Source organism: Lepidochelys kempii, chromosome 5 (genome assembly GCF_965140285.1).
Source record: "Lepidochelys kempii isolate rLepKem1 chromosome 5, rLepKem1.hap1, whole genome shotgun sequence".
NCBI lineage: Eukaryota > Metazoa > Chordata > Testudines > Cheloniidae > Lepidochelys > Lepidochelys kempii.
The window spans coordinates 112,253,630-112,377,636 of NC_136384.1; the positions used below are offsets into that span (position 1 = coordinate 112,253,630).

Below are 124,007 nucleotides of genomic sequence, written 5' to 3' on the forward strand. Positions count from 1 at the left end.
ACTGGTGGAGTAGATTGCTAGGGAAGACTTTGATGCTAGCCAGATAAGAATGCAAATGAGTTCTACAGTATTCGCAGAGCGCAGGAAGTAACTTCTGGCAAACTTGACTCTTGTTCCGAAGAATTCAAAAAGTAGAACAAACAGGTCAAGTAGTGACTGGTGCACTGTGGAATGGTGGAAGGAGAATTATTTGCACTGTTTGAGCTGTTGTGCCAGCTATTCCTGTTCACACTGGCAGTACAATGGGAGAGCCTAGCACAGTGGTTAGTTTAGCTCAAAGCAAATCTAATCTACCTGCTGGTGTGATTGCCTATGCACAGTCTGCAGTATTTTTGTGCATGAACATGTGATGTGTCACAGTTGTGTTAAGGGGACCAACTGATGGTGAACAGACCGGTTTTCTCTATTGTATGCGGGGCTTATGGCATCAACAATTTCTCTGGTACAGCTAAACTCAAGAGCCAATAAATCAGCCACATGAAAAGAAAATCTATCTGAAATTTCATTGGAAGCAAGGGTGGAAATCTCATTCAGCTCTGTTCTGATGCTTTGGCTGGGTATTAGAAAGCTAGTGCTCCAAAAGAAGTCTTGAATAAGTTGTAACTTACAATGTAAACCAGTCAAGGAGGCTTGTGAACAATGAATGGCAACAGTCCAGATGAGATGAAGGAAAGGCTTGAATGAATGACTCAAAGTCCTCTGGAGACAATATGGGTCACAGATTTGCTAATTTTCCAGATGACAGTCACAGCATGAGGTTTTTGTAATGCAACTAAAATAGTTATTTAAAGGACAGGGATCAAAACCAGCCTCAAAATGATCAATATTACCAATAGAGTATGCCTTACTCCAATCAAAAAGGACTGCCTCAGAAGCCTGCATAACGGAATAACAATAGGTTTCAGAGGAACAGCCGTGTTAGTCTGTATTCGCAAAAAGAAAAGGAGTACTTGTGGCACCTTAGAGACTAACCAATTTATTTGAGCATGAGCTTTCGTGAGCTACAGCTCACTTCATCAGATGTTTACCGTGGAAACTGCAGCAGACTTTATATACACACAGAAATCATGAAACAATACCTCCTCCCACCCCACTGTCCTGCTGGTAATAGCTTATCTAAAGTGATCAACAGGTGGGACATTTCCAGCACAAATCCAGGTTTTCTCACCCTCCACCCCCCCACACAAATTCACTCTCCTGCTGGTGCTAGCCCATCCAAAGTGACAACTCTTTACATAATCAAGTCGGGCTATTTCCTGCATAGATCAAGGTTCTCTCACATCCCCCCCACCCCCATACACACACAAACTCACTCTCCTGCTGGTAATAGCTCATCTAAACTGACCATTCTCCAGGTTTAAATCCAAGTTAAACCAGAACATCTGGGGGGGGGGGGTAGGAAAAAACAAGAGGAAACAGGCTACCTTGCATAATGACTTAGCCACTCCCAGTCTCTATTTAAGCCTAAATTAATAGTATCCAATTTGCAAATGAATTCCAATTCAGCAGTTTCTCGCTGGAGTCTGGATTTGAAGTTTTTTTGTTTTAAGATAGCGACCTTCATGTCTGTGATTGCGTGACCAGAGAGATTGAAGTGTTCTCCGACTGGTTTATGAATGTTATAATTCTTGACATCTGACATCTTGACATCTGATTCAATCTCTCTGGTCACGCAATCACAGACATGAAGGTCGCTATCTTAAAACAAAAAAACTTCAAATCCAGACTCCAGCGAGAAACTGCTGAATTGGAATTCATTTGCAAATTGGATACTATTAATTTAGGCTTAAATAGAGACTGGGAGTGGCTAAGTCATTATGCAAGGTAGCCTGTTTCCTCTTGTTTTTTCCTACCCCCCCCCCCCCCCCAGATGTTCTGGTTTAACTTGGATTTAAACCTGGAGAATGGTCAGTTTAGATGAGCTATTACCAGCAGGAGAGTGAGTTTGTGTGTGTATGGGGGTGGGGGGGATGTGAGAGAACCTTGATCTATGCAGGAAATAGCCCGACTTGATTATGTAAAGAGTTGTCACTTTGGATGGGCTAGCACCAGCAGGAGAGTGAATTTGTGTGGGGGGGTGGAGGGTGAGAAAACCTGGATTTGTGCTGGAAATGTCCCACCTGTTGATCACTTTAGATAAGCTATTACCAGCAGGACAGTGGGGTGGGAGGAGGTATTGTTTCATGATTTCTGTGTGTATATAAAGTCTGCTGCAGTTTCCACGGTAAACATCTGATGAAGTGAGCTGTAGCTCACGAAAGCTCATGCTCAAATAAATTGGTTAGTCTCTAAGGAATAACAATAAAGTCCCCAAGAATGGAGACTGGTACTTGACTAGGCACTAGGTGGCATCTCATGACAATCTGATATTTCACACAAACTTATATTATGTGTGTGTGTATATATATATAAATTCCAGTAATGTCAGATTTTTTGCAGTAATTTGCCATAGAGAAAATGGGAGGAGATGTTGAGAAATATCTCTGGCTTTTCAGTATGCAAATACAGGCAGGTCTGTCTGAGTATAGATGGATTATCAGCTTCTGCCAGCATTTTAACCAGCATGTCACTGAGACGAGCTCTGAGTGGAGCAAGGGAACACAGTGGTTAAAAAGCCAGCATCCAGTCTACATGATGGCTCCCCGTTGCTGCCACTGGTGAAGCTGTCATCCTGCTAGCAATGGTGGGAGATTTTAAGAATAAAGAGTAGTGTAGACTCAGCCAATGAGATCTAAGTAAGTGTCTAGGGGCCACAAGGCAGTTAAATGAGCTGGTGGCCAGCTGGAAGAGTGAGTCAGGCAAATTGATCCAAACTTTAAAAGGAAGTTCCTAATGTTTATTGCAATTATCTAACCACTTACTGGAGGTACAGGTAATAGAACTCGCAACTTATGGCTGCAAAAACACAGTCCTTTATGTGTTCAATGGACTGGATGAACCAATAGGGAGAGCCTATAAACATTTGAGTAGGTCTGGTATTCTGTTCTATAGAGGGCAGTGCTGCATCTACACAGCAGCTAGTTCAAATACATGCAAAAACCAACAAAAAGATGACAATGAGGATGGGACAATAGAGATCTGCAGTACAAAGAGGGCACAGAAAAGGTCTAGTCATGTTTTCTGTGGGCTGTCAGTGCTGTGAGCAGAACAGCTTTAGTGTGGGTTCATGGGTTCAGTTGCACCTACAGAAATCATAAAATCAAGGCTGCCAAACCTGAGCGGTGCTGTGACTCCGTATGCCAGCTTGCAACACTACTCACCCAAATTTGGCCTAGCCACACCTCTGTCATGAAGGAGGAGTGGCCGCACTGAACCTGAATGGTGCTGTGACCTCACGGGCCAGGTTGCAATATCTGGAGTGGGGAGCTGGGCCCAGCTCCGCTAGACAGGAGCCACTGCTGCAGGGCTACCCTCCTACCCACTGCCTTCCTTCTGCATTCGGCCAGCATTAGGGCTGCGATGCCATGGCGGAGGGTGCTGCTGTGGATGGTCAGTGTCCCCCTTGACTACAACCCAAAATCATGTCCAAGAAGAGTCTAGTACAGTACACGCATTTAATAGGAAGGCTCATCGTCCCCTGGCTGTGAGGCAGCATACTCAGCCCCTGTGGGGGCCTGTGAGGGGAAGGAGTGCCATTTCTGTCACTTTCAGCTAACAATAGTCGATATAAGAAGAAGCAACTGAAAATACAGAGAAAAACAATTAAAACTCTATTACACTATGCTGTCAAGTACACAATAAGCAAACTGAAAAAAGAGAAAAATATTTTCCCCCACTAATTTCTTTTAGTTGTAGTTATCTCAGATATTACTTGTAATAATTGTTGGCCAAAAAGTTTCAGACAGAAATTTGATTTTCAAGTTGATGGTTTACTCTTCAAATTTATTTGTACAAGTTGTTCCTTTTACATGCCCAATGTAAGTCCTATATACTGTACTTTAAACTAAAGCTTAAGAGTAACATTGACCTAACTTTCAGCACTGTGTGATCAGTGGTTAGAACCATGAGGAGCATGTAAACCTTCAATTTCCATCCTCTCTCACAAAATCTAAAGTTAAGTATTGCAAAATTATAGCCAGCTGCCCAATCAAACGAAATACTCAGGCTCAGTTCTTTCATACTTACACAGCTGTTTAGCTGAATGGGGCTACCCAGCTGCATGGACCAAGATTCAGTGTGTGGTCTTCTCTTCACTTATCTTCCCCATCCCACTTCTGCTCTAAACTCCTATGCCACATACCAGCTTTGGGAAATCAGGACGTCTCAGGGCTAGTCTACACTCGAAGTGCTACAAGGGCACAGCTGCACTGATGCAGCTGCACCACTGTAGCGCATTTGGTGAAGATGCTTTCTGCCAACACGACACCGGTGAGAGCTCGCCCATCGGAATAATAAAACCACCTCCCCAAGAAGCAATGTCTGTGTCTGCACCATGGGAGATGCTCTCTCGCCGACATAGCACTGTCCACACTGGCACTTAGGTCGGTATAACTTATGTCACTCACGGGGATGGCTTATTCAGGCCCCTGAGCAACATAAGTTATACCGACATAACCTGTAGTGTAGACAAGCCCTCAGTAACATGTCTACAACTGGTGTGTTTGTGTTTGAGTAAATGAATGCTTCCTGTAAACAGGAGGGTAAGAGGGACCTGAAGTGGTCTGCCAGGGACATGGTAAAGGGAAGGCACCTTGATTCCCCAGGAAACTCAAACTATTTTCATCAAAGAGCTCAATCAGCAAAAATCATCTCATGCTCCACCCATGTACCAATGCAACATGAGAGTAAACATCTCACTTGTAGTGTGGGGCCCATGCCCTGCTGGGGGCCTCCTGCAGCTGCAGGTTTGTCAGCATTGTGTGGTAAATTAATGTAATGGATTCTTGACAGTTGGCTGAACCCACCCTAAATAGAGATCTCCGTATGGTTGTGCAGAAAGAGAAGTGAACGGATGATTATAATGTAAGATTTTTAAATTATAGGCTCTCAGCAAAACTCAAGGGTTGACTGGAAAGTGAAAGTAAATAATTTAGGTATTATCTTTCAAGCAGCCTTTACACAATTGATGGTTAAATCGTCATCTCCCATGATGAAATCTGCAGAATGAGAATAGGAAACTCCTTGAGGTTGCCCTCTAGAATTTCCAGAAAATCAGCCTTTTAAGTGGGAAGAGCAGTTATTCCCATTTACTAACCTTGTGGAAGGGAGTTGCTAAGAAGTACAGATCTATCTCTTCTGTGTTACCCTGCTAGCTCCACTTTCTCCCTGATTGTCTTCCAAGGATGAACAGGAATAGCTATGGAAGAGGCTTTGAAGAAGCCTTTCTGGTGCATTTTGTGTCATTTCATGCAATGGGCCTGATTCTCCTCTCATTTTCAGTGGCTTTATACTGGGGTAACACCACTGACTTCAGAGGAATTACTTCTGATTTACACTGGTGTAATAGAATCTGGTCTAAAAACTACACAGATGAATAAGGGATACAGGATCAGGCCCTCAATCCTTAATCTTTAACTTCAATAGTTTTGCCAGAGATTTGGCCTGAAATAATTTGTAAATGGATCTTCAGCAGTGCACCCACTGTAGGTCACAATAACAAAGCTTAGAGCTTACCTCAAAGGAAATGATGGGAGCTTTAACATTAAAGGAAACTGGTGCTTTTTGGCCTCTGTTCAATACCTTTCCTTTTTCCGTCTGAAGGATTAGTGCAAAGACCTGTTGTGTTTACAGAGGGAAGAAATGCATGAGCGCTCTTGTATTTGTTTAGTACTTATGTTTTTTTTCCCACTGCAGAAAATGGTACCTGCTTTGGAAGACACACAGCTCTTTAGTCTCAGGGCTAGTCTTTGATGGTAAAGTAAAATGTCAGCACTTACAACAGCATGAATATAAATGCCTTAATGGATGAGTGCAGTGTGTCTGATTACGTTGGTGTATAAATACTTGTAGGCTTGTAAAAGTTCTGTGCCAGGAGAGCCTCCCTATCTGTATGTGGAGTCAAAAGTGCTTTCAGAAACATTCAGGGTTTGATTGCCGTAGGCAGTCATTTGCACCAGTGCAAAGGAAGTGTAAAACTCTTATCAAGTCAGCACTAGAGCTGCAGGCGTAGGTGCCGGAGCTAGGGTTGCTTCTGCACCCACCTCTAGCTTGAAGTGTTTTCCATCATACACAGGATTTACAGTTTCAGAGTGGTAGCCGGGTTGGTCTGTATCAGCAAAAAGAACGAGGAGTACTTGTCGCAGTTTAGAGACTAACAAATTTATTTGGGCATAAGCTTTCGTGGGCTAAAACCCTCCACACATTATTCCAGCACCCCTGGCTACAGGTGCATCTTTTTCTTCCCCTCAGCAGCTTCACTTTTATTTAGGTACCTAACTTTAAGCACCAGAGTGAGAAATGTTAGCCCGAGGGCTTGTCTACACACACAAGTTATTGTGCTGACAGGGATGGGGGCACCAGGACACAGGAATAAATGTGTGTATATAGTTTATCCCTGTAGAGGGGAGGGCAATAAGCTACACCTCTATAATAATAACTCCTCCCAGCGGGTGCAGCACCAGGGCTTGCGCGGATATCACTGGGACTGCACTGGTACCAGCCCCACCGCCCCAGCCCAGTATTATACGGGTTCAAGCTGTGCCTGCACCAGGCCCTGGAAGGCGGTGCTAGGCGGCTGAGGGGGCGCGGCGCTCTGCGCACGCCGGGGGCAGGGCCGCGCGGGGCAGCCGTTGCGCTCTGCCGCCCCCTGGCGGTGAAGCAGCCGGCGGCGCAGCCCGTGTTGGCCCGCTCCCCAGGCCTGGGCGGGTCCGGGATCCGCCTCCAGCCGCTTGCGGGGGTGAAAGTAACATGGTGGCCGCTTCCTCCCCAAGCAGCGGCGGCGGGTCTGGCTGCTCCTGAGGTGGGCGCGCAGCGGCTGCGGGGGTGAGTCCCGGGCGGGGAGGCGGGTCCCCTGCGCCGCGGGGTGGCAGCGGCAGGTGAGCGAGCGGGGGGGGCCTGACAGGCGGTGGCAGGCTGGATCCCGCCCCCGTACCCGAGCGCTGGGGCCGGCCCGAGCCGCGGGGCAGGGGCCGCGAGAGACACCCGCTGTCCGGCTCCGTGCCCCGGGGGCAGCGCCGCGCTCCCGGCCGGGAGAGGGGAAGGAGGGGCCCGGGCTGGGTGGGAACCCGGGCTGGGTGGCTCCTTCCTCTGCCGCGCCCCAGCCCGGCCGGGGTCGGCCGCCGCAGCTGCTCCTGCCGGGCTCGGTCCAGCCCCCGCCTAGTGTGTGGGCGCCCTGGGGCCCGGCAGCTGCGGCTCGCTGGCCGGGGGCGCCCCGGGCGGGGGATGCTTGCGGGAGGCCGGGGTGACAGGTGAGGCTCTGGGCAGCTCCCTCCGCCTTTTGTCTCTCTCTCTCTCCCTCCCTGCCCGGCGCGCCGCTGTGCAAGGAAGCCCCCCGAGGTGTCCCGGCAGGGAACCAGCCCCCTAGCAGCCGAGCACGCTGCTGGCACCGGCCCCAGGGCCATAGGCTGAGCGCTGCCCTGGCTGGAAGCGGAAGCGCCGTTGTTAGCCAGAAGGGCGTTCATGTGATTCCTCCCACCCCCAGAGAAACAGGTTGAAATAGTTTTCTGCAGCCCCGGTCCCGGTCGGAGTATGGCGAGCGCCCGTGGTGTGGGGCTGCTCAGTGGCGCCTGACCCCGCCAGCAGTGCAGCGCTGTAATGGAGCTGTGGCCAGATAGCGTTCCCAGAGATTGCCGTGGCCTCTGGGCTGTAGCATCGCTTGGGAACGCTTCCTTCTCTTTCTGCTGTAAGAGCGAACTGTTTTGAATGCTTTGGGTGCTCCCATGGCGTAACTGCTCCGGCCTGTGATGGGGTAGCTCCTACCTGTCCGGACCCGACCAAAGTTCTCAAGGGGGTATTAGGTGGCTCAGTTGTGCTTGGGCATGTCTGGCCCCATTGGTTAACACATTGCTGGTGAGAACAGGGCCGGGACTGTATGTCCACACAGCACCTATCATGTCTGTTGCTAATGTCCTACAAAAGGTAAGTGTTCGAACTCTGCTAGAGACAGGGTCCAATGGTTGAACAAAATCGTACTGAAAATCTAGATGGTTGCCTGTTACTTCGTTTCTTGCTCTCTTTGTACCCATATGCTTTAACTATGAGTTAAACATGGTTCTTACTACATTTCTTGCTCTGTTACCACTCAATAGTCTCTAAATGTGAATTAAACATGTTCCATAAAGGTACCTACATTGTGATTGAAATAATTGAGAGATATGTCAAAGCTGCTGCCTGTGGTTGGAGCAGAAGATCTGAAGTTCAAGTTTTAGCTTGTAAACAGAATGTCTGATCTTTTAACCCTTAATTCTAGCTGGTGTGATTTCTGGGAGCTTTAGAGTAAGCTTTTGTTATTTGCTTAAATATTGTGGCTTATTATGACAACCTTACAAAGCTAACTGTAAGTCTGTATTTGTATTTATTAGTGGGAGGAAAAGTATCAGCTTTAATAATGAGTTGTCATTGGAGGTCTGACTTTTTTTTTCCTAGTACCTTTATCTCTTTACAATTGTGGTTTGTTTTTCTTTAATTTGAAGAAATAAATAATTGTTCTCTAAAGAAAGTATGATAGGATGGAAATTATTTACCTGCTCCACCCCCCCCGCCCAATCTAGAATCTTATTTCTCCCCACCCTTCTTTTTTGCTGCATTTTTTTTTTTTTAAGAACGGTATGGTGTCAGCTACCCAGCACACTCGTGAACAGTCTCATTTCAAGGGACTATTACAAACAGCTGAGTGTTGTATTTTTTAATTCTGATCTGTAAATAGCTTGATGACAATGTCCTCACAAACATGAGTGTTGGATCTTGTTCAAAAATCTTTTTTGTTATTCTTTAAGAACTTGCTAATTGCTTTTTACCATGCTGGTGAATATGACAAATATAATTACGTATTGTACCTTTCATAACTATGTATGAGCTGACACAGCACAAGACTCCAGCAGGAATTATTTAAGTCTTAATTGTAAAACATAATATAACTTTGCCTAGTAAAATCTGCAAAATGAAACGTGAACAACTTGTTAGTTAGAGAAGGTGTATCTTTTATACTAGGCTGGCAACTTCATTGTCCACAGGCAGCTAAGACTTTAGCAGTTCCAGTTTTCAGGGTGAGGTCTTAGTCTCTGAAATAAAGTTTGTGGAATATTAATGCATTTGTGACTGTGTAAAGACATTGTGTGTGTTCTGTTTTGGACAACTGTGTCAGGGTTTTTCCATGTTTTTCTTTTTTTTTTAAGTGTCTGACTCTTGCCCCTTTTTTTTTTTGTCTTTGCTTTATTATAAACTAAAAATGCCTCTGTCAGTGCTCACCTGAGTGTGGCAATTAAAAATGAGACTAAGCTCAAGTAAAAAATTCTAATACTGAAATGGTATCATAGATGATGTCCCTCTAGTTTGAAATCTAGATTTGATCATTCAGAACAACACTACTGTTGTGCTGCCTGCTGTTGAAGTTGAGTGCTTATTGTGAATCTGTCCACAGATTTGGGATTTTTTCCCCTGACCTCCTTCAAGCCAGTAGAGAATAGTGTCTGGTGTTTCAAAGTAACTAGAGGAGGGCTGCTCAATCCTGTCTGCATTAAGTCTTTTTGCTGCATCCATATGTGTGTTCGTGTGAAAATATACATATATATGCTCCTTTATATATAAAAAGTGTGTGTGTGTGGGCTTGTTTAAGTTTGTGAAAACCCCACATTCTTCCACTGCAGAGCTAAGGGGACAGTAAACATGATATTGCTAATAAGAGCACTGTAAACAGAAAGGCAGGTGGCCTGGCAGTTAAAAGGTCTGTTAAACCTGCATGTGCATTGTCACTTGTAGATCTGTTATATAATTTGAGTATAATTTCAGTGGCAACCATGGGCACAGAGCACTCTTCCTCCTCACTCAGTCCATGTGTAAAATTGTTTAGCAGACAGTCTGTGCACTGCCACAATGAGCCAATGTCTCATGATCCAATCAGTATGTGGAGTCAAAGCATTGAAATCATGTGAATGGTGGTGGTTGTAGCCTGTTAAATCTGGCAACTCTGTCAGATCTTATTGATATATATTTTATTTGCTCACTCCCCCAGCAGCTTTGTCTCCAAAGATGCAGAAAAGTTATCCCCTCAGATTTGCCATGCCTAAAGATGGTAGTCTTTCATTGCTGGGAATTTCAGCCTAGCACCTTCTAGCTCTTGCAAAGCCTTGAACAACAAGAGATTGTGTCCTGGAAAAGTAAGAGCCTTTAGTCAAGGGATGCATATGGGGAGGGAGATGGGGTAAGGGGTTTAGGTGGTGGTACTTTTCCAAGCTACACCCCTGGGAGTTGCCAAATGCAATGTTGCTTTTTGTTGATTGTGCAGATGTTCAGAAAGTGTGTGCTCTCACTGGACTCCTTGAAATCTGTTCTGCTCCGACTCTGTAGTGGTTCAGTATGCACAGTGTGCCCTGCTAGGCTCCTTGGGGTTAGCTCCTTTATTTTTTGAGATGAGGGAAATGGCTGTATGTCTTAAATGCCATCCACGTCTGGCACCAAAACTATGCAGGCCTGTAACTTTCCCTCTCAATTCTTACATGAAGAATGAAATGATCAACAATTAAATTATCATCCCTAGGCATTGGATTTAACACCTTAATGAAATGAATGGGCAGTTCACACCCCTCAGACCTACTGTTACAACTGATGCCTTCATAAGAATCTGCAGAAAGCTTGGATTGGATCTGGCTCATGGTGCTTTCTTTGTAACCATAAAAGCTAGAGACATTGTTCTCTTAAAAATGAAAGCTGATATTCTGGAGAACAAAACAGAATCTCCTTTTGATTTCCTTAAGAATGCCCCTAATTTGGGCTACGTCAGCCCCTGGCTGAGTTTCTGCTGTATATCCTGAACGAGATACAGGGCAATGATCAAAACCTATTCTAGCGAATTTGAAAAGGATTTTCAAAATTTCAGTCTGGGATAGTCTTGATTTAGAATAGCAAGCTCAAGGCAGTGGCTGATACAGCGTGCAACAGCAACATGAGTTACAATATCTTGTCTGAACTTGGCTTGCACATCATTTAAACAATCCACATTCACTGTTGTAATTCAAGCCTGCTAATTTTAATTTGAGCTGTACTTGTTAATTCACCACACTTTTTAAAAAATTGTGCTTCTTCCCTTTTAACCCAAAAAGTATAATAAACTGGTTTACGTGTTTCACATATTAACCAAATAGAGACGTTTTTATCCAAGAGTTTTAAAAATTGCAAGTCAGTCCCTGATTTACACTAATTAAGGTGCTTGGCCTTGGCAACTGCAACTGAGTTTACAGTTACCAGGCTGTAACAAAATGCTAGATGTTATCTCCCTCCGAAAATCAAACTATGTGTTGCAGCCGTGAATGAATTTCAGTTTTGTAACAAAGCCTATTTGGGTTGCTAGCCTTTCTGGCAAAACTAACAACTACCTGCCTGTATGACAGCACAATGCCATAGCTACACTGGCAGAACTGCATAGTGTAGCTATAGCCTACACTTACAGAAGGGGTCTTCCGTTTGTGTAGGAACATTACCTCCCTGACCAACAGTAGGTACATTGACAAAAGCATTCTTCTGTCACTATAGCTGTGTCTTAACCCTGAAGTTAGGTCAACATATCTATGTCAGTCAGTGGTGTGGTTTTTCACACTCCTGTTAATCTAACTTTGAAGTGTAGACCAAGCCTCAACAGAGCAATTTTCCCTGGCCCTACCCCTTTCTTTTTAAGGCATTATTTGTGTGGCAGACATCTATAATTAGCACATGTTCCCCAGTAGCACCATCTTTCATGGGCATTCTGTTTCTCTGCTTTTTTTTTTCTTAGCCTTTCTGAGCACCAGTCATCTGACTGGCAACTCAGCAGCCTCCCTTATTATTCACTGGGCAGGAAATTAGATACTTCTACCTGTGCCACGCTTCTGGCCGATACGATTTTTCCCCCCTAGCTTGTTGTATTACGTGCAAACCAGTTTCCTGCTGTTGGAATAAGTAGCAGTAACTTTACAAATGAACAGGTTATATATGTTGTGTAGGAGAAGGCTGCAAGTGTCTCTTTGGATCAGGGAAATTTGGGTATAAAATGAATAATGTCCAATTAATTAAGTTGTGGCAGGAGGTGGAGGAGAGAACTGCAATAATTTGTAGGCTGCTGTAAAGCTAACAAGGATTATCATTTAAAGAGTAATGTGTTCGCTCTTTCCTGAAATGTTAAATGTTTGAACTCAAAGGTAACTTGTGGCTACATCTAAGGGAATAGACTTGTCTCTCTCTCTGTATTCATCAGTCAGGGCTACTGCAGAACCTGGAAACAGGACAGTCCTAAAGCTGAATAAAAAGCTTTCGCTGGGAGTGGGTTGGGTGGGGTGAGAGAGATCTCTTTTGGAGGCCTCCTCATCCTATGTGGGCTCTACAAATGGCAGATCAACCAATCCTCAGTGGAAGTGACAGCAGCTTGACCAGAGTGGGAAGTAAGTCATGCCTGTACCTTTTCCAGTCTCTTGGCAACCTGAATTCCCTATTCCTAATGTATTGTAAGTGATGACCTGTGGTAAAAAATTGTGAAGCTTTTGGTGTTCAGGTGAATTCCAGATGGCAGAAGGCTGTTCTAGATAATGTGGAAACATGGATGCACTTTAATAAACTTCAAGTGAATTATGAAGGCGCACACTGTCTCTTGAGTACTTTTCCTGAAAGTATGTTGTAAAGAAATGCTGTGTTCTGCCAGTAGAAATCCTTTCAAGGATGCTGATAGCCTGAGAAAAAGGATAAGCATGGAATGCACAGTGGCCTTTCTTGTGGATATTAATCCATGCAGGGGTTGAACATTTCACCAAATGCCTACAAATAAATGTGGCTCTTAGAATTCAGAAGGGGGGAAATGGAGAATACCAAGACAAAAGGTGTTGCTCTCAGTAAGCAATTTTAAAAACTCCACCCTTCGTCTTTACCTACAATGAGCCATATCTGTAATGTAACGATAGTTTTATAGTTTAAAAACATCATAAAAGGATTGAAAATTTAAGAGCAATAATGAATTTGGCCATTACCAAAGTCCTTGCTTATGCGTAGCAGATGTGCTGGGGCCAAAAAGGTGAGCTTCTTTATTGTTTGTTGTTTAACATGTTCTTGTATCTTGTTTTCTGCATGGGAAGGAACTGGGTGTCCATTTCTCTTGTACAGCTGCTGGTGGAGATTTGTTTTACAAGTGGATGCCTAAAATTAGGCTCCTCAATAAGTGGCCAGATTTTTAGAGGTGCTGGACATGCAGAAGCTCCCCACTGACCTCAGTGGGGAGCTGTTGGTTCAGCTCTTCAGAACATTTAAGGCATCCACTCTCTTGAAAATTTTCTGTGTTTTAAATATGGTACACTGCCGTAGGGTTTGCTAGTATAGCTTTACCAGCATATCCTTCTGGTATAGATGCAGTTTTGTGTATATATATATAGTTTTTTTATATATATAAAAGTTCCCTGAACATATTAAACTGTATACTGACAAAATTATTTCTTTTGCCAATATAACTGCATTTACATTGGGGCTTTTGCCAGCCTAGGCATATGTCAGTTAGGGGTGACTTTTCCTCATTCCACTCCCATTTATGCCAGCAAAATTTAAGGGTAGACCAGGCCTTAGAAACAGTATGCTTGGTTGCTGAAGTAACCAGAATGTAGTACCCAATGAAATCCAAGAATTGCTAGATCTTCCACACATCTTAATTGTAAGAAATGTGATTGCTTTAATGTTTTTGAAGAAATGCAAGTCCTATACTGTCATTTCAAACTCTCATTGCTTTCCCACTGTTTAACTTTCACATTAGACCATCTTTTTGTAAAACAACTTAAGGCTTTTACAGGACATATTTTGGGGGTTATGATCGGTCACTGGCTTCTCACTGCATTCTTTCCAGTTTTCATTTTAAAAAACAGAAACCCTTCCACATAAGGCTACTTTGAGTCACATGAATTCTCAGGCAGAGCTTGTTCTTTCTCTGTCATCCCATGAGATATGTGAGAGTGCCATAGTTCTTGGTAGTCTCAAGCAAAAATGTTGTATATAGCCCCTCAGTTGCCTAACAAAATTGATTAGAAACACTGTCAAGGCTAATTGCAGGTCATCTGTGCTTCAGGTTGTTTTCTTCTAGCTAAATAAACTGGTGATGCACAAATCTCTGGGGAGGGACTTTTCTGAGAATTATGTGTCTAATACCTTTAAAAATCTCTTCCCTTCCTTCCCTCCCCCTTCAAAAAAGCTATTAAAGTTCTCACTCTTTATCCTACATAAACTTGACAAATTAGAATGCTAGCAATATCAAAAAGGCTGTATTTGAACTTCTTATGCTGTCTGATCGTAAAATATTTCATATTTGGTTGCCAAATATGAGCACATGTATTTAAAAGGGGAGTGGTTTTGGTCTTGGATCAGCCATATTCAGAACTCTCAAAACATGCCTGCAGTCTAAAGCAGTCCACGTTTAGGAATGGTGGTGTAACCCATGGTTTCAGGTTTTATTGTATGGATTTTTTTAAATATAGCATGATGGCTCTTCTTTTGAGTGAGGTTGAATATTTTCAGTCTGCTAGTGTATTTGAATTGTATTAACTAATATTTCATAGTCGGGTTTATGCTACCGTCTTCTGGCAGTATAGTTATGTCAGCGAGGGGTGTGGTGAGGTATGAATTGTGACTGACAAAGGGGCTTTTGCCAGCGTAGCTAGTATAGCTGCAGTTATACCAGCAAAGCTGCACTTTTGCTCGTATAGCTTGTTTCGCGTGGTGGTGGTGGCGGTGGCAGCGGCGGCTTGGAATAAGCTGTACATACTCATGGCTGCCCTGCCTCTTCCCGCTCCACCCAGTTCCGCCCCCTCCTCGGAGCACACCTTGTCTCTGCTCCTCCCTCTCTTTCTCCCCCCGCCGTGCCTGCTGAATAGCTGATTGCGGCAGGCAGGAGGCACTGGGAGGGAGAGGAGTTGATCGGCGGCCCTGTGGACGGGAGGTGTTGGGGGTGGGGCAGGGGGTGCTGGCCTCTGGTGGGTAGTCAGCACCCACAGAAAAGCGACACCAAAGGTGAAGCGAGTACAGTACTGTAAGTGAAAATGATGGATATGCAGATCGGGACCGACGTCAGTCGGAACACGTTTCCCTATTGATGAGTGATGGATATGCATAACAATGGATAAGGGGGAGACCTATACCGGGGACTCCCTGTATCGGCAACAATACAGCTTTGCCAGTATAAGGTGCATGCATCCTGGGACTGCTTTGCTAGCATATAGAGAGAGAGATAGAGATCTGTATAATAGACTTATATAGTCTCAGTGTTTGCTTTAACTTTTTTTTTAAATAATCTAGAACCAACCATTTTCCACTTGGTGCACTCATTGTCTTTTATCAGATGGGAACTAACAATATCAGGCAATGTAGCCTGCCCATGGGAAAATATTAACTTCAGCAGTATGCTTTGAGTGTTAAGATGGCTGTAGCTATTTAGTTCATCCATTGTACTACAACATTAGTTATAAAATATAGCAAAAGTCTGTGTAAATAGGTGGGTCTTGACTTTCTGGGCATATTGCTGACTCTCTAGTTCTGTTGGATCAGAGCGGGAGACAGATTTCAGATTTGAGGTCCTCCACTGGGAAAACCTTATTCCCATCTCTATGGTCATATTTGGAAACTACCTACTTAAATGCTTTATCTCCCTTCTGCTTCTGGGATAATATCTGAAGAGAAAGGAGGCTTCTAGGTTGTCCAGGACCTAAGCCATGTGGTTAAAACCGCAAGATCTTCTTTCCAGGTGAAAAAGGACTGCTTTTACGCATTATGGAGGCATCACTGTAGTTAATCTGGGGGTGAACTTCCTGTGCTCAAAACACATTTTTGGCCAATTGTCTCTTCACCAGTGCTTCCACGGGTACATTTCCATTAATGTTAGAAATGATGGGACCCTCTAGGTTGGGCAGAGTGCCAGCAGCTGCTGGTGTTGTGAGCACCACATCATGTAGACCAGTTCAGAGGAAGGAAATGTTTATGGTAGTATTTCCTGTAACTTATAATGAAGGTTTGTACAGTAAACATTAGTGTTCTTACTAACACATTTTGTATACAAGTAAAGAAACACACACACCTATTAATTTAAAAAGTTTTCAGTAAGAAAAGAAGCTAATGCTCTTAATTTGATTAACAATGATCTATGAAAATGTACATTAGGGTACTAAAAATGGAAACTTAAAATCCAGTTCACTCTTTGTATTGCTGTCAACTTGGACAATGAAAGTTAAATTGACTATGAAATCAATTTCGCTTTCAGATCCAGTCATACAATATTTAAGTTTCAAATACTCCAGAAAGGTGTGTACATAGATTAAAAACAAATGTTTTAAGGGCATTTTGTAGCAGTGAATATGGTTCTGTTGGTGTAAAGTTTCTAAAAAGCTTTGGGTTTCTTCTTTTTTTTTTTTACACAACTTAAATTTTGAGTTATTAAATTGACAGGTTCATAAAAAAGTTTGCATACTATTGGAGACCTACTTAAAAAAAAAGTAGGGCTGTTAAATGATTAAAAAAAATGAATTCCAATCAATTACAGTTTTAATCGCACTGTTAAATTTCAATTGATATTTTGTTATTGTTTTGGATTTTTTTTACATATTAATTTCAATTCCAACAAAGTTACAGTGTTCACTTTATATTTTTTATTACAAATATTTGCACTGTAAAAAGTTAAACAAAAGAAACAGTATTTTTCAATTTCCCGATAAAGAGATTGCACTACAATACTTGTATGAGGTGAAGTGCAATTTACAAATGTAGATATTTTTTTTTACATAACTGCACTCAAAAACGAAACAATGTAAAACTTTAGAGCCTAGAAGTCCACTCAGTCCTACTTCTTGTTTAGCCAATTGCTAAGACAAACAAGTTTGTTTACATTTAATGGAGATAATGCAGCCCACTTCTCGCTTTCAGGTGATGCTGTAAATAAAAACAGGTGTGTGCATGGCACTTTTGTAACTGGCATTGCAAGGTATTTGTGTGTCTGATATGCTAAACATTCGGCCACCATTCCAGAGGACATGCAACTTGTAGGAGGGCTGCTTTATAAATAGGAGAGCGTGTAGTTAAAATAAACTTTCAGTGTCTGTGTACTTTTTTTCATCAGGATGAGTCCTGTTTAAATACTTGCTTTTGACTTTGGAAAAAGCATGGGAAGGATTGGAGCGAGTTGATCTTAGTTTATATATCTTGTGCTATTTAAAGTCATCTGTACTTTTGATCCTGGAAAGTCAAACTGTAATCAAGCTTCCTGTTAAATGATGCATATTTCACTTTGAAGAGTCCAACAATGTAGCTAATTTATATCCAATGGATATTTTAGGTGTTTAATGTTATCGTGGAAACAAAGTACGTCACATAACTTTTCTTTACTTCCCATCTGGTGCCTGATAGGACCTTTGACGTACACAGTAATAGGAAGCTGGAGCTTCTCTTAGGTGGCTTTCATCACTTATGAACTGTTTCAGCGGAAAAAAGTTACGGAAACATTTGTTTCTCTAAGTGTTTTATTGCCTTTGTGTACCGTTTTCTTTGTATCATGGGGTTTGTCTTTTAAAAAAAAATTGATTCTTGCACACAGAAATGTATAGCATTATAAAATATATCGTAGTAGTTTCATGTACTATATTACACACGTGCATGCACACAAAGTGTCTGGAAACCAGCGAATCATGAATTTTAGTACTCATTTCTGTGACAAAATATATTTGAGATGTTAAACATCAAGTCATTCTACAGGAAATGCTTTGCCCAGTAGGAACAAAAATTTAGGAGGGAGATGAGATTTGTTGCCTGAAGTCAGTCAGTCTCTCTCTCTCTCTCTCTCTCTCTCACACACACACTCACACACACACTTTTAAAGTCCCTACAAAGATTTAGCAAATCTCTGAAGGGGGAGAATGGAATGCTTGGCTCTTATTCAGTAAAAAATGAGATGCCCAAGCTTTTCATTGCATGTGTTTAAGTGAGGGGGAACGATAATCCATCAGTCAGGCTTGCTGTGGGATGTGATGGCCCTCTTGTCTCTAACAAAATTGGTCCCTCCCAGTACAGACTTAAATCATGTTTTAACGTTCTGGAGTATAGTTCTGACTCCAGGATAAAATATCAGCAGAACTTATCATTTGTAATGCTTTCCATGAATGCATTTGGGTGATACTGCTGCTTCCTGTCTCGTTTTGCATCTACACATTCAGATTCTTGACTTTTTATGGAATGTTTTTCTCTTTCAGTAATGGGCTTTCTTTTGGAAATATCATAAATTAGGTGGAGTGATTAAAACTAAAATTCCTACTGGCAAAAAAGTGACAACCAAAGTAATCAGCTCAGGGCTGGTGTATATGCTCTTTTGCTATGACTTCCTTTTGACTTAAAAACTAATCTAAATGGGAGTAGGATGTAGATCTTCCACATCTTTTGTTTTTGAGCCATTATTTCCAACTTTCTTATCTCCCATTTCTTTCTTTAAATTGGACCAATAGCAGTGGCCTAGTGAGCTGGTATTTAATTGTAGCGGCTGCCTTTTTGTGGTCCACTTTTTCTGAAGTCTCTGCTCTTATGTTTGAAGATAGTCTTAGTTTATATTTCGAAGGGCTTGTCTTTGCTAGGAAGTTTAATTATATTTAAAGAGGACTTTTGAAAAACAACGGAGTTGTGACAAGATACAGAACACTACTTGTCAAGATCAGCATCATTCCACGTAACTCAGTTGTTTAAACACAATTAAACTTTCTAGGGAAGATGAGCCTTGTGTGTAAACTGGTATAGTGACGTCAGCCTGAGGCCTTGTCTATACGCTTTATTTTTTTAAATTGGCGTAGCTGCACCAATTTAAGCACCTATGGTAGTTGTGCTTCACCAGTATAAATGATGACTTGCCCCATTGCAGCATACCCTTACAATTAGTTTATTCAGGTGCAAAATAACTTGGGGCTTGTCTACAGGAACAGGAGTTTGTGGCAAGCTGCGGTGTGACTCTACCCTCACATGAGCATGTTGTGCTCTAACAGCATGTTAATGTCCTTTGATCTAGTCCTCTGTGAAACAGGTCTAGATCAGGGTGCGTTAACTAACTGTGCAGGTGCACATGGACAGTAGAGAATGGCAGGCAAGTGTGGAGTTGGTTCCCCTAGCTTAGTTCCACAAACTAAACATTCATATATAAAAAGCCTAAGGTTGCAGACAGCCTGAAATAAAAACAGTCAGAGGTGTAAATTACTCAAATCAATGTCAGTGGGGTATTAACATTGAAACTTAACAAGGATAACTTAAATGTCAACAGTTAACTTTCATTGCTGGGTGAAGAATGCCAGAAGAAGGATAATGTGTATCTTGGACATGTGCACAGTTTACTCGGAGTGGCATCTCATATGGGTGGATTAGAAGATAATTACATCTTTTTTCGTTCTTGTGCAAGTGTCTTTGGATTCCAGCTTGTGAGTGTGGTGCCCCTCTGAACCAGTGCATTCATCTGACTCTTGACTTTTTTCTTCACTGCTTTATTTTCACTTAAGACTAACTATATTTGACTTTCATCAATAGAGTTTCTAGTTACTGCAAAGGATCTTCATCTTTAAAAAATGTAGGTATCTGACTTATTACATAATATAATGAGCAGGGCATCTGCTAACCTTTCAAAGATCACCAGTAGAGCAGCAAGTGCTTCTTATTAAACAGTGGTTCTCAAACGTTTTGTGTTTGTGGACCATTTTTATAAAGATCCTCTTGTGGACTACTTTCTTGCCAATCCTTGCAGTAGCTACAGTGTTTGGTTAGATGAAGCAATCTTAGGATAGCATTAATGAGACAAGATGAAACTGTGTGGTGGTGTTTAAATAATTGGGTACAGCTGCTTGGCCATGTCCTCCTTCCCTCCCTATCCTTTTCTCTCCTTGTCTATGAGACTTCACACTTACTGGCACTAAATCTCCCCTTACTGCTTCCAGCTGCTGCTGGAATCTGTGCAGGTCACTTCACAATTTGGTTTTTTTGTCTTGCTAAAATTGTTACCTTTCTAATTTTGATGTGATTGAACAACTTGTCTGAACTTACCTGATGGTAAAAACAGACACAAAACAGCTGTGTAGGGTGCTGAGGGTAGGTTTTTGGGATAGCTTTGTTCTTTTCCCTTCTTTTTATTTGGCTGGAATGGAGGGTCAGTAAAGCCTCTAATATCCTAGGCCTCTTGGACCTGGTTATAAGTATCAGCATGTGTTGCTTTTTGAAGACTTACAGATGCTTTGTCACTGTGACAAAAGCCATTTGCATAGCAATGCTTCTATGGTCCAGACTCATGGTCAGTAGACATCTGCTCAAACACTGCTGTAAGAGCTTCCATCTCAAAGCTGTTAGTTGAGTCTTATAAATTATATAATTGCATAAATGCTGATGAGTGATGCACTAATATAAGCAACAGTAATTGAATATTCCAGCAATCTAAGAGAAAATCTGACTGAAGATACAGCCGTTTTTTACAAAACGGCACCCTTATTCAGAACTTTCTTTTCCTATCTCTTATGAATAGCAATTCCTACTTACAATAAGTAAGGCCCAAATATCATGGACTACCTTCTCCCCCCACAGTTGACAACTGCCTCTTTGTTAATATAATCAAAATTGTGCATGTTTTTGAGAACCTCGAAGTGTGCTTGAAACCTTAATTTAAAATTATATTCTCTAGCAACTCCTCCCTCATTGCATATTCAAGGCTCTGATTTCCCCTCAGACTTTCATTTGATTAAATCAGTTGGGTTGGGGGTGTGTGTCTGAGAGAAGAACTTGGGCCAGTGGATATCTAAGCCATTTTTTGATAGCATAGTTAATGATCAAAAGTCACTCACTAACTCATATTGCAAGTTTAAAGTGCTCATAAAAACTTAAACAGTTTTAAACATTCTGTGCAGGAAGTGCAAAACTTGTTGACTTGTTCTAAGCATCAATGTTGTTTCCTAGTTTCTTGGATGAAAATTTAGTATTCAAATCTCTTTTGGGGAGGATATCCCATGACTCTGCATGATCATCAGATCCTATGCTCCTTGGGACAGAGACTATGCTATCTCTGTACAGCAACTACTGTCAGACGTGAGCGCTGCCAGAAGTAAAGGGGGACTGTGGTGACAAATTTACAAAACTGTTTCTTACAGCATTCAAAAGTGTGCTACTCACTCATCGCTCTTTATTCTATAAGATATGGTTGGTGCCCTGAAGAACTTGAAGTCTTGTGTAGCTGGCATTTTTCTCTTAACTTGAGGGGAGGAGTTTAATTAAAGTAATTTTATCTTTAAATCAGACAAGGAACTGGTTTGCAATGGGGGTGTTATTAGCCAATTTGCTGGGGCTAGAGGTGTTTTGGTAAACACATGAGAAATACAAACATATTGGTGTGCATTTTCTCATCCTTACCTTTCCCCTGACTTTATAGCAGATGGCACAGCAAATCCTTGAGTGTACTGGATAAACTCTTTGTTCATAGGTTATGAAGGTAGCTTCTCTATTATACTAATGGAAAAATGTACTGGTGTGAATACTGTTACCTCTGGCAGCTTGTCGCTCTGTCCTAAATTTGGAAGAGGAGCAGTAGTAAAGATCGTTTTTGTTGTTCAAAGTATGTTGCTGTTTAAAGTAACAAACTATCACCAGACCTCACAGTTAGCAAATAAAAATTATCGTTATTTTTACAGTTACTTAGTAAAAACTGTCAGAATGTTACTTTAGTTTCGTAACTAAACAAAGTACCGCAATAAAACTTCTAGAATTAGCTTGCATAAATTCTTCAAGCGCATAAAAGTTCTGTAATGCTGCTCAGCTAGTGGGGAACACATTTAAGATTCCAGTTCTGTGTCTTTCAATTAGGCAGAGGAGCAGCTCCAGTGAAACAGGTTTCTGGACATTAGCTGTAATGAAAATGCGCTTAAAAACACATTCTTGGTGGTTTTTAGAAAACACTTAGTCTGTGATTTGAAGGGAGTAGTTTTATTCTCATTTTGTCACTTCAGAAAAGTAGCTGAGGTGAAGGAAAATGTGAGCACCTAGTGTAAATATAGTAGCCTTTACCTCTTTATCAAGGTTGTACTATACAGATGAGGAAACCTATCTAGAACAGATATGTAACTCAAATTTAATTTAATTTGGGCAGGGAGGGGTGGCTTTGAACCTGGTAAGTATCAATGAAGTTGCTACACATACCCCTTCCGTGTCTCCCCCCCTCCCCCCATCAGCTATGTCTTTAAGGCTGACCTGCTTCTGATCTGTTATGGTTTGTTTCTGCAGAGAACTGGTTTATATTGAGTGGGGTGTACTATGTAAACTTAAGTTGAACTTTTCAAATTCTTTACTATTTAAATTGTAGGCAAAATGAATTAAGATTTGGTTTTTAAGTCTGTCACCTAAGGCTGAGTCCAGCATCTAAAATTCATTCATTCACCCTAGTACAGTCTTATGGAACAAGAATTGTCACTGGCCATAGTCAATATGACTAAGGTATAAAATAGGTAGGGTAAATATAGGCATGGAGTAAATTTTGAAAAGCTCTCATCAATTTTTAAGAATTGGTTTGGTTTAAAGGATATTTTCTAGTCTTGAAAGAAGACTGTCATATTCCCTCCTTCTCTCGCAGCTCCCTCCACAGATTTTTTTCTATAGTGTTGATACATGAAGGCATGGTCTGCACTAGAAACCTCTTCTGGGTTAGCAGTGTAAGGTGTGGTTTTTAATTTTTGTTTTTTTACACTTCTGTATCTGCAAAAGCCCATGTGTAGATGCAGTTATACCAGCATAAAAGTTCTTTTGCTGATATATCTTATTTCACACACCAAACTGGTATAAACTATCCTGGCAAAGCAACTTTTTGCAGGTGTAATTTGCATTACACTAGGACTGTTCGTGAGTATAGCTAAACTGGCAAACCTTTCTGAGTGTAGACTAGGCTAAGGCCCAGATGAGGCTAAGGCCCTGTCTTGGCAAATAAAAAGGGTGTGTTAGCTCAGTCACTAAGCTTAATGTGACTGAAAAATCCTATCAAGATAACAGGTTTGAAGTTGTGCCATCTGCTATAGTGTCGGTATTGCCAACCCCAAATGTTCAAAAATCATGAGTGGCTTTAAAATCATGAGATTTGGTGTTTTTTATTTGCCTTCTGCTTTTTGAGCCTTCAGGGGTCACATTTTGAAGCATTCTCCATAGCCCTGAGGACTAGAAACTTACTTTTTCTTTAGGAATGAAGGCTGAAATCATCACATATCCACTTGGCTCCAGGAGTTGGGGCTTTAAGGAAAATAATAATAGAGACTCATGGAAAAAATGAGTTGGCAACACTGCCCACTGCTTCCAACATATCAACCTGTAACTTGATGGGCTTTTCAATCTTGTAAAGCCAATTCAGTTGACACACACACCCTCTTTGCATGTCAATATAGGGCCCATACTGCTAGGTTTTGTCTATTATCTTACTCAGAAAAACTGTGGCATACAGTATGAGGTTAGCAAAAACGACGAGGTGTTCTTGTGGCACCTTAGAAACCTAACAGATTTATTTGGGCATAAGCTTTCATGGGCTAGAACCCACTTCATAAGATGCATGGAATGGAAAATACAGCAACAGGTATAAATACAAAACCTAAACCTAATTTCCCCCATACTAATTTCCCCCTACTGTTACTCACACCTTCTTGTCAACTGTTTGAAATGGACCACTCTCATTACCACTACAAAAGTTATTTTTCCTCCCTTGGTATCCTACTGTTAATTGAATTGTCTCTCTAGACTGACCTCACACTTGGTAAGGCAACTCCCATCTTTTCATGTATTTATACCTGCTCCTGTATTTTCCACTCCTTGCATCTGATAAAGTGGGTTCTAGCCCATGAAAGCTTATGCCCAAATAAATTTGTTAGTCTCTAAGGTGCCACAAGGATTCCTCGTTGCTTTGCTGATACAGACTAACACGGCTACCACTCTGAAACCTGTCACCATGCAAAGTATGAGGTTAGGGATGTCAGGGGCGTGCACAGGTATAAAAATTTGGCCACTTCTGGAGGGACACTTTCTGTGCCCCCTGCGGCCGGAGGAGCTGCCTCTCCCCAGCGTCAGTGGAGCTTTCTCTCTTCCCCCCGGACCTCTGTGGTGCTGGAGCTGGCGGTGCGTAATCTCCTCAAGCAGCCGGAGGAGCTGGATCTCCCCCTGCTGTCTCAGGGCTGGAGGATCTGTCCTCTCCCGCCCTGGCCTGGGGACGGAGGAGCTGGCTCTCCTCCCCTTCCCCCTGCCCTTCCTGTGCCTTGGCCCCAGGGCCAGTGGAACTATCATCTCCTGCCCTGGCCCCAGAGGAGTTCTGTGCCCCCTGCTTGTGCCCCCTGTGCATGCCCTGGAGGGCCATGTTTCGGATTCTGAGCACTTTTGAAAACCAATTTAGCTGATTAAAAAAGAGTTGGCTAGTGTTGGCTCAGGGCTGACTGATCATGTAGGAGATACCTATAAAGGGCAGTGTTAATCCTGACTCCAAATTTTTTGTTGTTTTGAAACAGACAGAGTAGTGCAGGTTTTGCTTAACTTTTGTTTTTATAACAGTTCATCACTTGTCTGATACATTGTGAATACCGAAGTAGAGAAGCACACATGTTGAATCCGATGAAGTGAGCTGTAGCTCACGAAAGCTTATGCTCAAATAAATTGGTTAGTCTCTAAGGTGCCACAAGTACTCCTTTTCTGTTGGTGAATACAGACTAACATGGCTGTTACTCTGAAACATGTTGAATGGAAATTCTCTTTTTGCAGTCATTTTTTGTTTTGTATAGCTGACTTCTACAACACAGTTGTCAGGGATACAATAATACCTTAAGGAATAGTGTTGTTTGGGAGTTGAATGAAACCTTGTTGAAGCTGGTGGATGTAATGGTCATCCTTCATTTGGGATAAATGTAAAAACAAGTTAAGCCCCTTTATGGAATAGATAGCCGAAACAATAGGAGTCATCACCCAAAACACAGCCAACATGAAAGGCCGGTCAGGAATCTGAGCTATGTGGGAGGAGGGGTCATCTTGTGACTGGGTATTGTTTGATGGAGTGGGGTGTGAGTCAAGGAGAGAAGCAACAGAAATGCCACAGAAGCAGTCAGAAGGCAGCAGGGAAGCCATAGAGAAAAAGCTTGTAACTTGATCCTGAGAAAAAAGCTAAGAGATTTTGGGTAGGGTGCTGTCTGGCAAGAGGCTTGGAGCAGTAAGCAAAGAGACTATCTTCTGCTGTTTTGATTCTTACTGTGTTTGGGGAAATGGAATACAGTGTAGGTACTTTGTAAGTAAACAAGATTGCATCAAAGAAATACTAGTTTCTCCTCCAAAGGGAAACAGCCAATATTTGGGTTTTGCTGGTTAACAGCTCAGGTCAAAACGTGTACAATATTGTACTTATTTGTTTAGACTAACACTGTGCAGGCAGACACCTTTACAAGCATTTCACACTGAATAAACAAGTGCAATTACAACTTACAGTTCCATAATGGTGACATTAATAGTGCTTAGTTGATTGGGGGTAGTGCTCCAAATGTGCTAGGTATTTTTCCAAATACAGAATAATAGCTGTCCTGAAAATACAGTGTGATGCTAAATAAAAGCAATCTTGGTACTACTTCAGAGAGGGGAATGTTCTTGATATAGACCTGTTGGGTTGCTATTGGCCATGCAACCAAATTTTTAAGCATTTCAACTTAGGTTTCCTAAAATTTACCACAACACTTGGAAATCTTTTTTGTTTTTTTCTTCCCCTCCTTCCTACCAATCTTGGTGCAACAAGGAGAAAAAATAATGACTTCATAAGACTGAGTTCTCACAGAAGGGATCAGTTGTAAATGTGACAAACTAAAAAGGGGATTTTTTTTCTGTAGGGGTATGTCTACACTGCATCTGGGAGCAAACCTCCTAATAACTGTGTAGAGATGTTGCTTTGACATTGTGTCTCAGGCTCTCAAGTCCATCTCTCTACCACCACATCCCTGGCTTTAGCCAGAGCTGCAATGTCTACACACTATATTTTTAGCATGCTAGTGTAATCTGTGGATCCAGGCTGGGAGGCTTGCTCCCAGATGCAGTGTAGACATGCAAGAGACCCAGGAAGTCACTTGCAACTGGAAGTGATTGTGTAGGGGCACATAAGAGGCAACTTGGCTGTTCGTAGTATCCATATCAGTAATCTTGTGTGTTGATATTGCAGAGAAGCATGGGGGTGGGGTGAGGGGGTGGGTGCGGACACAACCATTCTGACTAGGGGCAAACTCCTACTGTTTTGGTTTAGGTTGTATACACAAGTTTTTCTGTAGCTTCCAAGAATAAAATTTCAAAGCACGTAGCCAGTTTCATCTCTGTTGACAGTGCCATTAATCACTGACCACAGATTGGTCAGGTAAAATAAGTAATTTAAGCTTCAGCAGTTCGAGGGATCTCTGGTTGGCTTTGAAAACACTTCTGTCACGGTTCCTCCCCCACTCTGAACTCTAGGGTACAGATGTGGGGACCTGCATGAAAAACCTCCTAAGCTTATCTTTACCAGCTTAGGTCAAAACTTCCCCAAGGTACAAAATATTACCCCCGTTATCCTTGGACTGGCCGCTACCACCACCAAACTAATACTGGTTACTGGGGAAGAGCTGTTTGGATGTGTCCTTCCCCCCAAAATACTTCCCAAAACCTTGCACCCCACTTCCTGGACAAGGTTTGGTAAAAAGCCTCACCAATTTGCCTAGGTGACTACAGACCCAGACCCTTAGATCTTAAGAACAATGAACAATCCTCCCAACACTTGCACCCCCCCTTTCCTGGGAAATGTTGGATAAAAAGCCTCACCAATTTGCATAGGTGACCACAGACCCAAACCCTTGGATCTGAGAACAATGAAAAAGCATTCAGTGTTTTACAAGAAGACTTTTAATAAAAAATAGAAGTAAATAGAAATAAAGAAATCCCCCCTGTAAAATCAGGATGGTAGATATCTTACAGGGTAATTAGATTCAAAAACATAGAGAACCCCTCTAGGCAAAACCTTAAGTTACAAAAAAGATACACAGACAGAAATAGTTATTCTATTCAGCACAATTCTTTTCTCAGCCATTTAAAGAAATCATAATCTAACACATACCTAGCTAGATTACTTACTACAAGTTCTAAGACTCCATTCCTGTTCTGTCCCTGGCCAAGACGACTACAGACAGACACAGACCCTTTGTTTCTCTCCCTCCTCCCAGCTTTTGAAAGTATCTTGTCTCCTCATTGGTCATTTTGGTCAGGTGCCAGCGAGGTTACCTTTAGCTTCTTAACCCTTTACAGGTGAGAGGAGCTTTCCCCTGGCCAGGAGGGATTTCAAAGGGGTTTACCCTTCCCTTTATATTTATGACAACTTCTTATTGTGTAGTAGATATTGTTATTTATAATTAATAGGCTGAATGCATTGTGGTAACAGCACAGTGAAGTGGGCAAGCCTTAAACAGAATATACTTATTTCTGACCTTAAAAATAGTGGAACATCTGTATAGTAAAAGCACATGTCCAGATTATCTCACACCATGCTGTACTCAGATAAAAATACATTTTAAGGAACTATTATGTAAGATTGTATTCCAAATATGGAATTTGCAGTCTGCAACTCTTGTACTCAAATGTAGCTTTGTGTTGTACAAAGTAGACTTGTAACTGATGCACGGAGGAATTTAAACTGTAGTTACAGTTCCCAAAGCAGATTGGGTGTTTCATCAACACGCTGATCTGAAGACCGTTGGCAATATGTTTTTTATTCCTTTGAGAAAGTGGACATTTCACATATACACTTACTAACTGCTAATTGGTCATTAACGAAAAAGAGACTCATGCATCTTTTACTATTTCAACTGTTTTGAGGTTTTTACATTTTTATTCCCTATAAATGAGTGTCTGGATTTGTAAGGTAGTGATTTTTCAGTGTCTGACACTTGTGTATTTTTTAACCTAGTTTTTCAGATCCATGCAACTTTTTGTTCGGTATTTTAATAAAATATAGGTACCTGTACTTTAGTTTTCCAAACAAGCGCTCATGGCTCATTTATTTTAACTAACTAATATGAGTAAACATTGATGTTTTTTCACACACCTGAGTGATGTAGCTAGGTTGACCTAAGGTATAGACAAAGCTAAAGCCATGTCTACACAGGCACTTATGTTCGCAAAACTATGTCGCTCAGGGGTGTGAAAAAAACACCCCCCTGAGCAACATAAGTTTTGCCGGCATAAGCGGCAATGGCTCTATGTTGGCGGGAGATGCTCATTAAGCTGGTTTTTATTATGTTGATGAGGGTGTTCTCTCCTGGCGCCATCATGCGGCTACATGAGCACTCTTACAGTGACACTGCTCTATCAGCACAGCTGTGCCGCTGTAAGCTTACATGGCTTAAGTCTTTAAGGCCAAGTCTGTAGTAGGAGCACTTTGCTCGTATAGTACATCAGTATACTATATTAATATGACTGTATCTTATCCTGGGAAAGCTATGTTTTTACCTGAAGAGAACAAGCTATAACAGTAAAATTGCAGTTTTGCCTGTATAATTGTGCCTGCACTGGGGCTTCTGCTCGCACAGCTGTGTTGGTTGGTGATCATACCTCTTCACACCCAACTGACACAGTTATGCTGGCAGAAGTCTGGAGCGTAGACATACCCAAGTTAACAGTAATGTAAGCACTGTGTTCTAATAAACCCTCAAAATAGGGAGCGATAATGTTTCTCTAAGATCCAGGACATCTAGTAGGGATACACTGAGGAGCATGAACGCAGTTGACTAATCTAAAAGTTTTGTCTTTAAGTCCTCTTTCTTGATTTAGTAATGCTTCCTAATTCTTTTCTCTCTTCTTAATTTTCTAGTTTTTTTTTTTTTTAAGGTGACACCCTATTTTTAGTTACTCTCTCATATGGTTCCCTCTGCGTTGTCTTATTTCTGTGTGGTTAATTTTCATACATCTGGTCTCTCTTCATGGGTGTATATATTTCCTCTTAATGTGATTTACACTTGCGAGAATAGGCTATAGTAGAATTAAGGGATTAAATACTGGTATAACTAATAATAGTACCATCATCGGTTAACCCTCAGCTAGGAGAGAAATGTATAATGGTTAGGTTTCAGAGAACCAGCCGTATTAGTCTGTATCCGCAAAAAGAAAAGGAGGAAATGCATCTGATGAAGTGAGCTGTAGCTCACGAAATCTTATGCTCAAATAAATTTGTTAGTCTCTAAGGTGCCACAAGTACTCCTTTTCTTTTTGCGTATAATGGATGGCGATCCTCATAAAGGCAGGTTTCAGAGTAACAGCCGTGTTAGTCTGTATTCGCAAAAAGAAAAGGAGTACTTGTGGCACCTTAGAGACTAACCAATTTATTTGAGCATGAGCTTTCGTGAGCTACAGCTCACTTCATCGGATGCATACCGTGGAAATAATACTCATGAGCATACTCATGCTCAGATAAATTGGTTAGTCTCTAAGGTGCCACAAGTACTCCTTTTCTTTTTCCTCATAAAGGCATAATCCATGGTAGTTATGAGATTGGATTTTGAAAAAAACCTTCCTTTTCTCTTTTTGCTCTAAATAGCAATTCCTTCTGGGCTCTTTACACCTTCATCTGAAGCATCAGTGTTGGAGACAGGATGCTGGTCTTGATGGACCACAGGTCTGACCATTCCTAACTTTTCATTGTGTGTGAATGCTTGTGATTTTTTCCTTGTCTATTATTATTGAGAAATCAGTTTAAAAGTGGATGAATTGATGCACACTGCAACATCCGGATCAAATTATTCTGGTTCATCTCCCTGTGGCAGGCTTTGGTTTAAATTTTTAGAAAGTCTAAGAAGTGCATGTATAACAAAGAATTCATTGCCAAATCTGACTATGTAATGCAGTGCCAATAACGGCTCTCTTTGATCAGATTGATTCATCCCACCTCCCGTTTTTATCGGGAGTTTTATAAATAATACATATTTTTCCCAATTTGAATGAAAACTCTTTGTAGCCTGACTCCCTTCCTCTCCGCCGCGCCCCCCCCTCCAAAAAAAAAAAAAAAAAAAAAGAGAGAGAGTAAAATCTAAACAAGGATGGAGGATTTTTTGCTGAAGTTCCTAACATTGATGTAGCTGGGCTTGTCAGAATTATTTGAAATGTAATGTTTTCTCTTTGTTTTTAGAGAGACTTGTTCCTTGTGTGTAGATCCTCAGTTTTGGACAAATTGCTGAGTTAAAGGCTTTTGACAAGAATAAATTGAACAAAACTGTACTCAACATACACATGCAGTGACATAATCTGGCTGTTTTTCAGTGTGGAGATTGCAACAGGTGAATAAACACTGCTTACTAAGGATTGAAGTGAGGAAGTCTTACGCTAAGGGCCCATCTATGCATGGAGTTACTCAGAAATGGCCATTTCTGAGTAACTCCATGTGTAGACCAACCTTTATACACACAGATTATCACTGTATTGCTTTAAAGACCTAAAACCTTTATTGCTCGAGTAATGCTGTTTTGTTTACCATAAGATTTCCTTTATTTTCCTTTCCCACTCCCTGCTTCCTCTAACACTGTTTGGGAAGTTTACTTTAATACGTCATATATTAATGTATTCCATCTGTTGCTAGATTTATCCTATATGATCAGGCAAGCTCTGATAGAAAATTTAGTGGTGTATTCGACCTATAACTAGGTCTTCATCATTCACTATTATCCCAGTGATAGAAATAAAATGAGAGATGTGAGTTAAAAGCTCCTTTACAAAAGTGACCCCTTACTTTTACTAACGAGAGGGGGAGGGAGAGAAAAAAGCTCCTAGAAAGGGGAAAAAATTGCTTAGATACTTTTAGGAAAAGAAATTATACATAATATACTCTTATATGCTGTCTCACTGAAATAGTTCTATAACCCTGAGATAATTGCTACCTCACTGCCAATTGCTCGTTGGAAGGTGGTGTGTGTGTGTGTGTGATTTTTCCACTAATCGAAGTATATGGTCAAAGTTAGGTAAGAGGACCAAAAACAGTTTGACATAGATTGACTGACAGAGCATTTAGTGTATATTTCCATGTTCAGCCAATTGACATAACAGCAAGAAGAGTGATTTAGAAGATCTAATTGCAGTGCCGGCTATGAGGTACAGTAAATAGAAACACATGCCACATCTGTATTGTATTAGTATGTATGCTGGTTTCTCTAGGAATATCCTGCACCATCTTCGTCCCCCACACCCTTACCAGATTATTAGAAAATAAAAACAGATGGAAAACTTTTTGGGAAGGGGATTCAGGTTTTTAGCCTTCTAATCTTGACCAAGTCTCTCTTTAAAATATGAAGCTTTTCATGTAGTTAAGCTCTTGATGAGCATATTTGTTTTATATATAAATATGCCTCGATTAGCTCTGCATTGTGGAAATTTCAGTTTAAATTCTCTAGGAAATCTTTCTTTACCATGCATTGCAGATAGCACAGTGAAAACTTCTTAAGAGAAACCTACTGCAGAATGATGATTTTTTTAAATAAGGATGAGGAAACTTGAGTGGACTCATAGCTCCAGTTTGGAACTGAAATGCTTGTAACTATATGTGGGTTAGGCAACATAGCTGCAGAACAAATATTACATGAACTGTCCCGGTCCTGTTTAGTTCAATGGGACTAATGCACATCTGTAACTTTATTAATATGAGAATTTTGTAGGATCAAGCCGTCTGTGGTAGTTCTGGTTAGTAATTGTTTGCATATGCAGGGAAATACAGTTCAGTTGGCTAGACTTTCTTTCAAGACAACAATATAAAATAAACTTTAGAGCTAACTGGTTCCTACCAATAACTGACCACAACTTTTTCTTTTTCTTTTTTTTAAATTCAGATCTTATTTACAATGGGTTTCTTCCCTCCAAACGGTAACTCTTTAACACTGGGTAAACTGATTTGTGCTAAACTTTGTAAAGGGTACAGTTATCCTATGTAAAACTTCTTGTAGGTCTCATCACAGTTCTGAATGGGCAGCTGAACATGTCACAAAATACTATCACAAATTATGTATTGGCACCCCTGTTGACAGTCGTAGAAGCCAATGCTTAAGTAGACATGGAAGCTGAACACTAGTAGAGGTTGATGCAAACTGGTAGTGCGTTGGGAGGGGAAGCTTACAGTCCTCACCATATCTATTTTTAACTTACTTGCTGAACAGAAGCTTGACTTAACCTCTTTAATATTAAAGTGCTTTCAGTAAGTCTGTATACACTTGATTTTCCTTTTATCCATTGTCAAACTGAAGTTTGGAAGTGTAACGGTTCCCTTTCAGTGGTAAATGGTAATTGAGATCTGCATGGGATTTTAACAAGTGACAGTGTGATTATACTGTTAACATTGATCTCCATATTTTGTTTTGCTTTTTGAAAGAGTAGAAGTTAAACCTCAGTCTTCACAGCAAGATTTGTAGTAACCCTTTGTGGTGTCTAGGAATGAATTGCAATTCATTAATTTATAAGCCTGTTTTGGATTGCATGTCATATAGTTCTTAAAAAATGTAGTGCCCAAGAAAGCTATGGAACACAGCAGCCATTGCCAATGATGCATCTACACATTAAAAACTGAGTTCTCTAGTTGAAAAATAACCTCAAATTAAAATTGCTAAATTTCCAATATCGAGGCTGTCAAGGTTCCTTCCCCATTCTGAACTCTAGGGTACAGATGTGGGGATCTGCATGAAAAACCCCCTAAGCTTATTCTTACCAGTTTAGGTTAAAAACTTCCTCAAGGTACAAACTTTGCCTTGTCCTTGAACCCTATGCTGCCACCACCAAGCATGTTAAACAAAGAACAGGGAAAGAGCCCACTTGGAGACATCTTCCCCCAAAATATCCCCCCCAAGCCCTACACCCCCTTTCCTGGGGAAGTCTTGATAAAAATCCTCACCAATTTGTACAGGTGAACACAGACCCAAACCTTGGATCTTAAGAACCATGAAAAATCAATCAGGTTCTTAAAAGAAGAATTTTAATTAAAGAAAAGGTAAAAGAATCACCTCTGTAAAATCAGGATGGTAAATACCTTGCAGGGTAATCAGATTCAAAACATAAAGAATCCCTCTAGGCAAAACCTTAAGTTACAAAAAGACACAAAAAGATGAATATACATTCCATTCAGCACAGCTTATTTGACCAGCCATTAAACAAAAGGAAATCTAACGCATTTCTAGCTAGATTACTTACTAACAGAAGTTCTGAGACTGCATTCCTGATCAGTTCCTGGCAAAAGCATCTCACAGACAGACCCTTTGTTCCCCCCCCTCCAGCTTTGAAAGTATCTTGTCTCCTCATTGGTCATTTTGGTCAGGTGCCAGTGGGGTTATCTTAGCTTCTTAACCCTTTACAGGTGAAAGGGTTTTTCCTCTGGCCAGGAGGGATTTTATAGCACTGTATACAGAAAGGTGGTTACCCTTCCCTTTATTTTTATGACGGAGGCATTGGGCCAAAATCAAACCTTATTGTAAATCTAATGAAAACTGCCTTTCCAGTGACTTGTGTGTTGGCAATGGCTATACCACATTTATGTTTGTCAACTAAAATTCAGGCTTTACAATCATATCACTTTTAATAATCTTAGGCATAATTGGTAACATTGGTTCACTGTGGGTATTTCACCAGGCTTGGACAATGAAAATCCGATAAAGTCAGTTTCACTTTTATAGTCTTATTGCTGTAGCATTTGGGTGTCAAACCCTGCAGGAAAATTAGTTTGTGTAAACATTGATAGAATTTTTTAAGTTGAGACTTTCCTGTTTGATACTATGTTTTCTAAAAGCTTGTTTTTTACAAAATTAAAGTTTTGGTTCAGACTTCTAAAGCTGACAGTATCCCTTTAAATTGCAAAACGAATACGTTCACATGTCTTGACAAGGTTTGGCTACTGATAGTAACACATAGTGTATCATTCAAGAGCCTTCGTTTTTAGTTTTTACTGGTTTTTTCAATTAAAAAAAATCCTGGGTTTTAAAAAAAGTTGGGTGTTGAATTTTGAGCCACTCAAATACATGAAAATACTAAGGCTGTCGCTTAATCCAGTTAACTCATGCAATGAACTAAAAAAAAATTGTGATTAATCACAGCTTTTATTGCACTGTTAAACAAAATAGAAATTTATTCAATATTTTTGGATGCTTTTGTACATTTTCAAATATATTGATTTCAGTGACCACACAGAATGCAAAGTGTACAGTGGTCATTTTATATTTTTTATTACAAATATTTGCGCTGTAAAAATGAACAAAAGAAATAATGTTTTTCAATTCACCTTATACAAGTGCTATAGTGCAATCTATCATGAAAGTGTAACTTACAAATGTAGTTTTTGTTGTTGTTACATAACTACACTCAAAAACAAAACAATGTAAAACTTTAGAGCCTAGAAGTCCACTCAGTCCTACTTCTTGTTCAGCCAATCGCTAAGACAAACAAGTTTGTGTTAATTTACGGGAGATTATGCGGCTTACTTATTATTTACAATGTCACTTGGAAGTGAGAACAGGCGTTTGCATGGCACTTTTGTAGCTGGCATTGCAAGGTATTTACATGCCAGATATGCCAAACCATGTATGCCCCTTCATACTTTGGCCAGAGTTCCAGAGGACATGCGTCCATATTGCTGATGCTCGTTTAAAAAAATGTGTTAATTAAATTTGTGACTCAACTCCTTGGGGGACAATTGTGTCTCCTGCTCTGTTTTACCCTATATTTCATGTTATAGCGGTCTCGGATGATGACAGAGCACATGTTGTTTGTTTTAAGAACACTTTCACTGTAGATCTGACAAAAAGCAAAGAAGGTACCAGTGTGAGATTTCTGAAGGTAACTACAGCACTTGACCTATGGTTTAAGAATCTGAAGTGCCTTCCAAAATCTGAACGCATGCTCCACACTTCATCCCTCTCAGAAGTCCTAAAAGAGTAACACTCCAGTGCAGAAACTATAGAACCCAAACCACCAAAAAAGAAAATCAACCGTCTGCTGGCAGCATCTGACTCGGATGACGAAAATGAATATGCATCAGTCTGCACTGCTTTGGATCATTATCAACCAGAACCCGTCATCAGCATGGATGCATGTCCTCTGGAATGGTGGTTGAAGCATGAAGGGACATATGAATCTTGAGCACATCTGGCACGTAAATATCTTGCGACGCCAGCTACAACAGTGCCATGAGAATGCTTGTTCTCACTTTCATGTGACATTGTAAATAAGAAGCAGGCAGCATTATTTCTAAACAAATGTGTTTGTCTTAGCAATTGGCTGAACACGAATTAGTATTGAATGGAATTGTAGGCTCTAAAGTTTTACGACGTTTTATTTTTGAAAGCAGTTATTTTTGTTCCTGATTCTACATTTGTAAGTTCAACTTTCATGATAAAAAGATTACAGTATTTGTATTAGATGTTTTGAAAAATAAGATTTTTTTACAGTGCAAATATATGTAATATAAAGTGAGCACTGTACACTTTGTATTGTGTTGTAATTGAAATGAATATATTTGAAAATGTAGAAAACATCAAAAAATATTTAAATTGTATCCTTCTATTTAACAGCGCGATTAATCGTGATTTTTTTTTTAATCGCTTGACAGCCCTAGAAAATACTGATTGTTAAGGAACTCCAATACATTACATTAGGTGGATGTATTTGTTAATAAGCTAGCCTAAGTATAAAAACGAGGCTGTCAAAGTATGGTAGTGTAGTGGAAGATAAATGCACAAATATACATGTGTATGTACTGTTAATGTACCGTTCATGAAATAAACCACAGCACTAAACTGCTTTCACTTTCAGTTCTCTTTTCTCTATTGTTTGTGTTTTTCTGTCCTGCAGACCATCGATATTAACCCAGAAAGCTGTAAAGTAAATTTTTTTCACTAGTTTTTCACATTTTTTAATTTTGGTAATAAACACTGATGAATTCACAAGAAATTGTAAACAAAATAAAAACTGAAATAATGAAGGGCCTTGCATCCCAACCATTTTAATTTGAAGAGCAATTAGCAAAAACGAACAGCAGAAAATATTTGAAGAGCATCCGAAGCAGGAAGCCTGCAAAACCATCAGTGGGGCCAATGGATGATCAAGGTGGTAAAAGAGCATTCAGGGAAGATAAAACTGTTGTGGAGAAGCTAAATGAATTCCCCCCCCCCCCCTCAGTTTTCACTGTAGAGGATGTGAGGACAGATTCCCAAATTTGAGGCATTCTTTTTTAGGTGATAAATTGGAGGAACTGTCCCATATTAAGATGCCAGTAGAGAAAGGTTTTGGACCATATTGATACATTAAACAGTAATGAGTCACCAGAACCTGATGGTATTCACCCAGGATTTCTGAAGGAACTCAAATATGAAATTGCAGAACTAACAACTGTGGTATGTAACCTATTGATTAAAGCAGCCTCTTTACAGATGACTGGAGGATAGCTAATGTAATACAGACTTTTAAAAAGGGATTCGGGGCAAACCTGGCAATTACTGGATGGTAAGCCTAACTTGAGTATGAGTCAAATTTGGTTGAAACTATAGTAAAAAACAGAATTATCAGACACATAGATGAACACTGTATGTTGAGGAAGAGTCAACACAGCTTTTGTAAAGGGAAATCATGCCCCACTGTTAGACTTCCCTGAGGTTGTCATCAAGCATGTGGCCCAGGAGTGGGCAAACTTTTTGGCCTGAGGGCCACATCAGGGTTGCAAAACTATATGGAGGGCCGGGTAGGGAAGGCTGCGCCTCCCCAAACAGCCTGACCTCCGCCCCCTCCCACTTCCTGCCCCTGACTGCCCCCCCTCAGAATCCCTGAACCATCCAACCGCCTCTGCTCCACCCTCTCCCAGGACCCCCGGAACCCCACCCCCATCCAACCCTCCCTTCTTCCTGTCCCCTGACTGCCCTGACCCCTATCCACACCCCCGCCCCCTGACAGGCCCCGCCGGGACTCCCACGCCTATCGAACCATTTAAGCAGGCATTTAAGTAGAGTAAGCAGGGAAGCTCCTCTCATAGATCAATAATGGATTAAAAGATAAGTAACAAAGGGTAGCAATAAATGCTCAGTTTTCACAAAGGAAAGTGGCAAATAGTGGGGTGCCCCATAGATCTGTACTGGGCCTATTGCTGTTCAGCATATTCATAGATGATCTGGAAAACAGGGTATACAGTAAGATGGCAAAGCTTGCAGACAATACAAAGTTGTTCAAAATAGTGAAGTCCAAAGCTGACTGTGAAGAGTTACAAAGGAATCACACAAAACTGGTTGTCTGGGCAACAAAATGGCAGATGAAATTGTGTTGATAAATGCCAAGTAATGCACATTGCAAAACATAATCCCAATTATACATGCAAAATGATGGGGGTCTAATTGAGCTGTTACCGCTCAAAGAGATCTTGGAGTGATTGTGGATAGTTCTCTGAAAATATCCATTCAATCAAAAAAGCTAATAGAATGTTAGGCACCATTAGGAAAGGGATAGAGCACAAGACAGAAAATGTGATACTGCCACTATATAAATCCATGGTACACCCATATCTTGAATACTGCATGCAGTTCTGATCGCCCCTTCTCAAAAAAGATGTATTAGAATTAGAAAAGGTACAGAGAAGGGCAACAAAAATTATTTAGAGAAGTTCTGTTGCTTTAAGTACTTGCTGGAATAGGATTTTTATTAGGAAGATAAATCCTTCAAGAGCTGCTACTTAATGCTCACTGTTCCTCGACCCTCAGTCTTGTTGTTCAGACTTCTGGAAAGTGAAAAGAACGGTACTGAGATAACTTAGAACTTAAGGAACACTTTTTAAGAGATCTTCAATGTTCTGCTGACACGAGGCCTATGTGGCAAGTTTTTTCAGCTGAATTCTATCCTATGACTGAATTTTGCCTGCAGCATGTTACATTGAAACAAAGTATGACTTTAGCTGAGGTGAAAATATCTAATCTTAGGGATTGAAATGTATTCCTCATTTCTTAACCGGTTGCTACAGTATTGCTAACCCTAAGCTTTAGAAATCATCATACCTTAACAAAAAAATTGTGATTCTCATTCAAGTAATGTTCTTGTGGGTGCTCCACTTTAAGTGTGCATGAGTCCCTGAGCCTTTGGTCAGAAATTTTTGGTAACAGTGTCCATTCTGCCCACACGTGCACCCAAGAAATATGCTAAGACTTCAGTTAAGTCCCATATCTCAGCGGTAAAGGGCTTGGTATCGAAGACTACTGCTAGCAAGAGACTGGGTTCAATGGAATCCTCAACCCTATCTGTGCCTCGCACAACAGCGTTTGCACACCATTGGTTCTGTTATGCTTCCAGTACCAAAGGAATTCTGGTATTTGAAAGACCTTATGGTACTGAATGAGCCTGATCTCTACTCGTTGCAGTCTCTGGATGCCTCTCAGTATCTAGGTTGGCTGGTCACTGTTGCTTATGTTTCTGGAAGATCATCTTCTCTATCTTCAACTATCAATGTGGGTTGTCAACTCTGATACAATATGTGGAGGGGCATTCTAATTGAGACTCTAAACTTCTGTTCATGTATCTCCAATTTATTCCAGGAGAAGTTATTCCCTGTTGCAGATGCAACTGAGGTAGGACAGTAGACCCCTGCCTTCCAACACTTGGGATGACCAGCTTTGGATTAGTCTCCCCGAGCCTTATGATCTCCCTCATTGGCCTTACTAGGATCCGTGGGCAGTATGCTGCTAGCAGTTTTGAAGGACTTCAGTTCAGTCCCACAGGGAATATGGAAGACCTGTTCCCCAGTACCGTCCATCCTTCCTCACCGTACTGAGTCAGAGGAGACCTTTTGAAGAGCAAGAGGTAAGGGCAGACAAGTAGGCTTACCCGCTCCCCCACAAACATCTCATTGTCATCACTGGATGATGCAGTCATGCTACTGCTGCCATCGTTAGCTGATAACTTTACACAGTTCCAGAACCTGATGAAGTGGGTCGCTGATATCCTGCAGGTTCCCCTTGAAGTCAAGGATTCCCATCACAAACTCTTGGACATATTTCATGTCTCTTCCTCAGTACAGGGCACTGCCAATTAATGAAGCCTTCCTGAAGCCAGCCAAGTCCATTTGGCAAATTCCAGCAGAGGTCCCACCACATGCATGAGGGTTGATTTTAAAAACAAAACAAACAAAAAACCACTACGTCGCAGCCAGGGATTTTGTGTCTTTATTTTCTCATCTAGCACCAAACTCTCTGGTTGTGGATACAGTCAATGAAAGGGGCAGGTAACACACCCCAAAAGCTACCTCTTGTAATGAGGCCCAGAAACATATGGACCTGTTTTGGTCATAAGAGCTATTCATCAGCAATGCTTCAGGATGGCTAACCACCAGGCACTGATGTCAAAATACAGTTACCTGAACTACGAGAAGTTTAATGCTTCTATTGACCATTTACCACCAGAACATCAAGAATAGTTCAGCCCCATAATAAAGAAAGGTCAGCTGTTTGAAGGCAAAACCTTCACTGCAGGCTTCACTTGATGCACTGGACACTGTAGCCACGTCTGTTTCCACCACAGTAATGATGATGTGAGCTTCCTGGCTTCAGTTGTCCAGGTTTCCACAGGAGGTGCTACTGACTGCGGAAGATTTACCTTTCGATGGCCAGAAGCTTTTCAGATTCCATGGACGACTTGCGTCATGCCCTAAAGCACTCTAGGGCAACACTTAGGTCTTTAGGGATATACATGCCTGCAAATAAAAGGAAGTTTAGCAGGTCTCATTTGGCACACAGATTCTGCCCTGCTCAATTTCAGGCCACCAGAACCACTGGCTAAGAGATTGAGATTTGCATAAGAGAAAATCTGCAACTATCTTGACTGCTTCATCCCATCCTTCAACATCATCCAAATGCCAGTTCTGGTGGTTTGGTTAAGATTCCAGACCACCGAATGACCAGGTTTTATCAGCTTCACAACATACCCCACCCCCTTCTCGTTTTGGACACACCTCTCTCTCAAGCATGGCAAGCTATAATATTGGACAAATGAGTATTGGATGCCATTACTTTGCGTTATAGTATCCAATTTAACACCATCCTACCCTTCCAGTCTCCTTCCCTGTTCTTCTTCAGGGACCCCTCTCATGAGCAATTGCTGACACGAGAGATCTCATCACTCTTGAGTCTAGAAGCCATAGAGCCAGTCCCACTTCAACACTGGTGAAAAGGGTTCTATTCAAGATATTTTCTGATAACAAAGAAAAAACATGCGTTGGAGGCCGATACCAGATCTCAGACAATTGAACAAGCATGTCAGATGCGCAAAATACATGATGTCCCCAGCAGCTGTAATATCCTCTCTGGAATTAGGGAACTGGTTTGTGACCCTTGACCTCAAAGATGCCTACCTCCACATAGCGATTCATCCTTCTCACAAAAGATTTCTTCTTTTCACTTTCAATCACTATCAGAACAGGTATTTGGTTCTTACCCGTCAGCCTGTTGTCTGCCCCAAAGTGTTTTAAAAACATCACGGAGTTCAGAGCTGCCTACCTCCTTTATCTAGGGACTAACTGTCTTTGGCTGGCCCCTACAGGGTCAGTCATGTCAGGAGGTATGATCTGCTGTTCATACAACAGCTTCACTATTCCGATGTTTAGGCCTGCAGATAAATCTCAAGAAATTGATCTTGATCCCTACACAGTGAATTCTTTATAGGAACACTTTTGGATTTGATAATGGGCAGACCTTGTCTTCCTCTTGACAGGTTCCTTGCTTTACAGAACCTTATACAAAGAGTGCAGTTCAGCCCTCAAGTTTCAGCAAGGACATGTCTGCAACTGCTGGGACACATGGCAGCTTGCGTTTTTGTGACCCAAAACACCAGATTTCATCTTCAGTGTCTCCATGGATGGCTTTGGACTGTTTATATACCCAACCAACAGTCTCAGCAAGTAGGTATCTGTGCCCATTTGGGTCCTACAGTTACTTACCTGTGGATGAATCCATCCAAATATTGTGCTGGAATTCTGTTAAACCAGAATCTCCCTACAGTGACATTAACATCAGATTAGGGCTGTCAATCACAGTTAACTCAATTGATTTAACGCAAAATAAATTAACTAGATTAAAAAAATTAGTCTTGATTAGTCACAGCTTTAATCACACGGTTAAACAATAATAGAATAGCAATTTAAATTTATTATAAATATTTTTGGACGTTTGTTATATATTTTCAAAAATATTGATTTCAATTACAACACTTAATACAAAGTGTACATACAAATGTTTAGCATATCAGGCACATAAATACCTTGCAGTGCCAGCTACAACACTACTATGTAAATGCCTGGTCTCACTTTACGGTGATATTGTAAATAAGAAGCGGGCAGCATTATCTCCCGCAAATGTAAACAAAGTTGTTTGTCTAGTAATTGGCTGAACAAGAAGTAGAACTTAGTGGATGGTAGGTTCTAAAGTTTTGCATTGTTTTTGAGTGCAGCTATGTTAAAAGAAAAAAAATTCTACATTTGTAAGTTGCACTTTCATGATGGAGATTGCCCTACAGTACTTATCTGAGGTGAATAGAAAAATACTATTTCTTTTGTTTATCCTTTTACAGTGCAAATATTTAATAAAAATAATATAAAGTGAGCGTTGTACGCTTTGTATTCTTGTATTGTAATTGAAACCAATATATTTGAAAATGCAGAAAAACATCCAAAATATTTAAATAGCATTCTATTCTTGTTTAACAGTGCAATTAAAATTGTGATTAATCCCAATTAATTTTTTTTAATTGTTTGAGAGCTCTACATCAGACTCTTCCCTCTTAGGATGGGGAGCACATTTGTGTCCTCTCACAATCCGAGCAAATGGTCACAACAGGAGAGTGCTTGCACATCAGTCTGTTGGAATTAAGGATGGTCAGAAATGCTTACCTCCAATTTCTTGCCCTACTGAAAAACAAGTCCATCAAGATTATGACAGATAACATAATGTGCACGTACTATATCAGTAACCAGGGCAGAGCATGTTCCCCCTCACTCTGCTACTTACTGCGGCCAATGGGAGCTACGGGGGCCGCACCTGTGGGCGGGGGCAGTGCCCAGAGCCACCTGGCCATGCCTCCACCTAGGAGCTGGAGAGACATGCCGTCTGCTTCCCAGGAGCTGCTTGAGGTAAGCGCTGCCTGGAGCCCTCACCCCCTTCCATACCCCAACCTCCTGCTCCAGCCCTGAGCCCCCTTCCCGCACCCCAACCTCCGGCCCTAGTCCAGAACCCCCCCACACACACTCTGAACCCCTTGTCTCCAGCCCCACCCCAGAGACTGCAACCTCAGCAGAGCCTGCACCCCACAACCCCCTGCCCCAGCCCAGTGAAAATGAGCGAGTGAGGGTGGGGGAAAGTGAGGGACCGAGGGGCGGGGCTTCAGGAAGGGGTGGGCCAAGGATGTTCAGTTTTGTGTGGTTAGAAAGTTGGCAATGTATGGAGCTCCTGCAAGGGAACACATCTCAAATTCCAGTTAATGTGCAAGTGAATAACCTCTCCTTTTTATTTGCCTTTTGGTTGTCTTTACAATTCATATTTGTAGGATTTTTCTCTGCAACCATGAGGGCTAAATACTTGAGGTTTTGGAATTTAGATTGTTTGTTTGCATTGAAACAAACCAAATTTTCCAACATCATTCAGCAAATCAAAAATTTTCTTTTAGAAATACTGAAGCATGGTATTTCCAAAACTACATACCCAAAACTGACATTCATTTCACTGAGCTGCGGCCAGGGCTTCCAGGACCTGGGAGGGCTACACTCTGGGGGTAGCTGGCTTCCAAGGTTGAAGTCCTGGGGTCTGCAGCCCTGGGACAGTCTGCGTGGCAGGGCTCCTGTAGTGGGTTCAGTGAAACACTTTTTTTAGACCATAAAGTTTCTGACTAGCTCTGTTGATCACATGACTTTAGGAACTGCAGCTTTAAGAACACCAAATATTGTGCGATTGGCCATAAAATTGTTAGAGTTGGGAACATTGTTGCTCGGTAACAAACATTTCTCACTTTGTCCTTCCCTGATCTGTACTCTGAAAGTAGACTTAAAATACGGATTTAAAATGTTGCTTGCATTGAGAAGATGTGAAATTTAATTGTCTGAATATGCAGCAGATAGCAGAAGGTTTGGTAATGTGTACCTGTTATTTTTTTAACCAAAAATATAAATTTATAAAGTAAAGACTTAAGGCAGTACATGCAAACAGTGCTGCCCTATATATTGTTTTTCTTGTGTTGGTCTATATCTGTCTGACTATATATTAGGGATACTCTGCTTGGGGATATGCATTTTAAAGGGGGAGTGTGTGTGGGGGGGGGGAATTGGGGTTAATCCAAAGAGGCAGAATTCCAATGTGTTTGCCTGTCATAGTTGTACTCATACCTGTGTGTGCTAATAGAGTCCTGAAGCATATGTTTCATAGTTATGGATCAGTTGCTCTAAGATCATGCTGCCTGTTTGTTTTTTTTCTATTGCCATATATTATAAAAACATTTTACTTCAATTATAAAACTCTACTCAATTTAACATAATTTGTCTCACTTGACAGTCTTTGCTCCTTTTCTTTTTGCGAATACAGACTAACACGGCTGTTACTCTGAAACCTGCTCTTAAGAGTTGCAGGATAAGGATAGCCAGCTTTTTGACTGGGACTAAGGTACACTGGTAAAACTGTGGTGTACCTCGTAAATGGATTGTCTGGCTAAGCCAGTACTATTAGCTTCTCAAAGCACTAAAAATAAAAGGTCTAGTAGTCACTTAAAATGTGGTCATCTTTGTAAAATGCTAAAATGTGATGACATAAAAATGTTAATATATATTTATATATCTATCCCAACATCCTGTGTCTGCTGTCTCCCTAATGTATTGTAGATGAATCAGGTGTGTCCTATGTTGTTGGTGGTTATTTCTTCCTATTGGCCTGGGATCATAGCAGAGTAATTTCTGTCTGTCTGTCTTTTTAAATGTTGAAGATCTAGAAATTACTCTAGCCATGTTGGGCAAGGGATGGAGAATGGCAGAAGAGCATTCCTTTTTCCAGATGCTTGTATGTAGCTTGAACTTGAGCAATACTAAACTACTGCCATAATGTTATCAAAGCATTTTCTTGTCTTTGTACTCACTGACACGTGGTAGCATGCAAAAAAAAGTTGCTGTTTGTTAGAGAGAAACTTACACAACAAATATAGAGAGGGTCTTTTTTGGGGAGGGGAACGTTTTATGTTTAACTTGTACCTTTTTTTATTTAAAATATAACCATTCTACATTTACCTAATGAATGGAAAGAAACTACTCTTATTGACCATGGTACCCTTTTTTATTAGGGCTGTCTGTTTAACTGCAGTTAGCTCATGTGATTAACTCAAAAATATTAATCACGATTAAAAAAAGTAATCGCGATTAATCGCATCTTTAACTACACCGTTAAACAATAGAATACCAATTGAAATGTATTAAAATTTTTTGGATGTTTTTCTACTTTTTCAAATACTATATATTAATTTCAATTACGACACAGAATACAAAGTGTACACTGCTCACTTTGTATTTTTTTATTATAAATATTTGCATTGTAAAAATGATAAACAAAACCATATTTTTCAATTCACCTCATACAAGTACTGTAGTGCAATCTTTTTTGTGAAAGTGCAACTTACACATGTAGATTTTTTTGTTACATAAGTGCACTCAAAAACAAAACAAGGCAAAACTTTAGAGCCTACAAGTCCACTCAGTCCTACTTCTTGTTCAGCCAATCGCCCAGACAAACAAGTTTGTTTACATTTACAGGAGGTAGTGCTGTCCACTTCTTATTTAAAATGTCACCTGAAAGTGAGAACAGGCATTCTCAAGGCACTGTTATAGCTGGTGCTGCAAGATATTTACATGCCAGATGAGCTAAAGATTCGTATGCCCCTTCATGCTTCGTCCACTATTCCAGAGGACGTGTCTATGCTGATGAAGCTCGTTTAAAAAAAAATGCGTTAATTAAATTTGTGACTAAACTCCTTCGGGGAGAATTTTATGCCTCCAGCTCTATTTTACTTGAATTCTGCCATATATTTCATCTTATAGACGTCTCAGACGATGACCCAGCATATGTTGTTCATTTTAAGAACACTTTCGCTGCAGATTTGACAAAATGCAAAGCAGGTACCAATGTGAGATTTCTAAAAATAGCTACAGCACTCAACCCAAGGTTTAAGAATCTGAAGTGCCTTCCAAAATCTGAGAGATGAGGTGTGGAGCTTGATTTCAGAAGTCTTAAAAGAGCAACACTCTGATGTGGAAACTACAGAAACTGAACCACCAAAAAAGAAAATCAACCTTCTGCTGGTGGCATCTGACTTAGAGGATGAAAATGAACATGCGTCGGTCTGCACTGCTTTGGATTGTTATTAAGCAGAACCCGTCATCAGTATGGATGCATATCTTCTGGAATGGTGGTTGAAGCATGAAGGAACCTATGAATCTTTAGGGCATCTGACATGTAAATATCTTGCAATGCCGGCTACAACAATACCATGACAACGCCAGTTCTCACTTTCAGGTGACATTGTAAACAAGAAGCAGGCAGCATTATCTCCTGTAAATGTAAACAAACTTGTTTGTACATAATTCTACATTTGTAAGTTCAACTTTCATGATAAAGAGATTGCACTACAATACTTGTATTAGGTGAATTGAAAAATACTATTTCTTTTATTTTTTACAGTGCAAATACTTGTAATCAAAAATAAATATAAAGCAAGCACTGTACACTTTGTATTCTGTGTTGTAATTGAAATCAATATATTTGAAAATGTAGAAAACATAAAAAAATTTAAATGGTATTCTGTTTAACAGTGTGATTAATCACAATTGGTTTCTTTAATCACTTGACAGCCCTTCTTTTTATATAGAACACTTAATTTACTTTGCTAATCAACATATTTCAGGGGCAAAATGGAGTCCCTCTAACTATTTTGACAACTGAAAAATCATGAGATTCTTCTATTTAAAGAAATACCATATATGTAACTCACTTAGGTGCAAATCCTGATTAAGCTAGATCCTTGTTGCAATTTCCCTACTACCTTGTCTCAGTCCAGGGAATATGTCTAACTCTAGGTTTGTGCAGTGTAGCGTATATCTATGAGAGAATATATATTATTAACTTTCTATTTCTACTGAATTCTCTCTCATGAGTCTAGGCATTTCCACACAGTAATGGTGCCAGAAAATCTCAGCTGTAATACCGTAGCTGTAACTAGCAAGCAAGCCTCTGAGTTCTCTTGCTCTGGTATCGTTCCTTTTTCTGAGGATGCAGTGTATGGACAGACAGGCAGGCTGGCCAGGCTTGCTCCACACAATGACTGGCCACTCCATCTCATAACTGGTGTACAACACCCACCTAGTTGTCCTGAGCTTGCTATCATTTCATATTCCCTACCTTTTCTATTCTCTTTTGGAACATGTTCTTATGATGTAAACCAGTGTACTCTCAGTTAGATTAAAACAAATAGCTATTCTAGGTTTTCCATAGATTTGCAGCCAAGAGTCTTCCAGAACTCTAGTAGGTAAATGTGACCTGATTGTTAGGCCTTGTCTACACTTGTGTGGATTTCAGCCAGTGGTGTAGTAAAATCCTTGTGCAAAATCCTAACACAAACGAGCAAAGCTAAGAGGAAATTTGCACTGTAGTGCAACTACATCCTAGTACCCTAAACTGACAATTGTAGCATAAACTGTCATTATTTTCATTCAATAGGGGAAACAAAAATAGGAATGTCTTTCTCCAGGATCTCTTGGCTATGAGCTCTGTAACAGGGTGTCTCTCGTGTAGAGAGGTTTGAGAACACTTAAGCGGTACGTTACAAATTTGAGAGAGACTTTGTGGGGCTATCTCAGGCATCTGGAGGATGGAGGCTCTTGTATTTCAGCATTTGAAGACATTAGAAAGTTGGCCCATACAGTGTTGGAAGTCTTGGATAGTAACAATTACAAAAAAATTGTGCAGACTCTGCAATTAAGAATACAGGGCTGCTACAGAGTTACAAAAGCATCACCATTATGCCTGTTTCACACTTGTTCAATTCCCTGCACTCTGGTTGTGGGTGTATGAGTACTATAATCATAGGACCGAATATTTTTCAATAATAAACAATACAGGATGTTCAAAAAATCCCTGTACTCTGGTGAATGGTTACCAGTGACCAGAGTGTAGAGATTTGAATAACGTGCAAATTTCTCTGCTTCAGTAGGCTACTTGCTCAGAATTCTGAAACTAGTTGCCATCAACAACTGAGGCCACCCGACCATCTCACCTCTTATTAGATGAAGTAGGGAAACTCAAAAATGTACCCGAAAGAGAAGAAAACAATGCCCCCTGAAAGCAAAGAAAATTGTCTGTAAAATTGTAAAAAAGAGGAAAACAATTTAAAACATGACTTCATTGGGAGTAGGATTGGACCTGAAGGAGGTGAGCACGTCACATGAAGGTGGATGCATGCTTCACCTTGCACCAGCAGGTCTAGTGTCCCTGCAATCACTATTAGACTTGGGGATGATAAATGTGAGAATTTTTATTTGACTTCTGTTGTCTGGCTGACATCATGACATACCTTTTTGTTGGAATGTTTTTGTGGGGAGTGCTAAGATGTTTTACCTGTTCTTGCTTAATTATTATTGCACTTTAATTTTATCCTGCAGCGTGGCTAAGCCTAAAATGCAGATGAGCAAATAAGTGTGCCTCATCTGTGTCATAACAGATACTGTGAAGCTGGTGTAAATGTACCCAACAAATCTTTGGCTTTGTATTCTGCTGCAACATCAGACCTGTCCTATGTGAATGATTGTGTTTTAAAGGGGTGACTATACTGTCTCCTCTACTCTCCTCCCTCCTCCTTGCTGCCTATGTTCCTCGTATCTGTATATGAGGTAATGGGTAGATGGGTGTCTGGGGGAGGGAATCTTGGATTTAAACCCTATGGTGCCATTAACAGAAGGAACGGTGTCTGTCTGCTTCCCCAGTCAGTTAACTTTGTATTACTTTTGGTTGTGGAGAAGAGGACTTGGATGGCCATAGACCTGAAAGTATCACTGAAATTGCAAACAGACTTAATAAGAACTTCATAAACCCTGAGAATAAAGTGGTGTGTTTTTTTCCCCATGTGAAGAATTTCAATTTCCGTGGCTCCCCCTGTATTTATTCAACACACCTGGATCCTCCAATCTCATGGGTTTCCAGGAATCTCCCTAGTGGTGGACATGCTAAGGTGTGCAGGCAGAAGTTCAGCTTCTGCACTCTTTTAGGACTGTAGCTTGGGTATAGCTGACTGGGCCTAGGAGTTCTGCTGGAGCAATGGTACTGCTTTGGTTTAAGAAGGATAGCTCAGTGGTTTGAGCATTGGTCTGCTAAACCCAGGGTTGTGAGTTCAATCCTTGAGGGGGCCATTTAGAGATCTGAGGCAAAAATTGGGGATTGGTCCTGCTTTGAGCAGGGGGTTGGACTAGATGACCTCCTGAGGTCACTTCCAACTCTGATATTCTGTGTGTAGTCTTGTGAGGCTCCCACAAGAGCATGATATTGTGATGGGTAGTAAGTTAGTTACAAAAAGTCTCTTTTCTTGTTTCTGAGCAAAACTAGGAATTTCCTAAGATCTGACAAGCTAATCATTCAATGCACCCAGGATTTTTAAATGCAGGCTAGCAGCTACTTTTCTCACCATTATGAAATTGCACTTCATTATTCCAGAAGAGAGATGTATTCATCCTATGCTGCAGAACAGTAGGTTATTCCAGGCCTGGAATGTGCCACTGAGTGGTGACATATGCTGATGGAATATGATGACGGATACGCAGTTGTGTAAAATCAGTTCCAGATGTTCAAATTGCTAGGCAAAGGCATGAAGGCTGCAGTGTTATTTCTCAACTCTGAAATAAAATGAAGTGTGCAAAAGATACTGTAGTAAGCACATAACTTGTATTGCTTTCTTTGTTGTGCATAGCAACGTAACACTGAAGCCGAATGTGTAAAAGGGAACAATACAGCTTTTTAATGTATGGCCATGGATTAGCCTTAAGGACACTAGCAATGAAGAATATACACTTTAACTGGAGGAGATGCATTGTAGGTACCTGAATGAATTGATGACCCTGAGAGGATTTAAGGTCGGGCAAAGTTGACAAATGCCAACTGACCCCTCTTTGTTTGTCCCCTTCCAGCTCCTAACCAGAGGAATCCTTAAAGTACCTACTATCAAGTTTCTTAGTTCATTTGTTCATTGATCTTAATACCCAAACTCACCTTTTGATGGCATAACTAGAAACTCCAATACGTACAATATTGTATTTCATTGAGCAGTATGAACCTTTGGGAGGATTAATCCTGGGGCTTGCTCTACATCTTTCATGTAATTTTTGGGATTATATATTGAAATGCTTGATTTACTAAAATTAATTTTAAAACACTTTTATTTCTGTAATCTTAGCTCTTGTGAAGAAGATAACGTAGAAAATTCATGTGAAAGTTGTCAACCTGTTCACTTCTTTCTTTTTCAGGAAGTACAGAGACAACCATGATAGAAGACAAAGGTCCAAGAGTGGCCGACTACTTTGTAGTGGCAGGACTCACTGATACTTCTACCTCTCTGGACCAAGAAGTAAACCGATTTGAAACAAAGTCAGTTGGTCCAAAGGCTCCAATTACAGACCTAGCTGTCATCATCAAGTCAGCTGGTGAAACAGTGCCTGAGGGTTACACCTGTGTTGAAGCCACCCCCACGGCCCTTCAAGCCAACTTGAACTATGGGAGTCTTAAAAGTCCAGAGCTTTTTCTTTGCTACAAGAGGGGCCGGGACAAACCACCGCTTACTGACGTTGGGTGAGAGTCCTTTAATTATTTGTTTGCTTATCATATGTGACTTTTTGTAGAAAGAGAATAAGAATTGGATTGTTACTGAAGCAAGGATTTGCGCAAAAAAAAAAAAATTTTTTTTAAATGAATTTTAAAAAATGAATTTTTATTTACATAATGATAATGCTGATTTTAATAACCTGGTCAGATCTGTCACTTAACTCTGAAGAGTGTGTGTGTGTGAGAGAGAGAGATTTGTTCCCTTTTTGAAATTCAATGCAAGAGACAAGTGACATTCTTCTTAAATAATATTTGTCAAAATGACCAAGTGGAATATGTCTAAATCAATAATGATGAGACTACACTGTGATGAGTTGAGACATAAAAGTGGATACATGAGATTCTTTTCTGGGACATAGAAATTGTAGAGAGGTCCAGAGGGAAGAACATGGAAAGTGGTGAATGTATGGTTAACAACATAAGGAAACCAGAAACAGAAAACACTATACTATATGCCAGATGTGGGCAAACTACGGCCTGTGAGCCACAACTGGCCCGAGGGACCCTCCTGCCTGGCCCCTGAGCTCCTGGCCCGGAGGCTAGCCCCTGGCCCCTCCCCTGCAGCCTCAGCTCACTGTGCCACCGGCACAATGCTCTGGGCTGCAGAGCTGCGGCCGCCTGTCCCGGTGCTCTGGGCGGTGTGGCTATGGTGCCGCTGGCCATCAGGGCTCCAGGCAGTACTGTAAGGGCAGGGAGTATGTGTGGGGGGGTGTTGGATAGAGGGCAGGGGGTTCGGGGCGGGTGGTCCGGGGGCAGGGTTGTGGATGGGGTTGGGGCGGTCAGAGGGTGGGGAACAGGGGGGTTGAATGGGGGCAGGTGTCTGGTGGGCAGTCAGGAAGGAGAGGCGGGGTTGGATGGAGTGGCGGGGGGCGGGCAGGGGCAGGGGTTCTGGGGGCAGTCAGGGGACAGGGAGAAGAGGTGGTTGGATGGGGCAGGGGTCCTGGGGGGGCCGTCAGGGAACGGGGGGGGGTTGGATGGGGCAAGGGTGCTGTGGGGGCTGTTGGGGGCAAGAAGCAGGGGGGGGTCAGATAGGGGGCAGGGGTCGGGGCTGACCCAAGCCTGGCTGTTTGGGGAGGCTCAGCCTCCCCTAGCCGGCCCTCCATAAAATTTCGGAAACCTGATGTGGTCCTCAGGCCAAAAAGTTTGCCCGCCCCTGCTATACGCCATACTGGAAGGTGGTGATTTTAGAAGACTTATGAACATGTGGGAATAAATGCACACAAACTATGAAAATAACCACCTTTTAATATCTTAGTGGAGTAGAATGATTGGTAGTGTTTGAACCAGAGTCCTTAGGGTTTTCAGGTATCTAGGTACTTATGTGGCCCTCATCACTGTACTGTCCTATGATCACCTGTGAGATTGTGTTTCTTATATGTTCTGACAGGTTTTTTTTGCAGAGATTGGACCTTGTGTAGAGCTCTGCTGGGGTGTCTAAATTTACTTATTCTTTTGGAACCACAGCTTTTTGATTTATGAAGCTTACATGCTCCTGAAGAACTTCTACTTCTGTATTTAAACTAAATATATTTGTTTTGCAGAACTGTAACAGCTCTGTTTGTTTGTCTGTGATATCTGTAAGTCTTTCAAAATCAATCAAGGAGTTTACAAACTGACAAGCTTTACTAAAGCTCCTTCGAGTTTTATATTATTGTAACCAATAAATCCAAAATTATCCTCACATCCTTAATCACAAATATTTCTAGATATCTTTAGTGAGGACTAATTAGACCAAGATATTTTTGTAGTTGCATGTGGACCATGAAATTAGACTTCTCAGAGTTGAGAACCTCAAGTTTTGTAAACCTTCTCGTATATCAAAACACTGTGATGAATTTTGAAACTTCAAATGTGCAAAAAACACTCTTTTAGATAGAAAGCATACAGGCTTGCTTCCTCCTGGAACTTGTCTCAGAAAAGTTGGAGAGGGATGGATTGTAAAACTCAGGCTTACAGTACAATGGAAATATTTCCCCTGTGGCGCTTATAAAGTCCTCTTCCAGCCTGTTCAAAATTGAACTGGGGTCCACATTGGCACCAGGGCAGACCCAGGACAGTGGAATCTCCAAAGGTGGTTTTAAGTTACTTTTTGTGCCCTATCCACACCTCCACCTCTGAGTTGTGCAAAGTGTGTCATGACTGTGTTCCCCCTCAGACTGCCTCTCCCAAGATCTGTCAATACTCTACTTCTCTTCTGTTCTCCCCCTCCCCCGCCCCCCATTGACTCAGACTTGCCAGACACTGAACAGCCAGAGGACTAAACCATTCAGCCAAAGAGTGGGTAGAATAGATAAACTGATAGAAGCTTCCCTCAGCTTCTAGGAAAGGGGAGCATGTTGGAAGTCTAAATAGGATGCTGCCTTGATGGATGGGGGGGTGTGTGTGTGTGAGAGAGAGTGAGAAAGAGACCGATTCCATCTTAACAACCTGAAGCTAAGTGTCTGAAATCTGAAGCCTCCCCCCCACCTTGCAGGAAGTGAGGGGTGTATGCATGTATTCCCTCTTTCCTCCCCTAGAACCACCTGGCAGGGGCTTCTAAACCTCTTCTAAACATTTTAAATAAAAGACAAAATTCTTGAATCTCTTACTGTTCAATGATAGTGAAGAGTTGAACACAGTACTGAATGCACAAATAAGGAAAGCTAACCTGTCCTGGGTAGCCCAGAAAACATGCATTTGAGTTCTCTTTTCACAAATAATCCTCCAGAAGTATTGTTGACTTTCAGCTGCTTATAATTTTGGAGTCCTTGTAACCTGTGTCTTGGACCCATCTCGTACTGTCTGCTTTTTTTTTTAAAGAGAGTACCTGCAGAAATATTGACTGATTAAAAATCTGTCTTCACCAAATTTCATCTCAAAGCAGATGAGAGTTAAACCAACTCTCAATGAGGGGACTACACCATGTTCAATTGGGAGCTATTTGTAATACTTGTAGTGTTCCATAATGCCTTACGGCCCATTTCACAGAATCCTGTTTTTCACATTTACATGGGAAAATTAATAATTTACATGAGGCAAATAATGACTTAGGCTTTGTGATACCTAATAATGCTAGTATAAGTAGAAACTTAATGGCATTCCTAAATCGTCTGACCAACCACATTTTTTGCGCTAGCTTTGGCTTCTCCTGCTATTTAATATTTGTAAATTGCCTTCCTAACTCTCTTTAACAGAGATAGGAAGGGTTGCTGTGCTGCAGAGACTTGCTTAATACAAAGGCCAATAGAGTCAGAGGTCCAGCTTGAAGCAGGAGGAAGAATCAAACTAGAGTGAGCCCTGGGTCTACTGTACTAGAATATGGTATAAAACAGTGCAGTAGTTCATGTATTATTTGAAATTGGTCCTAGTATTTTTAGATCAATTATTTTTACAGATTTCCTTGATGGTGGGAAAGCAGCACTTTTTCCTCTAAGTGCTGTTGATTGATGCATTGTGACATGTCTTAAATCTAGTAGATTTGAGGACCGAACATATGCCTATGACATGAATTGAATCTGGTGAACAGAGACATTCTGAGTCGCTTGAGAAGGAGACACTTATCCTGAAGAAATGGATGGCTATGTTCCAAGTAAAAGTCCTGATCTAAATCCTATTGTAGTCAGCAGAAAGCCCCTCCCGTTGATTAGGTGGTGGATCAGGTCCAAAGTATGAGATCACTGAAATAGGGAACAGTTCTTATCCTTTGAAAGGTCTATCTCCTAAATGTTGTACAAGAGTAAATTGTATGTTCTGATTAGGGCTGCACCTCTGCTGATAAATCTGAAAGGGGTGGTTGTGTGGAAGCTGAACTCAATAGAAGCAAACTTATCACACACTGGTGAGAGAGGGCTTTGCTCACGTATTGAAGGGTGACCTAAACCTGAAGTGCTGTGGTTAACAGTTACATGTCCCAAAGATCAAATTTTGATTCTGTGGTCTGGAATGTTACAAATACCTTTCTTCTAATAGTCTGCTTCTGGATTTCATTACTGTGCATGAAGCCAGGAACTGGTTTGGTTTTGTCACATTGCTAGCCTAGTGAATTTCCTTTTTATGAACCTGATAGGCAGTTGCGAAGCCTGATTAAACATCTGGTCTTAAAAATGTTTGAAATCATTGATTAATTCTGGGATCTTTAAGCATCTTTCTGGTAGCACTTGGAAATGTATGAAATTTACCGTGGGGATTGAGGGATGCAATATCCCCTTTTTAGAAGCTGAAGTCTAGTTGGAAACATGCTTCAAGAATAAACTTATTTTAGTGTTAATTTTTTTTAAATTTTTTTATCTGTGATATTAAACACTTGTGAACTATAAATAGGCCTTAATTTGAAACCTCTCTGAAACTCAAGTAGAAGGTAATATTTTTTGCTAATATTAAAATTATGGGACTACTAATATTTTTTTATGGTGGCAATGCTGTATATTTTTCTGGGAATAGTTTGATTCTTCCCCCCCACCCCCACCCCCCCATACATTTTATTTAATCTTGTCATAAAAATGTCATGTGAAGGGTGCATTTTAGAAATACTCTCTTGAACACTCCTCTGTCCAAGATGTCTGAATTAAGATTCTGATACTTTTTCCCATTATAAGACCCTATCTTCAGTTTCTTAAAACTTTGCTGGACTTAATTTGTTCAGTTAAAATTTTCCATGCCAGGTACAAAGGAACACTTCACTTTTCAAGTAAGTCAAAAGTGAGGGTAATATGATACACGGCATGCTCTCTCTATCCATTTTTATATTGCATTCTGCACCATCTGAGTTCTTATGTACATACCATTATTATTGTGCAACCCAAAGAAATAATCTCATAGTAAGGGGCATGAAGTCTGACTTAGTGTCCATCTAGTTCAGTGGTGCAGGATCAAGATCAGACCTTTAATGGACTAAAATTGCTTTTTGAAGTCCACTGTGCAAGAGTCTTCTGTGGCTCAACTGACTGGTTTAGCCTGCTGCATGCTGACATAATATGAAAGCTATGTCATACTCTCAGTTGACTTGATCTTTTAGCTTGAATGTAATACTCTAGGTACTAGTTTTTTTAATACATGGACACAAATGCATGGTATGCTCTTAAGACTTATGAGTGGTGTGTCACAGAAGTGATTGGCACAGGATGTTTGGGGACAGTTATAATTGCAGGTACTCTATCCACTTACCAAAAAGGAACACATGTGATGAGATGCTAGGTGCCAGTGTTCTTGGAAACAAGAAAAAGAGACTCCTCAGCATAACTAAATATGTTTAGTCAAGGGAAACAAAAGAGGCATGTTAAGATTTTTAGAAATATTGTTTAAAATTGTGTGAAAGTGGTAAGTATGAGTGGTGTGGAGGTCTGATTAGACAGAACAATTGCTTTCTTTTGGATGGGGGAAGATAAAACTTGCATGTTGTATTATTATTTTAGAAATATGATTTGGTACAGTTTGAATTGTATATTTCTTTCCACTGTTTATGTCCAAGCAACTTTTCCTCCATGCTGAGGATACTTACAGGTTTCTACTCCTGGAAGTTAGCGGTTATCCCGGCAAACTAAACAGAAAATTTAATCCTTTTAATTGGCTAGTGTTTCAGATTAAGAACCCCTACAAAAAATGCCAGAGAGACCATGAATCCAAACTTTGATTGGCCCACTTCTCTAAAAGCTGACCAAGCTAGCAAATTTCTGTTTTTTCTAGTAGTCCCTTAAAAATAATTGAAATGAGCTTGGAATGAATTTGGTGACATTTTAGTGCTTCTGAAAAGGAATAACTCCTAGCATAAGACATGTTTAGATATAGTGTGAGGAAACATTGTGAAAGCTTCCTTTTACAACTGACAGTGCAACACCTCCACTGTTCTTTTAGTTAAGTACTTAGGGCCAAACTTTCAGACTTGGGGTCCGAAAGTTACACACCTACGTCCATATTTAGGCACCTCACAGAAATGCTGAAAACTTGCCGTTCCCACTGAAGTCCCCTTTTTAAAAGTTTCTCTGCATAGGCCAGTTGCCTACTGTATATTTTCACATCCCTCACAGCTCTTGCGAGACTATGGTTAAGATGACTCTGAAATGTACACTTCTCACACGTCAATTATTTACTATTGATGTGCAAAGCTGATTGCAGTCCTAGAAAGACAGCATACATGTTTCTGTACAAATAACATGATGTATCTGTGTGTAATGTTTGTATCTTTCTATTTGTTTCCCTCATCTGCAGAGTTCTATACGAAGGGAAGGAACGTGTAATTTTAGGCTGTGAGGTGATCCAAGCTACTCCCTACGGTCGTTGTGCCAATGTTAACAACAGTTCAGCTACTTCCCAACGAATCTTTATTACCTATCGAAGGGCTCCTCCAGTACGGCCTCAGAATTCCTTGGCTGTAACAGATATCTGTGTTATTGTTACCAGCAAAGGAGAAACGCCTCCCCATACGTTCTGCAAAGTTGATAAGAACTTAAATTGTGGCATGGTGAGAATAAATGTGTCATTTTAAAAGTTTAGGCCTTTCTAAAACAAAAAGGGACAAAACGGGAAGGCTTTGGACTCTGTAATGCTGTTATTAGTGTGTGTATTCTATTATTAATATATTTTCATTCTCAGTATGACTTAACGTCATATTTGTTTTGTAGTTCTTCTTCTTTCAGCTTTTCCTTAGAAGCTTCTGCCAGGATTGTTTCCATTAACTAACTAGTCATTTTCTCAAGTTGCGTGTTGACACACTATTCCCCTTTAAAAGGAAAAGGAAAAAACAAACCACCTTAGTGGTACTTGAGGGCCAATACAAAAACCACTGTAAACACATTTCTTTACCTCTGTTACTGATAACACTGTTTTGTTGAAAGTCAGAGAATCCAGCTCACTGTTTATATTCTTTGTTTGGACTTTCCGTTGGACAGTACACCAGTGAAATTAGCTTTACTTTTGTTTATAGTCTGCTTTGCCTTCAGTTTCTGAGCTGTAGAGTACACTTAAAATTTAGATTGACCTAGCTATGTCACTTGCAGTGTCTGAGGATCGTAGTTAAGCCTCCCAAACCCTGGGTGTAGATCTGGCTAGGTCAACACAAGAATTTTTCTGTTGACCTAGCTCTGGCCACTCAGGGAGGTGAATTACCGACATTGATGGAGAAACCCTTTTCAGAAATACCTATGCTACTGCAGCGTGCTGCAGCTACGTTGCTGTAGTACTGATAGTTTAGACGTGCCCTTAGTGCAGCACTCCTTTAGTTTTCAAACACTGCGGGGAAATCTGTTTTAAAAACACTTGTATACGTTGCCATACCCCAACCCCACAAAAAGCCACTGTGGAAACATTTCCATTGGTTTCCGATTCTGTAAAAGCTTATGATGTCCCTCTAAGGGTCTGACTTGAATGACAAAAGGAAGGAAATGCAGAAGTGAAAGCTGCAGTTGCTTTATTTCACCTGTACCTGTTTCATTATTTGTTGGCCACAGGACAGTGCGTGTGTCTTTTTACTTATGACCTTTGATAAAGGGCACAGTATTAACTCTGAATTTCATGATGTGTTGTTATGTGTTGGGCTGATGAACGCCAGCAATATGTTTCCTCTAACATTTTTTATTTAAATGTCTCTGCTTTGGGTATAACTGTAAATAGGTTCAAACACTTAATCTGTACTGCTCCATTCAGGTGCTGTCTCTGTGGGTTTTGATGAGACTTGATTTGTGTCTTACAGTGGGGGTCCAGTGTGTACCTCTGTTATAAGAAGTCTATGCCGGCTTCTAACTCAATAGCATATAAAGCTGGTAAGTTTTGCAAAGAAGAGCACCTAAATATATTCGCAGAAGTATATAAGTGTCCTGCCTAACTTTATTTTAAATTATTCTTTCAACTTATTAACTTTGCTTTCAGGGCAGAGATCCAGTGTATAACAGCCATTGACAATTGTCAACCAAAATGAATTCCTATAATCCTTTCCTCAGCTTATCCCACTTGTACCTAGCTGTAAAGGTAGATCAACTTGGCCTTTGTTGAACAAGCTAAGATTAGAGTTCAGGGCCCATCACTGGGAATGTCCTCATTTTAGCTCCCTCTTGGTCAAATCTAGTGACTGCCAGCAGGAGCATCTGAGATGTAGTGTGTAGACAGAAGGGAATTAAATGATGTAGGGCTGTAGAGAGCACAAACAGCTTCATAACTTCTCAGTCTTAAGCAGCTCCATATGTGATGTTTCTCGCCATTGAGAACAAGTAGTCCATGCCCCACAGACCTACATGCTGAGAGCAGATGGAAATGAGGCAGGAGCCTAGTCCTGTATACCCTTCAGTAGCAGGTGTGGGGCTTGTAGAAGCCAGGATGATGGAGCCTGAGAATGCCAGGGAGAGGTGGTGTTTGGGAAACTGAAGGGTAGTTTGAGTGGGGACGTAGCTTGAAGTGTTGATTGTTGAGGAGGGGTTTAAAAAAATCAGGGTGAAAGCCTGGAATAGCCACCTCCCAGCTAGCTTGGATTTAAGAGGAGGAGCAGTGAGAGCAGAGGGTTAACTATATTGGCTGCATGTTATTTGTCATTGTAGTCGGGTGAAGAAACTGCAAGGGCATCCCAGCAGACCACCTGGATAAGTTATATTTTAGCAGGGCTGTGGAGAGGCATTGAATTACCACCAGGTGTTCTGGGTGCCTTGTAAGATGCCTGACACTTAGCAGTTCTTAACTTCTGATTGCACTTGGTAGGAAATTGGAAGCCAGTTCAGTCTGAGGAGATTAGGTATAATACACTACCAAATGACTACCATTATTACAAGCAATTGGCTGTGTTCTGTACTGACTTCGCTGCTTGTTTCCTTTATTTTTATGGCTTGCCTTGGCAGACTCTGCAGCCAGGTATCCTTAACTCAGTTTAGCAAGCATTTGTATTTGCTTTTAGTCAGCAAAAAGCTTGTCTTTATTTTGTTTGTGTTGGTTGGAGTGGTTGGAGGTTCCAGGCAACCTTTTGTTTTTATTTGTGTGTTCCTCACAACCATCAGAACATTTTGCATATACCATGGAAGCTAGGTGCATTTCTTCTGTCCTCCTGCAATCTGTTCACCTGTTTTAAGTGAAGGAGAGGGGCCGAGGAATGTCCCAACCAAGAACTGGTGGGGAAATCTTTGTCTGAATTTACATGAAAATAGTGGCAGTAGCATTAGGTTTCCAAAAAAGAGACCTTCCCAGTTGGGCTTATGGAGCATAAGACATCAGAAGTCTAGGGACAAGCCTCTTCCTTTGCCCATTGAATGGAATAAATTGCCAACATTTATTTCCTGAGTGGAGTTGGAAACCATAGATACTAGGGTGGATGGTGCTATACAAGAACCTAGATAAGTGACATTGGTATGCTGATACTTCTATGCAGTGTTTCTAGTAATTCAGGAGTATCTCAGCCAGCCAGAAATACTGCCCAAAAGGTATTTAATGGTCACACGTCTGTACTAGCAGTTAAATTACCAAAGGATTAATATAAATTAATTGAAGTTTTAAAGTAGACAGCCAGTTAGTGAGTTCATCTTTCTGTTCAATTGAACATTAATTTTGCTCAGCAAGGCATTGTTAGTGTAGCTTCCTCCCTGGGGAATTCCTTTGTAATGTAACCACTTTAAATGGCACATCTACTTATTAGAATAAGTTTTAAGCAGCTCCTATATAGTTTAAAGCCAAACATTCAGTTATCAAAGTTTACAATTTGGAATTGTTTGAACTATTACAAAAAGTGAGTTTTAAACTTACGTGGATATTTGAAATCCACATTAGATTGTTTAGTCTCTCCCAGTTTAACAGGAATTCTCCCCCGCCCCACCTAAGGTTTTATATACACACAGCTATGATGTCTGGTTAGCAGTAGATCTTAATGTATAGCTATAGAAAACATACTGCTGTTACTTTGTTCAAGGCTTGCAGAGCATTGAAAACGCACTTGTCAATCTTTCCTTTTTCTCCAAAAAGGCTTAATTTTCAGATATCCAGAGGACGATTATGAGTCATTCCCATTGTCAGAATCTGTACCTCTTTTCTGCCTTCCTATGGGAGCCACTATTGAATGCTGGGATCCTCAAACCAAATACCCATTACCAGTGTTTTCAACATTTGTCCTGACTGGTTCTTCTGCAGAAAAGGTATGAATGAATATTGTGTTGGTTTAGTTGTTGTTGTTGTTGTTGTTTTTTGTTTTTTTAATGGTTGATATCAGGACTTATCCAAAGCTAGAATTCAGTTGGTATTGAGAGAAAATATACATTACTCCTTCAGTATTTGAGAAATTTCAGTTATCCTACTGAATGTCTGTCACCGATGCACTTTGGATTTATTGTGGAAAGAGGAAATACAAATCCCCCTGGTCACTTGTGACTGACTGACTAGCTAAAATAATCTCCTTTCCCCTTCAAGTAATTAGTCTTGCTTCTAGAACTTTGGGGAATTCTGAAATATAATGTCCAAAATACACAAAAAAAAATGTAGGAAACTGGCCCCAAAATGAACACTGGGGTGATAGTGCCTATGCAGAGCTCGAGGTGGCTGAGCCTATAGGAAGGCAAGGGGCGGGCAAGCAGGCAGGAAGGAAGGAAATAATATGAAGAGTTTTTTTGGTGGTGTTTAGTCGCATGGGAATGAAGCACAGTTATGGTTCCATAGAACTAAAATTGCGGGACCTGGTGGATCAGGAAATCCAAACTCACTCCATGTGGGCAAGAGAAGTTTTAATCCATCTCTAGAAAAGCTGTTCAACTGAAAAGGGGCTCTTCAGTTGCCTCATTTATAATGTTTAGATTTAGTTTCTGTTGGTCTCATCACACAGTACCTAGCTCTAATATTGCTCCATGGTCATCCAAGAAGCCCCAAACCATTTCTCCAACTTAGTAACCTTGTTGATCAAAGGACAAGTGAAACCTGTATCAACTTTTTTCCTTTATAAGGAACATAATAAGTTATTGATCGTGCATTATCAGTTTTCCAGTATATTTCAGTTAACCTGAAACTCTGGTAGGCAAGATTGGGAGTGTTAGTAAAAGTCACTTTTTTGTCAAAAGTCCATGTAAAATGGATTCTAAACTTCAAGCTCCTTTGTATTTAGTGCGACCCTCAGATGGAAATGTTGAGAAACATAATGGTTTTCTAAATTGGTTTGGGTTGTGTAGAAGGTGCCATTTCATCGGGTTCCTTCTGGATGTTGTTAGTTTACTATATATAAACTTTTTTGGGGGCAGGGGGAGAGACAAAAGAAATAGTGAAAAACTTAGAAATTCATATTTATATATTCATAAGGATGCTTTAATATAGAATCAAATATTTCATTTGTGTATGTGTATTGTTGTGCCTAGGATCCCCAGCCATGAACTAGGGCCCCATTGTACAAACATTCAGCAAAAAGAATGAAGAGTACTTTAAAGAAATCAAACCCAACTTTCTGTTTAATGTTGGTCATAACCATTTGCTTGTTTGTGTTTTTGTTTGTTTTTGTTCATCCTTCAGGTGTACGGTGCTGCTATTCAATTTTATGAGCCTTATTCCCGGGAGCTGCTAACAGAAAAGCAGCATATGCAGCTGGGTCTCCTGACAGCTGTGGAGCGAAAAGTGGTTACTTCCAAATCCATCAATTCCAACACATGCATCTGCCTTCTCTCTCACTGGCCTTTCTTTGAAGCCTTTCGGAAATTTCTTATGTTCATCTACAAGCTCTCTGTCTCTGGGCCTCATCCTCTTCCCATTGAAAAGTATGTTTGGCATCTTCCAAATAAATTAATGTTTCCAGGCACTTAAATGTAGCTGTAGCTCAAAAAGTGAGGTGACCATATGTAAATAGCACCTTCTTCCTTGATGTATTTGTTCTGTACTCTTAACTGTACTGTCTTTTACTGAATTGACAAAAATTACTTGTTCCTACTGTTAGACATCTGGGCTCTGCAGTAGTGCTATGAGGAGTGGACTGGATTTTTTGCTGCCTCATTTATTAATGTTCTGTCTCCATGTTCCCTTACTGGTGACAGAAGAGGCAAAAAACAGCTAGATTTTTAGATCCTGACTTACATTTGCAGCACTGCAATTTAGACAAGTAAATCTGTTCTTTTAAAATGAATTGATTTGGTATGAAGTCACTGAGGGTATAAACAGGGTACTCTAAGGATGTTTAAAGAATATGTATATTTAGTCTATTTTTTAAATTTAGCAATTAATGTAGAGTGGTCATGACCATCTCTATCAGGAACAGGATTTCATGGCTCCCATCAGATGCCTAACAAACTAATTCACAACACTTGAAAAAAGTGGCAGGTGTGCTGGAAATATTGAGACTTACAGAAATGGCACACTTCTAGAAATGACCGTGTCATTGGTTTATTGGTTACATTTCATCAGACGATCCAGTGCAGACTTTGGTGTTCTTTCTCTCTTCCCCTTTGTTTCCTTTCCTTTTTGGAAAGGACATCTAAAAGACAATATGCCTCTTGGTTGTATCTTTTGTGTTTCCCACTGTGCCCTTGAGGTCCCAGAGCTGCTAATATTTACTTTCTTTACACACGAAGAATGTGGGAAGGAGATATTTTTGTAGCAATTTATGTATGGATAAAGAGGCCTTGAGAGCATTTTTATGAATCTTAACTAAATGATCTCTGTACAGCTCATTGCAAGTAGTGAAGACTGTATTAGACAACTGTGTATGTTAACTGAGTACAGAGGAGACTGTAATCCTATTAATGGGAAGGTACATTTGGATGACTCTGACCTGTAGCACTGATATTTGATTCCTGTCATCAGTGAAACTCTCCTCTCTGCCTCCTAACCACCAATTTATCAGGCTGAGGCTGAAGATTTTCTAGTTTTTGGTTATTCAGATTAGTGATGATGGAATAATATGTTATGTTTCAGGATGGACTATTATGTTTTTTTAAGGCTGGATTAATAACTAATGAATCTCTCCTTTTAAGATTGGTGTTAGAGTAACTTCGCTGTACAATTACAGCCTAAAAGTGCTTGAAACATAAACTGTAGCTTAAACCATCATTTCTATCTGTTAAGGTATTGTGTACACTGCTAAAATGGTAATTGAATTAGTAATGTAACTAGATTCAAATACCACCTACAATATTAAAAGTAGCGATTTAAGAATTTTTATCTTTGAAAACTGTAAGCTATTGGAGCTTTTAGTTCCGTGTTGTGTAATCATGTCTCAGAAGATATAAACAAAAATAAGTGCAGATGACCTTAAGTTGATAGTTCCCAGTTCCCTGGGGATTTTTCCAAAGGTAGCATTTTACAGCGCCTTGAAATCAGAGAATATCATACTGAACCAATCTGCTCAGTAATCTCCTGACCTAACCAAGACCCACGAATAGATCTCCGATGACTTAATTTTAATTGAGAATGGAGTATTACTGACTATTATCCAGGAAGTTAGTTTGGATGAAATGTAGGATCAATGTCCATCGAGATTAGTTAACGACACTGACAACCCCTGCCCACTCCACACCCCAAAATTCACCTCAAACTAAGCTGCGAGGGAGGTGAGAATAACTTTAGCAGTCTCCCACTTATTTTAATAAAATATTGGGGAAGCTGCATTAATCAATGAAATATAGAGCATTTGACTTCTAGACTGCCAATTTGAATCCAGCCCAGGGTCTGTAATGACCAAGTGTTACCACTGTTTTACAGCTATTAACTATACTACAGTGTTTGATAAGACTGGGATGGTCTCAGTCCAGTTCCTAGTGGACAAGTGTCAGACTAATTAAACTGCCACAGTTAGTGCTAATTGACCCCCTTGTTGGCTGGATGCCATAGGGATGAATGAAATGTTAAAAACTTTGATAAGGGAGAAGCCAAGGATTTGGCATGGAAACTCTCCCTCTTGGAAGTTACTGCTATGAGAGGTTGGGGCATATAGGTGTGAAGCATGACAAAACTCTCGCTGTTCTAAGTGAGCTAGCAGGCAATGAGAAATTCCCTGCTGTCATTAGAGTATGGATAGAATAAAGAGTGATGGTAGTGGTCCATTTTTCATAATTTTTTGGAGGTGGGTAGGAGGTTGTGTTCAGAGGGACAATGCCATGTCACTTAATCCCCAGATTAAATGTACCTGTTTGCAAGTAGTATGCAGTGTACTCTTTTTACCTCCGCTTAGTGTTGTGTATTTGGAAAAATATTCACTGCAATAAAAACACAACAATAATAAAACCTACACTTGCCATAGATTCTAAACACACACAACCTGAGCATGTGATATTAATAATCAGAATGCATTTTGTAGGCATGGTAAGTGGGTTCTTTTAACAAGATGCTGTTTTAAAAATAAATTTAACTTTGAATTTTAAAATGTGTATCTTTCACCTGTTGTCTCATACGCTGAATAATTGCTGCTTGACACAATATTATAGGAAGTTAAATGCAGTTTCCTCTTGCTGTAGGACTTGAGGAATCTCCTCTTTGTTGTCCTACAGCAGTTAGGTGTGTAAGTGAGTGAGTTTGCAAACCCTCCTCTGGACTGCTATAAAGGAGTTTAAAAAAAAAAAAAAAAAAAGAAAATCTGTAAAAACAAACCCGATAAAAGGTTGTCTGCTATACTTAAAATTGAATTTGCTGAATTGAAAACTGATCTTTTTTTTAAAAAAATATTCTTTTCAGGCACATATCCCATTTCATGCACAATATACCTTTCCCTTCACCTCAAAGACCAAGAATCCTTGTACAGGTAACTAAAATATCTGTTTCTGGTTCTAAAGGTGGGGTGGGCCTTCTCCCAGGTACTGAAAGTGTGGGTTCTTCCTTTGGGCTTCTGTCCTCAGCCTTAGAGCTACTCTTTACAAGGGGCCAAATGCTCCTCTCTTAGCTCTGTAAATTTGGAGTAGTTCACTTGAAAGTCCATGGGAGCTCTTCCAGATTTACAGTCATGAAACTGGCAGTAGAATGTTCTTCTGGTTCCTCAAATTTCCATTACTTACCTCTTTGTTTTGTAGGCACCCTTTACTGTACCATATTTCTTTTTTCACCTACCCATCCACCCCGTTACTCTAGATCAGATGAGCCACTCCTCTTGAAGTGTCTGTAGTGCCACTCTGTTAATCACCAGGCAGTGGTTGAATGTTCAGTGCTGTGTCACAGACTGCTTCTTATAACTTCTGTGGGTTGTCTCAATGATTACTCTGGGTCTTCTTGACCCAGTGAACAGAACTTTCAAGAGTTATCCCTGGTGATATTTCCCTGCATGGCATTGTGACATACTGTCTTTAGCGTGCCTGCTGTGCCATCAGAATATTCTGCCGTAAATTTTGATTGGAATATTGTACTCTCTTGAGTTGGCCATATAAATCCATTTAATGTTTTCACCTTTTTCAGCTTTCTGCCCATGATGCATTAATATTGTCTCAACCAGTTTCTACACCCTTGCCACTCAGGTAACATTAACAATGTTTAAATTCTATATGGTTTATTGATGAAGGGTTTTTGTTTTTTAAAACAAATGGGCTGGGGATGAAGCGTGAGAGAACGTAAAACTTTACCATAATACGATCAAATATGAAATAATTGGAACAGGTCAAATGTATGTACACCGTATATTTATAATGCAGTTTGTGTGGAAAAGTAGTGTACAAACCCCGTCATGCATGAGGGAGTAATAATGCTTGAATAGTTACTATATGTGAGCAGCAGATGATTGCTTGCTAGCTGAGTGTGGGATCTCTTTTGAGCAGAGATTGCTAGCTGAGAGTGATTATTTTTTAAATAGTTGATATTTTGGGAACTGAGTTATACGTCATGATCTCCATATTTTTCTTTTGCAACAGAGACTATTTGTTGTTCTACTTCCTTTTCCCCCCCTTCTAATCCATGGGAGAGTGTTGTGGCCACCAGCTTCGTACAATCAACTAGTGTGCATACATGTGCAAGCACAGTGGAAGGCAAAAATGAGTCTAAAGATGTGTTTGTATAGCCCATGGGGGTTGGCACATTCTCTGCAAAAGCAGTCTGAAGCCGTCTCTGTTCTGGAGCCCTGTACGCACAATTTAAATTTGTAGTATACATATTTATATTTACAAATTTGCTTTTCAATTTTAACACTTCAATCAACCTTTGTTCAATATTATCTCTGGAAACTTTGTTTTTATATTGTACCTCCTATGCTGGAGGATCCCAAAGAGTTATTTGCAAATAACAAGTGTCGAGCACCTTTGGAATGTATCCACCTTAGTAGTGGAGAATAGCAGCCAGACAGCAAACTGCACAGTGGTGTGGTGCATAGAGAGAGACACTTGCTCCAGAACAGGAGGGTAAACCCCATATCTTTTGTATGAAGTGTCATAGAATCTTTAATATCCACACATCACTTACCAAAAAAAAAAAAAGCGCACAAACTAAACGGCATGGAATTAAACTTGTATCTATCTCAGAAGTATGAAGGATTGAGTTGACCCAGCTGCAGTTAGAACCTGTGATTCCACGGGTCTAACATGAATGGGTATAGTTTTTTGATGAACTGATTGAAGTATTCCGTCCTAAACAGTGATGCCAGATATCTGCATAGCTGGAACATTCACTAGCCAAACAGGCCTTCCTTTCATAATGCCTATTTTATTTCATAGCATGTTTGGCTGATGGATGCTCATGCACGTAACAGGAAACTCATAAACATAACAAAGAACAATTTACTGAAGCTATTATAAAGTGGTTCCCTTGGATTTAGTTTTTGTTCGCAATAGTGAAAACCCAGTAGTGAGGTGGTGGTTATTGACTAGCTATTCATAATGACATGAATTGAAGCCAACAACTCCTCTCAGCCAGTCATAGTCCCCAGTAAATGCCCAGCATTTTGATTGCTGTTGCTGTAGCAATTATTATATCTTTAGCTGTATGTTGAACACTACTGTTTGGATCCAAGTAATCTTCTCTTCTCTTCCTAGTGGAGCAAACTTCAGTACTTTGCTGATGAATCTTGGACCAGAAAACTGTGCTACTTTGTTACTCTTTGTATTGCTAGAGGGCAAGATCCTGCTGCACTCTCTGAGACCAGCTGTACTGACTGGAGTAGCTGAAGCTGTAGTCGCTGTAAGTACAGGATGTTCTGTACAGTAATGAATGAATGAAGTCATTGCTGAGTCCACAGTGTAATTTTTCATTACGATTTCCACTCTTGTTCATCACCTTCTAGAGTTGACCCCAAACCCCCTCGTTTTGGCTTGGAAATACTTATGCCTAGTCTCAGCCAAACTATGACAGAAAGATCTTGTAATCTTTTTGTGGTGTTGTGTTTATATTAAATGCCACTGTTCTTTGTTTTATTTAAGTTGCTGACTCTTTGCAGTCCTTGACAATTGCTTCTGGGGTATTTAATGGTTGATGCTTTCCAAGGTAATGGAATGCTGACTTCTTGGGAAGTCAGAGACCACAAATAGCAGGTCAGAGGTCCTAGAGAAGGGTCTGTGTGTCCTTCAGCGGCGGTACCACAGAAAATTTGAGGGCACAAGGAAGGTAGCTGGGAGCTAGGTCCCAACTCTTACAGACTCTCTAGAGATTTGTACATCCAAATTCAAATGCCTCAGGAGACTCTGAAGATGTACTTTTGAACCAGATATCTTTGTGTGCCAATAATACTAGTCTCTTTGTGGGTTAAATTAATGGAAAGTGAAAAAAAAAAACACTTTTGAGTTACTAGAATGACACAGAAAAACATTTGCATAAACTCACATAGCTCAATCAACTCTTGTTGAAATAAACAGTCTCTTTTCTGAGCGAAAATTAACTGCAAGAAACTTCAGCCTAAAACTTGAGAAGAAACCTACTCTGAACCTCTCTCTTTGGCTTTACAGTTCCCTTGAATCCTATGCTTATGATGTTAATGATATCTCTCTCTTTGGTAGGGGAATAGCAAGGTTTGAAGCTCAGAACTTCCATGGCTTCTGAAATCTTTTGTTAATGCCATACTGTTCACACTTCAGTGCAGCTATATTTTTCCTCTAGGGGGGGCTTAAAAACATTTTTTTTTAATCTTTTAGCAAAATGTTTGCAGATTAGGTTAAAAATATACTTTTCAAGTGCATTTTCTCTTCCAGTGCAAAGCAAATTAATTGTGGACATATCAGTGAGGATATTGCAAACACAGTTGGTGAAGGAACTATAGCAGAAATCCATGAAATTCTTGCTTCCTCAATGAATTTTTCTGATGCCTTCAAGAGTGGCTAATATATTTAATATTTGACTGTAAATTAATGTGTGATTGCCCTAAATAGCCGTTTTACAGCAATGGCATTTTGTGAATATCAGTTATGATTAGGTCTCAGTTTTAATCGTTATAACTATTAGAATTGCTACAGTTTGTTATGCAGCCCTTTAAAAAGTGCACTGAAGAACCTGCAAGGCAACCTTGAAGGTGGCTTTAGTTGACTGTGTAACACAGCTCTTAGTGTCTGTTTGTTTTCTGTATTCACCAACTTCACTTGTTGTTTTTTATTGCACAATATCTATGTTGTCCTGTTTAATACATGGGTTTCATTTCATTTTTCCTTCAGATGATATTTCCATTTCAATGGCAGTGTCCATACATCCCCCTGTGTCCTTTGTCTCTGGCAGCAGTGCTCAGTGCTCCTGTTCCATTTATAGTTGGAGTTGATTCACGATACTTTGATCTGTATGATCCACCACAGGATGTTGTTTGCATTGACTTAGACACAAACATGGTATACCTGTAAGTTTGGTTTTTTTTAACTTTACTGATTTTATATAGGGATCCAGAAATCCCTAAAGTAACCAGTAAGGAGACATGTATAATATAGAAGAATGTTTCATCAGCCTCTCTCTCTCTGCTGCTGCTAATGCTTCATAGAAAACTAAAATGTACCAAATCGGCCTCTTGGGCTAAATTCAGAAGTGTGATGCAAGTGGCGGTGTAAGTCTGAATGCGTAAGGCTTACAGTAACATAATGTGAGGAAGGTGGAATTGTAGGACAGAAGAAGCAAGTGATCAGAGGGTGTAAGTTAAACTATGGGAAGGGCCTGCATCTTATACCATCCTGTTGGTTGCTTTCCTTGCTGCAATCTCACCCTTGCACCACCATTTACACCATCTCTGAATTTGGTCTGCATGAGTGAAATACAATTCCAGACATGTGTCCCACGAACATACGGATGTTCAGTTTAATGTAAAACTACCAGCTGAAATAGAAATGTATATACAATGCTGATATCCACTTTTCAGGTCCTTTGTCAAGCATGAATTCAGTCTTCTAAGTCATTAGGGAAGCTTTAGTTCCTTTAGCTGGATGAGAGTCATAATGACATGAGGCATATATTATATGAAGAATGTGGAGGGAAAAAAACACCTTCCATTAAAACTCAGACCCTTAGGTTGCATTTCTAATCCTGTTGTATTTAGTATAGAATATGATGGCAAATGGGTCTGTGGAGAACAGCAGATGTGAGGATTTTTCTGGTACTCCAAAATTCAAACTCTTGAATGTTCACTAGTCAAACCGCAGTTCTTTTCAAAACCACATTTTATGTACCAAGAATTACATTCAAACCATAACTCTGAAGTGGGGAAAAAATATCTGATAATGCTGCTCTGAATGTGCCCTTGGCAATATTTGTGATGTAAATATTTCAGTTGAAACTGTATTGCTTTCTATTGCTTCTACGTGCAATGCAGTACAAACTTGATTTCTGGGTAACTTCCATTATGTTATTTCAAATACTGCACTGTATAGACAAATTAGAGGAGGAGTGACTGAAGGGGCAGAACTCTAATAATAAAGAAGTACATGTTGAACTAGCTGAATGACTGTATAAGCCTTTTTCTTGCTGTAATAAAGGACTCCCATTAATCTAATAATCACACGCTCGTCTGAAAATGCTAACCTACTAGTGTTAAGTGACCCCTATCAGTATTGCAACTGAATGAGTAGAGTGTTTTTATCTTCAGTTTGTTTATTTTGTGCATCTCAACATTTTGCATATAGTCAGTTTTATTGTTGTATAGTTAGTTAATTTTCCTTCTTTATCTTCTTTAGCAATAGAGAGAATTTTAAGAAAGTGATTATGATACCACAAATCTCAGAGGGATTCTGGTACCCAAAACTACTTTTACAACTATTTTTTTTTTTAAAGCTGGCTAGATTTCATGTTAACTGTGTCCTTTTTAATTTTTTAAACCACATATAAGGTATACTATGCTTCATTAAGTGCTACGGTTGTTGTGTTTTCCTTATTGTGAATGAGTTAACCAAAAGTAGTTGTCTCCTTTTTGCAGTTGTCTGTGCAATTCCCGCTCTCAAGGAAAAGTTGACCTTTCTCTCCTCAACGTATTTATTAAAATGATTTAAACTTAATCATTAATGTAAAAATAAGATGGTGATTAATTTAGACTTAATTATTTAGTGAATTGTCTCATGCCTTTTACGATTATTCCAGGCTAGTGGAAACAACAATCTTGAATGATGATGATGTTGGCTGTAATTGCACACCGTACATGTTTTCTTTTCCTCTGCAGAAATACGTTTTGTATTGTGCCATGTCAAATTTTTAACTCTAATCAGATTTTCATGCTTAAATATTTGAGTTACAATTAGTCAGTGGGTTTGACTTAGTTTGAACATTTTCTTCTTTTTCTTCATGTCAAGAAGACAGTTCCTGTGATATTTATTGGAAAAAGAAGTGTTTCCTTTCAACTACTGCAAGACTCACTGTTCCTGTGGTACTATCAAAGGAAATACTGCAGAACAATGCTGCTTGTGTATTTTTTTAATGCAAATATAGCAAAATTTGTTCTCAGCAGTCCATTTAGGAGACTGTATTACAGAAGGAATGGTGGCTAGGAAGAGGAAAATAATAGAATTGAAAGGTTTTTTTCTTCTTCTTGTAACAATATCTTTAGTATTTGGTTTTGGGGTATTTTTGTTTTAAAAACACTGCCAGTAGAGACTTAAGTATTCAGTCATGGAGATGTGATTCTCCATATCTCCAGTGTGTAGTGGTGTGGTATTAAGTAGAGATAAATGAATTGCAAAAGGTTCAGTTCAAATAAGCAGATGAAAGTTCAAATAATATAAAACTTATTTGGGCTAGTTAATGGATTGGAAATCTTCTAGGAACTGGATTTCTTGTGGGACTTCCTGTAGTTCCCGGCACTAACTTGGTTAAAACCTGGTGGTGGTGAACAGTGGCAAAATGTAACATTTAAAAAGCCTCTCAAACTTAAACTTAAAAAAACCAAAAACAACAAAAAAATCTTTTGGTTAAGGCAGGGGACTGGGACGCAGGAGACCTGGTTTCCCTGCCCAGCTCAGTCACATAAGTTCATGTTTTCAAGATGATCACCTAAAATTGTTTGCTTATTTTGGCCATTTTACTGATGGTAACTATAGCCTGATTTTCAGAGGTGCTGAATACCTACATCTCCCACTGAAGTAGATTGGAGCTGTTGGTAGTTTCACTTCTGGAAATACATACCCTCCTTTTCTCTCATTAGGCATGTGACAACTCTTTCCTCACCTGTATAATGGGGGTATTTCTTTATCTCAGCAACTTGTTCATGCAGTATCTATGTCAGTGAAGACTGTATAGAAACGTGAAGTGTTATAAATGAATGTTATTGCTGGCTTTTATTTAAGCCCCATTCCTTTTTCGGTGGGGAGATACGTTTTATTAAATATAACAGTGCTGCTATAGTGAAGCTAATTTTGAAAGACCCTTAGAGCTGAATAGAAGGGATAATATTTTTCAGAAAGGCAGTGTTTTCTAGTACAACAATCTCAACTAGTCATTGACAAGTGTCTCTTGAAAGCATTTAGTGCTATAGATCAGTTATCATAGACTGATGAAGCATTATTTACTGCCAGCAAATGTTGAATGGCTTTCATTCATCCAACATTCTCTTTAGTGACTGTCCTTTGTTGCTCTCAGACAATATCTGCAAAAGTAACAATGACAATCTTTTTGAGGGAGGTTGTTAGGAAAAGAAGGTTTTTTTTGTTTTGTTTTTTTAATAAGTCTTCCGTTTTGTTTTATTTGTTGCACTGGAGAAACAGTATAGCCAATGTTGCTATAGAGAGATCAGGGAGAGAAAGTGGGAGGAGAGTTCCATGAGCACACAACTGCAAGCTAGGGATCACAGAGTTCTAATCTTGGCTCTGACTTACTGTATAGTTTTTGACAGCTCTTGCTTAGATCCTCTGCCTCAGTTTCGTTATGAGTAAAATGGGAGTGATTGTTCTTGCAAAGACCCCTGTGAGGTTGGGCTCATTATTTGTAAAACACTGAGAATGAAGAGACACGTATAGTTGCTAAGTGTTTCTTTTGTTTATAATTTCTGCAGGCAATTTTATCTCTAGTAAAATGTCTAAAAAATTTTCAAAAACAAGAATGTAATCAGCTATACTAATAGTGATCCAACAGTCGGTGAGCAATCCTATTACTGATGCAAAGCAACAAATGAGCATGTCTGTATCAGCCAGACTAGTAATGACTGACTAGATACTGTGCCAGCAATATCTGCTACATTCCCTGCTACAATAACTTCCCTCTCCCCTTGCATTCCAGAAGGGAGGCACATACATGCCTAGAGTTCTCAGCATTTACCCCCACCCTCTCCGTTTATTTCTTCTCTGCTAAACAAGGACTTGCATTGTAGCCGCTGTCTTTCTAACCAAGGAAGAACCTCACTTTAGGCCAGTTAACTGCGTTGTTTAATCAACCACATAGGTCCCGAAGTGTGTGCTAAATCCTCAGCCTTCCCAGTCCCTGCTGGCCTAGTATTGAGACAGGAAATAGACATTGAATCAGTGTGTCTGGTACATGTCGCAGTGCAGCATATGACCATAAAGATACCAGGCTGGACCCCAATACTGTTTTACGTGCATTTTAATACTAATTACTCTGCTCCTAATTGCGAGGGTTACCAGATAGCAAGTGTAAAAAATCGGGATGGGGTGGAGGTAATAGGTGCCTATATAAGAAAAAGCCCGCAAAATCGGGACTGTCCTTATAAAATCAGGACATCTGGTCACCCTACTAATTGCTATGTTTACCGTTTTCTGCCATGCACCAAGCATATATTTTATATTTATATGACTGCTATTGGGTACGAAATGGAATAGGAATAGGAAGGTCAGTAAGTGAGATGAATTGTATGTTTTCATGTCAATCAAGTGCAGATGAGCCTGATTAAATTATTTTCTTCAATGAGATAAAAGCAGCCACTTTGAGATTTATTAAAGCACCAATTTAAATGTCTAAACCAAATCTAAACAAAAGTTCTGGTTTCAGGTGAATCTGGGATCAGATCCAAACTCAGTTTAGACTGCTATATTATTTGGAGGAAACAAAATAGTTTTCAGTTCTGTACTTTCTACTGTGTATTTTATTTCTACACCGAAATAAAAGTGATGAAAAGACTTCTTTCCAGTGCCATCTTGTTTTGGTATTGTGCCATCTTGAAAGTGAAGTAACAAAACATTGTTTTCATACACTTACCATTCTTTTTTATTTTGCATGCATTGTTTGTTTCACTGTGTAGATCGGATGATAAGAAGAGCATGAACTGGAAACAGCTTCCTAAGAAGCCATGCAAAAGTCTACTCAGCACCTTAAGGAAATTGCATCCACAGCTGGCATCAGGTAAAGCATGGGGATGGAAAAGGGAAGCTGCCCTATGCAAAGGAATTACAATAATTTTCACAGAATATTTATTTTGCTGGTACAAACCAGCAACTCTTAACAAATAAGAACCATGGCTATAAATGTAAGGCCATCCCTTTAAGTACCTGGCGTGACATTTTTGCACTTTTACTTTGCTGTCATTCTGAACTTTAAACCATATGGAGATTCTTTCCAGTTCTCAACATAGATGGGGCTGTCAAAGGGGAATTGTATTTAAAACACAGTTCAAACAAAGCTCACACTGAACCACATTTTGGAAACGAGTCTGTTAGGTTCATGTTAGACCATTACTCTAAACAAGTGCCAAGATAACTGGAAAAAATGTTAAGGGTATGAGGGCAATAAGTTGTCAACAGTATTTACATAGCCCACTGAAAATGTGAGTATAAAAGTCAGTAAGTAGCTTAAACTTTGACCAAATATTTGTAGAGAAATTGTATTTTGTTCAGTGAATAATTTCTTATTTTGGCTTTGCCCTGTCCAAACCAACTGTTTGGCAGGAGTCACATTCAAACTATTTTCAGACACTGCTGCCTTAGGAATATAGATAGGACCTTTTAATTTGAAGTTTTAAGTTGGTTTAATAATACACACCTTACACTGAACTGAGGAGGTGCTGCTGGCTCCTGTGTCACAAGTATATAAAGACTGTAAAATGAAGGAAACATTCAAACAGAAATAATATGCAATGATTTAGGGAATTAAATGACTTTCTTCCTTTCCCTCTATTTTCAGTAAGCTTTCAGTGAAAGCCTTATGCCCAACCTGCCCTTGCGTTGAGTTCTCTCAGCAGGATATATTCAGAGTCAGATGTTATAACTAACACAAAGCTGCTATAGGCTCAGTTCCAGATTTAACTGGAGCAGAGGCAATGGTGTGCATCAAATTGGGTTAATGCTTTTATTCTTTTGCACTACACATATTAAGTTAGCACTGCTAAGGAAAAATGTCATCAAGATAGCACAGAAACGGATTTCTCTTGCGTGTGTAGGAAAAAACAGTCTGCCACGCTCAGTTTTAGAAGACTGAAGCCCCTTCATAACATAGTAAACAAAACTCATACAAAAATGTCTTGATATTCTAGTTTTTTCTCTCTTAAATTTCACAGAAATCTTAAATGAACTGAGATAGAGATGATATTGATATTACAGGGTTGAAGCAAAGCCACTTGCGGAGTGACAAAATAAAAAAATGTAGCAATATAGCATACTGGGGGTAAATTTTTAGCACCTCTCATCTACTTGTGCTTTCACATTACAAGTGTAAACTCTGCATGCGTTCTCACAGTTTTGTGAAAGCACAAGTAGATGAGGCACCACCTGGCTTCCCTATTATGTATTGTAAAATTGCATCTGCACGTAGAAGTGCCTACATCCGTTAAAAATTCTAACATCTCTGTGCAGTAAAGTGCCTACATTACAAGTGTAAACCCTGCATGTCGCCTGGCTGTTTCTAGCACTTTACTGCACAGAGATGTTAGAATTTTTAACGGGTGTAGGCACTTCTATGTGGAGATGCAATTTTACAGTACATAATAGGGAAGCCAGGTGGTGAGCGAGGTGAAAACTTGATCTTCAATGTTGATTGTGTACTGATCCATTGCAAAAGATGAAATTCAGTTTAGGAGGTGACAGGTGTTGTGATGGATCCCACTTTAATTATCTAATATCCAAGCAGGACTGGCTGGCTTACGGAAAAGAGATCTCTTGTGTGCATGTAGCCTTTTTAATCTGGCCCAGATGATGATAGGGAATGGAAATAGGTGCCATATAATGGTTCTTAAGTAGCCCATGTGAAATAAGTTAGTAATCTCATGAAGAGCAGAGAATTTTAGGCCTGGTCTACAATGCGAGTTTATGTTGGATTTAGCAGCATTAAATCCGAATTAACCCTGCTCCCGTCCACATAACAAAGCCATTTTTTTGACATAAAGGGCTCTTAAAACCGATTTCTGTACTCCTCCCCAACGAGGGGGTTAGCGCTGAAATTGACATCGCCATTTTGAATTAGGGGTAGTGTGGACGCAATTCGAAGGTATTGGCCTCCGGGAGCTATCCCACAGTGCACCATTGTGACCGCTCTGGACAGCACTCTGAACTTTGATGCATTGGCCTGGTGTACGGGAAAAGCCCTGGGAACTTTTGAATCTCATTTCCTGTTTGGCCAGGCGAGCTCATCAGCACAGGTGACCATGCAGAACTCATCAGCACAGGTAACCATGCAGTCCCAGAATCGAAAAAGAGCTCCAGCATGGACTGAACGGGAGGTACTGGGTCTGATCGCTGTATGGGGAGAGGAATCCGTGCTATCAGAACTTTACGTTCTAAAAGACGAAATGCGAAAATATTTCAAAAAATCTCAGAGGCCATGAGGGACAGAAGCTACATCAGGGACGCAACACAGTGCCGTGTGAAACTTAAGGAGCTCAGACAAGCGTACCAGAAAACCAAAGAATCAAACGGACGCTCTGGGACAGAGCCCCAGACATGCCGCTTCTACGCTGAGCTGCATGAAGTTCTGGTGGGGGGCCGGCACCACTACCCCACCCCTGTCCGTGGACTCCGATGATGGGGTACTCTCCGCCATGCCTGAGGATTTTGCAGATGGGGAAGATGAGGACGACGACGACGAGGAGTTTGGGGAGAGCACACAGCACACTGTTCTCCCCGACAAGAGGATCTTTTTCTCACCCTGACTGAAATACCCTCCCAACCCAATGAAGCCGGAGAAGGGACCTCTGGTGAGTGTACCTATTTAAATATAATACACGTTATAAAAACAAGCATTTTTTTAATGATTAAGTAGCCCTGAGGACTTGGGATGCATTCATGGCGAGTACAGCTACTGGAAAAGTCTGTTAACGTGTCTGGGGATGAAGTGGAAATCCTTCAGGGACATCTCCATGAAGTTTTCCTGGAAGTACTCTAAAACCCTTTGCAGAAGGTTTCTGGGGAGAGCAGCCTTATTCCATCCTCCATGGTAGGACACTTTACCATGCCATGCTAGTAGCAAGTAATCTGATATCATTGCATGACAAAGCCTGGCAGTGTATGGTCCCGGTGTTTGCTGGCATTCAAGCAACATCCATTCTTTATCTCTCTCTGCTATCCTCAGGAGAGTGATATCGTTCATGGTAACCTGGTTGAAATAGGGGAATTTAATTAAGGAGACATTCAGAGGTGCCCATTCTTACTGGGCTGTTTGCCGGTGGCTGAAAAGAAGTCCTCCCAGCAGTTAGCCGTGGAGTGGGGTGGTGGGGGGGGCGGCCATTGGCGCTGAGCTGTTCGCGTTTGGCTAGCAGGGATCTTCCCTGATACCAGCCAGGCGGTGGGGGGAGGGGAAAAGCGATCATCCCAGAGAACTGGATGCAGGGAGGGGGTTAGTTTGGTTTCTGCTGCTGCATGTTAACATTAAAACCGCAGCACTAAATGTCCAACTTAACAGACTTTGCTTGGTATGGGAAAGGAGGGCGCTGCTGCTATGAAGGTTGCAGAAGCTGAAAGACAGGCTTACCATGGCCGCCTGCAAGCCAAATTCTGTTGCCCGGCACTGCGTGCGTGATCTCTAACACCAAAGCCGCTGGCACTCAATATAAGATGCAAAATGCGACCTTGTACCAAAATCACATGTGCTATGTAATGTGAATAGTGTTGTTCACAGTGAAAGAGTATAGCCATTGTTCTGTAAAATGTATCTTTTAAAATACTTCACTCCCTTTTTTTCCTCCCGCAGCTGCAAATGTTTCTAGCCTCCCTCCTCCTTCCCAAAGGCTATCTCAGATAAGGCGGCGAAAAAAACGCACGCGCGATGAAATGTTCTCTGAGCTCATGCAGTCATCCGGCACTGACAGAGCTGTGTGGAGGGACACAATAGCAGAGTACAGGACAGTGGACGATAAATGTGAGGAGAGCTGGCGGCAGGAAGATCAGAGGAGGCATGAGGCAACGCTGGGGCTACTGCGGGATCAAACAGACATGCTCTGGCGTCTGGTGGAGGTTCATGAACGGCAGCAGGATCACAGACTGCTGCTGCAGTCCCTGCTTAACCACCCTCCCTCCTCCCCAAGTTCCATAGCCTCCTCACCCAGATGCCCAAGAATGCGGGGGGCAAGGAGACTCTGGGCACCCAACCACTCCACCCCAGTGGACAGCCCAAGCAACAGAAGGCTGTCATTCAACAAGTTGTAAAGTGGCCTTTTCCTTCCCTCCTCCCACACCCCACCCGGGCTACCTTGTGAGTTATCTCCCTATTTTTATAATCAATAAAGAATACATGTTTTTTAAACGATAGTGACTTTATTTCCTTTGCAATCAAGCTGTGATCGAAGGGGGGAGGGCAGGTGGTTTACAGGGAATTTAGAGGCAACCAAGGGGGCAGGTTTTCATCAAGGAGAAACAAACAGAAGTGTCACACAGTACCCTGTCCAGTCATGAAACTGGTTTTCAAAGCTTCTCTGATGTGCAGTGCTTCCTGCTGTGCTCTTCTAACCGCCCTGGTGTCTGGCTGCACGTATTCAACAGCCAGGCGATTTGCATCAACCTCCCACCCCACCATAAATGTCTCCCCCTTACTCTCTCAGAGATTGTGGAGCGCACAGAGCAAGCAGCAATAACAATGAGAATATTGGTTTCGCTGAGGTCTGAGCGAGTCAGTAAACTGCGCCAGCGACCCTGTAAACATCCAAATGCACACTCTACCACCATTCTGCACTTGCTCAGCCTATAGTTGATAAGCTCCTTACTACTGTCCAGGGTGCCTGTGTACGGCTTCATGAGCCAGGGCATTAAGGAGTAGGCTGGGTCCCCAAGGATAAATATAGGCATTTCAACATCCTCCACAGTTATTGTCTGGTCTGGGAAGTAAATTCCTTCCTGCAGCCATCTAAACAGACCAGAGTTCCTGAAGACCCGAGCGTCCTGGACCTTTCCTGGCCATTCCATGTTGATGTTGGTGAAATGTCCCTTGTGATCCACCAGTGCTTGAAGTACCATTGAAAAGTACCCCTTGTGGTTTATGTACTGGCTGCCCTGGTGGTGCGGTCCCAAGATAGGGATATGCGTTCCGTCTATAGGCCCACCACAGTTAGGGAATCCCATTGCAGAAAAGCCATCTAGTATGACTTCCACATTTCCCAGAGTCACTACCTTTGATAGAAGCAGCTTAATGATTGCGTTGGCTACTTGCATCACAGCAACCCCCACAGTCAATTTGCCCACTCCAAATTGATTACCGAGTGACTGGTAGCTGTCTGGTGTTGCAAGCTTCCACAGGGCTATTGCCACTCACTTGTGAACTGTGAGGGCTGCTGTCATCTTGGTATTCTTGCGCTTCAGGGCAGGGGAAAGCAAGTCACAAAGTTCCATGAAAGTGCTCTTACGCGTGCGAAAGTTTTGGAGCCACTAGGAATCATCCTAGACCCGCAACACTATGCGGTCCCACCACTCTGTGCTTGTTTCCCAGGCCCAGAATTGGCATTCCACGGCATGAGCCTGCCCCATTAACACCATGATCTCCAAATTGTGGGGGAATGCAGTTTTAGAGAGAAGTGTGTTCATGTCCTCATCACCGCGCTTCCGTCGCCTCCTCGCCTGGTTTTTCAGGTGCTGGTTCTGCATAAATTGCACGATAATGCACGAGGTGTTTACAATGGTCATAACTGCTGCGGTGAGCTAAATGGGCTCCATGCTTGCTGTGCTATGGCGTCTACTCCTGCTCGGGCAATCCAGGGAAAAGGACGCGAAACAGTTGTTTGCTGTTGCTCTGACAGAGGGAGGGTCGACTGACAACATGGCTTACAGGGTTGGCTTACAGGGAATTAAAATCAACAAATGGGGTGGCTTTGCAAGAAATAGAATGGCCCCCTCAAGGATAGAACTCAAAACTGGGTTTAGCAGGCCGTTGATTTCACGGAGGGAGGGAGGAGAAAATGAACACAAAACAAATCTGGTCTATTTCTTGTTTTGATCCACTTCATCTATCTTTATACATCTTGCTGGCAGCAGACTGTGCAGTATGACTGCTAGCCATTGTCATCTCCTGTGTGCTCGGCAGAAGACAGTGCAGTATGACTGCTGGCTATCGTCATCTCCTGGCTGCTCATTAAAAGACGGTGCAGTAGGACTGAATCATCATGAGATGAAACTTAAAAGGGTAATGACCTGGCTGAGTCACTCCCATGTTTGCCCAGGTGCCCCTGACCTCATCGAGGTCGGTTAAAAGAGCACCCAGGAATACGTTGACAACAGCTACCAGTCGTACTGCACTGTCTGCTGCCAAAAGGCAATAAGCTGCTGCTGTGTAGCAATGCAGTACCACGTCTGCCAGCAGCCAGGAGACATATGGTGACGATTAGCTGAGCAGGTTCCATGCTTGCCGTGGTATGGCGTCTGCTCAAGTAACCCAGGAAAAAAGGCTCAAAACAATTGTCTGCCGTTGCTTTCATGGAGGGAGGGAGGGAAGGGGGCCTGATGATATGTACCCAGAACCACCCGTGACAATGTTTTAGCCCCATCAGGCATTGGGATTTCTACCCAGAATTCAAATGGGCGGCGGAGACTGCAGGAACTGTGGGATAGCTACCCACAGTGCAACGCTCCGGAAGTCGACAGTTGCCTTGGTACTGTAGACGCACTCCACCGACTATGTGCACTTAGAGCATTTGTGTGGGTACACACACAATCGACTGTATAAAAACACTTTCTACAAAACCGACTTCTATAAATGCAACCTAATTTCATAGTGTAGATAAGGCCTTAGTTTTCTGTATTGTCATTCTTACTACTTTCGGGAATGCTAAGTATAAAAGGAAAGAAAAATCTGTCTTGGGTGTTCCTAGGATAATTTGTTTTAATGTCATCCGTAATAAAGCTCACTTTCCCTTTGCTCCTGTTTCTAGTTCACAGAAAGACCCAAGACGGCTCTGCAGTGGAGATGACGCCTATAGAGGCAGATTTCTCTTGGCAGAAGAAGATGACAGAACTTGAGATGGAGATCCAAGAGGCTTTTCTGCGCTTCATGGCGTCTATTTTAAAGGGGTACAGAACATTCCTCAAGCCAATTACTCAGGCACCTTCAAATAAAACTACTGCTGCTGATTCCTTGTTTGACCTTCAAGGTGAGGCTGTCCTGGATCACATCAAGGGCAGGGTTGGTGTTGTGGTGATTATTATAATAGTGCCCAAAGGCCCAGTGAGGGTCAGGATGTTGTTATGCTAGGTGCTGTCCAAATGCATTGGTGGACATGGCCTGTGCTCTGAAAAGCTTAAATGCAGTTTAATTAGCACATGTTTCACATTAACATCACATCTGAAAGCAGAATCTTGCCCTTTTAAGTTATTTTGAATCTTTTAAATGTTGTAATTTGATTAAAATATAAGTAAAGCTGGTCAGTAATAAATAGCATCTGTGTGTTGTAACGTGGCCATTCTGCTAATGTAACTGCAGGTCTTGCTATTGTTGAAGGTCTGACAAAATCATCTCTCAATAATGTGACGTTATCTCTGGTGTGCACATTTATTTAAGGCGGCTCTTGGGATTATAGAAACTTTGCAACTTGTATTGAGAATAAATGCTCTTAGAAGCCAAGCCCTAGTGGCCTGATAACACAGAGAATAAATGAAAGTGTTCTTAATTCTACACAGGGTAAGAATAGAAAACTTTGAGGGGGGAAAAAGGTTAAGAATATAAGGAACACCAACTGACTCCCCTCAATTCATTCTGGTTGTGTAGACTTCAGATAGGCTGCTGTTTTGACAGAGTTGAGAAAAGTTCTTAATGGAGATAGTTAATGGGACACTTGAAAAAAGATTCTAAAAAACTTTCCAATCCTACATCTGCCCCTGAGAACCCATACATTTTTGTGACCTTTTACAGTCACTTTTTCTTAAGTTTTTATGTGAATTTTTTTTGTCTCCTTTCTTGCTGTGTGAAAGAAGTACACAAACCCAGGAAACTAATTATATTGGGAAATGGTGTAAGTGACTATCCACCATGTACTGTCTAATGCAAAGTAAGCAAACTTTATTTAAAAAAAAAAAGACAAAGCAACTCCTTGAAATTTAAGTGATTTTATGTGTTAGTATAACAATTGACAGGTGAAACACTGCAGACAAATGTGACTTTGTTGTTGTTGACTGTTTCTTTTGAGGCTTCATCTTAAAACTAGTATTTAGTTTTTCTAAATTTTTTTTAACCAGGATTTTTAAAAAGTAGAGACCGTGCCTACACAAAGTTCTACATGCTTCTAACCAAAACACAGATATTTAGCCGCTTCATAGAAGAGTGCAGTTTTGTGAGTGACAAGGATACCAGCCTGGCATTTTTTGATGACTGTATAGAAAAGGTGAACAATTGTATTTCATTCTTTTTTTTTAAAAGTATTTATGTGCTGCTGTTAATTGTGCCTTAATGTCTGTGGCTTTTAGTCATAAAAAGTGGAGCAGCAGCAGCTGTTGTGAGATAATGGAGTTCGCTGCAGTTATCATTCAGAGTCATTTTCCACTTCATCTTGTTGCATGTTCATCTTATTTTTGGTTAGTGTTGGAAACTTGCAGTGGGCTCCCATAACTTCTCCAGTTAAAAGCTACACATTTCAGTGATTCATGTAAAGAAAAATGGAGACTGCTCTGAGTACATGGCATGCCATCTCCACCTTGCTCCTCTCATACCTCCATCAAGTGCATTCTAAATATTCACCGGTCTCAGTCAGTCTCTAATCCCTAATCATCCACTCCACTTGTCATGCTTCACCCCCAAATTTTCATTGAGCTGTCATTAGAATGTACATGTATTTATAAAGTAGCAACATGTGTGCCAAACACAACTGCTCAGACTTTTTTCATTTTTGCATCCCTTCCTCCCAACATATTTCTTTTTTATGTGTGGTGTCTGTGTAGTTGGTCTTGATGGGGTAGGGACCTTTCCATCTTGTCTGTAAATGCAACTGGTGCTATATAGATGGTTTTGGAATAATTTCCAAGTCCCATCCATGTTCAAAATGTAATCCGTTCCCAGGGTGTAATTCCAGTCCAAATGGATAGTGATTTGGTATTTCTTAATCTGTTAAAGGCCAAGTGCATAATTTACCATAAACTAGATGATCAATAATTAAGGCATTTATTTACCTGTGTGTGTGTGCTTTTTATTAAAATAGTATCTTGGTTTTGGTAGTGTCTTGGTTTCTGGCTCAATTTTTTAGGATCCTGGAATGAATCTTTTGCTCCTAACTATTGAATTAATGTATTGTATGGTAGGAAGACACTGTTTTCTTGGAGATAATATAACCCTAAACTAAATTAAAGGAAGCAAAGTTTCTTTTTCTAGAATTAGGATTGCTTATTTAGTTTGCTCACGTGACCAACCTGAAGCTTGTTGAGACAGCCTGCTCCTTTAGCTTTCAGTAAAAGGAAGGAGTATTTGTAATGGAGATTATTTGCATTCAAAGTAATATGACAGTGTAATTTGATCATCTTGGTGGCACAGTAGAGGAAACAACTTCAATGAAAATATGTATATGTAAAAATACTTAGTTTTTTGTTTTACAAGAAGCTCTAACTCTAACTTTTTCATCTTTCTAGCTTTTTCCTGATAAAGGAACAGAAAAGGGAGAGAAGGTACATGTCTCCTTTATATTTGTTTTCAGGGGTTTCTGATTGCAAAGTAGAAGTGAAAATATAATGTGAGTGGGAGTGGAGTTTGAATATGTAGAAGAACTATTATTAATGTTGAACCTGGTGTTTTGTCCTGATACTAATTTGCAGGTTGATGTAGATTCTGCAGAAGATACACGATTAATTGAGCTTGATGAGTCACAGAAGAGTGAACACACAGTGTTTATAATGCCACCAGAACCTCCCCCTGATGATGGACAGGCCCGAGCACCTAAGTACAGGTATATTGCAAATTAACAAAGGTGCTGAGGCTCTAGAAAACTGATGAGTCAAGTGAATAGGGACTTATCACTTCAAACATGACCGCACATAGCTATTGCATCTTGCTTTAAGCCCTTACCTAAACTTGCAGTATTTTAGGTATAAAAAGGACACTGACAACTTGAATTCTGGTCAGTTTCTGCAATCTGATAGTAGTTTTTCTTTTTTTTTTCTTCTTTTAAATACCAGCTACTGATCACCACCTGGGAATCCTTATTTCTAATTACATTTCCCTATATATGTTCCATGTTTTCCTCCCCTGCTGGTGCTGTGTGCATATCACACCAACTGCAGTGGAGTATGCCTGTTTCAGTCGGGGTAGCTAGTGAAACTGCACAGGATCACTGAGCCCCTATTGTGAATACACACCATAGACTACTGGCAGGGGATCTGTCCCTGTGGATGCCCTGTGCTCTTTAACTGCATCCCACGGGTCCAAATGGTGGTAGAACCTGCCCCTTTCCTCCCACTGTGGCTATTCTGCCACCCCCAGTCCTGTGGAAGGAGATGCCTAATTCTTCTGTCTTCCCTGCCCTGTGAAATGTTTGGAGGTTTCAGGGTTGCTCCTGCTTCCAGCTTCTCTCTCCTGACTCTGCTAGCCACTTGTTGACTCACTGGTCTCCTGTCTCTGCTGGGCTCATGGATCAAAGGGGAGTCCTTCTTATGTCTTCTCCCTAACCTTCTCTCAACTGGAAGAGCCTTCCTGTCCTTCCACTCACTCCCATTTTGTGGGATCTTTACAAAACATTATTTGATCTCAGTGTGCTGAAGCCTTCAGCTTGCAGGTAGAAGGCCTTTGCACTAAGTATATAAGGTTGGAGCAGAACATTTGGAGAGTTGGAAATTTAAATATGACACTTAACTTTTTTTTATAGCTATAAAAACTTCCCAAGACTAGATTTTGAGCTCTTCGACAGGCCACAGGAGCTCAAGCTTTCGTTCAACAGGCACCCAGCTGGAGGGAACATTTCAAATAGTCCAGCACTCATGGCAAAGAGGACAAAACAGGTTAGTTTTTAACTAGCACTGCCTTTATATAATATAGTGTGTGAGCATCAAAAACTACATAGGTGTTGGGTAGAATTGTTAGTGTGGTGTTTAAATAATAGATATTGTAACTTTGAAAACAGGTGTATGTGTAGAGGAACGAATCAAAATAAATATGAATTTAGAGGCAGTGCTTCCTGTACCTAAGCCTATACTGCAGAGCCAGACATGTGTTGGTGTTTATGCTATAATACATGCTATAACAAAGAAGGTTGGAGCAGAATTGCAGTGGGATTAGTATGCATTCTCTTCCCCATGATTATCTTATGAAGAGCTCTACAGAAGGGAGACTCTGAGAAATACAGTTTAACGTTCATGTTTGCATAGTTTCCTCTAGGGTAATGAGCTGCAGCATCCCGTTTTAAAAAAAGCTAGTATCTGTTTAAAAGAAATGTATCCTCCAAATTCAAGCTGTTCTATATTTTGTATGTGTTTATATCCTTTTTGTTTTCTGCCTTTTACAGGAGATAAAAACAGCCCATAAATTAGCCAAGAAGTATTACACAAACCCACCACTGTGGGCTAAGTGCCTCTTCAGTCACTGTTATAGTCTATGGTTCATTTGTCTGCCAGCCTACATCAGAGTTTCCCATCCCAAAGTCAGAGCTCTGCAACAGGCATATGACATTCTTATTAAAATGAGGAAAACCGAAGTGGAACCACTAGATGAGGCAAGTACAAAGGGGAAAAAAAAGCCCGCACCTATTCAATGGGAATTCAGGTACAAGAACATGTTAATCATCAACTGTTAATGTTTCACTTCTAAGAATAAGTAAAGTTCAAGCTTGCTACCTACCTTACAACTTTTGTTTTTAAACTTTTTTTTTTTTTTTTAAATAAAGGCATATTGAAATAACGTGCTGAAAGCTGCAGTTAGTTTGGGAAGCTGGAAATTAAAATCAATTTTCAACACTAGCATGCTAGCAAAGGCAGTTGTGCCATAAATTGGAGGGTGAGGGTTATCACCCCTCCTGAGATTATTGGTGCAGAAAGCATCAACCATCCACCTAGGATTCTGCCAGAGCGAGCCATCTTGAAAATAGCATCATATAGCTCTTGTAAATATGACTATATTTTCAGGTTGTAAGTGTATTGGGAGCATCTGTCGCTGTCCAATGTAGAATTTATTCTACAGGGCAGTACTGGTTACAGTTGAGTGTGTGTTTGTTTTGTCCTCAAATGTCTATTTCAAATAACAGTGGGCTGTTCTGACTAAAATGTACACTTTGAGTGTTTTTAAATTTGCTGTTTGAAGTAAACTATGTAGAAAGTGTGACCAACATGTCAGACATGGCTGTAAAATAGACTAGTACTATTCTGGATGGCTCAGAGGTGAATATATTGAAAAAGTCCCTTGATCTAAAGCCTCTTATCTCCAGGCATATAGGAACTACTGATCTGAGTTGAATTTGAACTAGAAATTATTCTGTGACTGCTACTTGGCCTACTTGAAATTAGACTAATGGTCTCAGTACATTCCCAGTGGACAAGTTTTTTTCACAAAAACCACTTCCACAGTTGCATTAACTAGTAACCTCATACTGTGCCTCATTAGAGAAACCCAGAGATTTAATGGGCATAGAGACTGGGTTTCTCTCCCTCCTGATCCAGGGTTGAGGCACCTTGGTAGGACAGTGTGGGGAAACTAGTACTGAGGTTGCCTGTGCTCTACTTGCTCTTTGGTGAGAGATTCACATACTATTTTTGCTCTTACCGTTACTCTTCCATCATATTTAACATAAATGTGGATTGCTTTCACTGTTCAGAAAGGTTTCTGTGCAAAAACAATCATTGCTTTTTTGCTATTTTCTTGCTTTGTGTTTCAGTGTGAAATGAGATTGTTTCTCAACAGGCTGTAATTTACCATAAAATAACATTTTGAAAGTTATTTTCACTAATTTCTCTAAAACCACTAAATATGATCAGTTTTAGAATTCAGTGATTGATTGATTTTTGGTAACAGTGGCTAGTATTCTGTAGCTTTGCACAGAAATAAGCGTTGTGCAAAGATAATTTTACTATCTCATTTTAGTGAAGGGGCGATCCTTCAGGGCATGGATTGAATTTAATGGGGGTAGATATGTTTGTGACTTTGGGCATACAGATTCTCACACACCAAATTTTAAAAGGCACAAAAACATTAATTTATTGAAGTCTGAAGCCATGCTAAATTTAAAGGATGATGATGATACATATTTTTAAAATGTTTTACATTTTTGTGTTACTCACATCTGAAGCAGGATAATCCTTAACTTGAAAATAGCTTTCCCTATAACTTGTCCTCTTCCATCTGGGAATCAGATATGTATAATGGAGTAAATGTGAGTATCCTTAGCAGTGTTCCCTGACGCCATCATGACTGTCTTACTGATTAACTTGTGCTCCCTCTCCTGGCCGTTGAGGATTCTATATTGAATAGTTGCTTTTGTGTGCCTTTTCTCTCTTGTGGACTTCAACACTTGTAAACTAGGTCATGTTTTGGTGCCTAATTCGCTTCAGAATGTTCCTTAAAATTGACCATATTATGGGTTTCTCAATCTTATCAGGTGTGCTATAGAGTTGTAATGCAGCTCTGCGGACTTTGTGGTCATCCTGTTCAGGCTGTGAGAGTCCTATTTGAAATGAAAAATGCTGGAGTACAGCCAAATGCGATCACCTATGGTTATTACAACAAGGTAAGAGATCTCTTAATGAAGCTGGGGCAGGTAAGCAGTCACTTACTTGTCATTGTTGTCACTCTCATTGTCTTTGTCATGTCTTCCTCAGATGCATTGTGGAGGCTGATACTCTTGAATGGTTTTCATGTCAATCTTCTTGCTTTGTTTATTGGCTGGCTACCTGATTGGGCTTGCTGGATACACAGACTTAAAATTTACTTTTCATGGCTCTGTGCTTATATCACTTTTTACATTTTTCTGTATGTATATATGTCTGAGAGTTCTCTGTCTGAGCTGGTTAACCAAATATGCTGCTGAAATTTAACTGCGGTCTCTTCCAATTTTTACCATACTTAAGTCTTGGAACAGGACCATAATTAGGGTATATGGCTGAGGATGGGGGATCGAAGAGGTGGTGAAGCTGGGAGTAGACCTCCTTTTTTGGTGAAGGGTGCAGTTGTGGATCTCTCAAAGTAGCAGAAGCTGAGCGGGAATGTCTCAGTGCAAGTAAACCACTCCAGCTGAAGTCCATGGGAGCAGAGGGCTTAGTGGGGCTCTTGTTGGTACTGCATTGTAAATAACAAATATGCATTCCATGGTCTATTTAAATCATGCTTTTCACAATCGAATGTTAGTCATTCAAGACTGGTGCTCTGTGTACAACCTTGAGACCAGGGGAGAAGGGCTTTTAAAAAAAAATCCAGTTTTAAAATGTTTGCATTTCACATCTTAAAAGAGAGCAGTTTTTCTGTAGAGGGTGAGAGAGGGAAAGCTTACTGACTAAGCAGTTACTACCATAATGCCTTTGATTTTGCAGGCAGTTTTGGAGAGTCATTGGCCTAGCAGTAACCGCAGTGGTATCTTTCTGTGGACGAAGGTACAGAATGTGGTCCGTGGTGTAGCACAATTTCGGCAATGCCTAAAAAAAGCAACAAGGAGCTCACAGGTGTCTGTGATATCAGGTAATGTATAAATAGTGACTGAAATAGGCTCTCTTCTGCTGAACTAGGGTAGGATGTGCATGCTAACGACTGCTGCGAGTGTGATATATTGTGTGTGTGTGTGTGTGTGTGTTCTAAATGCTTCCAAGTCAGGAATGTTTTTCTCAAGTGCAGAAAAATGACTGCTGCCAAGTTCATGGTCAGTGGTATGAGGGGGTGTCTCGCACTGAGAACTAAATTGCTTTGATCTCTTACTCTATAGCTTAATTATATTTATGGAACTGTAAGTATCTGTGTGAGCTGGAAAGGTTTGATTGACTTTATTTAAAGTTTGACAAGTTTTCAAACCTTTTCTTTACTAACTGGCTCTTGTTCATATCTCTAGCTCCTCGGAATGCCACGGGTGGAAGTGATGGGGACACGGTGAGCCATGGTAGCGTGGATAGCTCTAATGATGCTAACAGTGGGGAGCACACACTCTTCGTCAGAGACTTAGTCAGGCTTGATTCCATTGATAATCACTCGAGCACAGGTACTAGAGTCTGCTGGGTTTCACGACTAACAGTTCCACCGACAGCAAACTTCTCTGTCCTCTCCTGCTGATTCTTTCCCCCTTAAACACTTTCCCCCTCTTCCTGAGGTGGTGCGATATGAATGGCTGAATATACTTGTAGAAAAGGAAATATACAGTAGTTGCAGGATATTCCTCTTTATTGCACATTGGTACTCCATGCTCAATGTAGAGTAAACCATGGCAGAATGACTAACTCTTTAAACTTATTTTTTGTACTTGTATTGCTGGTGAAGCAGTCACATGGTCCATATTTTAATTTTGTGACAGTTTTTTTTTTAAGAGAAATCTCCAAGCCTTTAATTATGAGCATTAGCAATTCTTGCTGGCAATTACTCATGCACACTAATGATAAAATCTACTGGACTAAAATAAACTTTGTGTGTAAACTCTCATTTGTGTTTACAAGTGAGGGTGAAAAAGTTGCTCAGACATAATTGGAGACCATTGTTTTCAAATCTCTCTTTAATATTAATTGAGGGTAATTAAAATTCCAGAATCTGGTATGTATGTTTGATCACTGTAGTGCATACTTTTCAAATTACAGTTTGCAAACTGCTACCATGGTTTGCAGAACTTCAGAATTAAAATTGTAAATTATCTGAACTTTATCATACATATAATCTTTGGGAGAGTGCCTGAGACTGGAAATACTTTTGAAAAGCCAGAGAGAAGCTCTGCACTTAATATGGTGTGTACTCTAACAGACAAATTAGGATGAAATAATTCACCCCCAGAAAATTACCTGAGGTGACAGTTACAGTTCTTCCTTACTGTAAATCTGATTATACCCCAGACCATACATTCAACTAAACCTCCTATATATTCGTGCATCACAGGACCTATTGTGCATATGATTGTCGCATACCCTTTTTCATTTATTAATATCTTGAATCTTCCTTTAAAGAGAACTTGAGACTGATTCCTGAGCTGTACCTGATGTACTTGTCTAGATGACTGAATTTTCCTTCTCTCTGCTCTTTGTTACTCTGCTTCTTGCTCTGCGCTCTCTTGGTGCTGCATTTGTCCTTGACTGTCATGGTGTGGGGTGCAGACTTGTATGGTGTGAAGCCTTGGATGCACATGTGCATTAATTCTGCCTTTTGAGTGTTACTGCTGCAGGTAAATTTCCCATTTATTGATAGGATATTTTCACTTATGTGCAAGGAGGGTGTGGGGGGAGATTTCTACATGGCTAAAGTGGTGATAGAAGAAAATAAAGATCAAAGGATGTCTAACGTTCTTACTTATCAAGTTGCTTGTAGAATAGATGCAAAACATACATTAATTGTTAGTGACTTAGGCTTTTTAACTCTTATCAATGCTCTTCTCCATGTATGTTCTATGGAGATAACATGATAGGTATGGTCTTATATCAGGCATTCAGAGCAAGTTTGTTGTTCAGCTTTGTAACTAAGGAGCCGTGCGAAATTTCTTTGGTACTTGAGGGTAATTTGCATTGTACCTCTGTGTTTTGAAACAAGCTCATGTATCCAAAGACTTGCTAATAAGCAGGTTTAGGAAATAGATCTCAACATGCTGTATGTTATGCTATGGAATGAGTCCCATCTGTTCTCCGTTAACACTATTTCCATCATAAAAGTTCCTTTTTGGGTGCAAAAAGAGCACAGATGTTATGATAGCTGAGTTTTGGGTTTCTGTAAAGTTGACGAGCTGTCTAGGCTGAACACTTTATAGTAACAAGGTGGGTGAGGTAATATCTTTTTTTTTTTTTTTTTTTTATTGGACCAACTTTTGTTAGTGAGAGAGACCAGCTTTTGAGGTCTTTTCTTCAGATCTTTTCTTCAGGCCTGGAAAAGGTGCTGAGTATGTCAAGCTAAACACAAGATCAGACACAGAGTTTAGCATAGGTAGTTAGCATATATATTATAAGGGACCATTCAAGGTGGAGTGGCCCATTAACATGCCTGTAGTCTAGAACAGAAAGTGGGTAGTGGGTTACAGGTTGTTGTAATAAGCCATACATCCAGTGTCTTTCAGTGACCATGGTTTTTAGTGTCTAGCAAAGTTACAAATTTAAGCTCCCAGGCTCGTCTTTTGAAAGTGTTGTGCAGATTTCCTTTGAGGGTTAGGACTGATGGCTTTGTGAAAAGTGTGCACGCCCAGGTGATATACTGTGTGTTGTCATTTTTCTGAGAGTTCATTCCAGAGCAGAGTGATTGTCTGGTTTCTGTGGCGTTTGGTTCTGGTTCATGCAGTGTATAAAATTTATCAGTCATCCCTCGAGACTTTCAAATGAGCCTTTCAAATGAGCTACCATAGCGTACTGGTGGGGATGCACTTAGCAAATTCTGTAGTGTACAAGTCATTTTGAGAGTGTACTATACTGTAGTGTATTGTAGCAAATAGACTATTAAACCTAAAATAGGCTTTTTCATTCCTGTCTTTGCTATTGTTTTCTGGCTTTTACCATTACCAGTTCAATACTGTGTGTGTGTTTTGTGTGCTAGGCATTGGTGATCTCCTGACTCAATTTCTTTTTTAGCAAAAACTAGATGTAGCACAAACAAGTTGCACTTAAATATGTTAATAACATGCAACAGAATTTCTCAGTTTAAAACAGAAAACTGTTAGACTACTTGCTTGTATTCTTTTCAACAGGGGGTCAATCAGACCAAGGCTATGGATCCAAGGATGAACTCATAAGGGATGATGGAGATAATCTTCTTGCAGCTGAGACACTAGCAGAAAAAGCTGCTTCTTGTAAAATGGAAGACCTAACAGGAGGTCAAGTATTTAGATATACATTGATAGGGGTTTCTTTTAAATTTGTCCAATCCATTTAAAACATTCACAAAATTACAGTCACCACATGATTGTCTTTTATTATTCTTTCTTGTTTAATTGATCCCTTGGATAGGAAATAAAGTACAGCTATATCATATCTGAGTTGCTGGCTTGAATCCAATCCGTGTCAGTAATGACCACAAACAACCATTTGTTAATTAACTCTTCTGTGGCCTAAGTCCAGTTCCTAAATCACATTTGGCACTCTTATCTGCAGAGAAGCAAAGCACAGCATGGGTGTGGATATGATTCCTCTGGTTTCACCCTGTGTCAGGGCTCATAGTTAAGGCTACGTTTATGTCATGGAGGTCATGATATCTGTTTGAGCCCCAGGGGCTCTCAGGACTCTGGAGCTGACAGCCAGTGGGACCCTGGCAGGGTTTCAGCAAAAGGAGACAGCAGCGACAAGAGATAGGGGTCCTGAAAAGTTCCAGCAACAGGTGACAGATTCCTGAGGGGGCCCTCCTCAGGGTTCCAGCGACAGGCGACAGCCTCGCATGGCGAGAGGGGGACGCCTCAGGCGAGCGGCTTGGGTGTCTCATTTTCTCTTTGGGAAATATGGTCACCCTGCAGCTCCCAGCCGCCATGGGCTGAGGGGGAACCCCAAAGCTCCCAGCCACCATGGTGGTGGGGGAAACCATGGAGCCGCAGCAGCAAAAGTCACAGACAGGTCACGGCTTCCGTGAATTTTTGTTTATTGCCCATGACCTGTCCATGACCTTTACTAAAAATAACCATGACAGAATCTTAGCCTTACTCGTAGTCATAGAATTTAAGACCAGAAGGGTTCCCAAATGGTCTAGTCTAACCTCTTGTGTATCCCAGCCTACCAATAACGCTCAGTACCTCTGTACTAAACCCAACAACTGAAATGAGACTGAAATATTATCATAGACTAGAATCATAGACTGTCAGGGTTGGAAGGGACCTCAGGAGGTCATCTAGTCCAACCCCCCGCTCGAAGCGGGACCAATCCCCAATTTTTGCCTCAGATCCCTAAATGGCCCCTGCAAGGATTGAACTCACAACTGTGGGTTTAGCAGGCCAATGCTCAAACCAGTGAGCTATCCCTCCCCGAGGAGTCTTACCCATTGATATACCTCCAATAATAGTTAAGTTTGTGCTGTCATTGTCATGTTACTCTGCTTTGTGAGCAGAGAACATCAGGATTATCAATCTGGCAGTTCCCACCAGCACTAAATTCATTTTAAAAAGAAATATATTTAAAGCTGCCATATTCGATAAAATGGAGATGCCATGGCAGAATGTGTGTGACTTGACCAAGGCTCCATTGCTCTTTATAAAGCTTCTAGACCATTCACGTTGGTATGTTAGTGCTTATCAGTGTTGATGGATATACTTAGGGCATGTCTACACTACAAACTTAAGTTGATCTATGTTAGGTCAATTTACAGCCACTGCAGTGGTTCGTGTCCGCACTGCCCTCCTGTTGGTGGTACACATCCTCAGCAGGAGTGCTTCCACTGACTTAAGAGGGGCAGTGTGGAGGGCTGAGAGCCTGGGCTCTCAGCTACATGCCCACCAGGAGCCCGGCTGCCTCCCTCCCCTCTGGCTCTCTGCTGGGAGCCCGGGTGGCAGCTGAGCTCTAGCTAGAGCCCCTGACCTGCTCTGGGGTGATAGCCCCATCTGTAAGCCCAGGTTCCTTGTCAATTTCATGGTTCCAGCCAATGTAGGTAGCCCGCAGTGTATCATCCTGATTACACCAACATAAGTCCTATGCCTCCCATGGAGGTGGAGTTATGATGTCGGTGTAGGAGGGCACTTACATTGGTAGGAGCAAGGCTGTAGTGTAGACACTGACATAATAAGGTCAACATGAGCTGTCTTACATCAACCTAACTCTGTAGTGTAGACCAGGCCTTGATATCTAGCATGATAACCTTCTACATTATTCTGTGTAAGACTAGAATCGATAGCCCACTTCTTAAAACTAATATTGCCTTTCATCTTCAAAGTGCTTTATAAACATTAATCCTCACAACACCCAAGGCAAGTAGTTGTTCCCTAAATACTGAAGCTAAATGATTTGCTCATGATGTGGTCCCCTGGATTGGTCAATGGAGTAGAATTTAAGAGACCTGGGTTCTAGTCCCATTTCTGTCATTGACCTGCTTTGTGACCTTGGAGAACTCCGTTTTCTGTCTTGTCTACTTAGATTTTAAGCTCTTCACTGCAGTGTCTACCTCTTACTATGCGTTTGTAAAGGTGTAGCACAATGGGGCCCTAATTTCAGCTGCGGTCTCTGGTGCTACCATAGTACAAATTAGTCGTAGTAGTACTAACATGGATGGAATCTGAGTTAGTGAGCTCTAGAATCTTTATACTAGCTCCCTGTCCTGTGCTTAGCCATGCTTTGCATGGAAGCCTACCATATAGGTCCAAGGTAACTTGATGTCACACTTAGGTACTGCAGTTGTCTTTCAGTGTCAGAGTGCCTCAGAACAATGGCTGATGTTGTCTACGCTAAGAATGATACCAAGGCACAATACAAGTGAAGAACCTAATTATCTCTTGGTTTTATGGGTCCTTTTCTTAGTTTTCTGTAGACATTTTCCTGTAGTTTGAAGAACCATCTATTTTTTTCTTTTTGAACATATTAAACTGTAGTTATAGGCATAATTTGTGTGCACCTGCTCTTGACTTGTGAAGCAATTATTGCTGTTCACAATAATATAATCACTTATACAAAATCCATATATGAAGGTCTGAGAACGTTTGTTCCCTCTTTTGCTGTATGCCGCCTGCAATACTTCATCCACACAGTGCAGCTGGTGAGAGAAAAGCTGTTCTTATAGAGGCAAATCCTGCAGACTGTGGAATGTATTGAATTAATTACAAGAAATGCTCAGTGCCTAGAAGGATTGGCATCTGTGGGCACTGTACTAAGAAGAAAACCGCTTGTACATTTTGTCTAAAATGTATCTTCCAAAACAATGCAGATCAACTTATTTGTTTAGACAGCATAATTAAAGATGGGTTTTTCTTACTCTAGAGGTTGGTGGTACTGGTGAAAAGCATCAGCAGAGTGCAGAACCTCACAGTTCAGCAGAACCACCTGTGTGGGGAAGCAGTATTGTGAAAGTTCCATCTGGCATTTTTGATAGCACTGGCAGGAAAAACAGCAGTGGTGAGTTACTGAGTATATTGTTTAACATAACTGTTATCAACAAAATTTGCAACTGCCTCTGGCTTCTTGTTGTTTGTTTAACTTGGATGTTTGGTAAATGGAATCTTGAACTGATAATATGGTCCCAGGGACAAGACAGTGTAGAGGGGAGTCAGGAGACTTGGGCTGTATTCCTTGCTCTGTCACTGACTTGCTGTGTGTCCTTGGGTAAGTCATTTCACCCCTCTGCTCCTCTGTTTTGTATCTGTAAAATGGCAGTATTTGCCTTCTCCTGTAAAGCAGTTTGAGATCTATGGATGGAAAACGCTATGTAAGAGGCAGTATCGTTGTTGTTACTATTGCTAATTGTTGGTGAATGGTCTTTTGTCCCGACAAGTGGAATTACCAATTACTAGAAGACACCATTTTAACTTTAACGTTACTATCTGGGATTTGCAGAGATGCAGCACATGTGTCACCTTACTGTGAAGACCCATGGAGTGGACATTCTCTGTCCTGTGATAGGAATACAGCTTACTACCTGCTCCCCAGCCTTGGTGGCAGGGACAGCTGCAAGAGTCCCAGAGTGCTAGGTCAGCATGTAATTGGTGTGGGAAGACTGACTCAGGCGGTGGTAAAGCACCTCATAGACTTGCTGCACACGACAGCTAAGGGAACTGACAGCTGTTAAAGGAACAGACAGAATCAGTGTGAGATTGAGACACATACAGAGCTAAGCACCTAATGGAATCCCATTGAAGTAGAGTCACTATACCCACTAAGCAGTTGTTACTGCCATTAAGTTTCATTAGGCTTACATTAATTGTCTGGGTAATCCTGACTGAAGTGAAGTGTACTGTAATATTCAGAGGTTTGGTGCTGTCAGTACAAAGGCAACTTTAGGCATAAGCTAAGAAGGAGGCTATTAAAGAAGGAATCTGGAGTAGCGCTAGGACTACCATGGTGAGTTCATGACAGATCAATCCTGAATTGCCCTTCTCCAGTTATGGTGGTCCTTTCTCCAAAAGCATGTATCTGTGTTCTTGACCTATGCAGTAGATGTCTTGGGGACTTAAAGACTCCACAGAATTATTTGTCCTGCGTGCTTCAGTGTTGTCTTAGAAGCAGCGCCACAGCCGATGCAGATAAACCCCACTCTTCTGAGAGCTAAAAACACTGGCAATAAACCGAGCATACAGAGGGTGGAGTCCACCCTTTTTGGGAAAAGAAATGATGCAAAGGGAAGCAGGTGGGCCACTGAGCTTGGTGGAAAGAGGGAGTGACAAATGTCCATCTTTGCTTGGGTGCTGCAGCCTGCTCATGCAGGCTAATAGTATGCATCAGTAACTAAAGCGCTAACTTTAACTTTAATCTTTCCACACTTAATTTGTGACTCTGGTACTTTTTAGAATTGCTCTAAAGTATATTTACCGCTTTCTTATTAGGAAACTTGTAAAATTTTTAAATAACCCAGACCATATGACCTTTATTTAAATTATTTCCTTAGCAGTATATGTTGGGGGGAAACAAGGTATTACATTAATGCCATGTGCTTTCTTTTTAGGAACTGCATCTAGCCCACTCTTTATAACTCAGGATCCAGTTGAAGATTCAGTCTTTAATGATGCTTCTCCCAAGAAAACAGGTGAAAAAGGGCAGAAGAGGCAAAAGCTCTTTTCAGAGAGGAGCTGCAGTTTTAGCACTGAAAGCAGAGCAGGTATGCTGCTGAAGAAAGGCAGTTTGGACTTGAGCTCTAGTGAAATAGCGATAATGATGGGAGCAGATGCCAAGATCCTCACAGCAGCTTTATCCGGGGCCAAAACTTCACCCCCTCACACTAGTAAATCCAGTAGCTTTGGCAGTATGGGTGACCAGCAGGTCTCTGGGCGGAGTGGCACCAGGACTCATGTGAGCGAAGGTGCTGAGGAACTAGAGCATAAGTCGCCTTCAGTGCTGGAGGAGCCTGAGGAAGGGCAAGAGCACCTTGAGAATGGAGGTGAGGACAGTGCAGCCAAAGCAGAGAACATTCACGCCAAACTTCTGGATGGTGATCAGCCCCCAAACCAGAAAACAGATGCCAGAGATGCAGTGACTAAAAGGAATAGCTTCTATGGAGTGATTAAGCCTGTTGAAAGGGAAGATGTTGAAGTGGGCTTGGACCCTTTATCTTTGCTGGCTACTGAGAGTATAGAACCAAAACCCCCAGAGCCTGAAGAAAAGATTGTGTCACCAGTTGTAGCACGTAATCTGGCAGATGAAATCGAAAGCTATATGAATCTAAAGAGCCCCCTGGGTAGCAAGTCTTCCAGCATGGAGCTCCACAAGCAAGAGAACGGAGAGGCAACAGCCTCTAGTACACTTGATCGCTCCCTAGAGAGGAGATCAAGCCTACCTTCAGATTCTGTCCCACCAGCCCCAGGGAAGAGTGAAAATCGGAAAAGTCCTTTAGTTTCCAGGTCTAAAACCTTTACAGGGAGACCAAAGCAACAAACCCATTCACGAGTCCAAAAGGAGAGGCCTTCATCATTATCGGTGTTGGGTCGCTCTTCACAGCATGGCTCACTGGGGTCTGTGGTAACAAGTTTATCCAATCTGAAGCTGGACAATATACTCTCTGGACCGAAAATAGATGTTCTGAAGTCTGGAGTGAAACAAGCAGTTAATGTAGCCAATAGGATGTGGGGTGCTGTAACCTCACAATATAACTACTCGGATGATGAGGCAAGTAGATTTTAGTTTGATACTTCCTGTGTAGAAGGGGGCATTGCTATTCAAGATATTTGACTATTTAAGGTGCCTTATTTTTCATAATCTGTTTGTTCAATTTTTATTTTTTGTTGAGTCAAGCATAATTTTTTGGCTTTTTTTTAAGTGTTCTTATAGCACTAGAGATGAAAACTATGGCCTGTCATCCTCAGCAATTGTTTTATTTAAGAAACTGTGAGCAAAAATCACTTTAAAGTGGTCATCATTTATCAAAATACTGCATGAAACCAGATCAAGACTTATTACATTATTATATGATACTATATGTGATTTTTTTTCCCCAAGGGCTTTTGTAGTGAAGATAAATTGAATTCCAGAGTTTAAAGAAGCTAAATTGGTGGTAGATTGGGGATTTAAAAACAGAAAGTTGGTAGAGGACATCCAGGCAGTATGATTAAACAGCATCCTTCAGGAAATTGGAGACGACAAATTAGGAGAATGGGGAGAGGGGAGGGGACTAAACTGATTCAAGGGGAAGCACTAGAACTCAATCCAAAGGGGAGGCATGATTTTTTTAATCTATTCTCTCTCCTTCCCCTACCTCCCAATGCATGTTATGTCTTTATATCTGTAAATTAAATATATTCCCCTCTTGAAAAGACTCTTGATCCAATTTGCCTCTCTAGCTGCTGTCTCTCTCTTTCTCCTAAGTTTTCTCTCCAAATTCCTGGAGCATATTATTTACTCATGCTGCCTGGATTCCCTCTCTTCCAGTTTTCTAATCCCCACCAACCTGGCTTCTGTTCTTTCCACTCTGCTTGAAACTGCCCTAACCAAGGTCACTATTAATGTCCTTTTAACTAAATCCAAAATGCACAGCTTTTTCCTTAGGACGGCTCTACGCTGGGAGTGCGGGGGATCTATCTAAGTTACGCAACTTAAGCTACGTGAATAACACAGCTGAAGTGGACGTACTTAGATCTACTCACTGTGGTGAGTCAACAGCTGATGCTCCCCTGTCGACTCCGCCCGCACCTCTCGCTCTGGTGGAGTACCAGAGTCGACAGGAGAGCGCTCGGCGGTTGATTTATCGCGTCTAGACTAGACACAATAAATTGACCCCCACTGGATTGATTACTGTCCATCGATCCTGCAGATAATGTAGATAAGCCCTTAGTCGTCTTGATCTGTCTGATGCCTATGAAAATTATCACTTACTCCTTTTCTTTCCTTCCTCACTTGGCTTCCATGACTGGGTTTTCCTGGCTGTCTTTCTACCTTGCTGATTTTTCCTTCAGTATTTGCTTCATCATTTCATCTCCCATCCTATTTTGGCATCCCTCAGGCGTTCTGCTCAGTCCCCGTCTCTCTTTGTATCTCAGCAACCTCCCCTGTGCCGAGAATTCTGCACTATCAAGTCTTGCATCTTAAATAGCTGCCTCTCTGTCCTGTCCGTCTGGGATGTCACATACAAACTCTGGCTATTCAAACCTGAGTTTCTTATTCTTTCTTTCTCATCCTTGTCCTTTGTCACCCTTCTCTGCTGTTTAACAACTACACTGTTCCCCTTGTCTCTCAGGATCACAACTTCTAGGTCATCTTTCTGACTCTTCCCTATATCCAATATCCAAAACTGTAACTTGCTTTTTTTGGTCTTTCTGCCATTCTCCTCTGTCCCTTTCCAGTCTATCCAAAATGCAATTGCTCAAATAATCATCTTCTCCTGCCATTTTAACTGTTGTTACTCCACTCTTTAGATCCCCTTTTATTTCCTTTTACCAGAAACTCAGTTTGTCCTCACTTCCAAGGCCCTACAAACTCTTGCCCTCACCTATGTCTGTGCTCTCCTTTACTTCAACTACCATTCCTTTCTTTTTATCCTGCTTTTGCTCTTGGTTCTCCCCACCTTGGACTTTGCACCTGTTTTTCTCCCTGATCCCTGCGCCTGGAAACAATCAATGTTCTGTTTTGTCAAGAATATTCTCATCCTTCAAATCCTTTCTTAAAACTCTCTTCTGTCCGCTCTCTTTACCACCAGTAGTCTGCAGTGTGCTTTCTTCCATGAACGCTTGGCCAATGTGTTTTCTTGCCTGTATGACTTGACTCAGTTGTACTGTGTGGTCAGGGGATGAGACTTAATCTGTTTTGTAAAGAGTGTAAACCTATAGTGCTGCATGAATTACTTTTAATAATGATTAAATGGCAAAGAAATACAGTACATGTAGTTCTGGAAATATTGGAAAAAAATGTTAAGTTCCTTCTTTCTGAATTAAAGGAAGAAACCCATCGACCAGACTTCACCTTTCCTGCTGGTTTTGAAGATCGTATTTTAGGAGACAGTCTGTTACCAAAACCAGGAATCCCTGGGTTGGTAACCAGTGAACTCACACAAAGCACTACCAGTCTTGGCAGCAGCAACAGCAGCGGAGATGTAGGAAAACAGCACTACACAACAGGTTTGAATTTTTCCTTCCTAATTCACTATTTTTGGAACATAATGAAAAGGAGAAGCTGTTGTTCATCAGTACAAGAGTGAAATGGCTCAATGCAATGGGATCAGTAGCACTATCAAACGAGAATTTATCTGCAAATGTGAGTTGATGCATTTTGGAAAGACAAATAGCCTTTTCTTGTAGGTACGACATAGTGAATACATCTCTTTGTTATGTAGAACGAAATATGTTCATAGTGCTTTGTACAAGATGGTCAGCTATAACAGGATTTCCTGAGTCTGGAGAGCCAGGAAGATATTACATCTTTTCTTTTTTGTCTAATTCTTATAGCTATGCTAAACCTACTTATTCATGTAAAATCAGCTTTCTATACATGAGTACGCCCAGAATATTAATATTAAAAAATGAGCAGCCAGATTTTCCAAAGAGCTCTCATTTAGCCATCTAAATGATGTGGCCAGATCTTCAAAAGTGCTCAGCACCATTTTGAATAATAGGAGCTGCTGGGTGCTGAGTTGTTGTGAAGATCTGAAGTGGTTACTGGGTATATCTAAGTATGTACATTGTTTGGTGTCTTATTCTCAATTCTAAAACTGAATGAACCGTAATATCCTCAGTGACTAGGATTACAAACCACTCTGGCCCAGGACAGGAAGGGGCTAATGGTCTGTCCTGGATATTGGGCCTTAAATTAGCCCCATCCTACAACATCTACTAGAAATGTTAAGTCTAGAGGGAGGGCCTTCCACGTATTGCTCATCAGAAGGGAATATTATATAAGGGAGAAGAGTCAGGTTTGGAGAGCAGGTGCCCTAACCAGGGGAACGCACATGCCTAGAGGGAGATGGGTTGCAGACCTAAGGATTGCAGCCTGCAGATGAGGGAATTCCTTGGAAAGGAAAGGCTCCGTCAAGACTGCCCGCTGTGAGTGGCAGAAGTTGACCGGGACTCTGAACAAATGGGACTAATGGGGTTTTCCTCTCTGGAACTGATCCCAGCCTATACTCCACTTGGGCAGCAGGATTTTGAGGGTTTTGCTAGGGTAGTTTTCTTTATTCACCCCCCCCCCCCAAAAAAAAAGTTGACTCCACCCCCAACCCTTAATATCACCCACAGGCTTATCCTAGTTTTTGGCTCAGCCATGGCCAGTGAGCACCTGATGTGACACTTGCACCCCTAGCTTGGTGTTTCTTCTCATTGGTTTCATTTTCTTGTTCTTTGTGTGGGTATATCAATATTCAAGAGATATAGGCATTATACAATAACAAATACATGGACAATTCATTTTGCTCTTCAGTTTCCTTTCTCTTTGGTTAAATCTGTTAGACGTATCATTCCTATCACTTTTACTTTTCCCCAGTTTTCTTGTGCCAATATATATATTATATAATATATTTATTAATGATGCACAAATACTACTTGGAAATGCTGATGGCAAATACGGACTCTATTGTAATGTTTACATAACAATATTACTGCTATAAACTTACTCATACAGAACCTTGGAATGAATTCTTCTGTAGTGTTGGCAATGTCACTTTTTTTTCCCCTGTGTTAGTGAAACTTTCCATTTGAAGAAAAATAAACTTCACTTACTTTGGATAAAGAATCTAACTACTCCTTTACAGGTGAGGTTTCATTCCCGAGAAGTATGAAAGGTCTGGACTCTGAGAAGTCAGAACATGGATCCTCCCACAATACTAGTTTGTCCAGCATCTTCCAGAACTGTGCAATGGAGGTAAAATGATGTCTCAGTTTTGATTTAAAAAAATATTTTGGTATGAAGAAACACACTCAATACACGGGCTGCTTATATTCTCATGATCCAAAATGCCCTTTCATTCTGTTAACTTCATTAGGAGGAGTGCAACACCTTTCAGCGTCAAATCCTACAATAATTTAAATACAAATGAATTTAAATAAACAAAGGGGAGGAACAACTAAGTTCCCTCAGAATCATTCTTCTTTGATAACTACTCCTTGTTAAGGCCATGTCTACACGTACACTGCTGTGATAGATGCAGCGGGGGTCGATTTAGCAGGTCTGGTGAAGGCACGCTAAATGAACAGCAGAGTGCTCTCCGGTTGATGACTCCAGTTCTCCATGGAAACGAGAAGAGTAAGATAAGTCGAAGGGAGAGTGTTTCCTGTTTATGCAGCACGGTGTAGACACCATGGTAAGTCGACCTATGCTATGTTGACTCCAGTTACGTTATTCACGTAGCTGGAGTAACGTAACTCAGGTAAACTTACTGAGGTAGTGTAGACAAGGCCTAATGGGAAACTGAATTAGTGTGCTGCCTTCAGCATCTCCCATCGCTGCCTATTGGTGCATTTTTACCTTTTGTTTGATGTCTACATACTAACACAAACAGCTTTGCCTCATGATAGCAGTTCCTGCAACTCTTTCAGTTCAGATATCTAGGACCCAAACAGTCTCTCTTTTAAACAGTATCGGGGGTAGCCGTGTTAGTCTGTATCCACAAAAACAACAAGGAGTCTGGTGCCACCTTATAGACTAACAGATTTATTCGGGCATAAGCTTTTGTGGGTAAAAAACCCACTTCTTCACATGGTGCCACCAGACTCCTTGTTCTTTTAAACAGCTGTTAGATCTCCTGGAGCAGGGGTGGCCAACCTGCACCTGAGAAGGAACCAGAATTTACCAATGTGCATTGCCAAAGAGCCACAGTAACACATCAGCAGCCCCCTCCCGCCCCCAGTGTCTCCCACCCGCCAGCAGCACCACCGTTCAGCACCTAATCCTCTATCTCTGCGCCTCCCACCTGCCGCGATCAGTTGTTTGTGGTGTGCAGGAGGCTGGAGGGGGTTGGGGGAGGAGGAGCAAGGGTGCAGCAGACTCAGGGGAAGGGGCGGGGGCCTTGGGGGAAGGAGTGGAGTGGGGCCGGGGCCTGGGACAGAGCCAGGGATTGAGCAATGAGACCCTGTAGCACATTGGAAAGTTGGCGCCTGTAGCTCCAGCCCCAGAGCTATGCAAGGAGCCGCATATTAACCTCTGAATAGCCACATGTGGCTCCGGAGCCACAGGTTGGCCACCCCTGTCTTGGAGGATTGAGGAGCCTAACTGTTGCACTACATAGTGAGATGAAAAGTAAAGGATAGTAAAAGAAAATCCTTACTACAGACTTTGAAGTGCAACCCATTGTGTTCAAAGAATGAAACTCCAAGAAAATGGGAGTCCTAGAAAATAGACTTGAAAAGACTTGAGGTCATATAGTCCATCCCCCCTGACAGTGCAAAATTATTTCCCTACACCGTGTTCTCTTCCAGTACTTGGTGTGGTCCAGTTTTAAAAGAATCAAGTCCTGGAACTTCCACCAGTGAAAACTTGCTTCAACCAACCAAGGAAAAAACAGCAAAACATATCTCCGTCTCACATTACTATCTGAATGTATCCCACATCATCCCTGATCACAGCTAGAACTACAAAACTTAACATTGGCATCAAGCTATGTTTCAACATCATTTACCAACTCCATGTGTGGAATTTGTTTTATGTATAATTCTACAGTATTGTATCTCGTTATAGACGAGGTAAAAGGAGTAAGTATGTGCATCTGAACTCCTTCCTGCCTTGTGATAGAGATTGAGAAAAGCTGCAGATTTCATCAGTGTTCCTCCACACATCCATGTTTTCAATGTGTGAAGCTTTTACAAAGTGTCCTTATTTGTAAAGACCTAGTAAAAACAGAAATGTACAGACTTATAATAAACACTTTAGAGGCATTTTGTCAGTGTTAATGTTTCTATGCTTCATGTTCGTTGAATGTGTCAAAGTGGCATGTAATTGCTGAATAAAAGCTGTTCTTATTTATTTAGCACTTACATAGTGCTTTTAATAGATCTCAAATCACATGACAAAATGGATGAATGTTGTTCCCATTTTATAGATAGACCGCAATCCACAAAAAGGCTAACCAAGTGGCCTTTAGCATAGCGAGTAAGTGGCAGGGCTGAGAATAGAACCCAGATCTTCAGACTGTCCTCTTCCCATATCTGCTGGGCCACTGTGTGCGCTACACCTATAAAACTGTTTAAAAAAGGCTAATAATCATTCTCTGTTGTAGGTCTTGATGTCAAGCTGTTCTCAGTGCAGAGTTTGCGGTGCATTGGTTTATGATGAAGAAATTATGGCTGGATGGGCTGCAGATGACTCTAACTTGAACACCACATGTCCATTTTGTAAAAATACCTTCTTACCTCTTCTTAATGTGGAATTTAAAGACTTGCGTGGATGTGCGAGGTTAGTAGGAATTTGCCAAGAGCTTTACCTTTCCCACTTTACACAACTTCAAAATGTATGCTGTGTGATAAAATTATTCATATTCAGATGTTAAGGCCCTTTAGGGGAGGGAACAAAACAAAGATACTTATTACCATACACAGCTGGGGCAAGTCACTAGCAGTTTCCCTGTTTGTACAATCATGATTGGGATAAAGCATACTAAAAATATCGTAAGCCATTGAAGATTATAGTAACTGCAGCTAGAAAGGACTGAACTCTCAGGTTCATCATTTACACTTGCCAAACATCTCATTTTCTTGAGTGTGTTTTCCATAACTGTTACCATTTGGAAGGCAGAATATCTGTCTGTTTTTTTTTTGTTTTTCTTAAATCAAGGCTAGTGTATGTACAGCTTTTTAAACAAGCTTTTCAAAAAGGCTTTATATATGGAACACTTTGTAAACTTCATCAAGCAAGGTTTTTCCCTCCAAGACTGGTTTAGCAAGAGTCACGTTATTGCAGGATATCAGTTTTAAATTGGGCTAATTAACAGGACTATGAGACCCATAGCCCAGAGTGCCTTTTTATGTACAGCCTTTCCAACAGCTTTGTATTCTGCCGCATTGAACTGAATGGTGAAGACAGATGACAAAAATCTCACAATCTGAACATAATTTTAAAATGATCTCACACAGCACATGTCATTAGTGGTATGAACTAGCTATAAGCTACCCATTCCTTATGACTTAAATAAGCCTGGGAAAGCCAAAGTATCTATAAAGCTTATGCATAGAAGATCACTAGGAAAACAAGATCATGTTTATGTTGCATACTTAATTATACGTGGTCTTGATGTAGCAAATCTCTTTATTGTGAAATAACAAAATATTGTTTTAAGTGGTTACTTTAAAAAAAAAAAAAAAGTCCACTTTGGTTTCGGTATCTCTGCAAATGGCAGAGCAGGGTAGCATGTGGACTAACTTTGCATGTTTGATGTTCTCTCTCTGTATTTGTAGTAATGTGAGAGGGATGTCATAGATTCATAGATATTAAGGCCAGAAGGGACCATTATGATCATCTAGTCTGAGCTCCTACACAACACAGGCCACAGAATCTCACCCACCCACTCCTGTGATAATAAACCTCTCACCTATGTCTGAGCTATTGAAGTCCTCAAACCATGGTTTAAAGACTTCAAAGTGCAGAGAATCCTCCAACTAAATTGCTAGATAGGGACACTTTTTTCCTGAAAAAATGCTGCTAAAATTAACAGGAAAGATTCTTCCTGCATAGCCTCGCTCCTGGAAGCAGCTGTGGCAGCGTAAAAGGACAGGAGAATCCCTGGATCTGGACAGGGGAGAATTCTCCTGGCATAAACACTGCAAAAGCAGGGCTCTCACAGGTGGGACCAATGGTGGGAAAGATGGGGCTCCAAGACATAGCACTACCAAGTTTTTGGGCAGGATTGCCAGCCATATGCAGTTTACTTTGGACTGACATAATGTAGGCAAGCCCCACGGGCTGCCTAAGTTATGCTGGGGGCTACACTGGCCACCAGAAGATCCCAGAATAAAGACACAAAAGGTATCTTAATGTCACTTTAGTTCCATCTTCCCCCGAGTGCGACTTTTGTGCTGTGACTCTTAGAGGTCCAGTACAAAATTACACCCTATATTAGAAAAAAAAATCTGCTATATTCTAATTTGTGCTTTGAGTTGCAACAGTAACAAGAACTAAGGCTGTGATCCTGTAAAGACTTCAGTGGCATTCTGAAGCTCAGTGCAAGTCTTACTGTTGTGATTTTGGAGGGGATTTTATGTACAGTTCTTTTTTCTTTTGTATGTTTGTAATTGTAACTATTTGGAAAATAAACTTTTAAAAACGTACATAAACTTATGCGTTTAATGCCTTTTTTCCCCTTTTCTCTTGGTCATGTCACTGTTTAGCTTTTTTCTGAAACAAAGTACATCTGGAGATAGTTTACATAGTGGAAACATTCCATTAACCACGGATCCTCTGGAGCAGAAACCTGTGTCCAGTCCTGCTGTTGCTGATTTGATCAGTTTTTCAGATCACCCAAAGCCCAACCAGACCATAGCTGAAGAAACCAGCTCTGCAACTGAGCAAAGGTAGAGGGGAGAAAGGAGAAAACCGTTCTTAGTTTCTAAACAAAATACTTTGTGATGGTACCATTAGAAATTACTAGCACTTTCAATATTGTCTCTCTTGTTGAAAAGTGAAAATTTAGCATACTGTTGTCCCACTGTATATTAAAAGCTAGTGTGCCAAATATGATATAGAAAAGTCATTCTTACTATTATCATTGGTTGGTCTTCCCTCACTTTTTTCACCTTGTAAGAATAATTGTTAGCAAATTGCTTTAAGTTCATCTCTGTGAATTAGTGCCTTAGAAGCAGTCTGCCTATAGAACTGCAGTTGAATCTGATAATTCAGTTATACATGAACTTGGAGCAATTTCCTATGAATTTTAACATGTATTTTTAAAGTTATTTTAAGCATGAATTTTTCCAGTATGTAAATTAATACAGTTTATTATATTATGGAAATAATCAATTTGTTCGGAATCATCTCTTTAAGGTAAAAGGTTTTGCTTAGCATAAGCAGTTCTGTAATATGCAATTTTAACGCTGTCATAGAAAAGCTATCACTCTTGTGGCAGTTTGTGAAGAAGCATGAGGGCAGTAGCCCTATGTTGTGTGGAAGAGGTGTAGAACTGGTTTTAAAAAAAAAAAGACAATTTTTTTACATGGGGGGGGCTTTTGTTAATTTTGAATTTTCAACAAAATTTTTATCTAACTCAAATTTAATGAAAACTTTAAAATTTTACGTTTGGAAAATTTGAGTAGCACCAATTATGCCCTTGTGAGTGAGACTCTTAAGGTGTGAACATGACCTATTTTATTGTGTAATATTAGTTAATCTTATGCTCAGAGATTTAAACTGGTTTATCATCTTACATTAGTACTTCTTAACTCTATCACAAATGTCTCAGTGGAGCCAAACAGATAATTTGGAACTAAAATTTTATCCCATGAATTTAGCCCCTCTCCTGCTGCAAAATATCTGGAAGAAGACTGATTTTTAGAAAAATCAGTTTGTTCTGGAGTAACTAAATTTTTAAGATTTTTCAACTGTGTGCAGTGCATTGATTCCAAATAGTTCTGAGAGTAGTCATTGTGTGCTGTTTGCGATATGAGCTGCATTGGTTAGTTATGACTGGTCAGATGAGTCACACAGTATTGCTTCAGTTCCCTGATGGCAAGAGTGTGGGAGCACTTCTAGTATGACATTAAAATTAAGGATTTTTGCAAACATTTATGCATGCCATTTATAAACCTGCTTTCTGTGAACATTTGTGCATAAAACTCAATTGCATGACAGAGAAAGCAAACGCAAGGGAAGTTGAGGTAAAATGTGAGCATGACCAAAATAAATTCATCTTAAATAGTAAGTATGTATTGATAGAAAATACCTTGCATTTCTTGTCCAGCTCTGTTTCTAAGCAAGGTGGCTGCACTAGAGTAATAGGCTGCATAAGGGCAGGTTTTAGTTAAAAACTTTCAAGTGCTTTTCACAGTTGATACAGAAATGTTCTTTTAAAATGTGACTTTTTTTTTTTTATATTGTGCTGAGTTTTTCTGTGGAATAGTGTTGTGCCAACCCAATGACTGAGGCTTTCCTTTCCATAGAAAACTACATGGGACACCTATGGGAGAATCTTTCTCTGGTTACTGTCTGTCAGTAGTTGTTGCTGAGTAGCAGTATGTTAACGTGTTCTCTTCTGAAACCCAAATAGTGATGTGCCAGAAGAACAGAGTGAAGGCCCCAGGGCTCTGAAGAAGTCTGTTATCAATTCATCAAAACGAGGAGCATCTTTGACTCGGAGCCATAGTGTCGGAGGCCCTCTGCAAAATATTGATCTCACACACAGACCATCTCATGGCATTTCAACAGTTAGTCTTCCAAATAGCTTGCAAGAAGTTGTGGTAGGTTGCAAATAAGATGTTTGATGTGAAGAGAATCTAACCCAATGCTAATAAATTGCTTCCTGAACAACATCCTGAAAGATCTACTGCTGCTTGCCATTCTTGAATACTGTGGGCACTACCGGGCTCAAATATATATCGACCCTTTCCCTAAGAGTAAAGTATTTTCTTCTAAGGGCTCGGCTGTGCTCGCAAGTTAGAGCGCATTAAAGCAGCCCCAGGCTCACGCAATTAAAAACTTGATAGCATGTCCACACTGGCGAGGCACTTAGAGCGCCTGGACTCTGTAGCTGGAGCACTTCTGGTAATCCACCTCCACGAGAAGCAGAACGCTTGCTGCGCCTTGGCTGAAACGCCCCAGCATCAGTGTGAATGAGGGGTTGCATTACTGCACTGCGATCGGCCTCCGGAAATGTCCCATAATCCCCTTGAGTCAGTTGGCCACTCTTGTCCTTGTTTTGGAATCAGCCGCAGGAATGCGGATATGCCCTTTCAAAGCTCTGTTTCTGAGAGCCGGCTGCTTATCTGCCCTGGGACAAAGCAACCATTAGTGTGGAATGTTGCTTGCTATGAGTGTGAGAGAGAGAGAGGGGCGGAGGGGAGGGGGGTCTACTGCTGTCTGAATTTACAAGACAGCAGGCTGACACTCTCTCAGCCCCCCTAAAAACCCACTCTCTCCCCTCACATAGACACAACACACTCCCTGTCACACTCCACCCCCACACTCCATTTGAAAAGCATGTTGCAGCTACTTGCATGCTGGGATAGCTACCACAATGCACTGCTCTCTGTGGCCTTGCAAGAGCTGCTAACGTGGCCGCGCCAGTGCACTTGAATCTGACCATGTGGACACACTGCAGCGCTTTCCCTACTGCGCTCTCCGAGGGCTGGTTTAACTCATAGCGCTCTAAATCAGCAAGTGTAACCATGCCCTTAGTGTGTCTAGATATCTTAGGTTTTTCCATGGTTCAGTTGCTCTGACATGGTTGAAGGATTGACTTTCCTGTATACATTTTAAGTAGTGCTTCTTGATTTGAAATTCTTACTCTGGAAGTACAGACTTTTCCTTAACCTTTCTAAAGAGATCAGAAATTTATAAACAAGTGACCAGCATTCTGGAATGGACCATCTAATAATAAAAATAGCACATTATTCCAAGAGGTATATGCAAATCATTCCCTTCACTTACCGCCTGTCCTCTCCACCAAAAAATGGTTCAGATGGTTTCTCTTGTGGGGAGAGAGGGGGTGGGGGAATGGAGTTCATTACAGTAGGTACTTCCATGTTAAACAAGGATGTGTCTCCTTCTGATGGACTTAGTGGCTGCTGGTCAACGGTGAAGTTTCTCTCCCATTTAAGCTGCTTCCTGGTGGACTTACATTATAATGTGTTGCAACATTGGTTTTTAATCTGTAGAGCAATTATTTTAACAAGCTCTGCTTTTGTGAGGAAAGAGAAGGAAAAGTTCAGAAATCAAAACCGACAGCCGCGGTATAGCTGTAGTGCATTCGTTACTTCCAAAGACTTAGAAATGTTAGTTCTGCAGCAGTGCAAGTTAAGATTGCTATGAGAAATGATCCCCAAAAGTATTTCTGGGGGCCGAAAGTAACAATTGCTGCTCTTCTTTCAGGATCCTTTACGGAAAAGGCCCAATCCGCTCCCTCTGTCTGTACCATACTTGAGCCCTCTGGTGCTACGTAAAGAGCTCGAATCCTTGTTAGAGAATGAGGGGGAACAAGTGATTCACACGTCCACATTTATCAACCAACATCCCATCATTTTCTGGAACCTAGTTTGGTATTTCCGGCGCTTGGATCTACCTAGCAACTTGCCAGGACTCATTCTGACATCGGAACACTGTAATGACGGAGTGCAGGTAGGTGCCTTAACAGTAATTGGTCATGCACAAACATTGCAGCATATTGAATTATTTTTGTTTATAGAAAATGTCAGAAAAAGCTTGCTTGACGATAGTTTAAAAAAATCTAGATTTTTTTTTTTTAATACCAAATTGTATGTTTCTATTTCTAATATTGGTAATAGGATTCCTTTTACATGAGCTATCTTGAATGATGATGAGTGAAAAGAGCACTTGGCTGCTGGTCAAACTGTTCTCTAGCCATGGCATCTGATGGGTTTCTCCTCTTCTCTCCCCCGCCCACTTCTGGAGTGGCTGCCTGGGAGTGGGGTGCCACTGAGCCCGCCTGACCCACCAGCCTAAGCTCCTTTTACACTGTATTGCTGAGGCAAGGCAAGCCCTCCCTCAGGTTTCAGACTGCACTTAAACAACATACAGGTAGGGACGCACCCAGATGCAGCTATTCATACAGATGCTGAGATCAACTCTGCATGGGAAAGCTTAGCTAAGGAACTGCCCAGTACTCAAGTGCACACCCCCCTCTGGAGTGTAAACCCAAAATTGTACTGTCTTGCACTGCAGAGAGAACTGTACAGCATAAGCTCATGAAATTCACCCCCTCCCTCAATGTGGAGAGGGATATATGCAGCTTTCTTCCCCAAGTTATGATTTTCACACACTGGTTTTAGACCAAACAAAACAAGTTTATTAACTACAAAAAATAGATTTTAAGTGATCATAGGATTTAGCAAACGGATCAAAGCAGATTACCTAGCAAATGAAACAAATGTGCAATCTAAGCTTAATATACTAAAGAAACTGGTTATAAGTAGCAAATTCTCACCCTAAATGTTGTTGTAGGCAGATTGCAGAGATTCTTGAAGGCAAGCTGTATTTGCTTGCAGCTTAAATCTCCAGATATTCTTTTACAGGCCAAACAACCCTCTTGCCTGGGATCAGTCCTTCTCCCCTAGTCCAGTCTTTTCGTTCTCATGTGTTTCCAGGAGTCCCCTTTCTTGGGTGGGGAGTCAATGAATAAAGAACCACAATGGTGATACTACCCTGCCTTAAATAGTTTTTGCATATGATAGAACTCCTTTGTCTCCCAGTGTGATTCCTACCCCTGATCACTAGAAAAACACTGGTATCATCATGGAGTCCAGTACCAGGTGACTTGGTCACAAGTCCCTGCAGCCATAACTCAAAGGCTGTTTGCAGTGTCCCCAGGAAGGCTTCCCAGGAAGATGGGAGATAAGCATCTTCAAAGGCCTATTGTTTTTCCTAGTGGCCTTTCCCAGCTGGCCATCCAGACCGTCTAGTGGGCATTCACCAGGTGTAAACACATTTGTAATAGATGCATAAACAATATTTCTAACTTCAGATATAAAAATGATAACATGCATACAAATAGGATAATCATATTCAGTAAATCATAACCTTTCCAATGATCTCGTACATGAACTATCTTGCATAAAATACATCTTAGTTATGCCATAATCATATTTAAATCATATCTCTATGAAGAATATGGGGTATAATGCCACTACATCCTTTTATAGATTTTCAAAAGCTACTAAGTGAGATTCTTCTCAATGGCTGCTGATAGCCGGGGTTATAAAGAAGCTCTGGGGGAATTCTAACAACTCATGAACAGCAGCTTTAAGTTATAACACATCACAGCAAGGCAGATTCCCTACCACACTGTGAAATCTCTTTCAGATATTGGGCTGGATTCCATGCTTCATTCCACCAGTTTTTTGTTATCATAACTTCATTGAGTCACATCAGTATAAAAATGTAAGAAAAGACTAGAGAATCAGGTGCATTATTTTCTGGCATTTCATCCTTTCTTTTAAGGGCCAGATTTTTTCAAAGATAGGTACACATCTGACTTCTGCACGTGTGCCAAATGTGTATACTAGAGGTCATCAGGTATTTGAACTATGTAATGGAATAGCCTGTCGAGATATGGCTGAAGCCCCATCACTTGGGAAACTTTACAAGCTAAATTGGAAAATACACTGTATTATCAGGAGAAAGCCTACACTGACTGGGAATGAACTACGCAGCTTTCTTGTCCATCTCTCACTTCCAATTCATGCAGCAAGTGCATAGTCATTCAGAAGGCACTTCTAATTTTACAAAAGTTATGAAAAATTGAGCTGTAATTATAAGTTTCATGTGTCTGCAATAACCAACCCACTAGATGTGTGGTGTTACTAGGGATAATTTGTGTTCTTAGTAAATATCTGTGAGCAGCTGCCTTTCCCAACCTGCTGTACAAACAGTCCCACCTGTTACATAGAGTCCAAATGCTCTCCTTTCTTGGAGCTTGGAAACCAACAGAAGGGTAATGTAAAGCCTTTTGCAGCAGGATCACCATCTGCTAGCAGGCACATACTACCAGCAGCGTAAGGACCATCTTTTTGTTTGCATTTGTACAGTACATAGTTCACTAGGGCCATGGTCTGTGACTCAGGCTCCTAAGTGTTCATGCAATACAAATAATAATACATTTATATCAATACAGCCTGTGTAGATGCCCAGTACAATTTTTGGTTTAGCTTATATCACACAGGAAGGGGTTTAAGCTAAGTCAAAAAAAGCCACTTAGTACTGCAGTGCAGACAATACACTATTTAATTCCTACCAAATGAAATCTGCAGTTTAGCCTCTCCATTTTTGTGTCTCAAAATGAATAGCACAAATCTTTTCAGCAACAGAGATAAGAAATAACACTTTTTGGGCCTGCTATCAAGTTTTTAATTGCGTGATCCTGTGCTGACCTCTTTAAACTTCTCTTTCCCTCATTCTAGCTTCCTTTGTCATCTCTGTCTCAAGACAGTAAGTTAGTATACATCCAGCTACTGTGGGACAACATCAACCTTCACCAAGAGCCTGGAGAGTCTCTATATATATCTTGGAGAAATCTCAGTAAGTGAAACAAGTGTGAAAGAGAGCATGTGGGATGGGGAGTGAGAGGTGACACTAAACATTTCTTTTTACCTTGTGGCTTCTTTACAGATTCTAAGCTCTCCATGGCAAGAATGGTCTTCCCCTGTGTTTGCAAAGCACCCACCACATTTTGAATGACAACACAATGTAAACAATGTGAAACCTGATATGAAAACATTTGTTGTCTTCCTCCTTTGTATACACATTGCAGTATTCTTTGCATGTTTATATATCAGGTATAAAATAGGGGAAGGGTTTGATCAGATGGCAGCGTGTACATAGACTTCAGTAAGGGCATGGGTCTGAACTTTCTTGCTGTGTTACTGACCTGTCTACCATATCAGTACAACCGTGAAAGGGAAGAACCGCTACAAAGGAAAATCTTTCTAAAATAAAATTCTTTGCTTTTGTTTTTTAAAATAAATAGTTGCCACCTTTCTGCACCCTGATTTACCATGTGTAGCTATCGTGTTTATGCCGTTAGCTTCCATGCACATGGTTTTCCACTATAGCAGGAGAGTTTTGAAACATGCATGCGTAGTGTACTATGTACTATATTACATGTCTCAAATATTTTCTTGGTGCATGAGCTGTTCTACTTGTCTTAACTTTAAGAAATGATCTCAGAGCTGTAAAACACCAAGGAAGAAGAGCTCCCTCCCCAAAGGAGCTTTAAATCTAAGCAAACTGATTGAACCAAAAAATGTACTGGGAGAACCAAAGGAGGATGATAGTGTCATTTGCTTTGTTTTTGTTTTATTTAATAAGAGGTTGGTGACATCCATATGAAATATGAATGACAACTTGAATCTTCCAATACTTTATCTATAACTCTAATTCGCACACCCCCAATACAAATTCATACAATGTAAATAAGGGAACAAAGGGTTTGTTTTAAATGTTTTTTGTGCTGAAAAACTGGCCAAATAATGCCGTTGAGAGAACCTGCAGTAAATTCAGAAAATATCTGGAAAATGGGAAAATATGTTCACCAAATGCACTGAATCCTGCTATCCTTTATATCCAGGTTATCATAAACTTATTGGAGTGATCGCTGTGTCTGACGTGACTTTTTCATCAACAAATGCCCCTTGCTTGCAGCTTACTGTGCAACTTTGCTATGTGTTGATTCTGCCTGTAATCTAAACTCCATTGTCCCCTTGATGCACTATTTTTTATTAAGTCAGTTCATTGTCATTTTGGAAACACCAGTTCATGCACCAGAACATTGTGGTAAATGTGTAAATGCCTGACTAGATCAGCTGCTGATGGTCATTATTGCAACATTTCTGTTTCAGCTTCAGTATCGCTACAGTAATGGTAGCCCGTAGCCAAAATTTAGCAATGGCAGCTTCACTTCTCGTCCTTTACAAACTGTTCTTAAAGGCAGCCTGATGGCATAAATATTACCAACTTTATTTTCTTTAGAATGCACTTAACCGTCTGTTCAATTTGCAGCCCACAAACCTATGCAGCATAGCTGAAACATGGTAGCCTTCAGCCACATGCATCAAACACATCTGATTGTGTGTCTGTTTCCAGGTGTAACACAATCAATGTGTTTGAATTCAATATAAATTAACAAGATACTGTAGCACTAAAAAGAACCCTTTTTATATCCGTGTCAATAGACAAAGATTTTGTTACAAAAATATACATGTCAAGAACTGGAGCCAGTTTGGTCTCTTGTGCTTCCTTGTCAGGACATACTCAGAGTGTGTATGCTTTACACCGTCTCTGCCACAATAAAGGATGACAGAATGCCTAAATAGGCAAAGACATTCCATTGTAGTGGAAACTTCTGCAAGATGGGCAAAATTTCTCTGCACACAAAGACCACATATTTCTTGTACTCACTGCATGTTTCATGAGAGTGAGACTGTTTAAGAATTACATCTGTTTTTGTATTGGTCTGAAATGCTGCTTTCTCCCACCAGATTTAGCAGAGAAGAAATCATCCATAGCTTCAGAAGATCAGCAGGCAACAAGCACTTTAGTGGAGAACATCAAACTGAGCATTCAACACAACAACGTTGTTGAACCCATCAAACTCCTTCTGCGGAAAGTTAAACCAGATGTCAAACGACAAAGGTAAAGGGACAGTGTTTTCTGTTATCTTCCCCCATGGTCATATCCAAACCTACACCAGGATCACGTACCATTTAAGTGTTGTAAAGGCCTCCCACACGTGGCTATAGAACAGTCAACCCCCTCTGACACTCCCAGTCAATACACATGCTACAGCCACATGTTTAGGGTCAGATTTTCATACGGGCACTTTGAGATCCTTAAAGATTCTGGCTTGTGTAGATCTACTCCTGTGCAGGTAGTTGCTGCAGTTATTTGCAAATCCAGTAACTAAGCCCCCAGTTGTGTACACAAAAACTGATTTTTTTTTTTTTTACGTAAGTGAAGTAAATATGCGTGCAAAAGCAGATACAAAATATGTGGAGATCTTGGGCCTCGATTTACATTTTGTCATTGAAACCTTTACATTGCAAAGGATCTGAACGCACCCTACGAACTATCTTTATAACCACTGAAGTTCAGCTGCATGCGAGTTGCTGGTTGGAGGAGTCAGCACTGCATTTTGCACAATAGTTTTGATTAAGGGTAAAAACTGGCATCTGGAGGCTTAGGAATATTTATTACCCTTATTCCTAGGGTTACTTTCAGGATCCCAAAAAGAGGATGCTGCCAGAGGGGGTATTTATGGGGGTGCTGGAGGGGTGTATGTACTAGGAGAGGGTATTTGGGGGAGTACCTGTGTCCTATAGGTGCTGTCTCCATGGGTGCTCCAGGGCTAGAGCACACACCAGCAGCCAGCTTCCCCCCAGTGACTCCTGCCCACTGGCGGCCCCACTGATAAACTTCTCCCCCCTCCCTCCTAGTGCCTCCCGGCTCCTGCAATCAGCTGTTCCGTGCGGGGAGGAGCGGGGGCCGGGGCATGTTCAGGGGAGGGGATGGGAAGGGGAGGAGCGGGGGTGGGACCTTGGTGAAAGGGGTGGGGGAAAGAAGGGGTGTGGCCAAGAAGGGGAAGGGCCTGGGGCCTTGGGGAAAGGAGTGGAGTGGGGGCAGGGCCTGAGCGAGAGTTGAGCACCCCTGAGCAAAGGGAAAAGCCAGAGCCTCTGCTGTGTCCTCAATCTTAAGGTGGGGGCAGTGTTGCTGTCTTGGTGGCGGGCGGCTGGCACAGGGCCAGGATGCTGCACCAGCCGTCTGTCGCTCCCTGCCTCTCCCACCTCCCCAGGGCTTGGAGGCAGGACCTGGGTGGGTGGGATCCGGCAGCTGCAGTCTAGGGACCGATTGGTAGCTGGGGCAAGGTTGAAAGTCTCTCCTGCAGCAGGCTCTGGCTCCCTTTTTGTCTGGCTCAGCAAGCAGGGTTTCCCTGTCTTGTAAAGGGGAATTTTGTGTGCCTGGGTGAGGCTTACCTGTCTGTGCTTCTCCCACTCTTTCTGTAGCCAGGCTGACCGTTTCCTTCTTTCTCCTACAAAGGCTACTCAGTACCAAGTGGTGCATGTTTGTTTGCACGCTTGCTCTGAGTGCATGAGAACTTCAGTGACCCTTTCTCTAAGGAGACCTGGGATAGGTCCAGTCAGCTGCCTCCTTTTGGGGATGACTCCCGGAGCTTCTTGATTGGCTCTTCTCTTCTGCCTCCCCTCTTCCCCCCCCTTCTGGAGAGTAGAGGGGCTTACATAAGCAAAAGATAAAAGCAGTTTTTTTCCAGTGTAATGAACAGACCAGATGTAGGCTGTTCCCTTTCTTCATTCAGGCACAATCTAGATTGATTTACAAAGAATACAGTGACTGTATGAAACCAAGAGGCCAGCTCTGTGTCAGTTTCTCATATTGTGCATATGTCTTTAATTCTTCAAGCCTATCCCATTCTTAAGTGCATACTGACTGAAATACAGAAACTGTGTATTTTCAGGGTGTTAAAATGAAATCACTTTATTCATTAATACAGTCCCTACTTTTTTTGCTCCGAGTTCCATACACCTGTTTGTTTAATTTGTGGATAATTCTGTTCCAGTGAAAATTTGACATCCTGAAACTAAACACAGATAACATTGCCGATTCCAAATATCAAAAAATCATGAGAAATTTAAAAATGAGATTTTAAAAATACTGTTTTGGGTTTTTTTCACTTGCCTTGTAGTTTGTGAACCTTGGGGGGGGGGGGTCACATTTTTCAGCCTTTTCTCCACAAGCATGGTGACTAAAACATTTTTTTAATGAAAAGATGAGATTTTTTCATATAAGCTCTTGACTCCGGGAGCTGGGCTCAAAGAAGCACACCAAAAACTGCAGGACTCATAAAATCATGAGTTGACAACACTGATTAACAAGCCATTTATAGTACAAATAAGATTGGAAACATAGTTAAAGCTGTATTTTTATAGGCGATAAACATGCTTTCAGCATTGATTTCTTGAGTGTAGTTTGTACTTTAATTGACTCACATTTTAAAATATTTTACAGGAGTTTTTATAGAGAAATCCTTTTCCTATCTTTGGTGTCTCTTGGGAGAGAGAACATTGACATTGGTAAGTTGAAAACATTGTGAAATGTACATGTTTATTTGCACAAATATATTCAAGAGAAGGCACAGTCCGTGTGGACTGATATAGGATAGCTAGCTTCAAAAAAATTGGCATTTGTTTCAGGGGTTTCTAAGCAGCTGTTCAATTGGCAGACTTCCTTACTTCAGGATGAATGAACTAATGAATACTATTACAAGTTTTGCTTTTGTGATTCTCAGTTACTGCTTATTTAAAACAGCTACATCTGGCAGAGTGATAATTTTAAAAAAAGAAACTTTATTTTTGTGGAAATATTTATGGTGTGCACTTGAAGTCATTTAAGCAGCACTTTCACCTATGCTCTCTGTATTCCAGAGGCCTTTGACAGTGAGTACAGACTTGCATATAAAAGTCTAACGACAGAGGTGCTTGAGAAGATGCAGAAAATAGATGCACCGCCAAGCAGCAGTGTGGAGTGGTGCAGAAAATGCTTTGGAGCACCTGTCATATAAAAATGAGGGAAGAGGTGATGGAACGTCACAAAACAGAAACAGATGGGACAGAAACTGAGCATATGTAGATTTGGATTCAAGTTCCTAAAAGAAGACTAAATCCAGCAAGTTGTATCCAGATCAAATCTCTCTTTGGGACAAGTTCTGATTTTTTCTTTTGTCATCTCATGAAATAGTGTAAAGTGCTATAAAATACCTTAAAACTTCTTAATACCAAGGATATTCAGTTCTTGAATGGCTTATCTGCTTTAACTTTATTTTTCTGTATATATTTGTTTCTTCTTGCTTGTCTGCCATCTTCTTCATCAAGTAGTTGAGAAGGGAGATGGTGGCTCAATAAGAGCATTTAGTTGGTGGCTTTCTTAAGGACCATCAATACTGAGATATTTTATAAGTGTATGTTTTGGATTGCCTTTCTAGCCCAGTAGCATGTTAAGTGCACTGGTAAAGCGGGATCTGTTTGTTGCATATAGGTGCAGCATGTTTGTACATATTTATGGAACCCTTGAATTGTGACTTGCCATGCAGCTATTTTAGACAGGTCACGATACCAAACAATAGCTTTAGTTATTATCTGTCTTTTTGACAGTAGTCCTTTCCCGGTTAATAATTTAAATCTGTGTTGACTAACAATAACTCTTCCATTTTGGCAATCTTATAAAACTTTAGCTTTTCTCTATTCAGTGACCTGCTTCATGAAATTAGATATACTCTGACTATATTGCATTGTTCTCCCAAACAATGATGGGCTTCTGCCCTGAGCAGCTTGGAGATGGGTGTCTTTCTGCAAGCTACAGAGATAGTTTAATGAAACTAGGGTGCAAAAAGGTTTTGACATAAACAAATATTGACCAGAAATGAAGATTCCCCACCCCCCCCCAAAAGTGCCCCTTGGGGTGAACTTGCAGCTTCAGGCACTATTGTCCCAGGCATCTGGTATCTTTCTAACCTATGGGATAATTATTTTGCACTGTAGGTCCAGATTGTATATCTATATACAACTCTTAAAGTTGTGTATACAGAGAAAAATTGAAGAGCTCAAAGGACTGGTCTTAAAAGTTAAAACCATGTTTAGTTGATTGCCAGTAGATGGAAAGACTCGCACCTACTTGACAATATTTGTCATGTCCTCTGCAAGATGAAACTTAGACATTGGTCTTTGACTTAAATGTTTCCATAACTAAATTACATGGCAACATATGTGGATAGCCCTGTTGCTTCTGCTTCGATCAAATGAGCTGAATCAGTACATGTCCATCCCTTACTAAGGAGGTCACTCCTGGAAGAAGCAACTGAGAGAAGGCATGAAAGAATTATTAAAATAATGTGACTTAGGCATGTTCCTACTTTCAGCTTGAATGTAATCTGCTCATACTACTCCCATGCCAGCATCTTTACTTATTTTTCACACTTCAGTCATTTTAACTCTTTACAGGGGCACTAGGATCTCATTGAAAATGCCAGTACCTGAACCCTTCCTCAGAAACGTCAAAGTACTTTTAACATGCTGCTGACCTAACATTTTTATAAGATGTGTGTTCCTTCAGAGAAATGGATTTTGCACTATTTATCAGAAAATATTTTTGGCATTGTAGGCTGGATGCTCACATTAATAATAATAAAAACAACAACAACAAAAAAAACCCCATAGCAATTGGTGATCCTAGGCCATGTTAGTATATTAAGTTCATTTGGTTCAGCCTCCCTCCATGAAAATATTCGGCATTTTCCATTCTCAAAAGCAAAAAAGCACAACCACAGTACAAGAACTTTATCTCAATTCTTCTGTCATTTTTAGCCTTTTGAGTTCGTTTGTTGTTTTGCAGATTTCAGACCAACTCAACAATGAGTAGAGAGCTGTTTTCTTATACTCACCTGTGGAATTGGTGCTTGATTTTCTTCTCTGCTCCCCTCCTCACCAATGTAATTAATTGTTCATATTTTAAATTTAAAAATCCCTGTGAAGCATGCTCTTGAATACTTACACTTGCATTATAGTAGTTGCTAATCTAAATAAGTTTTATACAAATAGCAAAGATTGTACCTAATACTTTACTTTAGTACTGGCTTTAAAAGTACAGCAGCACAAAAATTAAATTATTACCTCTCATTGATAGTCCTAAATAATAAGCAGTTAAGCCTTATGGCTCCTTGGAGCAATTTAAATAGCAATACTCTTTGAGCATCCTAAATATTTAGCTACCCTTATTTTCCCCAGCTGCAGAAAATCTTTACATGTTGTTTTGCCTATTGGCTAATAATGAAATAACTGGATTCCTTTTTCACCCTCAGACATAATTGTAGATGACAATTTTAATCAATTTGCTTTGTTTTAACAGCCCTCCCATATGCATTGCTGCAAATCCTCAACAATATGACACTGGGCTTGCGTAAACATCCAGAGTAGCTTGTGTGTCATGGTATCTAGCACTAAATGTTTGTTTCCTAAGGCTAATGAGATAAAAACGATACTCTTATGATCCTGGATCATTCTTGAAGAGGATTTAATGTCCCTGGATTTACTACATCACACTGATTCCTCTGCAAGTTATAACATAGTCTCTATTCTGTTGTACATACCTGTTTCCCAGCTAGCTGAAAGCGCTGTCTGAAACTAAGTGAAGTCAAGTCAAAAACCCCACTTACAATTACTTTCCAACTTAGAATCCAGGACACATTGAGGACTGTTGTTTTGTTGTTGAGTTTGGGTTTTTTTAAACTGCTTGGTTTTTAATTCTAGTTTTTAATAGCTGGTTAACTAGCTGACTCTAGAATAGATTTATGCAGGAGAAAGTGAAAGTCCTCAAGGTGACTATGTAATCACAGTATTTCATCTAACATGCAGCTAGATTTGCTCACAAGAGGGCTCCTTGTAAGTTGCTGCCTCCTTCTGTCCATGTATCACTTCCTGTTCCTCCTCCTTTGACTTCTTTATGTGAAATATTTAGCTGCAAACATTGGAGATTGAGGCAAATTGTCCTACAGCTGGATTTTCAGAGATGAATGCTTACCTAATCTGAATATGCAAACCCTCATGACTTCATGTGGAAAACAGGTATGGCACCTGACTAGACTTGAATGCACATTAATATCCATATGATTGAAAATCTGACCCAAAATGCATGAGGACAATTCCTTAAAACTTTACCATTTGCATTTTAAATGGGTTCCCCCACCCCTCCCTTGAGGCACTAAAGACATTATAAATGTTTCCCTGCAAATTAATAACCTAATAAACTTGGGGGGGGGGGGGGGGGCTATGAGTAAAATCAGAAGCTGCTTGACTAAGAATTAACATTTTGAACTATATCCCCCAATGATCTAAATTACCATACATCCATTGTGTATGAATGAACTTCCCCCAGATGTCATCCAAAGAGGAATCTGAGTTCAGCCCTAGTTCTTTCCTTCTACATAAGCAGGAAAATAAATGCCTTGTTAACTTGGGAATCCCTGGCTTCCAGAGGCAGAACAGTTCTAGTCTGATGTAACCGGCAGCCAAGAATGGGATGGAGATGCTTTCATTGTATACATTTTGGAACCCTAATTAATAATCATAATGGTTGCAGATGATGATTACCTGAAGAGCTTGCTATTGGGCTGCACAAAGTCAGGGTCCAAACCAAAATGATCACATAGGTGGAGCTGGGCACAACTTGGTTGCAAGCATGCTGAAGTGTGTGAGAGATGTTAAAAGGAGCTTATTAGGATAAAACAGATAACGAACACAGGAAAATCTCTTTGAATTCACATAGTCTTTACAATTTTGGACTACTAGTTAACTATATGGAGAGAGCAATGTATTTTGCAATGTTCATACAATTGTAAATGTACCAAACCTGCCTTGTTTCCCTTTATGAAACAAAATAGTTACATTTTCTGTAAAGTTAAATGGGATCTTTAGCAGTTTGAAATCAAGATTCTCAATAGAGAACTTTTTTTGTGTGTTGGATGTGCAGAGTGAATAAACTCTAGAACATTACAAAGATTAATTGTAATTATTGTAAATGAAAATGCAATAGATTCCAAAAAGTTTGTGTATATAGAACAAATAGCAAACTATACTATGCAACGTACCATGAAAATAGTAGAACATCTGTGTACAATGCTGATGCTATTGTCTTCATATTTTATATAATACTAGTTAAGAAAATAACATCTTAATTGAAAAATTGTGTTATGTAGAAAATGTATCAAACTAAATTATATTCCACTTTCTCAAAAAACTAAGTTAGTCCTACGTATAGCTGAATTTCACACGTTGGCTAAACTCTTAATTCACATTGTGTTTGTGAATTACTAGATTTTTTTTCCACCCTAATTGTGATGACTTTCTGTATTGCCTCAAATTTACGATATACATGTACCTTACTTAGCTTGAGTTTACTATTTTCATAGAAATAACTGCAACATGGGGTATGTTTGCAAAGAGTGTATTAATTAGACCATAGAAATCTATATTTTTAACTGTTTAAAAACTTTAAAAAAATATAACTGAGGAATCCAGCCTAAAGTAGAAATTTGTTTTTAAACATTGATCAGTCATCAATTTCTTCATGCAAATAACTGTATTTCATTAACTATTGAATCTTTTTATTGAATTAATGATAGCCTTTCCAAATAAAAATTCTTTCATTTAACAATTTGAAACCTTCAGGTGCCTTCTGTATATCAGCTTTTCCTTGTAGACCTTTTCAGAAACAACCGCACTCCCTTGTAAACTGTAAATGCTGAAACTGAACAGTTGAGTTGGGTAGTATTCTGATTTTACTGTGCTGTATTTTGTGATGCATATTAGAAAAGAAACAAATTGATATTTTTTTTCATTCTGCATCAATCAATGATGCAAAAAAAAAAGGGATTATATTTCCTGTTTTTACAAGCACACTGAACTCCTTTTAAGAGCTTAAAAATAAACTAGGTTAATGAGGATAAAATGAAGTAGTGTGAATAAATTATCAATTTACTAAATGAGTTGGGAAGTTTTCTATTATTGCAATATTTGCACTGGTTTAGAGTCTTTGTGAACTGTTCAAAAATGACATCCATTTACTGTGCTTTGATCTAACAATTATTTCTCTAATATTTTTGTACATTTGACAATGTTTCTTGGTGCTTTGTTCTGAATTTTGTATAGCTAAGAAACATCTATTTCTCCAAATAAAATATGTACAACTGCTGTCTGGAATGCCCTTTTTAGTTCTATTTTTGTCATCAAATTGCTTTAACAGCAATAAACTTAAAATGGTGGGTTCAGCTTGGGCAAGTGTACAGCGTACTGACATTTCAAAAAGGAAAGTCATCACCCTCCCCAGTTAATCCAGTTTTAGCTAAAAACTTAACTTTGAATTACCCAAACTGTGTGGTGTTACACCCACAATAGCTGTGACTCCACTTTGAGCAGATGCTGGATTACTATATATGGTAACATTAATGCCTTTATCAGTCTGCAGTTTAGCAGAGATGTTTGCTGTGGAAACCTGAATTCAGTGGATGTGTGAAATTTCAACCATATAATTACAAGGTAGCCTTAATGAAAATTATAATGAAAATTTGTCAGCCTAGGCACACACTAAGGCTGTTGCTTTGATAGTCATGGCTTTGTCATTGCAAACAATTGAAGTATTGCTTGAATCAGTCAGTCTTGCTTGAGACCTGGAAAGTCAAGTATGTTTCTATAGAATAACAATGTTAAACTATTTTAGGTTTCAGAGGAACAGCCGTGTTAGTCTGTATTCGCAAAAAGAAAAGGAGGACTTGTGGCACCTTAGAGACTAACCAATTTATTTGAGCATGAGCTTTCGTGCTATGCTAGACCAAGTACTGAAAGTTTAGTCTTGTTTACTAGCAGGGTGTCTGGGGTGACAAATGGCATGATTTTCTGGCGAGTGGGAAGAGGATTCTAAAAATCAAGGTCCTTGCCATGGAATTATGGCCATAAATAGCTCCTGCAGCTTTTAACTATAATCTAGTCACCTGTCAGGAAAGAAAATTACTTGCTGCAAGCCAAGAAAGAGGGCAAACAGAATTCTGCAATGGTGAATAAAATGCACTCCT

General features: G+C 40.6%; 1 protein-coding gene across 1 annotated transcript; it reads left to right on the forward strand.

The window, feature by feature from the left end:
- The first annotated feature begins 6,804 nt into the window (after positions 1-6,804).
- Positions 6,805-121,206, forward strand: DENND4C (DENN domain containing 4C). The gene is made up of 33 exons (XM_073345479.2): positions 6,805-6,921; positions 49,661-49,982; positions 56,199-56,451; positions 57,679-57,748; positions 59,922-60,091; positions 61,446-61,687; positions 64,593-64,659; positions 65,304-65,362; positions 66,866-67,010; positions 68,471-68,646; positions 73,471-73,571; positions 80,509-80,727; positions 81,809-81,954; positions 83,189-83,224; positions 83,372-83,502; positions 84,418-84,550; positions 85,054-85,260; positions 87,136-87,264; positions 88,064-88,208; positions 88,573-88,719; positions 91,381-91,506; positions 94,580-94,714; positions 96,258-97,414; positions 99,675-99,855; positions 101,481-101,590; positions 103,941-104,116; positions 106,045-106,227; positions 107,916-108,105; positions 109,736-109,981; positions 112,780-112,897; positions 114,856-115,009; positions 117,398-117,462; positions 117,814-121,206. Exons 2-33 carry the CDS (start codon positions 49,678-49,680, stop codon positions 117,948-117,950), a joined length of 5,859 nt encoding a protein of 1,952 aa, XP_073201580.1. The 5' UTR covers positions 6,805-6,921; positions 49,661-49,677; the 3' UTR covers positions 117,951-121,206.
- The last annotated feature ends 2,801 nt before the right edge of the window (positions 121,207-124,007 follow it).

Coding starts and splice junctions, on each gene's coding strand:
- DENND4C (XM_073345479.2), top strand. CDS start 49,678: ATGATAGAAGACAAAGGTCCAAGAGTGGCCGACTACTTTGTAGTGGCA. Junction 88,209..88,572: donor ACAGGTGTCTGTGATATCAG/GTAATGTATAAA, acceptor TCATATCTCTAG/CTCCTCGGAATGCCACGGGT. Junction 108,106..109,735: donor ATAGCTTGCAAGAAGTTGTG/GTAGGTTGCAAA, acceptor CTCTTCTTTCAG/GATCCTTTACGGAAAAGGCC.